The sequence below is a fragment of the Copadichromis virginalis genome, linkage group LG16, assembly GCF_057382275.1.
Source record: "Copadichromis virginalis isolate Kocher_CV1m ecotype Utaka linkage group LG16, C_Virginalis_male_GT1.1, whole genome shotgun sequence".
Classification (NCBI taxonomy): domain Eukaryota; kingdom Metazoa; phylum Chordata; class Actinopteri; order Cichliformes; family Cichlidae; genus Copadichromis; species Copadichromis virginalis.
Genome location: NC_140633.1, coordinates 35460001 through 35563734, shown reverse-complemented (window position 1 = coordinate 35563734; position 103734 = coordinate 35460001). Strand labels below are relative to the sequence as shown.

Sequence of the window (103734 nt, the reverse complement as noted above, 5' to 3'; positions counted from 1 at the left end):
CAGAGTTCACCTTTCGGAAGTCTGTACAGAATCTTGGGCTTCCATCTGACTTAGTGTCTAAGAGACATGGTGAACTCCAAGAGCTGGAGCTTGGCACTGCAAATCCATTCTGAAGAAGATACTCAACTTCCTGTTTTATGATTTCCCTCTTTGCAGGACTAACCCGATAAGCGCGCTGTTTGATTGGTGTAGGGTTAGTGAGCACCACATCATGTTTTATGACAGTGGTTTGAGACGGGATATCACTGAACAGAGATGGGAATCCCGATATGAGTGTTATAATATCATTGCTCTGTTCAGCAGGAAGGTGGGACAGGTATTGTGTTAGGGTTGACAATATCACAGAATTACCTAGTCGAGCACTTTGAGGCTCAGCACCTCGTAACACCAACCCATCTTCATCTGGAGTAATCTCCACCTTGGTCACCGAAGCCATCGGAGACGTAACCACTTGCTCTTGGACCACAGATGGCACAGCTGAAGGTTCACGAGAGTTGTACAGCTTCATCATGTTGACATGACACACCCGAGTGGGACGTCTGCGATCCGGGGTCTGAATAATGTAGTTAGTCTTGCTGAGTTTTCTCTCTACAACATAAGGACCAGAGAACCTAACGGAGAGAGAGGAGCCGGGCACCGGAAGGAGAAGGAGCACTCTGTCACCTGGCAGAAATGAACGGTCAACAGCCCGCTGATCAAAGTGTCTCTTCATTTTCGCTTGTGACGTGGCTAATACGTTCCTGGTTAAGGAATAAGCCCTCTTCAACCTGTCATTCAGTGTCTTGACGTACTCTGGAAGGCTTTTGGTGTTGTCAACCGGTGTAGCCAGCCTCTCTTTAAAAACCTTCAAAGGACCCCTCATCTCACGCCCAAACACAAGTTCACTGGGACTAAATCCCAGAGATTCTTGGGTTGCTTCCCGACAGGCAAATAAAACAAGTGGAACACTTTCATCCCAGTCCCATTGGGAACTATAACAGTGTTTCCTTAACATAGACTTCAAAGTCTGATGAAACCTCTCTAGTGCCCCCTGACTTTCAGGATGGTAAGAACTTGAGGTTATGTGTTCAATGCCTAATGTTTTCAGGGCTTGGGCAAACACTCTAGACTTAAAGTTAGAGCCTTGGTCTGTTTGCACAACCTTAGGCAGACCAAAGGTTGAAAAGAATCTCAACAGTGCTTTGACAACAATCTGAGCTGTTATTCTCCGTAGTGGGACTGCCTCGGGAAACCTGGTCGAAACGCACATGATCGTCAACAGAAACTGGTTTCCAGTTTTAGCTTTAGGTAGAGGCCCCACACAGTCAACAATCACTTTTTGAAATGGCTCCTCTACTACTGGGATAGGACAGAGAGGAGCGGGGGGGGATTACTTGGTTTGGCTTGCCGGTCATTTGGCATACATGGCAAGTACGGCAGTATTGAACAACATCAGATTTCAGTCCGGGCCAGAAGAAATGTTTCAGAATTCTGGTGTATGTTTTATTAACCCCCAAATGTCCTGACCATGGATGGTCATGTGCTAAGGACAGTACCTGGGTACGATAAGCAGTAGGTACCACCACCTGATATACTGCAGACCAGTCAGCGTCTTCCGAGACCTCACTTGTCCATCTGCGCATCAGAAGACCTTTGTCAGAGAAGTAAGCCAGCTTTTTCCCTTTGGCATCCTGTTGACTGAGAGTGGAGGAATGACACTTGGACAGGGTTACATCATTTTTCTGTGCAATAATGAACTCCTCTCGGGAGACTGGCAAATCCAGAACTGGTTGTGTTTTGTCAGCAGGTGGAACTGTGGCCTGAACCTTAGATCCAGAGGTAAAGTTAATCACATCACCAACGGGATCTGACCTCATGAAGGAATCGGCCAAGTCAGGACCATACTTTTTTGTCTGGGCCCTCGTTACTACACAAGCTCGAAAGATGGCAAGCTGGTCTTGGGCTGAGTCAGAATCCCGGCTCAGCTCGGGTCTGTCTAACACTTCAGGAATGGGTATGACCTTGCCTCCAGCAAGGTCATTACCTAGGATGAAGTCAATGCCTGGAATGGGCAACGCAGAACGAATAGCCACTTTAACAACTCCGCTGACTAATGAAGACTGAATGTGAATAGTGTGCAAAGGGGCAGATACAAATCCGAGTTCTACTCCCTGGACAATAACACTGGACTGGCAAAATGACTCCTCAGAAAACGGTAAGACGTTTTCTCTAATGATGGACTGAGAGGCCCCTGTATCTCTCAGTATTTTTACTGGTTGATGATCATTTGGATTCCCAGTCAGCAAAACCACTCCCTCTAGAATGAATGGTTTGAAACCGGGGTCAGGGTGGTTAGTGTTTGGTTGAAATGCCCTCCCAGTCTCTGTGGCTTTAATCAATCCCACCCCTTTTGGTTGTGAGGATAGTTGCTGTTTACGCTTTAATGCCTGACATTCTGCGATGAGATGACCCCTCTTGTGGCAATAAAAGCATTCACGCTCACCGTGGGAAGGCGAGGGCCCCCTCATTGGCCTCACTGGCCTCGCAGCAGAGCAACTAGACTCAAGCCGTGCTGAGCGCATGGCTGTGGGCCTATCTGGATGGGAAACAGGGGTAAAAACATTCTTATGAGTTAGCACAAACTCATCGGCCAACACAGCTGCTTTGGACATGGACGTCACCTTCTGTTCGTTTAAGAACATTATGAGCCTCTCAGGTAATGAATTTTTAAAATCCTCCAGTAGCATTAACTCACGCAGCGACTCATACTCATCCCCAACTCCGTTAGCAGCGCACCATTTATCAAAAAGAGCCCCTTTTTCATGTGCAAACTCCACATATGTTTGACTGCTGGACTTCTTATGGTTCCTAAATTTCTGCCTGTAGGCCTGAGGTACCAGTCCGTAGGCACGTACAATTGTTTCCTTCAACACGTCGTATTTCATGCTTTGCTCTAGCGAAAGTGAAGCTACTACCTCCTGAGCTTTGCCCACTAATTTACACTGAAGTAATATGGGCCACATGTCTCTTGGCCATTTCAGAGCAGTAGCCACCTTTTCAAAAGCGTTGAAGTACGAATCTACCTCAGTCTCACGAAAGGTAGGTACTAGGGCAATATGTTTGCTAACGTTAAAACTTTCCGGGGAGACTTTCGGGATTTCTTTAGTGGCATCTGTTTTCTGTCCTGATGACACCCTCAGTGCTTCTACTTCAAGCTGCTTTAACCTGACTTCCTTTTCAGCTTCTATCTCCAGCCTACGGACCTCCAGCCGGAGATCATAATCCGCTTTACGCACCTTATCCTTCTCTTGTGCCTCCAACTGTAAACGCAGTAAGCGAACCTTAAGCTTTGCATCACTGCTAGATGTTTGGGATTCTGGAGTGAAAGGCTTAAAGCGAGGCAGAGTTTGGGGAGCCACATCAGAGTTAACTTGGGCACCCGGAGGTGTAGCAGGCAGCGCTTGCTCATCAGTTCTCTCTGGAGAAGCTAGATCAGCAGAGGCACCAGGGGAAACTGAAGGGTCCTGAGAAGGCACCCCAGCTGGAACAGGGCTGATTAAAATCCCCAACTCGAATAATCCCTCCAACAAAGCCTGCTTAATATCCTTCTTCACTCCATACTTTGGTACGGAAAGGTTATACTGGGCAGCAATACTCAACAGGTCGTCTTTGCGACACAAGTCAACTTTGTCAACGCTAGGGTGACTAACAAAACCAGGCAGGTCGAAACTCATCTCCGGCTGATACTATGAAACGTAGACACCCTAAAATCACGGCACCGTCCTCATTAATACAGGTTGTCCACCACATACAACGATCCCGGACGAGCCCCCACTTGTGTTACGTCCCCCCCACCATGGCGGAGGCAAAGGTAGGAAGGAGACAGCAACACTGGACAACCACAATCAATGAAGGAGGAAGACCACAGAACAGTTAAGTATCAGGCAGGATTTATTGGGTGCTTGCCTGGATAGTCAAATTTAACAACAGTAAAGAGGTGGGGGAGGAGGACTGGGCGGTTGATCCAAATCAAAGAAAGTAATAAAACAAAAAGAGGTCAGTAGCTTCCAGGGCCTAGCCTAACTGAAAGAAAAATGCAAAACAAAAGGCCTACCTAGCTACTCGATAAAAGTCAGTGAAAACATACAAGGGTGGCATCAACCGCATAACCTAGTGTGACTAACAGAGTAAAATCTACAACCAGTGTATAGGGTACCCCGGCTTACCTGTCCAGCCTCCCACCACACACAACATAAAGATGCCTGTTCGCAAATGTTTGTCAAAGCAGAAGCCAGCAGCCACCAGCTGGCCAGGGAGCGGCTCATTTGTAGTGTTCCTTGGAGTGTGATTGGCCAACTGAGCCCAGTCCAGCCAATAGACACCTGCCAATCAACTTCGAACTGGCCAATCAGAGGAGGCCTGACGCCTGAAAGATGAATAGAACACAAAACAGAGTACAAAAGCAAAGCCACACCCCTTGGCACGTAACAGACCCGCATTAGCAAATTTCGCTTAAATCTGCTTATTAGAGTTAGGCGCTACTTGGTAACTTTACCTGCATGTTGGGGAACAAGGAGTTTGAAGTGGCACTTATTTAATTAACCGGGTGCATCAGGTAACAAATACCAAAAAACACCTTGTGCATAAATGATGCTAGAGTCTTATTAGACATAATATCACCAATTGGCACTCCTGGATCTGAACAGTCTCTAGTTTACCCACCGATTCTTGAGAAAATTCCCCTTTGGCTTAAAAAATTCAACTTGCTTTCTGTTTTTTTGCTGGGCAACTGATCCTCAGTCAGATTAAGAACGCTAGCATCCTTTGCAGATTACAAGGAACCACAAAATTGTTCAAGTATTGAAATCCCCCCAAAACACCTAATGGATCTTTACATTGTTTTACTGACACAGTTTTCTGCATGAGCTCTGCACAACAGTCCTTTTAAGTAGTAATTGGATGAAAAAATAATTAAATGCAGTATGTTTGCATCTGTAGATGACACTTAGGTCATGTGAATACTTTAATAGCAGGTCTGTCTTGCTATGGCTACAAAGAGGTTTTCAAAAAACTGTAAAGCATTATTTTTTTGTCTGAAATAAATATTTATTATGTGTTTCAAATACAAATGGTATTGTTTTTATTTCTGTCAACATAAAAATGATTACAGTATAAACCAGATTACTTCTGCCACACATGGAAGAATAATGGAAGTGAAGAACATTCATTAGGTAAGTGCTCAGTGTATGTTCATTTTACAGACTGTATAATGTGATAAATATGTACTGTATATTTACCAAACAAGTCACAGAGAAATACAGTGTTTGACCTTTGCAGGGAAAAATCACTACAACAATAAAATGGTTACATTTTCATAGATTTCCTCCAGTTGTGTTCATATTTGTTTATGGAGGGTAATATTCAAAACAATGTTATTTTTTAAATAGTAAAATATCTCCTATAATTTTACAGTTGGATGACAAAATCCTGTAAAATGTTGTTTTCTGTGCATTATGGTTTTGGAACTCAAACATAAAAAACATAGCTTTGTAGATTTAGCCAATGTCCCCCTCAAGACTGCCTTTGTGGGACCTCGGGACGGCTTCCAGCACTTGTAATTAGTCTGGCTCACTCTATACAGGTCATAATGATGATTTATAAAACGAAAAAACATTTTAGAAATACAATTTTTGGTGAAAAAAATAAAAACTGTTCAAGTGCAGAGGCAGCACATAAGGTCAAGAGTGTCTTTTGTAAAAATCTGAGGTGTCTCATGAGAGCATTTGTCAAAAAGGACCTGACCTGTAGTGGATGCTTTGTGTGCTGACACTATGAAAGCCACATACCAACACTATGATGGTGACTGGAGATAATGTCAGTCACTAGTCACTAGATGTTGTTCTCTGACATTCTTCTCGAAATATTAAATTTAAGGCTGGAAGTGTTGTTGTTTTAACAAAAGGGAGGACATACAAGTGATCAGAGGAGGAGTTCCAGAGAGAGATCGGAAAACAGCCAGAGCGCTGGAAATGGTGCAGAGGTGCACAGGGATCCTGAAGGGGACAGGGGAATATTTAAAACAGGTGAGATTTTTGCTTTGTTCCACCAAACGTGACCTTTGGGGGATTTGCAGTCATTGTTGCTCAATTTACGACACCCGTTTATAAGCTCCCCTGCAATTTGTCTGCTTGGATAAATACATTTAGGTCCAAAAGAGTCTCAGTTGTACAGTTGTCCTCTCCGTTGCAGTCTTTTGGATCATGAAACTCTTTGTGAACAGCCCAAGATACTTATCCAACCAAACTTAAGTAGTCAGGCGTTTTCACTACTTCATTGAATAGAAAATGTATTTTCTGATTTATGTAAAATGATTCTTTATTAGCTTGAAGTGTCTTCTTCCAGGATGAATTTCCTGAATCTCTGCAACAGAGGTAGCAAGCACAGTTAGCACTGTCAGAACACTGGCTAAAAAAATATTCCAATTTTCCTTCGCTGGGTATTTATGTGTCCCTGGGGGCGATGTGAACACACAGAAGAGGCAGAAAAAGTGTGACAATAATACACGGTGCTATTAACATGATGAGAGTGAAGAGTGGGGGGTCACGAACGTATCCACATAGCGAAAAGTACGTCTGGTGGACCTCCAAGTAAATCTCATCTACCAAAAATCCATAACCCCAACACCGAGTTTTCTTAGCCCAGTCTTCCACACATGTCATCAATTTGTTGTAGTTGCTGCAGAGAAAGAGAGTGAGACTAAAGTCAAGGTGACCCAAAATTACTCAGGCGGTAAAGAATTTCACTTGTAACATTTTTAGGGTGTGTGAAATATGTACAGCATGAATCTGTAGGCTGAGAATCAGATTCCACGTCAGCACATTCGACATTATTCATACATGTAGCTTTAAGAGTTGGGCCTTAGTCTGCTCGGTGAATCCTTGGAAACCACAAGTCACTAGGGAAAAAGTTATTTTCCACGATTGCAGATTGCTGCAGTCGCCTGTAGCTTTCATAAAACACGCCACCTTTTCATAAAAAGGTTCACTGCTGCTCAGTAGTTGGTAAGTATTTGCACACAAGTCTGTGTCTTCCATGCAAACGGCAGGCAATGGCAACAATCTGCTAGTGACCAAAGTAATCACATGGAAGTTTTTGGTGCAGTAGCATTTTTGCAACCATTTTCACCTAGCGACTAGCAGAGGGATACACATTGTGGTTGTCAGAGGGTCACCGATCAGTCTCTCCACCTGGGTGACTGAGGCCTTAACATTTCAGCTTCCTGTTTCCCGTTTAGCTAACAGTATTGCCAGGCAACAGAGCTGTTATGTGTGTTCTACTGACCACAACACACCCAACTGTCTGCAAACAGACCTTCATTTCATGGGATAACTGAGTAAAGACTTATTAATAAATTAAAAGATCAGGTATGCATGAATTATTTATTTGGCATCATCAGGACAGACCAACCCTCTTTCAGAACCCACCATTAATGCATTTTAAATGGGTCATCAGCACATTTTCATTTATCATTAGGGGAAAATCAGCCATAAGATACCAAATAATATAAACATTGTTTATTTCTTGCAAATGCACTATTAAAATATCCTGATGCCAGTGAAATGTACAGGTGCACTGGTTCAAAAAATGGGAACACATGACTGTGCTGAGTAGGATGTAGCATGAACAAACAACAGCAGATGAATAGAAGCCATGCTTTTTGCCTCAGTTCACCTGGCATGATCATAGATCCATGTCACACAGTTGCATTGCACTTATAGGCGCCTTGTTTATAGGCGCACAAAGCCAAAAACATCAACAGCCTGAGTGTCTTCAAGATTTTTATAAATGGAGAAATCACCCGCTGATGTTTAGGCAGCAGCTTACATTTCAAGTTTAAGCATTAATTTGTCACGTCCTCGGGGCAGTGAAGCAACCGTAGCCTCTCTAAACAAACATAAATCTCGCAACCAGATGTCGCTGCAAAATTTTAGTGTGGAAAAATTCCACCGAGGCTCAATTGAACCTGACAGCCAGAAGCCTGCTCAACAAGCAAGGCTCCTTGTGACGATGGACACTCCACCCTTACACACCATTTAAACTCTACGGTACCTCATCTCCCAAATTATGCTGACAGTAAAATATGGATTATTACAGTCATAATTAAAGTCCACTGCCATCCACTCCAGGTAGCACGGCAAAGACTAAAGTCTCCAGAAACAACTGCTGTCTGGAAATATGAGCCCAAGAGCAATGGTCTCACATGTTTTCATTAGAATATGAGTAATTAAAACTTCGACCGGCATCAAATGTAATGAGACTGGAAAGCATCTGATTTTCCCATGACTAAAGGTTATTATACGTCTTTACTGAAAAGGCAGTAAAAAGAAGTGTCTGTATTTCATTGCAGAGTTCAATGAGTGAAAACACAGGAAGGCTGGATCTTTATCCAGCCTTCCTGTGTTTTCACTCATGTTGAGCTCAGCACAGACTCATGCATTAATGCTTGGTTAATCACACACCACTCATTCAAGTCTTGGAAACTCATGGGAGCCTCTTGTCCAGTTAAATATAACTCATTTGTCTCTCTTATATAAACACACAGAAAAAAAACCCGACAACTTTATATTAGCTAAATTTAAAAAATAAACAAATGAAGAAGAAAAGAAGAGCCTAACATTTACCTTTGAACCATAGGCCACGGGCACATGTTCTGATAGTCACTTGTCTCCATGCTTTTGTTGAAATCCAACAGGCAGTTGTCAACATTGATGTCAAACAGGTCCTCGTTGCATGGTGGACGGACAGCTTCTGCTGTGATTCCTGAAGAAAATGACATTGCACAACATAGGCGAGAGTCAGCACTGCTGACTCAATTCAGGATAGCGCATATTAATGTTAGAAACACTACTGTTTGCCTGTTCATTTTTTTTGTAATAATTTGGATTCAAATTGGCTTTCAGTTAAATGTAATGAAGGGTTCTTGTGAATTAGAAGATGTATCAGGCCTGGATATATCTTGTAATTCCCCAATTTGAAAACATAAACGTAAAAATCTTCCATCTTCAGCTTTTCAGGGTCTCTATATTTATATTTATTTATTTAAATTATATTTATAGTTCATGTGATGTCCATAAAGGAAACTTCATTCACACCCCTTTTTTATATGACAAATAATTCTGTCTTCACTGAATCTTGCAAATATATGCATGCAGATGAAATGAATGAAATATTCTAGCTGAAAATCTTTTCTGATGTTGTGTAATTTGTTGAAAATCACACAAAACGAAAGGTACAACTGCCATATGAGTATAATGATAAATAATATTGCATGCAGTGAATGCTGCTGGTTTAATTGTGCCCCCTTTATTCTTTCACTTTGCAAACTGTAGCCAAATATGTGTTGATAGACCATGCAGTAAAACTGAAATATATTATTAGCTCCATTAGCTCCCTTTGCCCTTCAGTGTGACTCCAACATTGCTACAAGCAGCTACATCTAATGCATGTTTGTGGAGCATATTAACATTATTAGAACTCATTGAACTTCCAGATGCTTTTATTTGTCCCTGTGAGACATCTCCACCCCCAACCCAGCCACCCGAGGTTCTCCTTTGCCGGCCCATTTAAAAAAAAAACCTGGAAACGCTCCCATTTTCCTGTTGTGAATAACTGCTGTTTTGTCTGTCTTGATACATTTAGCTATAAAAACTTAAAAAAAAAAGATTCCTCTAACCCAAATATACCTTTTAAGTTCTCATTTTTGGTCTGCAATGATTGTGTGATTGACTACACTTACCTGCGCAGATGAAGAAGATTGCCAGCAGGTAAGCAGTCAGCATGATCTATTAAAAGATTGTTATGAGAATTCATTAATACACCGAACAACCACTGGTTTACATCCTCAGCATGCACAGAGTGCAGGTGTTTTCAAACTTCCTTGATGGAGCCATCTGCACCAGCGTGACACTTCTCACTTTTTTTGCAGCAAAGTCTCCGACCACCTTGGCTCCTTCACGTTATCAGGCACCTTTACACAGACCAACAGTCTTGTTGTCTCTGGCTCGTATCGAGTCCCCTGAGGAAGTCCAAGTTGTGAAAGAAGGGGTATTTGGTTACACGGTTCCTGTGTAGCTTACTTGCAGCTTCTGAAGATCACACAGTGGCTTAAGGGCTGTTGACAGCACTCATAAGACAGGTAGTGTTCCTGACACTGCAGTGGTTTTGACATTTTTTAGGTGGTGGGTCATCTACACTTGTTAGTTGTGGTTTGCTTCTGATAAGTGATCCATTTCCTTTCTCCCACATTTTGTTTTCCTCCCCGCTGTCTGTCAGGGCCTTGGGGTCACGGTCCCATAAATCCCACCATTCAGCAACTGTGCAAACAGACTGGGTTTTCCTTTTCAACGTTTTTTACGAGATTATTTTTTAGGACCAATTTGCTTCATGCAGTTGAAATGACTGCTGACAAAGTAGTGATAAGCTAAAATAACATTAATAATGCAAGATGGTTTTCAAATGGGGATTTTGTAACAATGTGCCTACTGTGCATGTGTGTTTTTGCTAGTAGGGATAGTCAGATCACTCCTCAGCTCCCTACAAACCTAAATTCTCCATTCTGTTTTTATTCTGTTAATTTGTCTTGTTGAGCTTTACAAAATGACACTTTCTCCAGTTTTGTTTTCTCTGCTTCCTCCCCTCACTGGAGTGTTAATTCCTTGAAATGCACATAATGGTTTCCACATTTGACATTTCTTGTATTTTCTAGTTATGATGCACAATAACAAAGACAAAGAAAAGAGACCCTTTCCTATTTTGTCAGTCTGCATTTAAAAGGTAGATATACATTTAACATTTAAGGTTCCAACTTTCACCTCAATCCCAAGCATACACCTTGAAAGAAAAAAGGATGTGTATGAAGACATGATGTCCATCTGCTTCCTGGACATTCCCACAAACTAATGAATTTATCTCGTGGGAGGAAAAAGTGAAAACAGATGTTGCCATGGAATGTTGAAAAGCATTTTCTTCTCTTTGTATTTTCCTCTCTTATGTGCACATGTGATGTTTGTCCCTCTATAAAAGCACATATACTGTCAGTGATGTAAATGCACGAATTGTTATATTGCAGTTGGTTTTACAACCTATGCGGCGATCCATCCAGCCAACACTTGTAAATCATTTTACGAAACCCAAAACCTATAAAGATAAAAAGTTCTACAGTCACGTACCTCTGTTGTTAACCAGCTGTCGTAGATCCCTGGTGAAAGCGGAACCTGTTGAAGATGCTGCCGATTGTTTACCAGCCAGCTATTAGACGCACGACTTCTCACACAAAGCTTCTGTAGTGATCTGGTGCTGTTTCTTATCGGTGGAACTCGGAGCTAATTGGATTGTGCAACAGAAATGAACAGCCTGCTCCCTTTCCCAGACCAAGCCTGCCTGTTCCCATGCTACCCAAAGGCGTGTTCCAGTCAGAGCCCCCCTAGAGAGACTTTAGCAAAACTCTAAGAGTCAAGAAGCCAGCGCACAGGCACCACAGACACATATTTAACGTAAATGTTTATGCTTTGTGTTAAATCATATTCTTATCCAGCTTCCCAGCAGTGGAAGATGGGGTGGGGTAGGAATTAAGGGGTGGGTTTGTGTGTGCAAAGTCAGCACACACAAACTGAAAGAGACTCACAATCAGAGGAAATTTGTTATTTCCAACTCCAACACACCCCAAGCTTTATGCTTGGGATCTGTTAGTTTTAACTCTGCTTAGAGCTGCCTTTAGATCCCCAATCTAGAGCCAAATTTATAGTTTACCTCTGCTATTTCAAAATGGTTCCTACATTATGTTTTTATGAAGACCCTGATGAAGGCCACAATGCTCAACGCTTCAGTAAAACAGTAACGCTGCTTTATATACCACTAAGTGTTCTACACTCTTCAGACTTTCCTCTCCTTGGCATCTTGGAAGCAGGTGAAGTTCATCCCTGCACTGTCTCTGTTTTTTTTTATTTTTCTTCCCATAAAATTACCCCAACTTTTCCAGCATAATGCTACGTAACGTGTTCAGTGCTCAAACCTGTTGAAATATAAGCTGGTTCTCAAAAGGCAGCAAGACAGAACTGGCTGCACACCACGTGATGATTAAATGGAAAAGAAGTATGAGAACCCTGCACTGGCAAGACATACATCTTCACAGATGCAACCAGAAACTTGGCTTTGCTTATATAGAGCATTTACTGGAGGCCTGTCTTAAAATCAAAGTTTCTTGGATGAGAGGTGAAACATCTTTAAGTAACTTAAAGAAGTCCAGACGCTTTTCTTTCCAAGCTCCTTAGACTGTCTTAAACGTAGCTACTTTTCTCCCAAATTCAAGGATGGCTGTTAGCTTTGATCCCTGGATCCTCCAGCCTGTGTGTCAAAGGGTCTTGAGGCTACTGTCGTTTTGGTTGTTTGTATACAAATAAAAGTTAATTGAGTAAGATTGTGAAATTCAATATGCATTCACTGCTTCCATTAGCGAGCAATCAATAAAAACGGTATTAACAGCATGAAGTACCTTGCTTTGGGCTTTGAGTAATGATGAAAAAGGCTTCATAAATTCCAGTCCATTTACAAAGATATTGGTTGTATCATATAACCGACAATATCAAAACGACAGTGGCAGGTAATTTTGTGTTGCTTTTGCACACAGAACTGTCTTCTGTACTGCGTGGTGCTGTAGACTCTAGAAACCCCCATACATCAAAAAATTGTTAAATGCATGATTAGTGGGATTCAATAAATGTGGTACAAAAGTTAAACAGAATTTCATTGCATATATAACAATCATATTTAAAGTGAAATATAACTATTGTGTCAATAATGAGAATAAATTGTAGTAATTTTGTCAATAATACTTTTGGAATGAAGGGGTGGAATGGTGGCCATCATCTGATATTTTGAGAACACCTTTTCACGACCTAATTTTTGGCAGAATTGATTTTGATACTATCTTAGTAGACTGTTGTTATCAGGCTACTAGATGCTATGGAGAATTCAGCTGTATGGCAAATCCTTTACCTGCATCTGGAGGATGATTTTTGCAAGAGAATCCTCTAAATCTGATCAAGGGTAAGGCATAGATGGCGCCAGTGACCATCTTTCTCTTGGAAGGAGGCAGCTAGCAGGCATGGCTAATCTTGCCCCTTGGAGCAACTTACCCCAGTCTCTCCCTTCTTCTCCCAGGACTGCCTGGGGAATGTAACAATGCCCCAAAACAGAGTCCACTAAATCCAAAGGATCAACTGCCAGCATCCCAGTGCTCGACACCATGCGACACCCCCAGAGATCTTGGGTCCTGTCCATGACCTGAAGAACTCAGAGATGTTTTGGCAGCACAAAACGGCCCAACACATTAGGGTTTTAATGTTTTGGCTGATGAAAATTTGCAGCATATAAAAAGATCATTAAAAGTGATGTTAACATGTTTAGCTTTGCTAGAATAATTGAAAAAGGAGGATTGTAGGATTTTATTGTCAGTACTGGAGCAAAAGTGTATGAATGCCTATTACACAGTCACACATGATGTAATGGTGGCTTAACACACTGTCATGTGTGGAGCGTATGTTGCACCTCTTGGAGACAGGGCATGGGAAATTTCTCGCCTATGACATGAGAAAGATATTTCCTCTTCTTTGACTGACCCAAGGATGCTAGTTAGGGCTTCCAGGCCTGCGTTGCAGCTCCAGCGTGACGTCAGTGTCGCTCCTTGTGTAACATGCTTCAACTTAGCTGGTCTGGGTGTATGAAGTAATGTCTGTCAGGGCCTTCTATCCTGGAACAAAGCATTCACTGTCGGACCAGTAGTTGAAAGAAATGCTACTGGCCTGTCAAATAGATCATGTAAGTTGAGAGATAAGATATGAAATATCAAACTGAAATATTTTGGTGTCTAGGTTACAGAAAGTCTAATGTCACTACGTCATCACCGGCTTGTATGTAAAACACATTTGAGCTTCATATTAACACTATTGGTAATAAAATAGTTTGGCTTTTGATTAAAGCCACAAAGTGTGGAATAGCTTTGACTTTGAAGCCCCTCTGAGGTAATGTAACAGAACCTTCGTGGCAAACAATGCAGGGAATTACTCTGAAACCCTGATGAGAACATTTCCAATTTTATGGCCTGAATTACAATATGAAGAGGGACAACCACACCCCGCTTGCATTACAAGGGTCTTGCGATTTCTTTTTCAACCATCGTGCATGCTGCATGGTGGCAAAAGTACTAGGTTTCACTTAACAGCTGGTATATCAAATATTCTTTGTTTGAAATTGCCAGCCACTCTGTCCAAGTACATTTTAGTACTGATATTTTCTAATTCACTTTAAAGTAGAGATGGCACGATACCACTTTTTTATGTCCGATACCGATACCGATATCATAAATTTGGATATCTGCCGATACCGATATGAATCCGATATAGTGTTTTTTAATCAACAAAACAGTTTTTTAAAATATCTTGCTGCATTTTGTATAAATTCATACTCAAGTTTAAAACAACAACTACACTAAAGCTATTCTGTTATACCTATATGCAAAAAAAAAAAAATTTCATAGTTCAGCAATACTGATCAATCTAATAAACTTAAACCTACACCATCCTCCCTATTCTGGTATTTTAAAGAGTACTTAGCGTAAATATTAAGCAACCTAACTAATACACTGTAAAAACTGTGATTGGGGTTAATTAGAATCTAATAGGAGAGTAATAGTAATTATTACTCAGTAAAAACGTGTATGAGTAGTTTTAATCAAATCTAAGCAAAATTCAACAATTTTGAGATGTTCAGTTATTTAAATTTACACAGTTTTGTTTGGGGTAAATTCAGCAATGGTTTGTTGAGTAGATTTAAAAAAAATGTTTGAGTACTAAAAAAATTTAAGAAATCTAATAGATTTAACTGATGAAAGCATTTTCATTTTAATCATTGTACACTTCCGCCCATAATCCTTTGTGCCACGTGCAGGACACACGCGCTTCATGAGTGGACGTCTCCATTTTGTCAGAGGTAAGACTTCTTAATTTGTTCAAATATAAGACACGGTTTAAACAATAACGTATATCGGTTTTGAGTAAAGGTTTTAAACAGTATGATACGTCGAAATTTTATTAATAATCATCACTGTAATGATAGTATCGTATTTTTACACAAATGGCAGTTAGTGGACTGCTAGCACAAGGTCACTTTCCAAGCCTTCACGACTGTGTTACTGAACAGCTTTAACTAACCACATGTTTTACCGTATTAAAAAATATCAACGGTATATTCCGATGAGTTTTAACGTCTTTCATCCACGTTTAAAAGTTCATGAAAAGGTTTTGCGGTCAGTTGTGAGTGATTTTGTCAGCCACAGTCAGTTTTTCGAACTCCAGTTTCCAATAATGGCGGCCGCTACTAAGTTTTAAAATTACTCTTAGTAATCTTTCTGGGTCACAAAATAAACTTTTAACATATTTTCAGGCGCGAAAGTAGCTGTGTAAACATCAAATATCTGCTCGGTTTATCAAGATATCGCATGTTTGCAAAAGTGCTTCGACGTTTTCGGAGCATCTGCTACCCACCAGCTCGATAGCAAGCCGGGAGCTCGAGGGTCACTGAAGCCGCTGAGAACGGCACAACTCCCGGCACATCATTTTCAGATCACCGCGGGGTTTCGCTACTCAGTTTAAACGTAATGTATAAGTCACTTAGACAACCTAAAAATGTTATTGTTTGGTTTTTTTCAGTGTTTTATTTGTTCGTGAGTAAATTGGTTTGGCTGAGATTAAAGTTATTAGATTAGATTAGATAAAATAAAACTTTATTAATCCCCCGGGTGGGTTCCTCCTTGGTTTTTACACAGCTGACTAAACGTCAAAAATGATAATGTTGCTTTCCTTTCAGGTAATGGAAGATCCCTCAACTTAAATTCACCTGATCAGCATGGGATTGAAGTTGCAGGCTATCATAGCCAAGGTATTTTCCACAGACATTTCAGCTTGGAATTTTATTTAAAGAATTTTTTTGTCAAATTTCATTTGCATGGTGCACAGCTCCACTAATTTGTTTGCATGTTTTTGTCAGTGCAAGAGGACGCCAGGACGTCACTGATATAATTAACAACACAATTATGGGTTTCATGTTTTAATTGTATTTTAAATACATGTCTATTCTTAGTAAAAAAAACAAACAAAAAACAAACAAAAAAACACAAGTACAGGTATTGCTGGGTTTTTGTTTTGTCCCAAGAAGGAAAAACCCTTTCTGACGAACATAAACTAAATTAGATAAAAAAAACTAAATGACTAAATTAATGTAATTTACTAAAACGACACATTTAAAGATTGAACCTGTCAAGCATGTTGACAATACCTTTGTGTTGACTGTCAGCACCCAGGCATGTGCATTAACATCAGCTAATTATCGCACATAATGCTCCATGTGATGATAATTTGATATTTAACAGTTTTTTTTAATACTGCCAATTCTCACAGTTTTGTCTTAATAAATGGTCACTTATCTGATGGTAATTTTTGGAATTCTTGCTCATTTTCAGTCACCAAGCAATCCTAGCAATAACATAACCAGAAATCTGGTTATTCAGTGCTTGATGGTGTACCTTGGGGAGTCCATTGATCAACTGATCAAAGAGTACAGTGTAAGTGTTGAAGTAGAAACATTATTCTGTTTTTGTTATTCATATGTGTTTGTCAAGTTTCAAATAATTTGAGGCATTATCATGTTTTATTTGTCATTCAGCTACAGGATGTGTCCAGGAAATATTTCATGTGTGCAACTACAGTCAGAAAACCCATGTGTTTGTTGTTTCAGGATGCTGATGAGGATGGTGTGTCACAAGATCTTTCTGAACAGAGGATGAAAATCTACAAAATCAAGGCTGTTGGATCTGAGGAGGATGACATTGGCATTGTGCTGGAGGGTGTGAGAGTTATGCCTGCTCTGGGCAATTTTCCAAGAGCACGCGCAATGCTGGTTGGATTGACATATGCAGTCGATCTTGCCTATCCCAAAGAGCTAAAATACACCTTGGAAGTATTCCAGAAACTTTTCCTTGAACTGGATTGTGCTAAGCTCTCACCAAAAGTGAACAGCCTCAAGAACAAGTTATTGGCTTAAACGAGGACTCTGAAAGAATGAAAGGGAAGTAAGCTCACTGAAAACCTTTGGTTTGTCTTTGTTAGATGCAGCTATCTTTTCAGTTTTTAAGTTAATTTCATCTTATTCATATCTTACCCAAATGACCTGCAATGTGTCAGGCTGTATTTGTGCTTTTCATTTTAATTTTGTTTTTTATTACCTAAAAGTTTCTTAGGAATATTCTGTTTGAAAGGCAGCAAATTGGAGGAATCACTAGTGAAGCTTTTCTTTGTTTATAGTGTATGTTACTATAAAACATTGGTTTAAAACAACTTTAAAATTTAACAGAAGTGCAGTCCTGTAGCTGTAGAAATGTTACTTCCTCTTACATGTGTCTTAGATTTTCTCAGGTTAAACATCCAAATTGGGATAAAAGGTTGATTTACATTATTGATATTCCATGTACATGAGTGAAAAACCTTTGTTCTACAGTTATATTGAGTGATTCAATTTAACAAAAGATTGACAAACTAAAGTTTTTGTTTGTCAATCATAAATAAGTAACAGAGATAAAGGGAACGGTAAAAGATATTCAAATTTCAGGTTCATGTTGATATTACAGTCTAAAGATTAATTTCTTTTTTACAAAACTGGTTTACATTCATGCAGTTTATGTTGCTGTTGCTCTGTACACAAAGCTGTGTGATAAACTGTTTATGACACTAAAACAAATTTACAGCAGAGGAATGTATTTAGGAGATCAGGAGATTGTTGATGAGAATTCAGTGTATACGAGCAGAAAAATGTTATATTATAAATTACTGTGTTTTATTTTCCACAATAAAACAAATTACTGTTTTGATGTTTTCTTTGTGAAATTGATTCATTTTACTCAGAAAATAAGTAAAATTCATTTCATTTTCTCTTATTATTCAGTCATTATTTTTAAGGTTTATTTGGAAAATTATTGAATCCAATTTGAGTTTTACTGAAAAAACAAGAAGATTTCATTTCTTTGTAATGGATATTTTAGGAAGTTTTTACTAAACCTTTGCCAGATAGTTAGTAAATTCAAAGTAATTTTTCTCAGAGACTTATTTCATATCAATTATTTTTTTTGGTAAAGTTGGGCAATTTCAACCTTCAGTTTGAGATTTTGACCCTAAATCCAACACATATTTACAGTTTAATTCTATTAATATCTACTTTTGTTTTCTATTTGAATTTAATTAACATTTTCTCTACATTTTACATAAATCTTTTGAAATTAAAATCTACTTAATTATTTCAAGTGTCACTTTGTTGCCATAACTTTTTTAAGTAACCTCTAGTCACAGTTTTTACAGTGTAGGGTTCCAACTCCCAGCAACAACAAAAATAAATAAATAAAAAATAGGGAACCACCCCTCACACTCCACCTCATGATGCTTAATCAACGTAATCAACCTTAATTTGATGCAGTGTGAAAAACAATGCACAGAAATCAATTATTTTTCAAGAATAATTAAATAGATTCAACATATTTCTTCAACAAAATTGCAGACTGCACAGATGGTACCTTCCCAAAGGAAAAAGTACTATAGCTTACTAGGGTATATATATTAGACTTAATAGTCACTATATACAGTAATTGACTTCTATTCATTTTACATCAGATTAAAACTTTGGGTGTAAGATTCGGATAATTATTTATTAAAAGCTAGACATTTTAAATGAGAATAAGAAAGAAAAGTATGTCTTTGTGCCCCCTTTTCCCTGTTCATGCCCTATTGGCCCCCCTGGCTAAACTTTGCTAGATGCGCCCCTGCACAGTTACCAGCGTCAGCTACGTAGAAAAAGATCCTGGAGTAGAAAGTAATAATAAATAAATTCTAACAACAGCTGATCAAGCTTAAACGTGCTGCTGTTGTCTATCCGCTGGTTTCCTCTTTCTGGTGCAAAGTGGGCCAAAAACAAACAAGAGAGATGGAATCGCGACAGAAAAGCCGATCAGCTGATCATTAATCAGTTTCATGATTGAAGTAGCAGCAAGAAGAGGCAGTCGCTTGTTAAGCTTAACGCAGGAATGCTTTACAAACATTCAGAGATGGACTTACACACTTGCTTTACTTCTCTCGGGGATAACTTTGTCGGAGATGAAATGCGGGTTGCTAGCGAAGCTCCAAATGCTATCCAGACCACTGACAGGTCCCGCATGCCACAGCCGCTCTATCACGTGATGCATACTGCTCCGACGTGCTAAAGTTCTGAGGTGAGTTACGGCGTGTTGCAAGTTTTGTGAGGTGCTTTCGTGATATTTAATGGATCAGATTACATTTTTTATTTTTCTCCGATATCCGATCCAGTAATTTAGGTCAGTATCGGACCGATACCGATATGTAATATCGGATCGGTCCATCTCTACTTTAAAGCACATCTGAGCAAATATCTTAGAGCTGCACATCCATGATGTGAATCTACACGTTCTACGACATCCCAAAGTTTCTCTGTTGGACTCATTACAGTGAAGATGACTTGAGTTCAGTGAACTCATTGTCATGTTCAAGCAACCAGTTTGAGCTCTGGTGCATTATCCCGGAAGCAGCCATCAGAAGATGGTAGTGTCTGGGATTTAACTGATGCTAGTACTTCATTACACATCACTCTGAACTCTTGATAAAAGGCAAAGTCGATCCATGTTTTGATCTGTTTACATGAATTCTGCCCTGCCATCCAAATGTTGCAGAAGAAACTGAGACTACTCAGACCAGGCAACATTTTTTCCAATCTCATGTTGTCCAATTTTAGTTAGGCAGTGTGAATTGTAACCTCAGTTTCCTGTTCTTAGCTGACCAAAGTGCCGCCCGGTGTGGTTTCCTGCTGTTTTTCTGCGAGATAGGAAGGCAGCTGGGTGAAATTACTTTTCTGGCATCAACAAGTCATTTCACCCAGAGAAATACCTCTCACTGGTATTTTCTCTTTTTCAGAGAGTTTCTGAAATACTCTGACCGTCCCGTCTGGCCACATTTAAAGTCACTTAAATCACCTTTCTTTGCCATTGCTCAATTTTAACTTCAGCAGGTGGTCTTAAACACATCTACATGCCTAAATACTAGGGGTGCAACGATACTCGTATTGATATTGAACCGTTCGATACAGTGCTTTCGGTACATATATGTATCGAACAATACAAAATTTTTAATTTATTTTATCAACTTTTCTTCTGGCAATGCTGTCTGTGTTGAGTGCTCAGTGGATCTGCGTTCAACTACTCCGCCTAGGCTGCACTGTCGAGCGCAGATCCACTGAGCGCAGCGCAAGCTAGCAAGACAGAAGCTAAGCTCCTTGCAACATGGCAAATTGAACCTCCCCCACCCTCATTCAGATCTGGCCTTTGGAACTATTTTGGTCTTCATGTGAAGTATGACCCTGAAGGTAAGCACGTCATGGACAAAAGTAAAACAGTATGTCGGATGTGCCACGCAATGCTCAGTTACATGGGTGGGAACTACTGCGTTAGCGCAGTTAGCTCGGTAACGTGTTGGCCGTCCAGCCCCAGGCACGGGGCGATCCGCGGTAGCTCGTTAACAGAGATTTGCCCTGTTGTGGCGTTAACGTCATTTCAAATTTAACGCTGACAGCACTAGTGGGAACGCAACGAATATGACTGCACATTTACGCCGACATCATCCTAATGCAAAGACAAGTGGAAGCAGACAAAAACAACAAGCACGCATGCTACAAACTTTACCCGAGTCATTTAGACAGCCGTTAGCACATGATTCTCCTCATGGGGACCTGATATGTTTAATATGCTGCTGAGAGTATACCCCAGAAGAGGTGTATAGTATAGCTTTTATTTTGGAAAGAGCCATTTCTCTGTAATAAACTCTCTTTTCCAAAGATGAGTGATTTCTCGATCAGATAGATTAATTTTTTTATTACTTTGTTGTTTCAGCAACATTAACCTTTTGAGTTAAAATATTATATATTTATAATTTTAATAAATGATAAATTAAAAAAGCATGAACATTTTTTTGTATCGAAAAAATATCGAACCGTATCGTTGCACCCCTACTAAATACATTCAGCTGTTTCCATCTGACTGGCTCATTTGATATTTGTATATAACAACACTTACTATGCGGCTGTGGCTTAGGAGCAGGTCATCTACTGAGTGACCTAACTGGAGGGTCAGCAGTTTGATCCGTGTGTGTTGGCTTGCCTGTAGGGAAGATATTCCCGGCAGTGAAGCCATCAGATGTACATGTGACAGGCAAAAAACAACACAGAATAAATCGTCAATGAATATGTGTGTCAGTAAGTGTAAATGGGGACTCTACAGTGTGCCTTGTAGGATTCAATTACTATTAGAAATCTTTGAATTTATCTGATAAAATAAGAGTCACATTTATTTAAAAGTAAATGTTAAGTGATAACAGTATAGCAAACTGCTAAACTGGTCTTTAATGTACACAATTTTTCCTACACCATTACCATTTGGGTGATGACATCCTTTTCATTGTCTGTGTCTGTAAATCATCACATTTCCTCCCATACAGCTTTCAAAGCAACTTAACACAAATACCAGTTTGTCACAGAACCTTAAAAAAAATATAAGAGTGTTGGTTATGTACATAACAAATGTGTGGAAAAAGTGTTTTGTCAACTTCTGTCTCCCGAACCTCCCACCTCTCTCATCATCATTCTTCTGCTGGGTTTATCTGTGAAAACATTTTCCACTCCGTTTCATGAGAGACGCTATCCAAACAGCACGTGCGCCGTCTTTAAAAGACGCACAACGTTAACTAAACCGTGTCTACCTGCTGTGTACTCTGTTTGCTCGGTAAACTGTTCCTGAAATGGAAATGTTTTCTTAAGACCACTCCTCAATACGATGATATTCTGTGTGTACGTGCTGCTTAGCAACTCTGAATGAATGGGCGACGGCTGAACAATGTCGGGATGTCTAATTTTTTAAGCGGAACAACCTGATATTACGGCGCTGAGAGATATTTTAACTGGGCTCCTGAAAGATCCATCTCCCAAAGAGTCATTTAGCTGAGACAAATGGAATATTACAGAAGGTGGTCACATTTTCCAGAGTCGGTTATTTCCCTCAGTCATGGATAAATTCAAAGGACAGAACTGAAAAGGAGGCTGATATTTAGGAGGATACTGATAGAAAACTATACACACGAGGCTGATGACAATGCAGAATTTAGAATTAGTTTCAGAAAAAGAAAGCATAAAAATCCAACAAAATGTACTGTATTAATATTCTGCACATGAATCTCTAGAAGGAACACACACACACACACACACACACACCTACATCATCGCAAGTGAAGGTTTATGAAATAAATGGCTATCTGCAATGTTCTCTGTGGGTTTGGAGAAGCAGGCTCTGCAGCAGATCCGTGGAGCAGATTATTATTTGATTACTCCAGAGAGCACCAAATAGGCCCGAAGCAAAACCCAGGACTCTGTTCAACCTTAATTTTATCAAACAGTGGCTGCGCATGAAGCTCTGGGACTGATTATGAATCCGGTGTCCAGCGGTCACATTAATCAGTGTGTAATTAAAGGCATGGCGTCCCAGTCATGTCTGTGAATACCTGCCACTGACCGGTGTGGTGCTACAATTACACTCATAGTTTTACTTTTAATAGCAGAGGACTTGTCCTGTTTAAACTGCAAATGCTCAAGTTTACATTAATTATTGCATTTTTAGATTCAATCAGCAGCTTAAATCACTCTTCTTTGTGAAAAGGAATCACATCATTTTCACCTGAATCTGCAATTCTTTGTATTCCTACAGGGTATTTCGCTGGCTTTCAGCCAACTGCATTAGTTTTTACAGCCCTGTTATTTGCTACTCACACCAGCCTCATTTCCAAGCACGGGGTGGATATTTTCTGTGGAAAAAAGCTCTAAAAACCACCTGTACACCCTCAGCACCATCTGCTGGGGGTGGAAAAAGGAAGGTGACTAGGAAGGTGCTTATCAGTATCCTAACATTTGCTTCACTTCCCATCTCTTCCCAACGAAAGTAATAATGGGAGGGAGTGGACACCTTTATACATTCAGATAAATTGATTAACATATTATATATCCTAATTTGTTCAACTGATCACTCAGTGTGATGGTACATTATAGTGAATCAGCTCTACCGCTTGCTTGTTAAATCTTACTTTAAAAATCAAAAATTGCAATGGTCAAAATGTTCAACTAGACGTCAGCCTTTGGGTGGAGTTCTGGAGTGTAAGACAGCAAGATGACTTTACCTCCTTCCTAGCCTGCGTAGTTTCTGTTTGAAGGGTCTGACTTCTGGCTAGATCCTGTGCATGCGGTTTGCCCCTTTTCATATGAATTTATGGGAGGAGACAAATAAAAGGGTGGTCCCTACTCATCCTGTCCAATACTTAGACAGTCCTTTCCTCACCAACATGGTGGTAATTGTTTAAATTATGGTTCCCATTAAAATGCAAAGAAAAAAAGCAGGATACACTTTAAAGCAAGATTATCATGTCAGTTGGAGTTCATGAGCATGGGATGTTCGGCTTCAGTGTCAAAAACATTCAACATATTCAACTCAAAGCTGATGTTGTGGACCAATGGTGTCACATTGACTGTGTCCACTTTAGCTACATACCTGTTAAAACATCCTTTGAGTAATTCTGCAGTAGATGTCAGAAGGGCTGCTTTCTGCCCTGATGACACACACACAATGAAAATAATGCAAGCTGTGCTGTGTGCAGGTAAAATGGTTGAGCTACTGAGGGGGAAAAAAGAGCACTTTTGGCTCCTTAGTCTTACCTTTAACTGAGTGCTAACTGACACGCAGCAAGTGAGGGAGCCAAATCACAGAAAGAGCACTGACTTTAACATTTCCCAGGAAACATCTGGTTGGACTTTGCTAGTAAGGACATGTAGATGGTGCAATTGGAGTGAAATGGAAAAACACAAATGTTGAAAAATTTCCTCTCTGGTAATCTTGTACTGAGTGACATTATAGCACCTGAAAGCAACAGTTTCAGTTTCTGAACCTTCTTATCAACAGGGATTTATATTTTGATACTTTCAGGGGGAAAAACAGACTTCTTTCTCCTCAGTCAGTTGGTAATATGAGAGCAGATAGGACCCTGTCAGCGGCACCACAGTGTTTACCCAAACACAGAGGACTGTCAGAGAATCCAGAGGTTCATGCTGTAGGGTCATTTTACCTTTAGTGGTCACTAACAAACCTAGCAAGCGTTATAATGGGCATGTACTTCTTATACGGTTTGCTTTTTGCATATGTTGGGCTGCCTGGACTCTTACTCTGTGATTTAGCTTTCCGATGCCCAAGCTGCACCGCAGAGGATATGATGGCATGCACCAAAGTCGATCCGCTATGTGCAGAGATTGTGAGGGAGCCAGGCTGCGGCTGCTGTCCAGTGTGTGCCCGGCAGATGGGAGAGCTCTGTGGGGTTTATCTGCCAAGGTGCTCCACCGGTCTGAGGTGCTACCCAAGTATGGATGCTGACTTCCCTTTACAGCAGCTCATTCAGGGTTTGGGACAATGTGGACAAAGAATAGATGTGGATGTCTGGGAACATTTGAACCTGTCGGGGTATGGTAAGTTCTATGAAAAAACTGCTGCAAAGTAGTAGAATAAAGAAAGACCATTAAAGCTGCATTAATCTGTAGTTGCTGTTTTCAATCACTAAATCGCTTTTTATATTTAAATTGAATAAACTGAACAGAGAATAATCCCCCAAGGCTACATTGGCCTTACTTTTTAGACCTGGAGGAGACATGGATCTCTTCCAAACCATTCTACAGGGTAGGGGTTTTACTTTTTAGAACTCCTAGTGTTAAGACTTAAAGTTAGCTCCATGGCTACTTTGACAGGTACCTGGCAGCTACAGCCCATCACTGTCTGGGCTTTACCTCCACTAGTGGGAGCCTCTAATCCGGACTTCTTTTTTCTGCTGTTGGTGCCTTTTTGAACATTTTAACTAAATTATCTAACAGATAATCTGTGGAACTAACCATCTCGGCAATTTGTGCTTTGGCGAGGTATATTCAGTGTTTTGTCTGTTAAATGTTTCTGTGTTTGTGTAATTTAACTGTAAAGTTAATGAACACAGCTCATTAACCAAATTTGCTAGCTTTGCTTTATAGTGCTGCCATCCAAATACGTTCACTTCTTTCTCCAATAAGCCAACACAGTGGTAGCCAAAATGGTGGTGAAACTTCAAAATTCCGAAATCAAAACTAAAGGCTAAGATCAAGTCAAGGGTGATGTCACATCCATCTTTTAAATACAGTACATGATATATTGTTATATATTGAGGGGTCAAAACTAGGGATGGGTACCGGTATCATTATGGCACCTGTTCTGACATAAACGGTAGTAACCAGACCGAAAAGCAGCGCTTTTTTTTCCCCTGAGATGTCATACACTTTGGATTCCAGCCAATCATTTTATCTTTGCGAGCGTAGTAGGCGGGCCCAGGTACGTACATTCTTTTAGAGCAGAGCTACAGATTAAAAATGCCCAAGGCGAAGCTGTCAAAGTCTGGCTGTACTTCTGAGCAAATGATGCAAACTCAGCAGCCTGCAACAAGTGCTTTAAGGTGATACTGTGAAAAGGAGGTAACTCCTCGAATCTGATGAAACACCTAGCGATGTATAGCATTTTGTTAAAAGCCGAGAAATGCGCTGTATTTTCTAGCTTGCTGCGAGACCTCACACCGTGCACATCTACTGCGCGTGGTTTGCCTGTTATCTGCAGTGTTGCCAACTCCTCAGTAAGGAAAATCGCTATCGGTTGTCCTAAAAGTCGCTAGAAGTCGCCAAATGACGTCATCGCCTAATTTGCATAATTGGTCATGCTAATGTAATTGTAACCTACGCTGTTGGAGAGAGAAATAACATCGTAGAAGAGACATAAAGTGAGTAAAAAACGTCCTAAATGCAGTTAGAATTTATTTAGAACTACAAATTAAATTTATTTTAGCAATTGTTGTTTTTTAATGTCACAATTCCAACCCTGCTCCTTTATCCAGTCCTGGACCAGCAAAAGTGACCTGAAATAGGCACTCTGGTGGAGTTACTTTGTGTGTGAGAGTGTGTGTTTATAAGTAGTTTTAAACCTTGTGATCCACAAAACAGCATAACATTAAAAGAAGAACTGACTGCGTTACAGTCAGTGCGGGAGCAGCGGCTTCGCTCATGCGCTATTCATTTGCTGTTCGGACGCACAGGTGTGAACGTCTCCTGCTCTGATAGCAGCTGGGGAGGACTATCCTCCGCCTGTGTGCGCTTTGGCACGGGTGAGGTGCCCAAGGCAGCACCGCTGCTTGTTGAGAGTAAGAGCAATACGCGTTTGCACGTCAAAAAGTCGTCATAAATAAGTCTCCAATAATATCAGAAAAGTCGCCAGATTTGTCGCTAGTCGCTTTTTAGAAAAAAAGTCGCTAAGGGGGTCTGAAAACTCGCTAAATATAGAGCGACAAAATTGCTAAGTTGGCAACACTGGTTATCTGACCCGGAGTTAGCAACATTCCCCAAGAACCCGAAGAGGAGAGTTCTGGCCCCTAGCCCTGCCAGTGTAGCAGAAATGATGACGGATGATGATGGCAGCAGCAGCCGTTCTTCTCTGCGTGAGTAGCTTAATGTTGTTCGTGTGTAATTTATGTTGCTAACCACGTTATTAACTTAATGCATGTAAGGTGAACTAGCAAACATCATCATAGCTACATGCGGCTGTCCTCTTGTTTGATGGCAGATACTCCCTTCACCCTGGCCAAAAAGGCTAAAATGACCAAAGAAAAAGTGGAAAACAGCTAAACATGAGAGGTTTTTGGACAAAGTTTGTGTTTTCCATTGTTTAAGCACTGCTTCCAGCCAAGAGTGATGTCACAAATCCCCTATAGCTGCAGAAAAGGCTAACATTGTTATCTTTTTACAAAAAAACAGCTGAACACGAGAGGTTTTTGGACCAATTTTGTGTTCTCCATTCTTTAAGCACCATTTAAAAAGTACCGGTTTGGTACTGGTATCGGATAAAACCTAAACCATACCCATCCCTATTCAAAACCTGGCATTAAGGGTACAGGGGAGGTCATTGCATATAGTCTTTACAGAGTTAGTACTCATGAGAAGTACTCATGAATCCAGACTAGATTTCTTCTGTCTGTCATGTTGGAGAGAGGACCTAAAAGCAGACGCGTACAATCAGGACTAGACAGTTTATTTAGGCCGGGAGAAAAACAAAAGAAGAATACAAAACAAAAGGAGACTCAGACTTTACTAATCAAACTGGGCAAAGCTAAACATTAAGATCATAGACTGTGAAACCCGGAAAGACACATGGAGGGAGGTGAACTGACATTCCAGTGAGGATGAAGGGGAACTCACACAATTTATACACATGAGGATGATTAGGGAAAGTGGAGGCCCACAGGAGGGACTAATCGGGCATAATAAGTCAGGAGAAATGAAGCTGAACACAATCCACATGAGACAAGGGACTGTCAAAATAAAACAGGAAGTGTCATGCATACCAAGACTCAGAGTAGGACTTGCAGGCAGGGATAAACAGACAGACTGGGGGTGACAAAGGATGAAACACAAAAAGAAGAACATGGAGACAGAGCACAGATACAAGGACAAGTGAGAGAGAGAGAGGGAGGGCGAGAGACATGACAGACAGGAGGGGACACCAAGTAGAAAACAAAGAGACCAGACCAAGGGAGCAGGAACTGAAACTGATAACACTTAAATAACTTGAAAATAAACTAGACACCTCTAACAATATAGCAGGGAAATTACCAGGGATTACCAAGCTCTACTATTTCTAGTCACAGGAACTAAACAAGAAAACAAAACAATATAAAATCCAGGTAATATGATCATTTCTCAAAATCAAAAATGAATTTAACAATATTCAAAAGGTCCAAAACACAGAGAAGTATATTAATTTCCTAGGAGTGGAAATCTAATTCATTATGATGTTAAATCACCTACGTCTGCATCACCACAGCTTAAACTGACACAGTGCTATATGTGATGGTCTGTGTACATCTGTTTTGTACATCCAAAGATTTGTCCTCTGTCAAGTATCTTCTGTACTGTGCTTTAACTGAGACTTCTCCTATATTCTCTTATACCTCAGCATGAAGTTATAACACAGAAGGAAAAACTTCACTGAGAATTAGCAGAGTCGAGACTACAGTTTCACTGCAGAACTCTTTTAATGTCAGAAAAACCACCATCTACATCAAACATATTTGTAACTATCCCAAAAGAAACAACCCAGAAATCCTGCTGGGACAGAGAAATGTTAAGCTTTGCTATCCCACATTACAGTTATTAGGGACAAAGGGTCACTATTGATTCCTGAAAATGAATGTTGACATATGCAATGTGTTTGGCAGGCAGTGGCAGACCCACATCTGTGAGCGCAAACCAGCAGTATCCCTCCAATGAACTCTAACATGTCTATAACCCACGTAGCCTCAAAGCTCTCGTATTGGGAATGCCTTATTTTGATGTAGGCTATTGTATTAAGGAGGAAATTTAATACACATTGAAACTTTTAAGGCTAGCATTCAATCATAAATGTCTCAGTGTCTGTTGTGAGCATCAGTGTCAGTTTGTTATTGGAAAAGAGTTTCTCTGAAGAAGAAGAAGAAGAAGAAGAAGGTGGTGTGACCTATTTATATAAACTGCTTAGAGCTAAATATTTATTTGTTTATCTTGCGTCTCATGGCTACTGACTTAAATGGGAGAGGATAATGAAAACAAACCCATTTCCAATCCTGCAATTTTATCTGAGCACAGTGCACTCGGGATAGAATAGAATAGAATAGAATTCAACTTTATTGTCATTGCACATGCACAGGTACAGGGCAACGAAATGCAGTTTGCATCCATCCAGAAGTGCTTTAGTGATATAGATATATTACAATATATATTAGCAATAATATAGATATGTGAGTATGTGAGTATATTACAGAATGGGATGGGCTGGGCTCTATGCTGTGATTTATCACCTTTGGCGTTCAGATCAGTTAAAATACAAACGAGCATTGTTTTATAGGGCAGGTTGCACTCTGTTAAGCATGACTTTTCAAGCATGGCAGCTATTTAATATCAACATCTGTCTTTCTTTGTACCCTTCAACATCCACATTTCGTTAACTGCAGGAAAGATCCTGAAGTTTACACTCTCACTTTTCAGTTCAACAAAAAAACAGTGTTGCTTTTTAGGATATTGTGCTTATTTGATGTGATCCTGGGTTCACGTGGGTCCTTTGGGTCACTGAAATGAGCAGCACATCAGCCTGAGTAAACAGTCTAGAGTTCATAACCTCCTTGAGCTTTGCTGAGACTTGGTGCTTTCAGCAGACAAACATCTGTGTATAAATATGTAAAATGTGTTGACTAGGGACAAGATTTTTCAGTTTAGTAGTACTGATTAATCAACTGAGCACTTTGGTTGCATACAGGTAGGCGCTCCCTGTGAGACGGGAGTATGCTTGCCAAAGTGTTGTCTTTTTATTAACTTATCTAAATGGATAGACAGTAACCAGTGCATGGAATGGGAAGTCTCTGCCAAGATATCCTGTACTACACTGTGGAAACCCTGGAAGTCCACTCCAGGGCGTCAACTTGTGCTGTTTTGTCAAAGCCACTGGGATGGCTCATTTAGGTAGAGTTTGTTCCTCGTCCTTATAATCTATATGACAAGGTGGGTTATAGCATTGGTGAGAGGTACTTTTCACTCCAAAATCATCATTTTTTGAAGTGCACTATAGTTGCACTGGGGTGTTTTTTTTTTTTTGTTTGTTTTTTAACCAGAACCACAATCCCTTTTTAAATCAAATTAAAGTAGCTTTCACTTCCTAAACCCAACCAGTGAGTGAATGCAGGGTTTAAAAATGACTAAGAAACACGAAGTTAAAAAATTGTGGAAAACAAAGGTCACAACTGGATGGAAACCATAACCTTCTGACTCATAAACCGGTGAGACCCCATGCCATAGACGCCTCAAAATATGGATATAGCTTTGGATTTTGAAAACTAAAGCCAGTGCAGAAGTGCCTTTACCATGCCTTTAAAGTGTCTCTTTAATTGCCACCAGGAGGGTATCTCCTGTGGTTGCAAAAAGACTCATAGACTTCATATCCGTAGAAGTCTGTGAGAAAACCAGTCTTCCCTCACCTCTGCACAAACTGTCCTGATGAGTTTACGGGCTCGGTCATTTAAGCTATAAATCCAAGAAAGGAGGTCTAATCAGACTATGTTCATTAATGACTGAATGAGGAATTAGCCAATCAGTGAGGAGTTTTAAGCCCATTTCCATCACCCAAAAGGAAAATAAGAGAGATGGCAGAGGCTTCAGAAGAGAACTTCATAGACCATCTTTCAAACCGTCTAAATTCCCGTCCAGGATACAGCAGAGGTTAAAGATATCAGGCATGATGATGATGTCAGAAAGGAGAAGTAAAGGTCGGTTGTAAGCATTTTACAGACATGCAGCAGCCAGTATTTGGTGCACTAAGGTTTTAGTCTGGTGATGATTGTGAGCTCCAGTCTTGACATCAAACCAAATATTCCCTTCCTTTAAATTCTGGACAAAGGAAATGAATTCACTGACTCCGATGAGGTGCTGAAGTCTATGGCAGGTGTGGAAGATCTGTCAGAAACATGGATACATCATTATGCAGCAATATTTGGATTAGCCATTAACATTTCAGCATCCATTTATGCAGGGACGATCTGTTGAGCAGCACAGAATGTTTGCTCAAAACAAATTCGCTTGACTTACTTGAAAGGCTGAAAGTCTGCGCTTACACTCCACAACATTATTTTAAGTCTGCTGCTGCCAACGGTTTGGGGAATTGTACAAGGGAGGGTTTCTCTAGTGGCCAGTCAATCAGTGATTGGGCTTGGCCTGAATGCGTTGCATCGAATCCAGCTTAAAAAACAGGCCAGAAAATGATGCATGATTTGCATTTAAACAAATTGAATTTCCATTGACATACTAGAGTTACTAGCAGTGTGTATGGTGGATACTGGATTTTAATTTTGATTTCTGCTAGCCTTCCCACAAATATACCAGCATACTTGCTCTTTCTTTTGCCTGTCTCTTTGATAGACTAGCAAATTTACAGATGAGGAAATAACTGAATCGATCACATATTCTGCTTGGCAGTGGTAAATAAAGTACCGGTTAAGTGCTCCAGTAAACTCAGAGAATGATTACATTTAAAACTCTTTAGATATGATTTTATGACCTAACAATACTGTGTAGAGAAACCCAGCAATCCCTTCAAGCACAATGGGAGGACCACAGAGATGAGCAGCTAAATGAAATTCACCCATTAATTAGAGCTAATTTGTCAGCCTGCAGTGCAGGGCCAAACATGTCTTCTGAGAATAAGGCCTGCTGCTACACGGTACACAGTTCTCTGAAGACAGTACAAAATCTAAATCTGTACATAGAGCTTGGACTTGGGGTGAAACCCTCCATGCATGGACAGGAGCTTCCTTGTCTTGATGTCAGTGGCTTCTATTTCCTCCTTTGGCCATCTTATTATCCTAGCAGGGTACCTGATCACCGGCAGGGAGTAGGTGTTGATAGAGAGAGATAATATATATTGTATAATATACTGAGATGGATGATTGTTTGTATGCATAAGCTAAAAATAAATGATTAAAGTACAGATGATTAAGATGGATAAAATTATATTATTTACAAATACGGGAAGTCATTGCATTAAGCTCATAGATGTGATGTGTGTTCTACTTGCTAGTCTGTCTATAAGGTGCAGTACTATACTGTAGCAGGCGGGGGAGCATACAGTCAGAACAATCCGGTTGTTCAGTCTGACGTCACTAGCCGTGTCTGGGTCTAAACTCCGCTGCAGGTTCATATATCAAACGATCACTATGGCATTACTGAGAGTTGAAAAACTGTCTAAAGTCTTTCATCTTTAATAAAATGATCAGCGTTCTGCTCTACCAGGTGTAACAATTGAGTTTAACATCCAGGCATCCATGAAAACGTAATTTATGACATTTAACGGAGTTAGAAGTTAGCAGGAAGTTAGCTCGCTAGCTTCTATCTAAATACAATATAGCATGTCCTGACTGCAGGGTTTTGGAAACAAATTAAAACGTACAGCTCTGCTATCACCTTTCCTTCTGGTCCTGATCAATGCCTGCCTCAGTTCTGGTTGTTTTCCAACACCCTTCAAGCACGCTGTTGTTCAACCTCTCCTTAAAAAGCCTAATCTAGATCCATCCCTACTCTCTAACTATAGGCCCATTTCCAACCTCCCTTTTCTGTCTAAAGTACTGGAACGAGCCGCCCTCACGCAGCTCCAGCTATTTCTTGACAATAACAATCTCTATGAGAAGTTCCAGTCTGGTTTTAGAGCTCGGCATAGCACAGAAACCGCCCTTCTGAGAGTTTTTAATGATTTGCTTTTAACTGTTGACTCTGGTTGTGCTGCTGTCTTAGTAACCCTGGACCTGACAGCAGCCTTCGACACTGTTGATCACAACATACTGCTATCCCGCCTTCAACACTGTGTCGGTTTAAAGGGCACTGTCTTAAAGTTTTTCCAGTCCTATTTGAATAATAGGAGTTTTTCTGTTCACCTTGGTGAACTGTCATCTCCCAGAGCTCCTTTAACCTGTGGCGTACCTCAGGGGTCCATACTAGGCCCCCTGTTGTTTATTCTGTACTTGCTCCCTCTGGGCGATGTGCTCCGTAAACATAATGTGTCCTTCCACATCTTTGCCGATGATATTCAGATCTACCTCCCTCTGAGGTTGAACTGCAATGTTTCTTTGCAGCCGCTACTCTCCTGCTTGTCTGACATTAAGACTTGGATGACTCTTAACTTCTTACACCTTAATGAAAGCAAAACTGAAGTCATTGTGTTTGGGCTTCCTAAAGATCCCAACTTCTCTCTTGACTTTTTGGGACCCCTAACCTCCGATTGCACTTCTTCCATTAAGAGTCTTGGTGTTATTTTTGACAATGCTTTTAAACTTGATAAACAAATCAGCTCTGTAGTTAAGGGATCTTTTTATCATTTGCGGATTTTAGCCAAAGTCAAGTCTTACCTTTGCAGGAACGATCTAGAAAGAGTGGTCCATGCTTTTATTACTTCACAGCTAGACTACTGCAATTCCCTCTATGCTGGCCTAGATCGTTCCTGTCTACATCGCCTTCAACTGGTGCAGAACGCTGCCGCTCGCCTGTTGACCGGTTCAAAAAAAAGAGACCACATCACTCCGGTTCTCTGCTCTCTCCACTGGCTCCCAGTTGCCTTTAGGATTGATTTTAAAATCTTATTGCTGGCTTTTAAGGTTTTAAATGGCACTGCACCTTCTTACCTGTCAGAACTCCTTAGTACTTATCGCCCCAGGAGATCTTTGAGGTCAGCCGACCTGATGCTTTTAGATGTTCCCAGGTATAAATTAAAGACAAAGGGAGAGAGGGCGTTTGCTGTGGCTGCACCCAGACTGTGGAACAGTTTACCTCCTCACGTCAGACTCTCCAAAAGCCTAGAAACTTTTAAAACCGCTCTTAAAACTCACCTCTTTTCATTGGCTTTTAGAAAGGTTTAATTTATTTGTTTTATATATTTTTATTTTATTTTTATCAGCGAGGTGTTATTACGAAATTGTGTTCTATTGTATTTTTATCTGTATTTACTGTACAGCACTTTGGTCAGCCTTGGTTGTTTTTAAATGTGCTCTATAAATAAACTTGACTTGACTTGACTTGACTATCACTTCCAGCATAAATGAAGACAGAAAACTAAACAGCAGTGACGTTTGTAGGGTTACTGAAGTTTGGCTAGCTGGTATATAATGATGTGCTACGTGACCGCTAGTGACACAGCTATGTTAGCATAATATAAACAAGCTAACTTTTTTTCCACTCGATAAAACTTAACGTGAGTTTTCTTGGTGGTCAGAAACAAATGTAATCGCATGGCAGGATGCTGTAAAAGGACCAAACTTCAGCCAGGAGAACAACTGAGATAATCCATCCACAATACGAGGTTAGTCATTCATATACTGTTGCATGGGCTGGGCTGTAGTTACATCCTAAGGTTTTAAAAACTGAGCTTAAATAAATGATTAGCGGTAATAAAAGCCGAGGGAGGTCAACGGTGATCACTGACTGTTTTAGGAGCTTTTTGAGATCAAATAGAAGAAAATACATAACATTAAACATGTTAACAGCACAAAAGCCATATTAAACGCAGGCTACTTTAGACCCGGAAGTAGGATTCGTCGCGTCATCACTGAACAACCGGATAGCAGACACCTGGCTCCATTGTTTCCTCACTTTAACACCTCTACTCTTCCTAATTTCATTTTTGATTTTTGTCCCATGTCCAACAGCATACTGTCAACAATATCTTTTTGTTAAAATAAATATTTAATGACCACCAATTTGCAATGATTAAGCTGCACTCAACCAGGAAGAGAAACTCGTGAGATTGGAATCTTTTTACTAGAGTGCTACACAGCAAATCCAGCATGTCCAAATTAACACTGTCGGATTTGATTTCAACACTATTAAAGTGTCTATATGGGTCCACACCAGAGAGTGTTAATTTAACTCTTTTTGGAGAGTTGGTACGTTAACTCTGATTTAGTGTTAAACACCAAATCTGTCTGGAGTTGATAATTTAACACTTGGTGTTAAGAGTTTATATATTAACTCTCAAAGAGTATTTTAGTTTAACTACGTAAGAGTTATCTTCTAATTCATTCTTAAAAGCGGGAATTTTACTGTTCTGAACTTCTAGAAATTTCTTTTGGAACTAAACATTTACTAAAAAGATGCAATGGTTTTTGAAAAACATTTATTCTGAACTGTGCACCACAATTTCAAAACATTTTCTGAAAGATGTAACAGTATACTGTCATGGTCCTGGGTCGTTGACCCAGCGTCTTGCGTTTTTTCTGATCTGTATTAGTTAGGGTTAACCTGAAGTTTGGTGTATTGTCAGCCCTACCTGTGTCTGTCCTTGGTGCTCTGTTCATGTCCCCGTGTTGTGTTGTACATCAGTCTGTTTCCTGTTTTATTTTGAAGGCTCGTGTTCTGGATTTCCTGTTCTGTTCTGAAGGTCTGTGTCTGTTATTGTGTTCAGCTTGTCTCCTCCGGTCCCCAGGTGTATTAGGTTCAGCTGTTCTTCCCTCCTGTGTGTGATTACCTGATTACCTTGTGTGTGTATATTTAGTGGGTGTCGGTCTGTGTTCGTTGTCGGCTCGTCTGCACTCATCCGTGTATTTCTGCGTATCTCTGCATTCATCTGCGTTCCATGGTGTCCCGTCTCTGCGTCCCTCTGCCCCGCACCCCCTTTGTACGGTCTCAGGTTTGCTATTTAGTTTCTCCCAGTTTAGGTTTCCGTTTGTAAAGTACTCATACCTCGTTGCCTGTTTTTGTCACCACCACCTTTGTAAATAAAACATCACTCGTATCATCAGTTTGCTGCATCTTGGGTCCTCCTTTTCCTCCACACCACACGGCTCCCTCCGCCAGCCGTGACATATACATGTTCTCACTTTCATTAGAATTGTGTTTATCAAAAGGTCTGACATGGTAAATGCAAATAACAGCATTCTCATCACTTATTTCTTCAATACAATTTGCATGTCCTTCATTCATCCCTTTGTGGAACTTCAACGCACTTCTGCTCTCCCCCATATTCCATCTTCACAAGCATATCCTGTGCGGAGATTGAATAAAAATTAGTTGACACTAATTAATGGCACAAATAATCCAGTAAACAATTGCAGCACAGTAAAAAAGAAAAAGGAATCCTCTTTGAGCCATTACTTGTGTAAAGTATTTTCCCAAAAGACAAGGACACAGGTAATACTGAACTAAATGTAAAACCTCAACCTTTTTCATTTTTACCTAAACCGTGTGCACAAAACTCTGGAGGGATCTATGCTAACGTAGAATCCAGTCAGGACGTCTGCTACTGCTGTTTGCTCGTTTTTTTTATTTTTATGGGCGATCGGTTTCAGGCTTCAAGCAGCACCGTTATACCAACATTTCACATTCTACACATTGTTTTAGGTGTATTTGACCAAAAGTTTGACTGAAAATTCACATGCAAGCTTTTTTCAAGGCTGTGGTATTTGCCCGCAAACAATACCTTTCAGCTAGCTAAAACAGAATATTATGCTATCACCGAGCAACATGGCTAATGCCTTCCACACAGCTTTGTCTCAACTCCAACATCCTGCATCGTCCCGGTCCCCAAAAAGAACCGGCCCAATGAGCTGAATGACTTCCGACCGGTGGCACTGACGTCACATCTTATGAAGACTCTAGAGCGGCTCTTCCTCAACCTCCTCCGACCACAGGTACAACATGCCCAGGACCCACTACAGTTTGCATACAAGGCGGGTGTCGGAGTGGAGGATGCCATCCTGTACCTCCTACACAGAGCCCACTCACACCTGGATGGGGGAAAAGGCACGGTCAGGATCCTGTTTCTTGACTTTTCCAGTGCCTTTAATACCATCCGGCCCTGTATGCTTCAGGAAAAACTGAACAGGATGGAGGTGGACCCCTGCCTGGTGGCTTGGATCTCCGACTACCTCACCGACAGACCACAGTACGTCAGGCTGAAGGACATCACGTCTGACACAGTGGTCAGCAGCACAGGAGCACCACAGGGAACTGTGCTGTCCCCTCTTCTCTTCACCCTGTACACCTCTGACTTCTGCTACAACTCTGAATTATGCCATATTCAGAAGTTTGCAGATGACACGGCCATCATGGGGTGTATCTGGGATGATCAGGAAGAGGAGTACAGAAGTCTGGTGAGGAACTTTGTCGCATGGAGTCACACAAACCACCTGCAACTCAACACCTCAAAGACTAAGGAACTGGTTGTGGACTTCGGGAGGTCCAGAGAAGGTCCACTGCCGGTTCAGATAGAGGGGGAGGAGGTGGAGGTGGTCAACAAGTACAAGTACCTCGGGCTGTGGGTGGACAATAAACTGGACTGGTCATGCAACACAGAGCACCTGTATAAAAAAGCCCAAAGCCGACTGTACTTCCTCAGGAGGCTGAGGTCTTTTAACATCTGCAGGAAGCTCCTGAGGATGTTTTACCAGTCAGTGGTTGCTGGAGTACTTTTCTATGCTGTGGTGTGCTGGGGGAGCAGCACAGCAAAGAGGGACTCATCCAGGCTGGAGAAACTGATCAGGAAGGCTAGCTCTGTGGTCGGCATGAAGCTGGACACTCTGGTGACAGTGGCAGAGAAAAGGACATTAAAGAAACTGCTGGACATTATGAACAATGCTGGGCATCCTCTGCACACGGCCATAAACAATCAGAAGAGTCTGTTCAGTGACAGGTTGCTTCTCCCCAAGACAAGAACTAACAGACTTAAAAACTCCTTTGTCCCACACGCCATCAGACTGTTTAACTCCTCTCTAGAGGGGAGAGGGAGGGGAAACAGGAGGACAAAGGAGGGGGGAACAACTAAGCTGTAGTGCCTCTTCACCTCACTGTACAATACCTTGTGCAATACTTTTTGTAAATAGTCAACAGTGCAATAGACTCAATACTTGAAATGTGCAATTCACTTGTATTTTTATTTTTTATTCCTATTTATTCTATTTATCCCCTTTGTATATTTTATTTATATTTGTCTCTGTATTTATATATATGTGTGTGTGTGTGTGTGTGTGTGTGTGTGTGTGTGTGTGTGTGTGTGTGTGTGTGTGTGTATATATATATATATATATATAACAATTCTGTAACTGTAACTTCGGTCGTTGCTGTGCTTTTTTTGGAAGTCGAATTTCCCAGAGGAACCCACCCGAGGGATTAATAAAGTTCTATCTTATCTTATCTTATCTTATCTTATCTTATCTTATCTTATCTTATCTCTTAAAGAGCCACAGAAGTAAAAGCTCATAATAATAATTGAAACAATCTTTGAAAGAATGACTTACCAAGCATGGCAAACAACTCAAATATGTAGAGCAAAATGTTCTGAAACGGCTTCACTTCAGCTTCGATTGGAGCCGTGCTGGAGGCGGAGTCTGTGAATTTACTCTATTGGTGTCATAGCCCCTCTAGGAGTTCAGAGTTAAGAGGTCAAGAGTTAATGTTTCCATTGTAACACCTCCAGATTTGACAGAGAAACACTCATTTTTAACACTCGATTTTAACTACTATCATTTTACACCTCAGAGTTACATTAAAAGAATGTGACTCTGCTTAGAGTAAAATTAACTCTACTTTTGCAAGAAGACTATTAACACCAAAACATTTAACACTTTTGAATTTGCTGTGTATGCACAGAAATGTGCTTGTATTATTTTGGTGATGCAAATAATATAAAAATGTTGTTATACTTTATTGTAATCTGAGTGTTTTACACTGCTGTAACTGCAGCTGATAGGACACGTAGAGAACACAGTGGAGGGTAGAACACACAGCAGGAATACCTGTTCAATCAACACTGATTTGACTTTGATCTTTGATTTCCATGTCTCCCTCATCAGGTTGTGGCATCCAGTTTAAAGTTTCAGAGTTCTGATGTGTAGCCAGAGTTCTCATGTTGGCAGCCAAAACCTTCCCCTAACCACAACCATGAATTAACCATTGTTTTATTATCATAACCATCTACCCCTACCCATTCATTCAACACATCGGTGGGTTGGACAGAATCATCCAATAGTGACGTTCATAAAACCACTCAGACCGCCAGTCGTCAACTGAAAAATCCCCACTGCGCAAAGCACAAACCTGTTTTGCACTTTCCTTGTGCTTCTGTTTATTTCTCTCTCCTTGTCTCTTCTTTGTGGCGTCGGTGGTCTTAGACTGCCCTTTATGGCCTGAAGGGGTTCCTCTGCTGAGACTTGCTGCTTCTCCTTCACTCACACTCTATGGTCTTTAATTATTCTGTGTCGATTTGTGCTGCACACAGTAGAATGTGTGAAAAGTTAAAGCTATAACACATCACTTTGGGTGGGAGTTGCATGTGGGTGCCTGCAAACCTGAGAAAACTCCCTCTGAGGTGTAAATAGCCCTCTCTCCTTCTCTTTCATATCTTAAAGCACATTGAGAAGTTGCAGCTTGCATACTGCATTAATTATCAGATTAAGATTCAGAAAACATATAAAGTTTGTCAAACATAATATTCTGATGTCTTCAGATTAAACTATGCAATAGATGCATCTTCACCAGCAACATTCTGCCTCCAAATGAATGCTCACAGCACTGCCTGTATAGCAATATATTATACTGCACTTTGAACTAAAGTGTTTGCAAAAGGTTGCCTCTGTGTTTGCATGGAGGCACACAGAGTGATGTTAACATTTGCTTCTGACTACCAGGCAAAAAGAAGTCCGAAGTTCATTCTTTTAATCTGTTTTTTGTTAAACCTGAGAACCTTCTCCACCTTGCCCTACCACAGCAGTAATGTGCAGCTTCCACAATGACTGACTGAAGTGCTTGTTTAAACACTGCCTAAGCTCACAGGCTATGGAACAACAAGGCGAGGGATACTTTTCCCCCCTAAGTCTGTACAGAGTTAGTGTAATTTTTAAAAAATCAGCCACAAAATTAAAATCTCATCCCTGATATTTTGTTGGTCACGCTGCCAAAACCACTCTGAGCAATTGCATTGAGAACCGCACCTCTGGAGTTTGTGGTGGTGTTCTGCACTAAAACATTGTCAACAAATAGTTTATTTGTTGGGGTTGGGGTGGGGACTCCATGAATCTGCATACTCTAGCTGTTCCATCAGATTAGAAGCAGGGAGGCCAGGTTAATGTCTTGGGGTATTTTTCATGTGCTTTTTCATGATTTTCTGCATTGCTCTGCTGTGGGAAAGTGCTGCTGCTGCAGAATATGGCACAATCAAGAAGTGTGTGTTTGGACTGCAAGACCGACAAAGGAGCATTCGCACATCTTCAGATCGCTCTCAGTGTAAAATGTAATTGTTCCCAGAACTTAAAAAGTACAGCATACTTAAGATGACTAAGTTTAGGCAACCTAGTCATTGTGAGCTTGGTAAGTTTCATGTATAGTGGGGTCTTTTATTTTGAAACATGATTATTCCTGTGTCTGACTTCCTGCCTTGCTCATCTGCTCTGTGCATCTTGGTGTGGCTTCTCTCAAAACTAGAACTGGTCCAGTTTGATTGATAAAATGGTGCATTTGATAGAGTGAAGAGCTGCTTCTGGAATACATTGCATTCGGTGAAATTGTAAGCGTTTTGTTGTGTTGGTATTGTCAGCTCAGAGTTCAGGGATGGAATATAAGCCTGCAGTTATTCAACAAACGTATCTTAAGCTTTAATGTCTTGGATATTAGTTGTATTTAGTAAAGTTACTTAAAACAAAACAAAACAAAAACAAACATGTCACACTGGCATAAAGACTATAACATGTCTCTGGCCTTTCTCTGCAAGATACATTTTGGTAAGAACTGACCTAAAACCTCTTTAACGGAAGTGACCAGTAGATATATTGGATCACACCACCTGCACATGAGCGTATGCATGCAACACAACTGCATAAAAAATCTGCCAAACCCTCCGTGTTACTGGAGTCTTGAGCAGTGAAATGCTCTCACGCCTCCTCACTCTGCTGTCTGGTGGGTTTTCTCAGAGTTTTTTCCACCGTTAAACAGAGTTAATGAGAAGCTGTGAAAAAGTGAAGCCGCAGGTTCTACTTCTTAATTAATGGCATCAAGTATATTTAGTAAAGCTCCTGGAGAAACTGAAGAGTTGGGCATCAACTGAAATGAGTTTTAAGGTTATTTCTTAAATGCAATTTTTAAATAAATGATAAATATTCTTGAAGCAATCACATATAAACAACATTCTGGGGGTAAGTTTACAATGAATATATCAGCACCCGAGAGCCTGTTTTGAAAAATAATTGACTTTGACCTTTTTGCCTCTTAAGCCTGACAATCAGTGTAGAAGCACCAAAAGTTTCCTGTTAACAACTACAAAGGCAGCTTCATTGCTTAAAATGACACACAGCCACATAGAAGAGTTGAAAGAGAGAGCTTACTGTAAAAGGTCTGAAGGGGATCTTCATTATTCTGTTTCTTTTTGTACATTTGCCAGCTGTAAAGTGTTTGAAGTGGTTGGGGCTTAAGAGGAACCATTTACACAGACAGTGGGTTTAAAGTAGTCCACTTTCTTGGACGTCAAAGCCCAGTCAATTTGAGACCAGCTCTGCTGTATATGATAACAGGACAAATACATTAAGCAACTCTGGAAAGACATTACTCATTCTGTGCTATGAGAGGACTGTGAAAGCTTCACATCGAGGCAATACCCAAAGCCAACACTGCAAACAGCTCGAGACAGGTAGTTTCTATGGCGCTGAAGACAGAATCAACAACACAGTATTGTGATGACAGCTGTTGGCTAAAGACAAGTTTGGGGTTTTTTCTGCTTGAAAATGCAGTCATGAGTTCCTATAAGTGTCTGTAGAGGCAGTTCAAACACAACCGCAGAAAAGTGTTTACAAGCTGTGTATCTACCTTATTTAACTCAACCACAACACAGCATTCCTGCTTCATTCACTTTTGCATTGCTAAGGGGAAATAATGCTTTACATTACCCATCCATCCATTTTCTTCCACTAACATTTATGTTGTGAAGCTATAAAATGCTTTTATGTGTTTCTGACGGCAGATATCATTTCTTCTTAAAAGCAAGCCCTTGCTTGATGTGCCCTGCAAAACCTTCCCAAGTCAAAGATTCCTTCACAGTTCATGAATATCTTAACAAAACTTGGAACAAAAGTCTGAATTTGTATGCTGAAGTGGAGGTTGGAAGCTTTTACATGTAGTCAACACTGACAGATTGTAGGGAATTTAATTTGACCGCTTGAAACTTAAGGACTCATTTATGGTCACAGTCTGTCCATGTGGAGCTCACATGTGAATCTTTCCAATCTCGATAAGAAGACGATTTTGGCTTGAGGGATAGTAACGCTGGTCAACCAGTCTGTCCAGTACTGTTGCAAATAAAAATATACCACTAAAGATTGGATGGATTACAGTGAAATTTGGTCCATCCATCCACCCTTCCACTTATTCCGTTTTGTTTACAAGCCAGTGGATGTTTTGTCGTTTCCTCTTGGTTGGACATCTCACTTTGGAAGCACGCTAGAGAGATTCCCAAACAGCCTCAGCTGGCTCCCTTTGACATAGAGTATCACAGGCTTTACCTCCAGCCCCTCTTGAACAACTGAGCTCTGCCTCACTGCACTATCCCAAACCACAAAATTGAACACTTTGGCTTCTCTCAGAAATTCTGTCCGTAGAACTTATGAACATAATTGTTGACAAAGGGCAGCCTTGGCAGGGTCTATGGCCATCGTCCACCATTTGCCTCTGTTAACTGACATGATATGCAAAGCTAAATGAAAAACTAGCCATAATTATTGGTATCCTTTTCCTTTAGAAAATAACAGGTCCCTGACACTGGATAGTGCTTCTCTGAAGAATGTCTTGGAGATCATCTAATTTCATTGTTCTCATTTCATTGTGTCCCAGATGCATCAAACTGAGCCTCTTCCATGTTTTACAGTGGGGGTGGGGTTCATTCTACATTCCTCTGTGACCAAAGAGCAGATGTGTCTTACAAAAACACTTCCAGAAGCATTGTGACTTGTCATCTTAGATTTTTGCTAATTTCTATCAACTTTAAAATGCTTTCTTTCCAAATCAGGATTTTCTTTCATTCAGGACGCAACATGTGATTTGACAAGACCCTGTAAAACTATGAACCCGGGGGGTTAGCTTCCACGTACCTATTGAACCTTTCCTTGGTCCTTTTTCCACCGCTCAGACTATCTTCCTGATTAACCTGGAGTCAGTGTTTTACTAGGAACACATCTAGAGAGAATGGGTACTGACCTTCAAATTTCTAGTAATTCTCCAAACCTGATGAGTACTTCTCATTGTATGATATACACAGGAGTACTATAGGTTCAGTGATTGTAGGAGTGAAGACAGTGGTGGTAGAACGCTGTCATTTGGGAAACTATGAACACATTTTTATGTTTCTTACATGTTAAATGTTGGTCCTTTTAAAATGCTTCTTTCATCCAAAGTCTTGTATAATCAGGCTCTATCCTATCACAAAGACTGCATGGTATGATACTAACCCAACCTAAAAATTTGCTCCCAGGCTTCAGGCTCACTTGTGGTTCCTTGAGTTTCTAAAAGTAGACTGGGCTCTAAAAGTAGAGCCTTCAGGTATCAAACCCCTTTCCCATGGAAACAGCTCTCAGTCTGGGTTTGAGAGACAGACACCATCTCTACTTTTAAGGCTAGGGTTCATACTTTAAGCTTTGCTTTCTGGTAAAGCTTAAGTCTGGATCAGGTGACCCTGAACCATCCCTTAGTTATGCTGCTGCTGCTGGGGGACTTCCCATGATGCACTGAGCATCTCTTCTTCCCCTTTGTAACCAACTGCTTCTCCATAGGGAATTAACTGATTTGGGGTTATCACTCTAATATAGTAGGATCTTTACTTTGTAATACAGGTGGAGTACAAAGCGCCTTAAGGCAAGTGTTTATGTAAACTGATGCTACATAAAATAAAAATTAGCGTAACTGTGTTGAAAACATTTGTTGGTCAAATAATTCACTTTTGTTTTTTTAGTTATGATTTATTTTTGTTTTTCTTTAATTGCTTTAATTTTCTTTCAAGAGGAAATTTCCAAATTTGCCAGAAAGGGATTTGTAAGACACAAGTTTCTAGCAACATAGAAGCCGGACTTGCTCATTTTGCACACCTGGCAGAGCGTGCACCAGCACACATGAGCACAGACACATTCAGACAGTGCCATGGCATGTGTAAGGAGCTCCCAAGATTTGGGGGAAGGCTTCCTTCTCAGGCTTGATTTACAACCTCTTCTGCTTCAGTGCTAATTACAGACACACACGGTCTTACACAAATACACACACTCTCACACACCCACAAAGCCTCTGGCAGGAAAGTTAGATGCCATAAAAAATCCTTACTCAGCATGAAAAGCCTTCATCAGATGTGCATCCTCACGAGTCTGGACTCACCTTCACTGACTGCCAGTCTACCTTAGGACTATAATTCATGACTGTTTTGACTGCTACGCTGATGAAAGTCCATACAGTTTTAACCCCCTGATGTAGTTCTGTTTTAAAGTTACAGTCATCAGCATCGTTAAATTCACTGTCTGGATCTGCCCTGAATGACCTCAGTGGATTGTTTTGTTGTTTGTGCTTTGTTTCTCCTGTCGCCACCAAATGATGAACATACTTTGCTATAACAGTCAACAGTAACTGCTCTCACAGAGACCCCCACTGCTCAGTGTAGCTCAGTATTTTAAACCTAAATGGGCTGGATGTAGCACTTGGCCATTTCACAAAAAACATCTTAGCACGGTTTGGTCCACACAACGGCTGGCTGCACAGAATTAGTCACATGAAGCAGGAGGGTCACAGGATGCCTTGAGGACACAGAATGACTTTGTCCTTTAATTCTAGGATTAAGACAACTTTTCAAAGGGCCTGTTATTAGATAAATAATTACTTTTAATAGTAGCTTTGATTACTGAATAGATAAATATAGATGAGTCTTGAGCATTTTAGTAAGCACAGATGTTGTACACACTAAAAACTGTGAGGCAATTTTTAGTGTGTACAACATCTGTTTGTTAACTAAAGAAACCACAAGAAAACTTTCATACTCAAACAAATGACTCAAAATAAGGTTTTCTAGGAACCTAACAAGTATTGAATGTTACACAAGGATTGAAACCAAAAAGCCATGAAGTCTGAATGTTTATCTGGACATATGCTACACATTAACTGCATTTGCTTTGTGTGTTTATTTGCTGCAGAGGTGCATGGGACTGAAAATCCACTCACCGGGAGACCGCCTCTAAACCCATGGATTTGGCAGAAGACCGCCCTCGAACAATACCTTCAGGACCGCAGAACAAGGATGAAGATAAATCAGAGAGTATCTCAGGTCAGGGTTAAATCTTTTTCCTATAATTTAGCTACAGGTAAACAATTCAGGGTTCATTTCACTGGGATTTGTTTTTGTAGACTAACTGGTAACCTGAAGTATATTGGCTCCATGTCTGACATAATTGGATCCACAAGTTATTATAAATCGTACGAGCAAAACTGTTGTAATTATATATTGTAACCTCCCCTGCAGCTCATCTGCCTGACATGGAAACAAAGAAGCATGTCGTTAAAAAGAAACAGCTGAAAAGAAAAAAAAAAATCTCAGCAGTGTGTAATGTAGGGGCCTATTCGTTACCTGCCTATGTTACATCTTCTTTCTAGGCCTACAAAAGATAATCATTACAGGATACAGCGAAATGTTTGCCCATCAAAAGAAGCAGTGACACAAGGTCAAAAATGTGCTGTGTGAGCAATAATGTCTGGTACAGTGGTGCCCTCCTCTGGGCACTGTTTTACTCAGACAAACAGATTAATATGTGCACACAATAAACACACACTCACTTTTTAATCCTTGACATTCTCTATATTTTTATGCGTTTTACAGGCCCAGCTCAATCTCAGTTCATAGCTTACTTGGTAGGCTCCACATTTTCCACCCTGTACCATGCTTTAATATAAGCGCTCATTTATGTGCTTTAATAGAAACTGTGAGTGTTGAAAAATACACCAGTTGATATGAGCTGAGGTGACAGTTACAGTGACATCAGATTCTTAATGCAACGACTATTTGTTTGTAGAGAAATTCTTTGTATAGCTTTGGCAGCTGAAGGCCTTGTGTTTGAAATGCTTTCAAACATAATGACACATTTCCACTCTGATGATTTACTGATGCGTTTGTTAATTAAATAGAAAGTTGCAGAAGCAACAGTGCCCCTATTCAGCCACAGGCGTCTTCAGTAACTGCTCATAATGAGCACCTTTACTATGAAAAGTGATCTTGTTTTTCTCACCACAGTGGAGTGGCAGTTGGCAGTTTGATGCAGTCTTTACATTAAAACCCCGCCCCCTTCCATTCTTTAGCACTCACTCATCATTTCACAGTGCAACACCGCAAAAAATTAAAAACAGTTCCTAGAAAGTCGTCAATGGGCTGGCGTGCAAGCACACATATCCTGTTTCATGCAAATGAGCTTGGGCCTGAAGGGGGCTACGCATATGGACGCCCATATATGTCTCAATAAGACAAACAATGATATGCTTTTGCTCATTTTCTCCCTCATTTAACAACCTCGCTTGCAGCCAAATAAAACAAAGTACACCAAGAAATAATAAGCGGGGCGGTACAATACAATCATTAGATCATTAGAAGCAACAAAGGAGACAGTGCAGTAAAAGGAGTCGTGCAGCTGGGCAAGGGGAGGGACTTCAAATGACTAGTGTTGAGTATATGCACTTTGTTGTGAATAGTCATTGGAGATCATAGAGCTATATGCTGAACACAGGCTTCACTGTCAGAGCTCTGGTTGTGACAGATTTCTCTCTCTTTTTGTCTCTCTCAATTTTCTTTTTGACAAAAAAAAAAAAAAAAACTGTGACAGCCATATTCATTCAGTACATGCAGACATGTAAGAGGGAACCAGCCCATTTTTATAGAAAAAGATACCAATGGGCGAGTCTGTGGCTCCACAGTACAGAGAGGGACACAGGGAAGAGTGGTGTCCATAACTTCCAAAGCCAATAACAAAATGTAAGATATAATGTATCCAACTTAATTCATAAAGATTAAATTACTGCAATCCAATAATCCAATAACAAGTATAATAGTCAGGTTCTCATCAGTGTACCCTAGTTCCCTAACACATGATGCAGACCTCATTAAGCCAGCTCACTCATATTCCAACATAGGCTCAAGTAGCATTGGGTGCCTAGGCTGACCTGGAATCAAACCACTGATCCAATGTTGCTACCAGACTATCCAGCTGTTATTTTGTTGACTGTTGACCTAATGAGAGAGGTTATATGCAACAAGTGGGAATTATAGAAGAGCCCAAGACCAAAGATCCACTCTGGTACCTCAGTGCTCTAACATCTGTAAAAGAAAGCTACTGCTGAAGATAGTGATTCAGCGGCTACAGCGCACTGGGAACCGTCGTTGACTGCCGCCATGATTCTAGCCTACGTCACAGCGTCATGTGCGCTTTTTACATCCAACACAAAAACTGCAGTCGTGGTGCTTTGACTGTACTCAGAACTCGGAAATTCTGCCTTCTGAATAGGAAGATGTAGGTAACACCAGACTGCACATGAGCTGCATACAGGGCTGGACTGTGACAAAAAATCGGCCTGGGCATTTTGACTCTGGGCCCACCATTATAGGAAAAATCATAAAGCCTTTGAATGAAAACAAACACTGTTGTGACAGTGATGTACACTGTCTTGATGGTATATATGCGTTAATCTATCAATCGTTTGTTGTAAGGCTCAAATAATTATTTTTTAAAAGCTAGACATTTTAAATGAGAATAAGAAAGAAAAGTATTTCTTTGTGCGCCCCTCTCCCTGTTAAGGCCCTACCTTGCCCCCCCCCTGCACAGTAACCAGCTGATCAGTTTCATGATTGAAGTAGAAACGGGAGAGGGAGAGAATGAGAGAAGAAGAGGCAGCTGACAGCAAAAGACAGAATAACTCCAGCTTTGTGTCTTTTTCATTGTAGCTGAAGTCTGGGACAAACTGTGTTCCTTTTCACCTCAATACTAAACGCGTAATATTTTGTCTGAATACGGAACGATTCCGTTTTTTACGGGACGGTTGGCAACTCTACTAATTAACCTTATGAACAAAATAAAGTTCAACATCAGTAACATCATAGCACCCACCCCGCTGTATAGAAACCCCGTCATGCTAGCTAGTACGCAGTACGAAAAACTCAGCATAACGAAAATAAACTCCACCTAAACTTGGTTTATATCTGACCCAGATAGACTGCAGGTCATAACTTCTTACCTGAAGTTCAGTTCACCTGACAGTCAGACCGGCGGCCGCTACGAGGCTAACAGTGCACTGATAACATTCATCAGGAAGTACATGGGGCTGTGGAAGAGAACACTATAGACCCATTCCAGGGAATTTCACAAGTTACCATCAAGTGCAGGATATACCAAGGTGACGCGGTTCTGCATAGGCCTCCCCCTAAACCAGCTCATAACAAAGAGTGAACACAGATATACTGTAGATTCAGGAGTGGTGAAACCATCAGCTGTCAGTCATAAGTGAGTGAGACATGAATTTACTGATCCACCTACTTGGGGTTAACAGGCGGGATTGAAGAGGATTAGAACACTATTATGGAAGACCAAGGCCCTGCATGGGATGTATCATAGACAGACAGAAGATGTGGCTAAGATAGTGTACTGGCACATCTGTACCATATACAGATTAGAAGTCCGTAACTCCCAATCAGAGATACCACCACAGGATGTTGAGAACAACAGTGCAGTGGGACTTCGAGTTCCAGACAGACAAGTTGCTGGCCAACCAATCAGACATAGTGGTGGTTGACAATGAAGACCACAATTTTAATAGATGTGGCAATCTCAGTGGACAGCAACATCAGGAAGAAGGAGCACAAGAAAATAAAGAAGTGCCAGGAACAACTGGAGCAGATGTGGAGGTTAAAGTCCTAAGTGGTAATAGAAGTATTAGGAGCTGAACTCCCAAACTGGAAGAGAAACTCCAGGCACATCATCAGGTCAGTCGTGGTGACAGGCTGCAGTAAATAAAAATAAAAAGATAAAGACTATTACACCAAACCACTTCTGTAAAAGGGGTGTCTAAATTACAACTTAAGGACTGCTTGTCCAATCTTGAGACATCAATCTCAACACGAGTCTTTCAAGAACACACATGGGCAAAATACAGCCCAGAATCAGTCCAGGGACCATCTTAATCTGGCCACTAACATCCCAATATGTAGGAGCAGGGACTCTGCTCTGAAACTAAAAGTTGTCTTTGACATGTTGGTTTATGTATGTCTTTATTAGGAAAAAGAAAAGGAGTCTAACACAGAGAGAGGGGGAGAGGGCTTTTCATCTATATGTTCAGATGTCTGATAAAGTTCGTGGCAGACTGTGCCTCCTCCCGCTCCCTTCTCTCATCCTCAGCCAACTAATCATAAGAACAGACCCCTTTGATCCCACGGGTAGACTGGCACTCGGTGTGTGTGTCTGCATTACAGTGCACACTTGAATACACTGTAAATGTGCAGAACAAGAAGAGTAAGTACAGGAAAAGTGTGCTAAGAATTTTGTGCGTGCATGAAAGCACAGGTTTGTGTGTGTCTGTGTGGTCATGGTCGTGGCCACCAGTTGAGTTAAGCAGCCCAGTCAGTTACGTTCCGCTCCAGCAGACTCACATCAATAATATTGGCTGAACTGCTGCTTGTCTAACTGTGGCTCATAAAAATGTTAACTATAAATGTGTATATTTGTGACATTTTTACAAGATGCACAGATGTATTTTATTTCACTGTTCTTTTTTTTTTGTTGGAGAACATTTTGCTCGGCCTCCAGCACAAGTCAAATTTAACCTACCTCTCTTTTTTGCCTCGCCTAAAAGTGACTACAGGTGTATTTGTACATGTTAATTACTCACTGTTGTTTTTCTCCCTCATCATGTAGAGTGCCTGTCAGCAGGAGTTGGACAGGGTCTTAGAGGAGATTGCTAAAATGACTTCAGAGGATAACAGAGGCCCACTGGAGAACCTGTATCAGCTCAAGTTTCCAAACTGTGACAAACATGGACTGTATAACCTCAAGCAGGTGAGCTGCTGGCATATCACCTGTCCTACGTCACATTATTTTACAAAGAGAACATTTGGGTCAGATAAATTCACAAGAGACCCATCCATGATATATGTATGGTAAGACTTTTCACGTTTTTGTTATTTTATGTTTTAGATTCTTACAGGATATAATTTGAAGCATAATAAAGAAAGAATTGAGACTTCCCATTGACGAGAGGGTAGACATAAAAGGAAGAAAGAAATAGCCCTTGTTGCAAAAAGCCTGCCAAACAATGCTGGAAAACCTGAGAAGCAAACAAAAAATATCTCCAAATTTGGTCAAGTAAATTAAAAAAAATGGCTTTAGATGATCTTCTCTTCAAGTTAAATTCCGGTAGAACTTTCTGTGTCTGTGGACCTCAGCCACCCGTGCGTCAAACTGATGTTACTTTCTTTTAAAGGATAATTATTGGTCATGTCAGCTGTCTTCAGCTAAGACCGAGAATCCAAGCATGAACATGATGCATCAGGTCATGAGTGCAACCAGCAGGATGATGGGCTGCTATTATTTAGTCTCTCAGGGTCAGACTGTCAGTGTGGATTCCACTGATATCTTCACAACAGTATAATTGACTGCCTCTCCAGTGAGTTTCTTATTCCACATATTGTCCAGCCTTGATGTGGTCAGTGTAGCCAAACTGCTGTAAGCTGTGACTTGAGTAGCTTTCTACTTTAAGATCGATCTGCCCCAACAGCAACTAGCAAGAGAGCCAGGCAACAAAATCTCCAAAAGGATATTAGTTAAGTTACTAGAATTGAGAACCTTTTTGATCACAAGCAGAAGCAAAGATGTTTAATAATGCGAGTTTTATGATACACATCTTAAAGCCATGTCTTAGACTCCTGGTTGGGGGTTGTTGTGTGATGAGTCCATCAGTCATCTTACCTAAATGTGATCTATTGCATATTTATGTTCATCCTCTCACTGGAAATCAGACTCAAAAGAGATGATAGAAGGTTATACTGTTATGTATCTACTGCTGGGTAATGTGTCAATCAGCATTACCTTACACACTCATTGGTACTTGCTTCAATCACCGAACTGGAAGTTGAGAAAAGTTTAAAAAAGTTTATCTAGGGTACCAAGCAGTTATCTTGCCAAGTTGAAGGTGCCATATGTCATTAGTTTTTATGATCTCTGTTCACCTTGAATTAATTCCTGCATGGACACAGCCTAATGTGGTAGCATTTTCATTTAATTTTGAGTACAGGTATCCTGGAATAGGATTTTTGAACTGAATGCCTGAGCAGAAAGGCACAACAAAGAATATAGTTTTGAGGAAACTTTCATCCATCAAGGGGAAATCTAAATTGCTGCCCCCGTTGTTCAGAAAACCAGATCCAAACTATCTTTCATTCATCAAACCATCAAAACTCTGAACATGTGCAACACATACTGGTATGCCCAAAATGATCTCTAAAATTCAAGGAGAGTGCAAGTGACTGAGTATTGTGTGCTTATGGCTTATTTTGATGTGATTCTGTTTATGGGGTGTATACAAATGTCAGGTGAGTCACTAAATGTATCTATCTATTTTTAGAGTAACAATCTCATGTAAATCCGTAACCAGTTTGAAGGTGGAAACAGAAAGTAGCAAGCCCAAACAGGTCACCTTTGTTGTCCAAGTAATAATAATAATAATAATAATAATAATGGATTGGATTTTATATAGCGCGTTTCAAGGCACCCAAAGCGCTTTACAATGCCACGTGCCTCGTTTTCCATTCTTTGCCCAGGGTAGTCTAAAAGTTCAGTTTGAGAGACATCATTTCTTGACCAGTTACCCTTTTGTTTATCAAATCTTCCACTGCTGAGCACCATTTACAGTGCTCAGAGCCGCACTCTGCTTATACAAAAAGCCAAAGGACACAGAAGACACAGGTTATACAGTTGTGGCCACATTTCAGTTTCAGAATGGCAATAAAATCTTTTACAGTTATTGTTAAGTAAAACTGAAAATCATAGAAAATTACAAACCACCAAACCAAATGAAAACACTGGTGTCTAAGCAGTGTTTCACATTGTTCCACTGAATTTCACGCCTCATCCTTCATTTGAACTACTCAAAAAAAACAACAAAAAACGTTCTCGTCGTTGGACTAATTCCATTATTCAGATCTACTCACATGTACTGTAAACTCGTTTGTCATCTTTGCTGAATAATACGAACACTGAATCATGCATCAGGAAACTCATGAGTTTCACAATAACGGCCACACCCCAGTCAGTGCTGTCACAGCAGGTGTTTTCCATCTGCTGTCAAAAAGCAGCACACCTGCTGTGACATCACTCCTACGGTTCCTGCTATTGCTGTGGCATGTTTTGGTGATTCAGCCCATAGTGAGCAGATACATGGCGGTTTTATGCTCTGTGGGATTTGCTGGTGACTTACTGTTTCGTGGTGATCTGTAACACAAGACCATAACAAACTCAAGTGGTTGCAGATGTCAACAGGTTTTAAACTTTGCTGGTGGTTATGTAAGTAATGACCGCTGACTTTGATGATGGGAAAGAGCTTCTGTGGCTTTCGGTATCGGTGGAGATTCTTGTGCCTATACATGTGTAACGCATTAAAGTTTTGAGTGCATTTATGTTTCCTCCTTCGCTTTTCACATTTTCATTTCAGTTCCTCAGACTTTCTTTTTGGTTTTTCCTCTTTCACCCACGTATTACTTTGTGGGGTTTCCCCTCTCTTTTCTCTCATTGTCTGAGTCACACTCACACAATTCCTTTGTATCAGCCTGGCAAAATCACCCTGGCAAAAGTATAACTTCCTTCTCACTCCTGCCACCTGCCTCCTCCCCCTGTCTTTTTTCTTAATAAACTCTCACACCCGCCTCTTCCTTAGCGTTCTGCTCTTAAACACACACACAAACGCACAAATGCATGGGGAGATGTTGTCATCATGAATGAGGCAACAAGCTTCTGAGCTCAAGGTTACAAGGCAATAAAACTGTTTGGCGTACTTCATGGGAAGACTTTTGTTAAGCCGAGGAACGAACTGTGCTTCCGACTGGGGGCTTGAATTTGTATTATGCCCATCCATAGACATCAGACAGGGGAGGACAAACAAGGTCACATATCCAGTGTTTTCTTACGAGGATAGTAGAGCAGAAAAGAAGATTTGAATAGGCGCCACCGTTTCCTAAAGCAGGGCTCTCAACCACTCAGCCAATTTTCATCACCGGTCACAAACAACAGCATTGTTTTGGACTAGAGTCCACGGTTCCCAGGGAGGAACACTGTACCTCCTCAACACTCGGCTCCCTTTTGGAGTTGTCCCTCCTTGTCGCGCGGTAATTACTGTAACTGTCACTTTTTTTGTTCTTTCTCATCGAAGGAAGAAAATGGAAAGTCTTTTCTTTCCCCCCAGCTCTTCATTCTTTTCGCCGTCCCCTACCCGGCCGCCCCGCACGCGGGCCGTAAACTGTGTCCACTTCAATTACGACCTCATTTCAGGGGGTTGGGGGGGAAGGGTGGGCTCTGCAGGGGAGCTAGTCTGCTGGCATGCCTCCGTTTGTGCGTGTATGTGTGGGAGTGTTTGCGATCACATGTGTGGCTGTGGATGGGTTGTGTGTAGGGGGCATAACCTGAGGACAGGCTGTTATTGGGTGAGTGTTGTCCCACCCGAATCACAGTCCTCACTCTCATCCAATGACCCCCCGCCGCCAGAAGATCCTCGCACACACACACACATGAACACAAATCTCAAGCCACCCTACGCCATGCTTCATTAATGCATCCCCTGCTTTCACTGTGTTTCCTTACCCTCCCGCCTCTTTTTCCCAGTGTTTTCCATCTTGCCTAGTTTGTGTTTTTCTTCTCTCCTTCCAGTGCAACATGTCCACCCACGGCCAGCGGGGAGAATGCTGGTGTGTTGACCCCTTAACAGGAGTCCAGATATCAGAGACACCTAAAGTCAGAGGGGATCCCAACTGTAACCAGTTTCAGGAGGTGCACAGAGCAATGCCCACTGCAGAAGCATCTCACTAGCGCACCATCAAAATGGGGCTGGGTTTTCTTCACAATTCCAAATTTATGAGGATTATTCATTAACAGGTGATGACTAAGCTCATACTCGTATGATATAATACTTTTTTAGGAAAGTGGCTTCAGTAAAAGAGCATAAATGCAGAGTGAACTACAGTATTTTTGCTGGTAAATGGACATTTTTCAGCAGTATGATATGTATTATAATCCACTCAAACTACAGTGCTCATTCTAGTCAAAAAACATGCATAAGCAACAACAGTTCGAGGCAGGGGGACATAAATACATTCTGATGTGTGTTAGGCTTAGGGTCGTCACCAAGTTAGATCATGATAAGTGTCCATCTAATACACACAGAAAAAATCTGGATTTCTTTTAATATTCATCCTCAGTGTCATTATAACTTCTGAAAATAACATGCTGAGGTCTTTAAATGATAGCTTGTTATCAGCTCTGTCAGTCCATCATTCTGGTGATTTTCAGCTAATGTAAAGCTGTCCGAAAGTAAAGCTTTTTAAGGAATATAAGGCAAACGCATAACTTTTAGGGCTACAAGTAAAGAGGCCATTCAGAGACAAGAAAAGCAAAATAACCATCTAAAAGGGGCTAAAATGGTTTGCAATGCTAAGGGGAACTGCAGAGTCAGCTCATTTTCTGCTTTTTTTTTTTTCATTTTAAGAAAGCTCTTTGACATTACACCTAGTCTGATGAAATCAGCATTAATCTGTTAATTATATAGACTTTCAGCCTAAACCTACTAAGGATTTTATCTGCATTTAAATGTCTCATGTAGGATCTCAGTAAGTGCAGTTAGTCTTTTTTAAGAGACTAAATATTATATTGGTTGTGCCTCCATATCAGAAGTCTTACACTGCTCAGTGATCGAAGCCCAAAGCTGGCAATTTTAGAAATTGAAGATGAGAGTCTACCATTATAAATACTGTCTAAGAATCAACCAATAGGAATGGAGCATTAAAATTCTAAACTTACCAGCGATCAAGGAGAATAAATGAAAAACTAAACGTGCAAAACAAAATGTTTGTGCTTCTGATAGAGCAGAAAATGCAGCTGAATTGTGATAGCAAAAGCTTGTTTGTAAGATGCTTCTAGTAGCTGTTTCCACAACGGCGTCATGGTGGACACCCCACAACAGGGATATAAACGTCATTTTAAATATCGTGCCACATACAGCCCACTTTGATCTTAAGTGTTAAGAATTGGTGTCTTTGCTGGGCCATTTCTGGCCCTCAGGCCTTATCTTGACACCACTGGTCTACAAGCATCAGACTCGATGTCCCACTCAAATTTATTCCTTCCATATCGCACAGTTGTAGCTCGCAATGAGCAGCAATGACATCCTAATGTGCTGGTGCATTTAGACTCACAGTGTAGCATTTTGGATAACTTTACATTTATGTTTATTAATCTACACTGCTACTGTTGTATAAATCAATAAATTATTATTAATTTATATAAATATAATAAATGACACAGATTAAATGTTATTCTAATGGCAAAATGGGGACAAACCCCCACTTATTCTTTAGCTGAGTGGAGAATCTTTGAATCGCTGAAGATGATGTGTGCACTATCTATACTCATACATTTTTTAGCAGTAATACTTGGTGAACACTGTTTTAATTAAGATAATTAAGTTTTTATTTCAAGTAATGCTTTCTCTGATTACCTTTTGCAAAATTTCATGTTGATGTGCAAAATGAAATAAAATGCTCTGCCCATGACTGGAACAGACTTGTTTGCAGTTTTTGGTTGTCATTTTTTTTTTTTTTTTTTTTTTTAAGATTTTGCAGTGAAAATGTTGTGTTAATTTAACTTTGACTGTAAAATCTGACATCATCCATGTTTTTCTTGGAATCCACACCCATCCGTATAATAAACTGCAGAGAGCTGTTGTTGTTTTTCAGCAGTTTGCCTGTCAACACTTACGATAATAGCCCTGGAAACCACTGTGTGGCCATTCCTATCGATACTGTGGACTGACATGCTTGTGTGTGTGTGTGTGTGTGTGTGTGTGTGTGTGTGTGTGTGTGTGTGTGTGTGTGTGTGTGTGTGTGTGTGTTGCCAGGGTTACTAATTAAGTGTTGACATGAGGAGGGATTAGGCTGACATTGACAAATGTGATACTAAGTGGTAAAGGTGTCTATGAATAAACCAGCCCATTCATACACACACATACACACAAACACCTACACACACAAAACCCCATGCACACACACTTTTGTACTGCTGCACATCATGACTTTAAGAGCGGAAACCAGTGTAAATGTAAGGATAATACTTATTACATGATTTGTAACTTACTGTACAGTGCTGTCTCACTCATACACGCTGAGAGGAAGAATGTTTGCAGACAGTTTTTGGCCCTTAAGGCAAGTGCTCTCATTGATTTCATGTAATCACCGTATTTCAGTCTCTGTTGCACTGTCACTGTAAAAATAGCAGTGCGTGAATCAAAAAAGTTGCAGGATAGTGAAGTTGTTATCTACGTTTAATTTGACACTTTAACTACATGAATGAATAGCTTTTGTGTAAGTGGAAATCTTTTTGCCATGTCAGTAGATATCTTTTTAAGTCAGGATAGCTGTGCCAATTTGGTACTGGTTAGTGTATTAGGAATGAAAGGATGCCACAATGTTTGATGAAAAATTTAAATGGGCAACATAAAGAGGATTGAATTCAAAGACACCCTGAAAATCAAAGTGGAAGGCTAGCCCATTCTGATGAAATTTCACTCATGCCTAATGACAGTCAGGGCGTTGCTGCCACGCCTACAGAGGTCTGTGTGTCTCTCCATGGATATGCCTCCCATCGCCATGCCTTACGATGTTACAGGCAGCATAACCTTCTCCAGAGCTTCTCCAGACCCTTTCACGTCTGTCACATGTGCTCAGGGTGAACCTACTCTCATCTGTGAAAAGCACAGGGAGGCAAAATCCAAACTGGCTCCATGGTGCAGTGGACATGAGCACAGGGCACACTAGAGGATGTTTGGGCCCTAAAGCTACCCTCATGAAATCTTTCTCTGATTGTTTGGTCAGGGATATTTACACAAGTGACCTGAAGGATCTAATTTTGTGGCTCTTGCTGTTCCTGAGTAGATACTGGTCCTGCTGATGGGTTAAGGAGCTTCTGGAGTCCTGTCCAAGAGTATCTGCTTGTCTCAAGGCATCTCCTCTATGCTCTTGAGACTGTGCTGAGAGACATAGCAAACCTGACAAAGGTATGTATTGATGTGCCATCCTAGGGGAGTTGGACACTGACCCTGGTCAAATACAGAGCTAGTGAAAAAACAGTCAGAAAAGATGGGCTGGAAAATGTCAGTGCCCTCCACCTGCCAAACTGTTCTTGTTTTGAGGTTGTTTCATTGTTGCCCCTCTAGTGTACCTGCTGTTCATTTCATTAACACCAACGCAGTTAAAACCGAATACCAACCTCCTCTGCTACTAACTATTTAATTAATTTGACACTATACTCTGTGTTCCTTTAAGTTTTTGTTTGCTTTATACTCACCTTGTCTTGTTTTACCGAAAGTGTAAAAAAGTTGACCAACTGCACTGTCATAGAGTAGCAACTAGTCACTCATGAGGTAGGCCTGCCTAAAACATAATCTATCATACTTTTTGACTCTACTGGGGACAATAATTTACTAAAATTCAGTTTGTACTTAATAAGAAGTGAAACTCCCGAGCAATAAACTTATCAAGTGTTTACTGGGATTGAATCTCAATCTGTATTTTTTTTTTTTATTTGCTCCTGATTAGAATGAATATGAGTTGATCCCTTTGGAAGCCAAGGGACAAATTTTGAGCATCAAAGCTGTGCTGAAGCTAATTGTGGAGCGACAGAATTTAGACACTACTTTGATAATATCGAATAAGATTTATCAAGTATTCACAGCAGGTACTTTTAGTGGCTTGATCAAAAACAACTCTGTTGTGATATATTTTGATATTTTAGTTCCAAATGTAATATTTGTGTCTACATCAGCCACATTTACTTCTTTCTTCTAGTCAAATTGAAGGTTTCTAGCCAAAAAGTGGCATTGGCAAAAACCTCCAAGCAGCTGCCACTTAGAAGATGGTCCTTTGATTTGTGGCACTCAGGCTCTTAAACTTCATGTCAGCTCCAGCTAAATGTAATTTTACACTCAACAAGCAGGATGGGTGTTTTTTGCAGATTGCTCATCTGCAGGTATATACTTTATGTTCCTCAGCAGTCAATCACTCTTTTCTCCCTTTGACTTACATTTGACTTTGATTTACTTCTTTATTTACTTACCCTGGCCATCTGCAGCCATTCAGACATAACAGATTACTTAATTACTTATTTTACTTTTCATACAAGTGATATGTGTTCTCCATATTTTGTCTTTCCCTTTGAGCCTGGTTCGTGACACCATCTGGAGTAATTTATCCTTGGTGGCATGGCTCCATTCTGAGGCCTGGCAGTTCACACCTCCCTGCTTTTTCATGTGCATACATGGAAAGCCAGAGGCGGCGAGAGCACCAGCAAGAGCCTGGCACAAAACAGAGCGGCAGTGACAATGGATATCAGGCTGGTTAAGATAGACACAGCAGAAAAGGAAGAGCAGGTGGGTTGAAAAGTGGCTTGCAGATGTGCAACAAATGTATACAGGATTTAAAAGCCTAAATAATTTGCATATATATGATTTGCTCAATAAATGAAATATTCGTTTGCTAATAAAAGTTGCACTGAATGATTGGGCTTCCTTGAACATCTGTTAAGTTTTTATTTTTGAAGTACATGTGACATCAAATAGAAATTGCAAACACTGGGAAATGTCCCCAAGAACAGTCACCAGTGATTTGCCATCAAAATGATTCAAGACTTGGGTGTAAAAAGAGACTTCTTTGAAGTCCAGGCCAAAAGTGTATCATATGAGACCACTCCTGACTGGCTTTGGCCACGTAACCTTATACTTGTGCCCATGTGCCAGTTACTGTAGCTGAACACCAGTCCAATGCTGTATTTAATCACACTCCTGCTCCTTTAGCTACAGCCTCACAGCTTTGTTCAGTTTTTGTGACATATTTTATCTATTTTTTTTTATTTATGCCTTGTTTTGGAAGAGAGTTTGTCATAAATGTTTGACAGCTTGGCTCAGTGTCGTCCGTGGATCCTCGGATCCTTCGCCACATCTGATGGTAGTTCGAGGCTGGTCTTTTGCAAAAACACGAATCAAAACAAGTGTCTTTTGTTTGGGCTTTAATAGATCTGGCACAATGAGCTAAGGAGGGTAGTTTTGCAGAAGGATTGAGAGTGGGGGTGAGAATCTCTGCTTGCTTGGTGTTTTTGAGTGTGTGAGTGCATGTGTATGTGCAAAAGCACACGTACTGTATGTGTGTATTGGCACAGAGAGTCCAAGATCCGCCCTACTTTCAGGCTACTATTTCTTTTGTTAGCATTCAACAAACTTCCCTTGATATGTTGATGGTGGGTCTGTTACTAAGACTCCCAGAAGCTGTACTTGTTGAATGTTAACAAAATAATTGTTGTTTTATCTGTGCTGAAATGATAAGGTGCTCCCATGTTAGCAGGAAGTAGAAACATTAACTCTCAATATGGACAAAAAAGCCAATTATTATGTTTCAGCTCAGCAGGGCAGGGAAGCCAGTAACAGTGCTGAATCTGCACAGATGTGGTTATGCAGGGGCACGAATAGAGGAACAGATAATGAAGCTGTATCTTAAAGGGGAATTACACTTTATCCACTACCTTCACACAATACCAGAGTTCCTGAACACTCTGGTATTGCATGAAGTGGATTCAATAAGGCCAAAACAAGAGGAAGTTAGCTTTCTGCTAAATACAAGAAACAAGGCTTTTGGCAATTAGCTTCCACTTACCGCTTATTCAGGGTCATACGGGACTGGAGAAATCCAGTTATCATGGTGAGAGAGGTAAGGTACACTAAAGACTAGGGAACACGTTGGTACAGTGTTTATAACATCAAGGCATGATTATCTTGGATTTGGATTCACCACCAGGCCTTTCTGTGTGGAGTTCACGTATTCTCCCTGCACCTGCATGGGCTCTTGGTGAGTACTCTGGCTTCCTCTCACAGTCCAAAGACATGCATGCTGTGGCAATATGTGTGAGAAAAATGGTTGTCTTCTTCCTACTGTGTTAGCCTTGTAATAGACTGGTGACCTGACCAGGCTGTACCTCTCCTAGCAGCGCTGATCTGCCGCTCTGTTAGGTTGAATTTAAAATCCTTTCTCGTACAAAGAAAGTCCTAAATGATCAGGCCCATCATATCTTGAGCACCTCATGGTGCCATATCATCACAACTAAGCACTTCACCTTCAGTGTGAATGCTGTGGTTCCTCGAGTTTCAAACAGGCAGCATCTTTACTTTTTACTCTCTACAAACTTTCCTTTTTAACAAAGATGGTAGTTAAGCTTGATCACGTGACCCCGAACAATCCCTTAGTTCAAGTTGTTGGGGAATTTTCCATGATGCGTTGAGCATTTTGTATCCTCTCCCTCTTTTTTTCTTGCTTCCCATGCATTTGCACGCAACTGTTGCATGCAATAATAATAATGGGTCTTCAGGTTTTTTTTAAAAAAAAAACTTTACGTAAACATAACAATCTAATATCAGGCAGAAGAGTCATCCGGCTCTTATCATCTCTGTAATCTCAATGTCAAATAAAAAAGTGTTTGATTAAAAAATACACCTATTTTTTTACCTTACTGGTAGCAAGTTGCCACACACAAGTTAGGCGATTTAGTTAGTGCTGGTTTATTTACACATGTGCTCAGCTTATAGCAGTTTGTCTTTTCAGACGTCATCCAATGTTACCCTGGTAATCCGTGTTCCAGCTTCTCCACATACACACACTGCGGTCCCTGCATGTTACTGTGTAAAATAGGAGAATCATGATTAGATGATGGCTGACAGATGTACCAGCCAGCCTCTCCTGGTGCTGCCCCTGAACCCTCTGCTCCACCCCTCCCCTGCAGCTGAGCCAAAACCCCACCCCACTGCTATACTACCGTTACAGTGAACCGTGCAGTCTTCAAGAGACAAATAGGTAAGTTTTGCCTTTTGCATTCTGTGTTTTGTCCTGGTTATTGCCGATTGTTTCTCCATGCTCCTCTTTCTGTCTTCTGTTTCCACTCCCTCACTAACCAGTCGTAGAAGATTTCTGCCCATCCATGAGGTCTGGTTCTGATGGAAGTCTTTTCCTGTATAAAGGGAGTTTGTTCTCCCCACCAACACCAAGCACTTATTCTCTCTATAACATTGTAGGGTTTTTTGCTTTATGATATAAATAACCTCTAGACAACTCTTTTTGTGACTTGGTACTATAAACTGAACAATATAATAGAAACGACTTGAACTTCATAGTAACCCCATTCTACCACCCTCAGCTGTAAGTGACCTGGAGCAGTGCTTGTAACATTATGTACTGTAAGTTGGCATTAATGCTGCTAAACAGCCAAAATAATTCTATACACTTTCTTCCGGGCAAAAAAGTGTTTTAATGTAATCAGATAAATACCCAAACTCAAATAAAATGGCCTGCATTTGGCCTGCATTTGTATAGCGCTTTTCTAGTCCCTAAGGACCCCAAAGCGCTTCACACTACATTCAGTCATTCACCCATTCACACACACATTCACACACTGGTGATGGCAAGCTACGTTGTAGCCACAGCTGCCCTGGGGCGCACTGACAGAGGCGAGGCTGCCGGACACTGGCGCCACCGGGCCCTCTGGCCACCACCAGTAGGCAAACATGGGGTTAGTATCTTGCCCAAGGATATTTGACATGCAGCCAGGAGGCAGCCTGGGATCGAACCACCGACCTTCTGATTAGTGGCTGACCTGCTCTGCCACCTGAGCTACAGCCACCCCAAAAATAAAACAATGCTATGACTTTTGTTTTTTTACATGAAAGCTGAGTTTGCTCATAAATGGATTCTGGTAATGCGTGTTGATTGGTCAGTTAAGGATTTGTGATAAAGTGCCCTTTCTTGATGGTACCAAGTTCCAGGTAAAAATTAATTTGCTTCTTAAGTTAAACTAGAAACTGTATGCTTGTGTAAGAAACCGTTTATTGTTGTGATTGAAAGTAACTGCTGTCAGAGAAAATCAAAAATACCTAGACCATGGAGCCCCCAATCTCATTCGCTGTCTCATTTAAAACTTTTGTTGATGAAATTTCACAGATTCGCTCTGATTCCTTTTAAAAACAATTGTTTAAAATATAAAACTTCATTCAGTTGTTAGAATGATGCAGATTACGTTTTTATATTGCTGGAATCTCCCATAATATTGAGAACGTCTACTAGACTGCACCGTAAGGTTCTCTTTCTTGGCTTGAAGGACGTCAAATCTTAATCTCTAAATATGGTTTACTTAACACACATTTGTGGGTCTCACTGTCACATCCGATCCACGATGAACAACCCACCATTTGGGATTCTAGGTCTTAGTCCATTTGGGATGAAAGGGCTTGGATGAAAACTAGAAAACTAGCAGACACTTGTCTGCCGTCTTCTACCACCAGCACTGGCGGATTCTATCACTAAGTCATGTGATTTACTCCCAACTGCCGTACTTTCTTTCAAATCTCCTTTCATCTCCATCTCAGTGATGACAAGAACCACTATTACCTCTTAAAGAGATAGTATTATACAAGAGCACAAGCAGTGATTTGAAGAGATCCTAAATACGTAGTGTAAACATCTGCATGCCATTTGTAAGCTTATGTCTTTAAATGTCCCATCATCCTGTCTAAAAGTCACATTTAATGAAGTGAGCCACAGGCAACGCAATGCACAAGCAACTAAAAGCATCTCCAAAGCTTTTTGCTTGGGATTTTTCAGCACTGACCATTTGTTTAATTGTATAATTGAAATACAGTACAGAAAAGTATCCCACCTTAGGTCTCGCATGGGCAGAAAAGTGCACAGCACAGCAGTTTGACTGGATTTGGGATGCAGTGAGGTGCGTGAGTTGATGTTAGATGTAGACGTCCAACGTTGTTGGCCTAATTATCTAATAAAAGGGGCATAAATGCTTTGAAGTCCTAAGTGCAGTTGTCAGTTTCTTTGAAGGCAAATAGTAATTGTCATGTACACTACCTCACAAATCAAATCTTCTACACATGTTTCCTCCTCCCTGAAGTCAAAGCATGCGCTGCCCCTGGTCCACACACACACACACACACACACACACACACACACACACACACACACACACACACACACACACACACACACACACACACACACACTCATGGAAACATACCACAACAACCTTTACAGCACCCTTGATCTGCTAGCTACACAGGAACTCCTGGATCCTTCTACCCTTTCATGCCCTGCTTCAGTCACCCACATCTGGAGTCAGTCAAAGTCTTGAGGTCCCCAGGGAAAGATTTTGGTGGCCCCCTAAAAAAAGAAAAGTCCTATTCTGTCACTTCCTTAAAGCCACAAGAGAATAAAAATGACCAGACACCCATCTTCAGAGATGCATGCACATGTCCTTAGAGCCCTTTAATGTTTAACTGAAAGCCAACAGCTAATCAGAAACTGGCATCTGTGCTCTTTGAGTGCATTTATATCATGTTTTTCAAAAGATGGTTGTGACAAACACCTGGATGGTGAAACTGCTTCACATTTAGTATCCACAGAAAATACTTTCAAAGATTACCATATTGTTTCCATATCTTCCATATGCACGCAACTGGATATATACGTCTGTGTAAAGAGGTGTGTCACAGGGAGCGCATTCTTCCTTTAAGTGCTGATAAAGGCAGGTTTTCCATAACATGATTAAGTCTCCTTCAGGCTACAGATCTCTTCTTCCCAGTCATTTGAATAGTGAGCCGGCCCCTGTAGATGTTATCCCCCCCGAAGTTCAAACTCATGTTAAATGACTTCCTTCTTCCGGTGCAATCTTTTTGACTATGGTGTTGAAAACCAGGTGACTTGCCTTCAGGCGAGGCTTTATAAAGTCACATCCTGCATGCTGGATGAGATCCTGTAGTGTAGCCTGGGTGTCTCAGACTTATGTCTAAGAGGTTTAACAGTTCGTGCCTCAGAGATTAGTTAGTGCTTACAATCAGGAAGATTCCCGCTCAAACTGTATGTTTCAAGCCAGTTTAGCAGCTACTTACTCCCCTTAAAGATGCAGTACTAGAAATGAAAGCTTCACGCAGAATGCTTAAATGAATACATAACTTTATTTAAATAAATGCTTTGTCATAACAAAAACAGACAAAGGTTAAAAGAGTACATAAATTACAAGTTGAATAAATATTACACAGTGATATTCACTTTAATAATTTGAGCTTTTTTGTCTTTTTTTTTCTTATTTGTCTTATGTAGCTCCAAATACTGACCATTTTATTTCCTGCTATCCTCCTGCCACCGATGGGTCGATTTCACAAGCCAGTGAACACCAAATTACGAAACCCAATTGTATCGTCGCATTACATCCAAAAAGTGTTATGTATTCAGAAATAAAAGCTGTACTGTAGTTACTGTACTACTGAAGTATGTGAATTGAAATTCAAACCAAGTAGGAGATATGAAACCTGAGGAAGCTGCTACTCGCAAACAGGAATCCTGAATTCCAACCTGCAATTGAAATGAAAGAGATAACTGGAACGCTGATATTTGCCAAGTTCCAATTTCAGATATTTAAACTGATTGCAGTATTTCATTCCTCGGATTTCCACGACTCCCAGTTATTGTCCTGCTAACTGTATCTAATGTCATGCAATTGGTGACCCCACATCGGGGAAGTGGCTAGGCCCTGATCATGACCACTGCCCATGGCGCTCGCTCTCCCTCTTCTCTGTCTCCTCTGTCTCTATCTCAGCTGTCATCTCTGTGCAATAGGCCATGAAAACATCTCTAGCTGTGTTACTTTCAATCTACTTTTCCCTAAAAGATGCTGCTGTATTGGAGGTCCCAGGCATGGGCTTCACAGCCCCTGTCAACAAATATTACCTCAAAGCACCACCTCTGAAAGGTAAGCACAAGATAACACAACATTTAGCTTTTTTTACTTTTTGTTGTTCTTGCTGTTAAACTAACTTCATGATACCACATCTCAGGATGTTGCCGTGTGTCAATATCAATAGTGAGTAACTGAAATAAGTGCAAGCTGCTTATTTTCGAAAGTGGTAGCGGGGATTTGGTGTTGGAAGTGGGGCAAGGAGCCTTGACAATGTATTCCCAACTGGAAGCCATTTAGGATGCACACATCTGCAGAAGCATTAAAAAAAGCCCTAAAACACGATTTACCTCCGAACATCCTTTGGCTTCCCCTCTCTGGCAATCATATACATTGGCATTCACATGAAGAAGCATGAATCTTAGCTTATTGGTTGTCAAAGAGAAGAAGGAGGTTTAACGGACTGCAGTTCCTCACACATCATTTTTGTCCAGAACTACCCCCAGGCGGAGATTACAAATGGATTTGCAACATATTATCGACACCATTTCAAAGGACCTACCACATTCACTGTTCTTCTCTTAATCAGAACCTCTATTGTCATATCAAGTATCTGAAAATTGCCCCGCATGATATCCATGTCACTTTCACGTCAGTATTTAAATGTCTTTGCATATAGGAAGGCACTGTGACTTGCACACAGAGAGAGCGACTCTATTAAAGACCCTGTTATAACCTGTAACCTTTTTGTTTGGATCATGCCCCACTCAGATAAAGGTAGATAACCTCCGCATGGAGGCGTGTAAGCAGAAGGATTTCAGATTTTTAGCTTTTTTGACTTCCCTGTAGTTGACCTACAAGAATCCTTTGAAATTCTTTACAGGCTATTTTTCCCCCCAAGCACAATTACATTGTTCTCATACTTTGTTTCTACAGGAAAAACAAACATTCAGTAACTATATTTAAAAGTAATGTAATACACCATGGTTACACTGTAGTAGCAGTACTGAGGGGGAACCACTTGATAAAGAAACATGGCTCAAAAGTGGGTGGTCTTTACTTCACTGAAGGCAAAGAAAACAGCACAAACAAAACCATACAAAACTACACTTCACACAAATGGATCAGAGAAGCGGCCGGCCCGACTGGGAAGCTGGATTGCATGCACTCATGATCGGAGTCAGACTTGAGTCAGACTTAAGCTGAAAACGTTTAGTTCACCAGTAGAGCCAGCGGTGCTCTCTAAGCTCTGTGTCGCCCTGCATGGCAATGTCTGTTCAAATAGGCACAGTTGGCATATCAGGCTAGCTACATTGTCAAAGAGCCACATACATAGATTCATCTGTGATGGTCTACTTGCTTTTTTTTGTTTTTGTTTTTTTACGCTTTTACATTAAGAGAAGGCCAGTCCCGATACCACTTCAAGCTCTAGCAATACTTGTGACAAAATCAGAAAAAAAAACCAAAAAGAAAAAGGAAAAAAAAGGACATTCTTTTTTGTAATAGGCTCACTCCGTCATATACCAACATACATACCACACATTCAAACTGTACACATGCACGCGTCCATGCACGCATCATTTTGTGATTTTTTTTACACATATCCAAGCAGGTTCCCCTATTCATAAGTGCTCTGACAGAACCCAGATAGAGTCAACTGTTACAGCATATCCCTATCTCTTCTTTGTTTTTTTCTTTTGGAGAACAGATAAAAACAAATTACTCTGGCCAATCGTCAGCTCCACAGTGGCATCATGTTCCATGGCCTAAAACTGATCTGTTTTCAATCAATAAGCCTGATGCTGTTTCTCTCTTTTTCTTCTTTACAATTGTTTTAATTTCACCTCACACAAACCCACAGCTTCTATAAAAATATATCCATTAGTTGCATATATTTTCATGGATCTGCAGCCAAGGGACCAGGCTCATAGAAGGGCGGTCCCGTGATCATAATAGTCAAAGAATCTAGTAAATCTTCTGGGACTTTCACCCTCATTTAGAGAAGAGTGCTTGGTCAACTGAAAAGAAAGGAAAAAAAATACAGGTGTCTTTTTTCAGCCTGTTGTTTTGCGATTGGATTTTTTTTTCTTCTTTTTTTAAGTTGAAAAAACAAATCTTGAAGTGAACGTAGGGCGGAGCATACAGGTGTGATTCAGAGAGGAGGCGTGGGCCCTGGGTCACGTGGTGGTTAAGGGTTGGGGGATGGGGGAGGTCAAAATGGCCCTCCCAGTTTCACTCATTGTTATTGCTGCTGCTCTCCAGGTCTTTACACTGAATATCACCTCCGCTGTAGTCTGTGCCGGGGAGCTGAACACCGTACTTGTCAACACACCAGCAGATGCCTCGTTTGCGGCCACGAGATGGCTTGCACTGTGGAGAAGAAAACAGTGAGTTAATCCAGCAAGGTCCCATGTTAAAAGGCCTACATTTAAATGAGCTATTTTCCAACTATGTGATAACCACAAAGTGGGGATTTTTCTTAGTAACTCTGAATTATGGGGGAGAATTATATTTTAGCAAGGATAAACTGCATTTTTAGAGCTAGGGCTGCCTTGAGTTATTGGTGAATGATAGTTAGCTCTCTGCTAGCTTCCAGCACTGCTAATTGGAGTCACTGTATTTGACTTCTTTGGTTTAGGATGTTCATGTCCTTTGGAGCATTTTTGATGTTGTTCCATTTGAGAGGTCTGTGCACTGCTTTTTGTAAGTGAACTATTTGTTAGTTATTTAGCTCTAATTAACAGACATCTGTGTCTGTGTGGTAGAATGATGCAGTATTTGGAGGCAGCTTGCTAACCTGAACTTACCACTATCATCATAACAATGTTTATTTGCATTTCCTGGAGTGAATTCTCAAAGGGCTAAAGCTAACAGCTAGCAAGCAAGTCCACTGATTGCTGTCATTCCACTGAAATAACTATGTTTAATAACAATGAAATTATGCAGTTTATTGTTATGTTGGTCAAATGCTTGCTCAAAGGGTGGTGTGAGGCTATATAAGGTTTAAAGAATCAAGGCTCACCTGTTTGCGTTTGAAGAATCCTTTTCTGTCACAGTTGGGAAGGTACAAAGACAGCGCCATTACACGAGAAGTATCCTTCATTCCCTGAATGATCCCGTCCAGTTTTCTCCTGCATGGACCCTTTAGAGAAATGCAGCACGGGATTATTAACCAAACAACTACCAGTTGTATACTGAGATATACACCGCAAAAACCACATGAAACTTTGCACATGGAATACTTACAAATTCAGGCTCATGCTTGTCAATGGGCAGAGGAGAGTAATCAATGGTTGAGCCAATGATGCGCTGCTTGCCTTGCTTCCTCTTCTGCTCCTTGCGCACTGCAAGGACTTTTTTGCTGTTCACAATCTCTTTGGGATAGAGTGGTGGTGGTCTAACCCCGCCTGTACTCTGTGTGGTTCTGGTGTCCTCGTGTTCTCGGGACTCGCGATCTGCACCACAAAAAACAGCAACAACAGAAAGAGGTTACTTTTTTTTAAATTACATTTTTATGCGCATCCAGCAAGTGTAACTGGAATTCTCTTAAGTTAAAGTGCCTTGATGCATGCTCAATCATTCAGGTAAGGAAATCCCAAAAAGCTGATTCTGTTCATCTGGACGTAGCATAATGTGCTCGTCTCTTACGTTAAAGTTCAGAGAAGTAAGAAAATTTTGGGAGCCCAGTGGTAGCATTATTATTACTGGATTTTTTAGTTAAAGAATCAGAGAAATCTATTTTTAAATATAAAAATAAACTCTTTTAAATGCCTAATTTAGCTTTTATATGCTATACACAGTGAGCAAGAGAAAGAGAAGCAACTAAGTGTCAAACAAAGTTCCTTCTCACTTTTATCTCGTACTCATTTCTCATATCATTTCATGGTAGTTGTTTTGACTGGAACTTTAAACATTTCTGTGAAGGTAATGTCCTATCAAATGACATTAATAACATATTAATGTACAATATTAACAGTGACATGAGATTTGTTTTTGCAATGTTTAACAAACGGAAAAAAAATCTTAGTTTAGGATGTTATTTTGCATTATTGTATAGTCATCTGCATAAATGATAAATCATGCCTGTCAGTCCTTTCCACATACAAACAGTAACAGGTGGGTGCTTTTCCAAGGGTTTGTGCCAACTGTTGTTTAACATTTGTGTAGGGAGGAGAGAAGGCTGCAGCTCTGGCCAACAGCTGATGAACTCCTACTGGTAAGAGCTTAGTTTTAAATCATCTTTTCTCACCCAACCCCACTTATCAAAGGCCCTTTGCTCTATTTATAACTGGAAAAGTTTGAAATCCTGCATTCATGTTTGAGCTCAGGGCTATCTGTGAGGGAAAAAGACACAAAATATGTAGAAAAATATGCACAACATTTTTGCTCAACAGTCTACCAACAACACATCCTCTCATAAGTTTAAAAGTGAGACATGCCGGTCTTCACACATGAATCCAGACACACTGATATTTATGAGCATAAAGAGCTCTACTAATTGGGAAGCCTGGATCACGTGTTGCATGGAAAAAACTGCTAACATGTTATCTGGGCTAAACTGCAACCGGGCCTGAGGCCCCTGTGTGTAGTAACTTTATAGCGACGTGTCCCACATTAAACTGATTCAAATGTCAAGCTCAGGAAAATCCAGTTGCACCACGGAATCATATAAATGCTTGTACATTTGTGTCACACTGTATGCACTCCTTAGATGTAATTCCAGCTCCCCCAGGGGGCACTGTAGTCTCAGAGATCTGAAAGTCCCTTCTGACAGGATATTTACAGGTTGAGGTCCTTTATCCTTAACCCAAACCCTCCCCTCCCCCTATTCCTATCTTTGGGGCTCAGCCTCTTAAGCCTGGACCCCCAGCCAGAGGTTCTTTGAGGTCACAGAAACAAGCCCTCCACTTCCCCCCTCTTGGCTTAGCTGTACCATAAGTACTGAGTTATTGTGGGGACTTTGCCAGGCCCCAAATGGCTGAAGCCATGGTGCCAGTGGATGACCCTGGTTATATTTATCTGACAAGGAAACCCGCCGTGGTGCACGAGGCCAGGCGCACTGAACCAAAGAGGAATGTTGGCTGCAAACTATATGGCCAACTGCTGCTGGAAGACAAATCAACTTCCATACATGAATATGTTACTTATGAATATAACAATATGTTAGAAATGTGACAAGTTGCATGACTCTGACTGGCCTCTTGGTAGAGAGCCAGCCTGGAGAAAGGCGCTGAGACGTAACAAGGATACGAGCTCAGAGAAACTGATGTTCAAAGAGCCTGACACAGCATGAGTGTCTGGGAGTCTTTGGGAGGGGAGGGGGAGGTGGGGGCTGGAGGCAGGGTGATTACCAGAATTGGGTCTTTGGCTTCTGCGCTGCACTGCCGTCTCTTTGAAATTAATCTCGCAACCCATGACTTGGCAGGCCTCAGTTTGTGTTTAGATATGTCCTTGTGTCTCCCCGCTCAGACTAAGGGGCTATTGCGTGCTATAAATAAACACGTCAAACAAGCATTCTCATGTACACCGTGCATGTGACCACTTTGGAAAACCTTTTTATTTCTGCTGTACAGTCTAATACTTTCTCAGGGCGCTTGATTAAAATGCCACATATCTGGCAATAAAATATCCTGGTGAAAATAAACGTTCTCTGTCGGTCGCTTTGAGAACATGCCTGTCTGGAGAGAATACGGTTAACAATGCGGGACAGATGAAGGTTTTCAAAAAATTCATGCAGCTTTCGAAAAGACAATGGTGCCTGACTTCCATGCTTGCGCTGAAAAAAAAAAAAATCACAAAAATCACAAAAATTCATCTTTTCTGATGTGGCCTCTTAGGCTCTGCCACAAAAACTCAGTTTTTCCATGCTAAGGGTACCCAGCTTGTAAAGGAGTCTTAAAGGGTCTGTGTTTAACTCCTGAAACTCGGCCAAGATGCTGGACGGGGGCCAAGTGAGCCAAGTCATGTGCATCTCTTCCATTCAGCCGAGCCCAAAGCCGTGCTGCTATCGCTTCTCCCTCTGCTCGAGCTAAAGATTTCATTAGGGCAAGAGGAGTGGAGTAGCCAAAGGAGGTGCACCTGATACTCCTCTGTTTAAAAATTAACATCTGCACACAATTATGCTTCATGAATATCCCAAGTTTCTTATGGGCACAAGTCCAAGAATGAAAGATAAGCTGCCCCTTCTTTTGATTTTTCTCTCCACTGGGTCTTTAAGACTGTAACAACATCGTTTAGAGAAAAAAACAAAACAGGACAATGGATTCTCCCACCTTCCATTGGATTTCCCAACATTACACCACGTTTGTTACGTCTTGCCTTTGATAACGTCAGTCTGTGCCCTGCATCTGAAATTACATCTTTACAAGATGTAAGAGAGCGGTGAATAGAGGTGCTGTTTAATCTCATCTGGGGGTAGGACAAGATAATTGTGGGGATAAATGAGCCTAAGGGCATCTGTTATATAAAGCACAACGTTAGTAAGCCATCCCTCTGTGTCACACTGCCTCCGCTACTTAATATTTGAAAGCAAGGGCACGGCCCAATAACCCTGCAGTTTCTAGAGCAGGAAAGGAGGTGTGAACAAGCCAAGAGGGATTGTGGGAGTCGCTAAGGAGTGTGTGCAGCAGCATAAAAGTTATCTGATGAGAAAAGGAAATGGGTCCAAATTATGGCAACGTTGCCAGTTGCAGAGCTCTTTTATGGCAAAAGAGTTTTCAGATAAAATGAAGAGTTTGTTTCAGTGGCAAAAAGTAATGAAATGGCACGAACAGCCATTTGAGTTTTCATTAAGAGATTTTGATCCAAACAGGCCAACAAGATACATCCTCTGCACATTACATGACAGATGCGCAGTGGTTTCCTGAGAAGGATTAAGAGACCGATGACTGAAAAAGGCTCACTTCCAAACCAGCTGGAACAGTGAGAAAATCTGGACTTTATCAAATATTCTGTCCAGGTTTTTTTTTTTTGTTTGTTTTTTTTTACCACAAGTGCAAGTGAATTATGTTTTGACCTGCATGTCCTGTTGTTTCACTGGGATTTCTGTTGTTCGGCCTTGTGCACGCTCTCAATCAGCTTCTGAATATGCAGGAAATAACACTTCCCATGGTATTGTGCACGCAGAATATGTTCATTGCAATCAAAAAGTTTCCTGCTTTTCTGAATGCATGGTATAAATAGCAGCAAGAACAATTCAAGGATTATAAATTGCAAAACAGGGCCTATGAGAGGATGCAAAAGCTTTCAAAGAAGGAAATGCTGCTATAGGTAAGCAAACTTCCTGACCTGTTTACAGTTTCCGTGATGCTAAATGTTCAGTTTTATGTTGCAGAGCGTTCGAAAAGTAAATTATTAGAGTAAGGCGCATGGCTGCTCTACTCTACATTGCTAATTTTGGTCTGAGGTCTCATCCCATATCTGAATTTGGTTTTCAACAAGCCACATGGACAGACGCAACCTCTTTTTGGGTCACCATTACCACAACACAATTGCTGGGTGTGACGACGTTCTGACTCCCCAGTGGCAGAAGAAGCTATTTTGGCGAGCATCAAGCGCTGTAGAGTGGATGTACTGTATAGGGAGAACGAGGGGAGGAAAAGAAGTCCACAGTGGATGAGAAGCTAGCTGCTTCTTCAAATCAAAACTGAGAATCAGTCTTCATACAGTTTAAAGAAATCACTACATGGCCGTTTAGGAGAATGGAGCCAAACTTTTTAGAAGTTTGTTGTACTGCTCACTTTAAATAGTCCTCTATAAGGACAATAATATAATTATTGGTCTAGAATGTAACCAGGTTGGAGTGGAGTGAGATTACAATATCCAGATCAGGCCTAAACACATGTGACATCATCATAAAATCCTGCACTACAGTGAGAGTTGATTTCTTTCACAACTGTTGCCACCGGCAGATTAGGTGTCAGTGACCGGTAAGCTGTACAAATACCACTGTAAAATTTTATTGGAAGAATTCAAGCAAGCATGCCAAAGAGGGTATTTGCTTGCCAGCAACAACTCCAGTGGTGTTGACTCTCATTCTGTACCTGGAAAAAAAAAACTCAGTAGTATCAGTGTCTCATCCGAGAAATCACTTCGCTATCTTTTGCCACGAATTGCAAGCTTTTCAAGTGGTCATGTGATATCTTTGGAAAATGATCTTTCCAATAACTCTGCCTAGCACCTGCAGCACACGAGCTGCAGCATGGTAAGCTTTCACTGCACTGTCTCAGATGTTCAAGGTGAGATGGATGGAGAGCCGCATACAGTCTTTCCTTTGCCTGTCATGAAGCTGTGAGGCAGCTGGAGTCACTCGTGACCGGAGATATATCTAACGTGGCATGCCTTTATGCAACGTACATATTAGACAGAGTACGGTGGCTGGTTGTCTACAGTTGGAGAGAGTCAGCGTTTGCATCATTTTCTCAGCTACAGCCGAATAACCCGCCGTGCCAGGGACGATGTGAACGTGGAAAAAGCAGATGGTAATGCTCATGAATTGAATAGCATTCTAAAATTATGCGACAACAAGTGTCACCGAGGCTGAAACTGTCTGGCAGCGGCTGAAAACTGCATCTACACACACATTAAGGACCCGGGCAAATGTAAAAGTATTAAAGTTGTCAGTAAAGGCAGCAGGTTTTCTGTTGCTAGGCTAATAAGGAGCATAGTATTTCTGTCCATGTGTAAGAAGAGTATTCTGGTTTTGGAACCACTCCCTAATCATCTTTTGTTTCTTGGCAAAGAGCAATCTGTTAAAACATAAGGCCTTTTCAGAAGCTTGAAGGACGGGAGGCGTGCTGCCATGATGTCATATCTGTTGGCAAGCTTTCTGGGGTCTGATTCACTCACAGGGGGCTAACAAAGTCTAAGTGCCCCGGGAGCACATACCACCTCCTGTGCCTTACAATCCAAGCCACTCCTGGGATCACAGTGCAAGAGCAAAACATGAATTAATGCACTGCTGGGACATGAACCCAGATGCAGAGTGATGGCCAGGATTCTTGTTCTTTAAAAGGGAGGGGGGAGTGGGGGACTAGAGGATAGCAAAGATTCCTCCTCGCCATTGTTTGACTGTCCCAGTCAGTATTTAGTGGGCCGCAGCTCTCGTGGCCTCACGAGTGCGGTGGACACTTGAGCTCCTCCTCTCTGTGTCTCTGTGTTTGCCTTGCTCAGCTGGTACAGCGCGCAGACAGCTGCAACCCCACACGACAGGAAACCAGAAGCTCACCTCATGAGCTCCCGTCCGCAGAGCTGTTTGACAGAAGGCCCTTCAGAGGAAAGAGCGTGCCGGAGGCATTCTGCTGAATCATTGCGCTGTGACTGAGAGCCCTGCAATGAATGCACCGCCCGGGGCAGGAAAAGATGCTCCGGTTACCTCCGTGGACCAACACAGAAGCCAGGTTCTGCTTGTGTGTGTGTGTGCGTGCGTGTGTGTGTCGGCGCAAACCAAAGTGAGACAAAACTGCCTGAGGTGTCATCACATGCAATACACACCCAGAGACCCACACAGCCCCACCCAAGTATATGTGGCAGCAAATACACACAAACTTGGAAAACAAACACAAAAGACTACATCATTTCACATACTGACTGAAGCTTTACCAAACCTGTGATTGCCTGAGTGTTTTGTAACGGCAGTCATAGCTGGACCCATAGAAGAGAGATGAGGGGTTGCTCACAGGGTGGACATAACCTCATGACTCCATCAATAGTATAAATGAGCCCAGTCGAAGCGTATTTTACAGAGTGAGGCTTGTAGCCAAAACCTTTGTGGTTTCCACCTACTTATCTAGTTGTTGACAAGCTGCTAAAACTCTGAGTCAAGGTGGACCTGTCTGCTTCCCTCAGAAATATCTTAAATCATTCAAGACTGTTGGCCCAGCTCTCCTTCTCCCTCTCTCTCTCTCTCTTTCTGTCTATATCGGTCTTTCTCTCTTTTCTCTCACGCACACAGATTTAGTGGTAATCCGACTCGAAACACCACCCATAGGGATAGCCTGCAGCCCCAAATCTGCCTAAATTCTGCTTTAAAGAGATCCAAAGTTTATAGAGTGGCAGCTCATTTTGTCTCATACAGTAGAAGCCTTCGATCGATTTCACAGTTTAAGCAGTTGGACGGGAAAGGCGAAAAACAGAGAACAGCTCTGGCGTGTGGATGGAAAATCGAGGGCTTTGACAGACACTTGTTAGAGCTGGATGTTAAAGGAGGCTGAAGCATGAACCCTATTTTCATCTGAATATTACTTGCATAGAATAAACCAACATTCAGTCCACGGCCACCTTTCGTGCGTGCGTCAAGAGACGCGTAAAACTGTTTCAAAAAGACTGTAAACCTGTAAATATTTTAAAGCGGGGACTGTCTGGATCATTGTCAACCACTTTCGGGTTTCGCTAAACCGCAGTCTGACAGCCACTGCCCCGTACTGCAGGCGCAGCTCAGCCGGGACACGCCATGTGCGTTCACCACAGCTAAGAGTCGATCCCGCAGCAGATTAACCGGCACCGGGCGACACGAGCGGAGTGTTTGTTCACGCCGTGTTATTATTGTGGAGATTCAGCCCTTTAAAACTTCTGTGCTACAGCTAGATGCTCAGCCTGACACCAGAAGGAGCATGTGTGATCTGCGCAGAGAGCCGGAATGAGCTCCTACAGTCAGTTGATTCAAAGCGGTGGATAAAAGTTAATCAGATGCCACCTCAAACCATATGTCAAACAAACGCGCCGGTACCGGCTGCTCGCGCTCCAGGGCTCTGCGCTTCTTTTGCATGGCAGAGAACTATTTCGGGTGGTCTAAGTGAGGAGGGAAGAACTTGGGAAAAGGGGTTGAATTTCATTTAAGAGGGAGATTTTGCATTTAATAAAACAGAGCAGGCTACTGTGCTGCCTTTTGGTTGGTCCCTCAGGCTGCAGGAGCCTTTCTCAGAGTAACACACGCTGGATCCCGGCGTGGGACAAGATGTCAACAAACACTGATAAACAGAGGAGAGAGAACACCCAGGGGGTCCCGATGCAGACGAGAAGTTACATTTCTCACACATTTTAAACCCATGTTCGCTCTCAAGCATGCATTCAGTCACCCAGCAGTGAGCGTCTTACCTATGGGCGGGTGGGCAGGTTTGTATCCTTTCTCGTTGGTGCACAGTCCCCTGCCGTGGAGAAGGGCGTGCAGGGGTTTCTCCTCCCCGCTCCTCGGCAGGCAGCGGAGGCCCTGGGCGCACGTCCCGGTGTAAACGCCGCACGCCTGTCCCTCAGACAGTGCGCACGTTAGGCAGCAGCCGCAGCCCGGCTCCTTGACCAGCTGGCAGCCGACCGGCACCGGAGGACACATGGACAGCGCCTTCTGGTCACAGGGCTCGCACGGAACGTATGAGCCCAAGCACCCGGACAGCCCCAAGATAAATGTCACCAGGAGGCAAAAACTCAGAAACATTGTTGGCGTTCTCTTCAGCTATAGCTTAACCTCAATGCGAAGAGGAGGGGAAAAGTAGCTTGGTCTAATGAACACAATGCCTCAGTCAGATAATCCGATTTTTACAGTTAAAGCCAAGAGTCTTTATCCAAGAGTGTTGCTATCTATAAAAAACATTAATGGTAAGGTTTTTTCTGTGAACGCTGCAGAAGGACTTTAAAGGACCAATTAAAAGTACGTGCGCTATTTCCCCCCCCCCGAAATGTTGTCCTCTGCTGGAGCAAAGCAATTCTGCGCACAAAATCTCTTTCCCCGTCTGTTTGGACTCCGGTACTTTCTCCACCACAAGTTTCTTGAGCAGACTGATCAACTTGAGAGCAGCCTTGCCTTTTAAAAAACAGCCCAAACCCCTAACTATGAATACGCTAAACAGCAGGGAGGGGAGGCGCACTTGTTCCGCAGTTTGGCACGCGGCCAAACTTTTTTTTTTCAGGAGCAGGAGGATCGCTCTTTCACCCTGAAGGCTGAGCTGATGCCGAGGTGCAAGAGGCAAAAGGCAACAGCAGCCCTCATCAAAGCATTTCAGCTAGTCGAAACCTGTAGGCTTCTGTACTGCCTATAGATTTTTTTTTTTTAAGTAGTTCACATTTGTATTCTGTAATAAATTCTCACACTAAAAAACGAAACTGGGAGACGGATATTTCAGCTGTTGATTCTCAGAAATAAACTCTGGGGAAAACCTCACACAAGATTTTTGGCGCCAAACAAAATGGGGGAAAATACGTTTTTACGCGCAAAAATAATCCATTCTAACTTGTGAACGTTTTATCCCGAAAACTTTTGTTCAAGCCTCAAGGAAACGTCGTTACCTTACGTTACATAACGATTCCCCGCGGTCATGAAAACGGGATCATCGGTAACCCCCTACTTGAGTCATAATGCTGTGTGTTTGCCACGGGGTTGGATGGAATATCGTCAATGCTGCGTTCGGGGAAGGTGCGTGATATCATTACTTAGGGTTATAAAACGGTTGGAACGGTAACATTTAGAAGATTTGCCATTTTTCAATCCAGTTTTACCCCCCCGACACACACACACACACACACACACACACACACACACACACACACACACACACACACACACACACACACACACGTTTAGATATCACTCACAGGGATACCTGCTCCACTCTAAAGCCTGCACCTGTTGCTTCTACTGGGCACCATTTGTGTTAGAAATATAGCCAGAAGGGAAACCCACCAATGTGCTACCTCTCTCTCTCTCTCTCTCTCTCTCTCACACACACACACACACACACACACACACACACACACACACACACACACACACACACACACACACACACACACACACACGTGCGCGCACGCGCATAAGGAACCCAGAGTCATGTTTTCGAGAAAGAAGAGTCAGAGAGAGAAGGGGAAAATGTCACGAACTCTGGGTTTGAGGCTGACAACTGAAGTGTAGCCGCCTTCTATTATTTTATAGCCTGTATGCAGAACAGTGCCTGATTGCTTCAGCGTGTGTGTCTGTGTGTGCGTGTCTACCACATATGCACTCTCGATCACACACTCGGGGCTGTTATTCCCATCTCTGCAGCTTTTAGGACAGATTTTCTTTCTTTCTTCACTACCAGCAGAGAGTCAGGAAGCCGTGTCGATTTTCCTTCCCATATTCACTCACCGCTTGATAAACTGGCCCACAATCATTTCCTAAACGTGGCTATCGGTTTATCTCATCCTGCTCCTGCAGGCTGAGGATCCACGGAGGTGATTTGTTGTTTAGGTGTTGAACACTAGAAGGCGCTGTTAGCAGTCACAAACTCCACAGGAGCTCCCTGATAACGTTTGTGCTTTTGAAATCTCTATTTGCACATAACTGAAATCATGTCTTTGTTCCAAAGGCACAGAGTATGTGGTGCTATGGTATTAGTGCATATGAATCTAAAACAAAAAAGACTACATCAATATTTATTTGTAGCCAATTCTTAGAATTTTTGCCTGGATTACATAATCTCACTTGCATGAAGCTGGATCCACACGGGCACCTCGTTTTCTCTCTAATCGCTCTGGTACGTGTGATGTGTTTGCACCTCATAGTTAGTGTTGCACACGTTTAGTGTTTTCTTTGCTTCATTTCAGCCGTGATTGTTTCAAACTTGGTTTACAGAAGATGTTGAAAGCTTTCATAACCACTGTTTTCCCCCATGGCTTTTTCTCTGGTTTCCCTCACATGCCTCCATCAGTGTTATCGCCCTCACATCTCTTGCTTTCAACCATACACATCTGAAAACGGAGTGAGCTTTTTTTTCTGTCAGAGTTTGACACAAAGAAATAAAAGCGGGGCGGGGGGGAGGTGGTCACAAAGGACTCCAGAAGCCACAGAAAACTGCACAGGGTGAACTGTGATGGTTAAATGTCTCAGTAGTCAGCTCCAGGGCGAAGAGCTGCGGTGAGTCAGTGTTCCCTCCAAAACCAACAGGAGCGGCAAAACCCTGCAAGACATAAATCTGAGCTCCTTTAGTCAAACCAGAGCAGCGATAATGAGCCGGATTAAGATAGTAAAGCAGAGTGGATTAATGATGCATCCACTAAATCTCAGCTGGGCATGAGACGATGGATGAAGAGAGGATGACAAATTACAAAGAAAATATGCTCCCAAAACAAGCCCCAGTTAAGGCTGTACATTAACATATCATCACTGCCGAGGGGACACGATGTTCCTGTTCTTTTTTCCTTATTTTGCTCTCATTCTTTTCTCAATGCAAATCCGGGTTCCCCAAAGATCTGTTCATGCATCAATCCATCTGTTACTCCCTCTGTCCCACCCTCCTCCTCCCCATGCATCATTCTGACTTAAAGGAGCAATAACAAAGTTTGCACAAAGTGTGCAAACCCGTGACTAGATGTCTTCTTTGGGTGGTGGTGTGTTTTGAATGCCAGAGGACTCATCTGAGAGTTTCTCAGAGTGCATCTACACTGCTCAACTGCCAGCATTTTCTATTGCTCAGCACTGCAACTGCAGTCCAAGGGATCAAGCAGCATCTCAGAACATCTCAGCAAAAGATGCTTAAAGCTCTGCTCTCACAATTATTTTTTTGTTCAGAGGCATTTCTGTTGGATCTCAACTGAGCTTTAGGATTGATGAGTTAAAATTATACCCAACCCCCACCCCCATATTTTAAATAAGCATGTACTCATAAAGGTTGGTGTGTTTAATACATTTTCTTGGAGTCACTGAAATTGCTTTGAAAATCCTGCATGTGTTGCCATCTAGTGGTGGAATTATTCAAACCATAACTGTGATATGGTATTGTACAAAGCCACAGTTGAACTTTTTAGTTTCTTTCTAAGCACTTTAAGGATGCGGCATTCACACCTATGGCAGCTTCCTAATAACTAATTAACCTGACATGCATGTCTTTGGATTGCGGGAGGAAGCCGGACTACCTGGAAGAAAACCCACACAGGGAAATGGAAAAGGTGCAAACTGCACACAGAAAGAAACTAGAAGGTTGGAATCCAGATCTGTGCTTCTAACTAAGACATCACTGCGCAGATGATGGGCGTGACTGGACAACTTAAACCCACAGGGGTCAGTGCAACAACGATTCCAAACCTTTTAGTCTTTCTAGAACAATTTGCACCAAAACGAACTTTTAATTTCAGGCTGTGTGGATAATCAAAATGTGTTTTTTCAACGCAGCCTGTTACCCTCCTCCCCAACACAGCAACAAAACACTGAAACACTGTCTGAGCAGTTTTATACCTTAAGATTTTTCCTCATCTCCACATACGTTGTCCTCTGGGCCAGCTGATGCTGGCCCAAGCAAAAATCATTTCAAGACATGTTTCAGGCTTCACATGGCTCCCTCTGGGGCTCCAAAACGCTTTATGGAATATGTTAGACACATGTGGATGTGTCTGCCACAGACCGGTAAACACGTTTTGATGTGCGCAATTTTTGGATCAGCTGAGCTGTAACAAAGTTTACAACATATCAGTTACAGTTTTTCAAATTGTGTACTGTAACCACAGCACAGTTATGGCACTTTGTACAATGGTTTAATGGTTTTTGCACATGAAATCCTTTGACTAAGTTTCAAACAATGACAGTAAAAGAAAAGGAAACTTTTTGGGGACTTTCTACATTACACAAGGCATAAAGTTATTCAGCTTTTTATGCCAACTGGCTTAATTTGCATGGTGCTTATATAAATTAAAGTACTGTCATTGTCAGCACTATGTGCCACGTTCAGCTCTTGTAGCATACATGCACACAGTGTACATATCAAATGTTGCTTCTGCTTCTGTGAGTTTATGTATGTCTAATAGTGTGCGTATGCACATGTGCTCCAATTTTATGTTTATGTGCTCAAGTCGCTCTGGATATGTTGTAGACGGCGTGTGTGCGTGAGTCTTTGTGTGGGTAGGTGTATTTGTGTTTTATGTCTTTGCGTTCCCCTTAGATGGAAAATAACGAACAGCAGAGAACGCAGCTCGTAATTTTTCCTCTTCCACTTCATCAAGTCGGCACTTTACATATACACGCGAGGAGCGCGCGATACACAAACACTCTAGTGCACACAAACAGTTTCACTTCCAAGGACATACAGAAAGGTGTTGTTGTGTATATCTGTTGAGACCAGACAGCGTGGCTCCAGGAATTAACCTGTTAGCATTGTCAGCATTTCAAATGTCCCGTCTGCACTGTGTCATTTAAACTGCTGAATAAAACTGGAGGCCGTTGAGTCAAAAATCAGTAGAAAAAAAGGAAAAAGACACAAGGATGCAGGGACGAAGAGAGCTTTCCATTTTGCTGAGCTCATTAGGAACTTTGATTTAAGGAATAATGGAGAAGGTTGGGTTTATTTTTTAGGAAAGCAATGGATTCTTATGCTACAGGGAGCCACTAAACCTATTTATTCCATTTGTCTGGGCTTCAGTTGTCTGGAACACTTTAATATCTTATTACCCATGAATGCTGCTCCAGTCTTTTCTTCTCTGTCAGGAATAAAAAAAATATTGACATTTTGGTGCCTGACTTTGGTCAAATTTTAATAAACCATATTGAATGTCAGTGCAAAATATGAGCTATTGACAGATCCAATACCAAAAAACTGATATCAATATCGGCCTTGAAGCATTTAAAACCATTTGGAAGATGACTGGAAAGAAAAGCTGGTGGTTTTAGCTCTATATATCCATTGGCTCAATGAAAGCAACATGCAGATAAATCTTAGCAATGTGGTTTATTTTTCTAAAAGCATCCACTCACTGGAAGTGTGGACAAAGCTTTTAATTCACCAAATAGTGAGAAATATTCAGCTCGTGGCCCCTTGGATCGCATCTCCCGATAGTTGACTGTGTTGCTATAGTGGCATTGTCAACAGCACGGTGAACTTTGGGACGATGATCGCCCCGCAGGTTTCCATTAACATCGAAACGCCTGGATGTGACCATGAGAAGACCTGCATGATCCTGTAACGTGAGTCGGTGCGAAGGCTTATCTGAGCGCTGTGATGGAAACTCTGCAGATCGAGATAAGCTGGTGGCGTAAAACCCTACACAAGTGGTACTCTTTTTATAGTCTATTAATGTATGGTTGGCCTACAGCATTTCCAAAACAAAACCCATTTAGAGACAGTCCTGCTTTCAGGACTGGTCTCGTGCCAAACCATTTGCTGGAAATGGCTAATCTGGGCTTTGTTAAAAGGTAATGTATTTGTGGATGGTTGAGGATGATTTACTTAAGGCTGCATTTCTCATTGCCACCTGCATATTCCCTATCATATTCCTTGTGCTTTTAACTGACAGGGCATCTTATGCAACCGACCTCACAAAAGATGTTTGTCTTTGTTGATATGTGTACGTGAATATGCGTGTTTGCATAAAGGCGGCAGGCCGGGTCAAAAGTGACTAATCAAGCTTACAAATATTTAAATTTTTTTTACATCAAGTACTCCTCAAGTCTTCTTTAAACACTTTCAGACACTTTAGTTAGTCCGTACTTAGCCAATGCTCTCATGCAGAATGTCTCAGACTAAGATAAACATTAAAAATGCTTCGGCTATAAATTAAATGGAATTCCTTCACTGGCAACATTTCAAGCAAAAGCACAAACAGCTACATACAGAATAAAACAAAAAAGGCACATCCATCATCAGTGTTTGAGCAGTGCAAAGCTGAAGAGCTAAAGATAAAGATTTCAGACTCACAGACTGACATTCCAGTTCACTGCACTATGGAACAGAGGTGTGTTTTATTAGAATAGCTAACAGCAAATGTCAGGGTGGAAATGGTGTATAAGCAGTGAATTGGATTTATATAAAAATGTCAATCTAATGAATCTAAAACCAACAGTCTAGGAAAAAAGAAAACTTTCCCAAGCAAGCTAAATGTCTGTCATTCATTTCAGGGGCTAAATCTAATGCCTAATACTTTCATCCAGGCCTCGCCAACAGCTCTGAGTAAAAGACCTGATATTGAGCAGCTCAGGTATGTGCCAACCTTTGGGTATGAATGGCATTTTGGATGTTAGGAGACATGTTGGCAGAGGCTGATTCTCACTGCCAGGATCCAGCTGGAGACCACATCAAGCACATTAACATACTAGCATGTTGTGCCAGGCTCAGTGTGTGCGAGATGAGTTATGATTGTGATGAGTTTGAGCCGGATAGTGAGTTGGATAGAAAAATAAGCAAACCTGAGATCAGATATCATAAGCATAACATTTGAGAACATTTAGGCAAAAGAAGAGCCTACATTCATTCATACTAGTGGCTCTTTGGTGCAGATTAGTGTGCAATGCGCTAAATGGTGATGTGATGTAATATACTCGTGTAAACACTGACAGATGCATCACAACCAATCTGAGGTCTCGTGCTTTACCCACAGATACTTCACGCTGCAAAGAAGTAGCTGTGGATCAAACCACCAGCATTCAGATTAGTAACAATGCTACCAGTTTGGTTCTTGGGCAAGATAGTGAACCCCAAGTCACCCCTGAAGCATCCACCAGTGTGTGTGTGTATGACAAATAAAGTTCTATATGTAATGAATAAACATTTTAAATATGTATGTTGTAATGTAAAGCCAGTCAGTGCAAAGGCATGCTGTATACTTTATTAGGTATAGCTTGATGGTTCTGGGCTGGACCCCCTTTTACCTTCAGAACAGCATTCATTTTTCATCACACAGGTTCAACAAGATACTGGAAACATTACTCAGATATTTGTTTTTGACACGACAGCATCACACAGTTGTCGGCTGCACATCCGTGATGTGAATCTCCCATTACTTCACTGCACTCTGTTGAATTGAAACCTGGTGACTGTGGAGGTCATTTGAGGAAGTGACCTGACTGTGATGTTCAGAAAATTAGTACAAAATGATCTGAGCTGTGTGACATGCAACGTCATCCTCCTGGAAGCAGCCATCAGAAGTACACTGTGGTCATAAAGGCATGGACACGCTCAGCAACAAACTCAAGTAGGCTGTGTTCAGTTAGTACTAAGGAGCCCAAAGTTTTCCAAGAAGATATACTCCATATTATACCATCATCACCTGCGTGAACTATTACTGTATACAAGGTAGAATGGATCCATGCTTTCATCTTTTTACACCACATTCCATCGAAATTTTACAGAAGAAAACAAAACTCATCAAACCAGGAAACGTTTTTGCAATCTTTTCTTGTCCACTGTTGGTGAGCTCATGTGAATTGTACCCTGTTCTTAGCTGACAGGAGTGGCATCCAGTGTGGTCTTCTGCTTCAAGCTTCAACATACTCTGCATTCAGAGATGCTCTGCACACTTTGGCTGTAACAAGTGGTTATTTGAATTACCCGGGGCTTCCTCTAACCTTGAAGCAGTGTTGCCCATTCTCTTCTGACCTCTGACATCAACAAGGCATTTTCACCCTGAGACCTGCTGCTCACTGGTAGCTTCTCATTTTCAGACCATCCTCTGTAAACCCTAGAGATGGTTGTATGGGAAAATCCCTGCAGATCAGCAGTTTCTGAAATACACAGAGCAGCCTGTCTGGCACCAGCAATGTTTATAAGTTCCTTAGATCACTTTTCTTCTTTTCTTTCTTCTTGTTCTGATGTTCAGTTTGAACTTTGGTAGGTCATATTAACCTAAATGCACGGAACTGCTGCCATGTGATTGACTCATTAGATAGCTAATGAACAGTTGAACAGGTATACTGAATGAAGAACTTCAGATACAGATTGTTTGGGTCTTGACCGAAACATAAATTTAATATTTTCAGGTCTGAATAAAGCTGCTGAGTTTGTGACATCTGATCAATTAGTGGGTCAGTAGAGTTTAAGTAGTGTATATGCAATGGTAAGTTTCTGTATCCCTGTATGTTTGTGTTCTCACAACTGTGGCAAGTCATTTATACAGGGAGTTAAAATAAAATCAGTATGTAGCTGCTGAGTTAATCTTTGCTCTTGCACATGGGAGGAGGAGGTAAGCCCTAGGAGCTCCATGTCAGCCACGACTCCAGTGAAGCAAACAGGGTTCAGGATAAATTACAACTAAGTGCTAACCTTTCCAAATGTCTGACCTGCAAACAAAAGGTCACTTATGTTAATATAGTTATATAGTTGCTGACAAATTAACCACAAAACCAAGTTTTACAAGGTAAGTGGCTCAGTGAGAGAAACTCCCACAGTCTGCTTTTATTAAGGAAAAAAAAACATGCATCCAGATGTGTTAACCTGGAGCAGTAATACACAGGTATGGAAGTTTTTTAAAATACACATGCATTGGCTGTATTTCCATGAATTATTACACATCTGGGGACACAGGAGTGGCATTTCAAGGATTTTTCCCAATGTGGTCAAACAGGCTAGTCGACAAGAAATCAGAATATTACAAAATCTTGCTAGCATTTCAAGTGGTGGTGCACAAGTTTATTTTGTACTGAATTACTATTCTGCAACATATTTAGACAGATATTTGACCCTTTAAAGCCTGAACCATGAAATAATTGCCATAAAAATCCATCTTTTTTTGAAAATGGAGAGTTTATTGAACCACCTGACAGATTTGTTTAAAAAAAAAAAAATCAATTTCTATAAATGACTTGTAACTTGTATTGTATTTGCTAAATCTGGCATTTAAAAAAAAATGGCTTAAAAATGTGCTGTGCAGTTTATCTAGGTCACACTGATGATATAGAAGTTTCTGTAAACTGTATGTATCAAATATGATACAAATATGATATCAATGTCTAAATATTTAATTTTATGCTGATTTGGGCTGAAAATGAAAAAGTGTACCAATTTCAGTCATTTATATGACATAAACAAGACTTTGACTGGGACCATGGGAGCTCTGAAATTCATGTAAACTTATGAGCAGGACATAAAACACGTCACTCTGCAGTTACTTCACAGATTAACTGCAAAAACGAGCTAAAGATAAATGCTTCCTTAACAATTATCTGAGGTGATGTAATCTCCCACTGGTGAACTATCATTCTACTACATGATTATGACAAGCCATATCTGTTTAAAAGTGTAAACTGTGCAGATTGATTTCTAATATGAAAGACAGACCATAGATAAGACATTTTTTAGCAAATCTATTTTGTTTACTAACCCAGTTATTGGAACAGAATCAAATTAGTGCAGTTTTAGTTTGAACCTGCTGTTCAAAGCTCTGGTTTCCCCCCCCCACAGTCCAAAAATATGCATGTTAGTTTAACCTGGTGTATGCTTGTCAGATAAGCTCAATCCTTGGAAAAGTTGTTTGGGAAATGAATGGATGACTGAATGAATGCACACATACTGTAGCCAGGCTGTTATTAACAAGAATTGTGCTATCAAACAAGGAGCAATCCCCACAGCTTTAAAATGGAGCCACCGTGGAAGAGGCAAAAGCTCCCAGTTATTCTAATGGCCACTTAGGGCTGGCTTCAAAAGTGAGCCAGTCACAACTATTAATTAAGAAGCTTGTTGTGGTTTCTGTTTTTAAGAAGCCCTTTGAGTTAATCATAACTATACAATGCTGATAGGGAGCCCATTGAAGAGGTGTATGATGCCCATGCTACAGCTCTTTATGGCTAGCTTTTAGTTAGGCTAAAGCTGAGGGAAACTAGCTAGCTTGGCGTTAGCTACTTGCTTTTCACTGAGGAAAAGTCAAGACACTCAGAGATACAGGAGGTTACACGCGTATTGGATGTATAATGAGCCTGTCTAAGCTTGTGTGTTTGTCAGTAGGTAATGATGTAATGAAACAGATTTCTCTTTACGTACTTTTAAAAGTGTGTTTCTCAACACTGCTGACAGATCGTGGCCATTGCCTTAGCTTTAATCTGTTATTCTTTGTTTTCTTCAACCTAAATAATCATCTGTGTGACTGTTGTTTATCATGTTATCATATTTTTGAGTCTTCCCGGGGGCTTCCCATCACATGCTGCATGCGGTGTATTGTGATTTTACTCAGTAAGCCGTGGCCAACTGTAATGACGGGACATGTTTTGCACTGTGCTGTTTTGCACTGGCTCAAATGAAAAGGGGAAAAAAAGGGTTGGCTGAGCTGCAAATCAGAAATTACATCCCAATTGTTGGTGTAAGGGTATTTAGCAAACTGCAGACATAAAACTTAGCCTCTGGATGTGAGTTTTCCAGGTTTTTTGATTAGAGAGTGGGTTTGAATTTTGATTTGGTCAAGGCTCTGGTTGTGACTGCAACGCTACAGAGAATCCCAAACGGGCCCAAGTGGACTCGGAGGCTTTTGCAGAGTATGTAATTACATAGTAAATTATTCAGTGGGTCCAAACCAAAACATAAAGGCATTCATTTTCAAACCCAGCTTACAAGGAAGCCTCTGGCAGCACAGAGACAAATGCTTTTTTTTAAATAAAAGGAGAAGGAAATCTGCGATGTATGTTGGAACCTTGTACCTGGAAGTGGTTTATTGTTTTTGTACAGGATGAAGCTTTGCATGCCTTTTGCTTGTGGCCTCTGTGACGTGTCATGAATTAATATAACCTTAGTTGTATCTTGGCTTTAGGAATCAAAATGTGGGTGTGAAATTGACACAGCGAGATGCATACCATAAAAGTGACAGCACAAAGTCGGTGATGACAGAAAGAGAGAGACAGAAAAAGGAGATGTATTATGTGATTCTGAAGGGTTTGGCCTTGACTTTGATTCGATGTAAGCAGATCCAGCCAGAATGTTTGTTTAGGCAGAAACCGTCCAATGGATTACGTTTCTTAAAAACTTAATACGAAGCATAACTGACTTCTGTGAGGAGTTCAGCATTCCTCCTCTACTGGAACATCGTCTTCCTCACGCAATAATTAAGGCACGATGAACTTATTGGCTTTCGATCATACTGCTAAGATATCACACATCAGTTTGGATTTTGCTGTCAGCAAAATAAGCTCATCATGTCACGTGTGAGACTTCTGGTTTTGTTGTTATATTTCCTGACCTTTGAGATCTTCCCACTCATTTATCTACTGCTCACTTCAGTTCAGTGTATCATTATTATCTTTGCTCGTGGGGAATCATTTGCTGTTATGGAGGGGGAGGGCAAGTGATAGTAGATAAGGTTAATCATAGGTGTGGCTGGATTTCTTTGATTTTACATTCAGGCAGTTATTCTTTTCCATGATGGTGTTTCAGGCTGGTGTTTTTGATTCACCAGCAACTGAGCAGATGAATTTCAAAACCTTTGGTTTTCTTATCAACTAAATTTCAAACCAATTTAGAGTCTGCAGACAAAAACCTGAAGTTCTGGTGGTATTGGAAGGAACTGTGACGAACAGCCAACAAGTCCAGACCCAAGTCTCACTCTGTAACAAGTGGCATAGGCTCAGCACCTCGAAGACTCTAAAATGGATGGATAGAAAAGTAATGCAACAATTTTCTTGCTTTTCTTTTAGATGTGTCCTTGATCCAAAATAGCTGATTTAAATGGTTAAATTACCTCCTCAACATGTCTTGAAGTTCTCCAGAAACCTGGTAATGAACTAATCATTTGATTCAGGTGTGTTGACCCAGGGTGAGATCTAAAGCCTGCAGGACACCGGCCCTCAAGGCCTGGAGTTTGACACCCCTGCTTTAGCATTAGGGAAAATAGAATTTCATGTATGCGCAGTACATACTCATGGCACACTTATATTTAAGGTGTACACCTGGAGGAACCAATTTATTGTCTAACAATTGTCTGCTGTTACTTTATTCTCTTTTCACTCATCCCTTTTGTATCTGGTCCAGTGGTAGGCTCCATGCAGATGGGGCTGGGAAGGAATAACGTAGGGACTGGAGTCGGACAGCAACAACGTCTTGCTGCAACTTTGGCGTAAGGTTGACTTTAAAAAAAAAAGACAAACTAACAACTCTTTTCATGAGCCATTATTCCCTTTCTTTAAAAACCGTCTGTCTATGTGGTAAATGTGATGTGTGTGAATGTTTGTGTGATCACTCTTGTGATTTAAAAATAGACTTTTGCAATATGGGCAACATTTAGGCAATAGCAACCCCTGAGCTATTCAGACTAGATAAATAGTGTTAGTCAAAGCTACCACTCTATTTCACCAATGAATGTTTGTGTCCCAGCTTTATCACAAGTACAGATGTAGGTGTTAGGACAACAACTGCTCAAAGGATAATATCTTGGAAATTATGCGATGATGTGAAAGGAACTGTTTACTGCAATGCTACTTTAAAATTCTGGCACTCTTTTGCTGCTCTGTTATTTTTGATTGCTGCTGGAATTTGTTTTTTAGAAGCGCCAAACAGTAAATCAAAACAACTTGAACTTCCTGATGAATATACTGGAGCAGTTTGCCAATAAGGATCCTGATATTTCCCTCAGCAGAAGGGCTGGATTAATATCCATTTTCCGATTGCAAACCCAGAAAGAGACAATTTCCTTATTTTAATTCACAATAAATAAAATATATATATACATACACACACAACTTTCTGTTGGCGCGATATGGCAGCCTCGCTTCTGTCAGTCTGCCCCAGGGCAGCTGTGGCTACAACCGTAGCTGCCTCCACCAGTGTGTGAATGCGAGAGTGAATGAATAGTGGTATTGTAAAGTGCTTTGGGTGCCTTGAAAAGCGCTATATAAATCCAATCCATTATTATTATTATTATTAGATCACACTGTTTCACCTGAACAATAGATAGTGTTATTTAGAAATGGATGACAGCCTTTTAGTTGTCATATAAGAGGAGTTTTGGTGATGGACCTCGCCGTAGTGCTGTTCCAAATGTGCTGTCCCCTTGCACTCTAAATACATTATCTTTAAGGCAGACAGTGGTTACTGGCTCTAGTCTATCCCAGACTTTAATCATGCAAAGATGGATGTCAGTCAGCGGAGGTTTGTTTCTACAACAAACACTGTTTTCTGAACTGGAGAGATTATTGACATCATATAGACGTGTGAAATCATCTCTGGAGTCACAAAATCATTAACAGGCTCTGCCCAGTGACTGCCAAGCAGCTGGGAGAAGACCCCAAAAATGAGACCACCCCATCCAAACTATCTCGAGAGTGCACTTAAGTGCCTACCAATATACTCACCAGGTTTGAACTAGGTTTTTGAGGTAGATGAAAAACAGATGGTAAGACACACATAGAGAGATTCCTGGATTTATTAGTGAGGAAAAACTAAACAAATAAAAATAAGAAATTCAATAAAGAAAAGAAGGGGAAAAAATGCTAAGTAGGTTTAAATGGTTCCAGTTGTCATCCTGGTTGAAACAAACTTCGTCACCTTACTATTTATTCTTTCACATGTTTCCACTCAGAGAATGAGAGGAGGGGAGACAAATCTGGACTCATATGTTAAAATTTATGCAGTGTTCTCTGATGTTGTTATCATGCATTTATGTACTTTGTTACACAGAACCTTGTGGCAATCCTGGCCTTTAAAAGCACTTCATAAATTACAGCATTGACTGGACCAGACATCTCTCCCTTCATATACTGTATCCGCCTTGTGAACGGCTGGAGATAAACTCGAGTAGGTGCAATCAGTCCAACAAATAAAGTGGCTCCATCTGGTTTTTTGAGAGCTCTGGTGTTGACATTATTAAGTCAGAAAAACCTCCAATGTGGTGGGGCTATTTTGGACTCTCCACAGAGCATCTGCTCTGCTTCAGCTTTAAACCAGCGCAATCGTTATGTCACAAAGCATTTGTCACACGTCATGCTGGAGTCCCTAATTTGTGCTAAATATCGTTTCACCTTAATGAACACATGTTAGAAAGGTTTTCTGTGCTCTCAGACATAGGAATTGCAACTGAGGTAAATATATACAGTAATTTCAACAATGAAGCATTTTCAGTAGGATGAAAGGCAAAGCGGTGGCTCCAATGGAAAGATATTAGGTGCAGGTAAAAAGCAGACCAGCTCCTTTATGAAATTTTCTTTAATTGCAGGACAGTTGTTGTTGTAGAGCTCGGTAACTCAGTTGCTTGTCAAATTACAAAAATGATTTATGAATTGATGTGTATGGATGGTAAAATACTCACCTTCCATTGCCAACTTAACAAGAGCAGTGCTGCAAAACCGCATCCTTCCCCCAAGGCTCAATATGCCCTCCACAACAGGCAGGAATTGAGACCCTGGATCTAGAAGGATTTCTGGATTACGTGTCCCAGTTTTTCTTATTTCAGACTTGTCTAAGGAGCTTGGAATTACAGTGACTGGACTTCTGTAAGTTTCTTGGAGATGTTTCATCTCTCATGAGAGAGATTTTCATTTAATTTAACAACTGACATGAAAATGACCTGTCAAGGGTGCACTGTGCCTCTTGCCCAGTGACAGCTGGGATAGTGTCTTGTCTGGGTTTTGAATTGCTTTGAGTTATTGCTTTTTTCAGCAGCTTTCAGTCCATTCTCACAGATGCTCTAGTGCTTTATTATTTAAATGGAGTTAAGCTGAGGTTTTGATACAGGTTTAGATTTTTTTTATTGTACTAGTAACCTTTAGTAATATTTCTTGTGGCATTGGAGTTCTAGTCATGGTTTAGTATGTGTAAATACTGGACCTCTGTTTTGATTTCTTAATTATTCTAAAAGTGAACTTGATTACTTTTAATATTTCTATAATATTTTAAGTCTTCCATTTCTGTTTCTGTTTTGCGATCCCATGTTTTTGTTCATGATTTCATTGCTTCCTTTGAGTTTTATCAATATTGAAGCTCTGGGTCCTGTGTAGTTTTCATATAGTTGTGAATGTCTGTTTATTTGATTTACTATTCTAGCTGTCACTGTGAATTCTCAGTCTTTCTATAGCTTCAGTTTCCATAGTGAACTGGGTTACACATTTGCTTAACAAATGTAAGCCTGCTGGTTCAATTTCAGCAGAAAACAGAAATCCCTTTGAGTTGTGTCAGGATGGGTGCCTGGTGTGTTTGCCAAATCAAACATGTATACTTACCTGCTGTTGTGACCCCTTGTGACAAGGGAACTGCTGAAAGTTATATATATATTAATCCAGTTTCTATTTTGTGTTTAATTCCCGCCGCATATTCCTAACTTTTCCTGGTTCCCCACATGAGTTAGTTTCAGTTTCTCCTTGTTTTATTTGGGGTTGTAGTTTTTTGCTTGTTTGAATGTCTTAATTGTCTGCACCTGTGTCTCATTCCCCAGGCTGTGCCTTATCCCTAATCAGCCATCTGTGTGCATAAAATATCCAGTCTACCCTATGTCCATTGTGAAGATGTCTATTATATTTCTTATGTCTGTGATCATCATCAGCTCCTTTTGGGCTTTGTTAAACTCTGAACTTTTGATCCTCCAACCTGCGTTTAGGGTCTAATCCCTATACGCTAAATAACATGATAGTATTTGTGGGGATGTGATGCAGATTGTCAGATTTCCCCCTCAGGTAATGAATCCTTCCAAAAAAATCCTGGCACCTAGCCTGTGCTGTAGCTTGATGCACACCTTACCACATGTCAAAGTAATACAGACAACAACTGATGGGTCTGACTGAACCTACAATTCTACCAGTTTAGGTGGATTTGTATTCGGTCCAGTTCTGAGGTCTTGTCTATCACTTGCATTTAGTAAAAGTAACTGTTCAGAATGTATTAGCTTTAAATTTAACAGGAACACCTATTGATGGTGGAACAATGCAGATACACTAGCTCTCAAGTATAAATGCAAACAACATTGTTGGGATTCAATGAGGTATTATAAATTAAAGTTAGGCCATGTGCAAATCCATTCTACACGTTTTTTGAGTTATCCTGCTAATAAACAATCAGAAAAAGATCTCCTTGCAGAGGTAATGACAGAAGTAAATCTTTGTTTTTTCTTTATAAATCAAATGACAGTAATAACCAACAACGCCAAGGTCCAGGTTTGCTTGATTAGGTCCCGTAATTATCCAGGAGCCTCAGGGGGTTGTTATCCCAGCAGTCTCAGTCACCACACGGCATGCAGTAACAGAAAGCGCTGGTTTGTGGTGTCGGGGTCATGGGGTGTTAAACATGTGGGCCTGCTTTCAGCATTTGACTGCAGACCCACACATTGTGTCACATTGCACTCATTTAAAAGGTCAAGACTTGTGAAACCCGGTGCCTCCTGCCCATCCTGACCCTTGGCCTGCTGTGGACACTTGTTCTGTTTTAGTCCCCAACAATAGAAGTCTTTCAGAGCAGGGTAACCTGTAGAACATCTGTTTCTCTGAGCAGAGTGAGGCTCTACTGTGACTGTAGATGCTACTTTACTAGAACCGTTTAGCTCCTGGAGCGCTGACAAGTTTTGTAAAAATGACTACCATTTCTTTAAATGTGATCCATATATGACATGTACATACAAGACTTTTGAATTCTTAACTTGATAGATGATATGATGGTCAACATAGAAAGGAAGGAAAACTTTAAGCAATGCTTTATCCTACTCTTCCAAATTATTACTACGTACATTATTCAGCCCTTACAAAGAACATGTTGGAGGGATAGGCTCCAGCGCCTGCGAACTAGATGAGCAGAAGAAAATGGATGGGTGTGTGGCTGGAAGAACACTCTAGAAACATTGACAGTTAGCCCAAAGCTCCACAACAAATACTCTAACACGGGGCCTCCAACTCCAGTCCTCGAGAGCTACTGTCCCTACTCCAACACAGCTGAATCAAATGGCTGAATTATCTCTTCAGCATGCCATGAAGTTTGGCAAAGGCCTGGTAACAAGCAATTCATTTGATTCAGGTGTGTTGGAACAAGGTCACATCTAAAAGCTGCAGGACAGTAGCTCTCGAGGACTAGAGCTGGAGACCCCTGCTCTAATATCTATGGACACTAGTGGATCTACAGTTTCACAGTATGGAAGAAGGAAGACGCTATTAGCTCACCAATTTAGTCATATTAACCTTTAAGACCTCAATATGCAGTGATTATGGGCTTTGAATAATATTGGGTTTGTTGCCCTATTGCCAGTCTTGGCAGCCAGGGGTCAGTCCGCCAGGGCCTCCGCTCCTGGCCGCCACCCGACACACAATGCACCCGACCCCTATGGCGCCTCCTGCGGGTGGTGGGCCTGCGGGAGGATGGGCCCATGTCTCCTCTTCGGGCTGTGCCCGGCCGGCCCCATGGACTAAGGCCCGGCCACCAGACGCTCGCCCTCGGGCACCCTCCCCGGGCCTGGCTCCAGGGCGGGGCCCCGGTAACCCTATCCCGGGCAGGGTAAACTGTTCCCTCGGTGTCCTTTTCATAAGGGTCTTATGAATCGCTCTTTGTCTGGTCCCTCACCCAGGGCCAATTTGCCATGGGAGACCCTACCAGGGGGCAAAAGCCCCCAGACAACATAGCCCCTGGGATCCCTGTGACACACAAACCCCTCCACCACGATAAGGTAGCGATTCAAGGAGGGGTCCACATCGAAAGGAGCCAGCTGAGGTGGTTCGGGCATCTGACAAGGATGCCCCCTGGGCGCCTCCTGGGTGAGGAACGCCTTGGTATTCCCCCGGATAAGCTGGAGGAGGTGGCTGGGGAGAGGGAGGTCTGGGCCTCTTTGCTTAGGCTGCTGCCCCCGCGACCCGGCCCCGGACAAAGCGGATGAAGATGGATGGATGGATGGATGGGTTTGTTGCCATCCTGAGCGTAGGTCCCATTTCAAGGGCAGCCTAATGAGAGGCTTTACATTAGCATGAGTCTGGAGTTTTAACCATCGGTGGAAAATGATTAGCAGCTGACAGTTTTTTAGTTCTGTGTCTGTTACTTCTATTCTAGTTAGCGTTTAACTGCGTATCCAGGCTGCTGCTACAGGCCTGTCGTGCATTATTTATGTCTTGCAGTGGCATTTTCATTGGTCCATTTAACGTTATGTGTTTACCTGTGACCCGTGACCCCCTCTTAAATGCACACCTGCTGAACATTGTCAAACAGCGTTTTTGCAGCTTTATGAGCCGATGAGGACTGAGCTGCAGAAACCGACTGTCTAAAGAATTGTCTGCTTTCTGAGATACTGAGGCTCATGTGATACACAGCTGCTGTGCAAAGTTGCAAAATGTGTCGGTCTCTCTCAGCCAGCCCGAGCAAAGACTTTTGTGAGCATGCATTTACTCAAGAAATGACATTTATGATTATGCACTCAATGCAATCTTTAAATACATTTTCATTTGATCCAGATGTTTCTAAGTACTATGCTTAAGTAAGTACAGACCTGTAGCCTACAAATCTTTGGTTCTGTCATAATATTTTAGCAAATATTGGCATATATTTGATAGGGGATGCAGGTTGGTACACATGGAGAAAAATCCTCTGTAATACATAAAATCATGATAAATGAAATGATACATTTTTCGTAATAGGTAAAGTGTAGCTGATGAGTAGTTGTATTAGTCCATGATTTGGGTTGCCCCTGGAGAATCCGTGAACTCTGTATTTAAAAGTTATGCCCATCAGGTTGGACAAATGTTATTTTCTCACACGTGCTTTTCCAGACTCGAGATTTCACCCAGCAACAGCGCTCTGCAAATTATGTGCCATGCATATCCAGTTACACACACATGCGAGCCACTGTGCACTGCTCTTGTGACACCCTCGCAGCACCTCAGGCGCTGAGATGTTGGCAAGTAGTGATGAGCAACTCTGACAAAAAGTGCTGACATGTTTGCCTCTTTCCGCCTTTGTCTGACAAAAAAAAAAGTTGTTGTTGTTTTTTCCCCCCCTTAAACAGTTGTGTTACTGTGGATTATTTATTCTTTTGGAGGGGATTTCTAATCCACTAACACGAGGGGCATGAAAAAAGTCAGTAGTGTTTTCTCTTCAGCAATTATGGCAGGAAGAACATGAAAAACCTGCAACTGGTTTTGCTTTGTCTCTTTCGTGCGTGGCAATTCAAGCCCATGGAGCAAGAACTGTCACAAATGATTTGAAACTTCTTAACTATTCTATATTTGCATGTTGCCATCAGTTTCATTGTCTTTTTTTTTTTATTAGACCAATAAAAAAGGACTGTAATATATTATAACTCAGCAGTTTGAGTAACACTGTTTCAATGAAAATCTCTCAGATAATATGTTCTCTGTGGGACACACACGGGTGTGTGTATTTGTAACGTGTTTTGTTTGCATGTGTGAAAGCAAGCATGATGTAATACCAGTGTTGCATGCCTGCTAAGTATAAGCATATTTTGGTATGGCAGTCCATATGGTAAGATGTTCCATGTGTTGGGAGTTGCAAACAGTATTTCATCAACTGAAACAATGCCTAGGTACTCTGATGTAATGGCACAATGATGCTAATCTAATTAGCTGCAATGATAGCACCAAGAGGGGAGATGGCTTACAATGACGTGCTAATGATACTTGCACAGATTGCCTCATGAGTAATCTTACTGGTTTTCCCCCTGACTAAGATCACGTTTTGATAAAGTGTGTGTGTGTGTGTGTGTGTGTGTGTGTGTGTGTGTGTGTGTGTGTGTGTGGTTTTGTTTCTCTTTCAGTCTTTTGACTGTAACCTTCATGGTTTTCTGGATATACTCTGCATTCCTGCTGGGTCAATTTTGGATGATGTTATATATGCAGTAAAAGTTTTACAAGGCTGATCCAAAATTTAATATGTAGGGGAAAAAAAAACTCAGATATATTCAGAGGCTTTTCTAAACGTGCAAGCTGCTTTCTAACATCTTGCTTTATTCGTCTTGGTGTAATTAATGTACATTCACACCTGGGAGTTAAGCAGTAAAACTGAGCAGATCCAGAGTTTCATCTGGAGATTAAAGACCTCTCAACAAAACTGGAGGGTGTTATGCATCAGCAGACTTTTTATTTAAACTCGTATATTTTTTTTCATCCCATATGGCTAGATTCCCCCAGTGACCGTCTAACCCAACGCCTCCAAGTAGAACTACTCCAAACAAAGTGAAGCTCTCACTTCGCCGCTTTGCCCTTCAACAAAGAGCCTCAAATGAGAACAATGATGCGAGAAATTGCGTTACAAAATTGGCTTCATAGTTTTGCACCAGTAGTTCCATGTTTTTGCTTGCTAAACTCACAAATTTCATGTTTATCACAAGTCACAAAACTGAACACACGGCTCAGCCTTGAAGAAACAACTAATACACAGGAAGGTTATCAAACATAACATTACACATTGTTTTTCTTCTTAATAGAACTGGTGGACTGTTTGAATCTGTAGGCATTGTAGGGTAAGCGAAAATGGGAAAATTACAACTAATTTTCCCCATTTCTATGAATGGATGGATAGTTGATGTGCATTCTCTGAGGTCGAGTAAAATGTAAAGAACGTGCTAAAACACGCTGTGGATAGAATCTTTTCACCATGTTGGTGAGTCAGTGATTGAGCCATGATGATAAGGCAACACATTGCTGACAACAGTGGCCCTTTCAGCTTCTTTGCTTTTCTGTTAAAGGAAAGAACAGAAAGGAATGGGATGGTTGGTGGCAGTAAAATTGATAGTAGGTTGAATACGGGGCCCAGTGTGAAAGGGAACAGCTGGGGATGGATGGTAATCTCAATCTGATAATGCTCATGTGCCGCTCAACCAAGCATGGAAATGTAAAACACAGTCCGCCACTCCCTGTTTCCATATGTGGCTTTCATTGCCTTCCCTGCCTCTGTATGTTTGGCAGAGGTGTGCAGCAAAGTATGTAAAATATGCACAAACACACCCAGAATAAGAAGTTATGTTTTCGAACATGCAGATTCCACAATGCAACTCAAGCCGGCGAGGATCTTATGCAGCAGGTTTTCAGAAAAGGTTATTATCGGGAGCAGATTTATGGTCCGTTCTGTCTCTTGTTCTTTTCACCAGGTCAGACATTCCTGGATTGTGTTTCTGTGTCTGAGGGCAAATTTGTCTCTGAAAACCAATCTTTCATTGTGTGGAGTGACATGTCACATTCTTGTCACATTTATGCCACAAAAATAGACAGAACATGATACATCGTGTATACAGATGGATGTAACATCCCACCACTCAATTACAACTTTGTTTTTAACAAATTTCAGACACATTGGCAGATTTATAGAAATGGATTTTTGCAGTGCAGCTAATTTCAAAATTATTTCTGTCACAATTTGTCATTTAAAAACTTTTAGACATTAGATGCTGAACATGATTATACACGGAGCAACCAAAAAAGTACCTTGTAAATTGTTGAATTATTAATGTAATGGATGCATGTTGACACGTTTTCCATGTAGAAAAGAAATCTGTGCAATAATCTGATCTCTTAGATTGTCATAGATGGTTTGGTCAATCTTTTTCTTGCTAGAAAGCTTAACACGAGGCAACAATGAAGGTACAGTGGTCCCTCGTTTATAGCGGGAGTTGCGTTCTAAAAATAACCTGCGATAGGTGAAATCCGCGAAGTAGCCAGTTTTATTTTTTACAATTATTATAGATGTTTTAAGGCTGTAAAACCCCTCACTACACACTTTATACACTTTTCTCAGACAGGCATGAACATTTTCACTTTTCTGTCTTAAACACTCTCAAAGTTCACACCTTCGTAGAAAAATAAGTCCAGTATTATAGAATGAAACCAAAGATCAAACCCTGTTTTCAGGTCCAGAACATGGGATTAGAGCAGCTGCGAGAGAATCAATGGTACGGAAGTAGAGAAAGCAAGAAGAATGAGTTGGGTAAAGTTTGACTTACCTGACTGTTTTGTTTCGCTTAATGCACCTTATAGTCTGAAAAATATGTCAACTTTTACCTTTCTTTAGCATGTCCAGAAGTCCAAATTTTGTGCAATGGTTACAATCTTCCTCTGCCTTTTCAGTGCTACCGCAGGTGCCTTTGACGGTGCAAAATATTTCATCATATTTTCATACTTCAGAGTCACACTGCTAGCGATCGAAGATTTATGTAAATGTGACAAGCTGAACACATTCTGTACTGTACTGGAGACACGGCACAGAGGAGACTGGTCTACAGCTGATCAGGATGTAGAACACAATGCACTGTTTTTATAAAAAAAAACAAAAAAACATGCAAAATTGCACAAAAAAAAAAATTAAATTCTGCGAAACAGTGAGGCCGCAAAAGGTGAACCGCGGTGTAGCGAGGGACCACTGTATACCTACAATTAATCCTGGTGAAACATCCATGACATCAGTTCAGCTTTAATTTTGGAACAATTGTTAAAACAGGACTAGAAGTTGACAGAAAAAATATTCAGTGTCAAAATATTTGCTAGGTTAGTGCCTCTGCAGTAACAGAAGTAACTAAGCATCTGACTCTCTTTGGAATAAAAATAGTCATTCATTAGCATGTGCAGCTAGCCATAAAAGCTTTATTTAACTCAAAAACTAATGGAAACGCTGTTGTGCATGTTGAGAAAATGTTTTTGGCACATGTGCCTAATTTGTTGTCCAGAGAGCAAAAGTAAAGCCAGAACTGGTGAACTAACAGTCAACAAGATGTGCTAACCACTAACTTTGTTCAAGAAACCTTTCTGACTCACCTCCTGCGTCTCTGGACACTCGTTCCTCTTGACTCAGTATAGCAGGAGCTTCTTCAGGCTGCAGGGTCTAGTATCTGCTATGTAACCTGGCTTCCTTTGTGTGCTTTTACATAAGTCACATGCTGCCAGATCAGGCACAGGAAACAGTGGAAAAAGTTAGTCTCTCATACAAATTATGTTGTTTTAAAGTAAACTGGTTGCATACTAAACTGAGAGCAGACATCGCTCTAAATAATGATTCAAAAAATGTGTAATCTGTAAAAGTATCAAGGTCCAGAATTTCTTTTTTAAATATAGTGTATAGCTTCTGGTGTTCAGGGATACATTTTGCTGTGTGAGACCACACACCAGTGACACAGCACAGAAAAGGGCATCACAGCACATGGCCTTTCTCTCCACTAACCTTAAACAATACGACTGGTGTTATTCTAGACTTTTGTTATTATAAATGAATCCCACAGAAAAGCCAAAACTATGCTTAAACAATTCAGAACAAAATGCATTAGTCTGGCTCTAAATTCCCTACCCTGTCTATGGCACTCCACCCTAAACCCACTTGTTTCTACTCTTTTCAATATGATTACAAATGTACATAATTGCTCTGCAATTTTCTAAAACACCTGGGCAAGTAGCTAACATTACTCAAGACTGCTGCAATTGTTGGGGAGTCTTTTCAGCAGAAGATGAATGCACTTTTGGTGGTCTAGTGAGCTTTTTCAGTGGCAGAATGGTGTATGTGGGGCGAAAAGAAGAAATCACTATGTTCATTCTGATGAACTAACAGGTCAGCCCATGCAGAGCTGGAGGGAAATGAAGTGTTTTTGCAGTTGGTATCCTAACTCTGAAGGCACTCATTTGTTTGCCTTTTTTTATTTTATTTGCTGTCTCATCATTTTTCATTGGGGTAATTAAGCATCAAAACTCACGCAAAATTATCAGACTTTGGTGTAACTGGCTGTTTTAAAAAATAAAAAAAAAGATAAATGGATAATCTGTAGAGAGAGCTGACTGTGAAAGCAAAGCAGCCGATTACATTACAGCCCTCACCTATGACCACGAGCTGTGTGACTGAAAGAATAAGACTGCTGATGCAAGCAGTGGAAATAAACATTCTCTGAAGGGTGTGTAGGCTCTCCCTTAGAGAAAGAGTGAGCAGCTTGGTCATTCAGGAGAGGCTTAGAATAGAGCTGCTACTCCGCCACAATGAAAGGAGCTAATTAAAGTGGTTCGGATATCTGTCTTGGATGCCTCCTAGGTGAAGTGAGGCAAATGGAAGGAGCCCCCAGGGCAGACCCAGGACACGCTAGACACTTTATGTCTCTCAGCTAGCTTCAGAACACCTTGGAAACATTGGAGTGGGTGGCTGGGGAGAGAGGAAGATCCAGGCATCTTTCACTGCTGCTCTGGTGACCAAATAAGCGACACAAAATTGATGGCTGAAGTAACCTTGTATGCTTGTATACCTTTAAAAAAAAAAAAGTCTTCTAATGAAAAGCTTCTGGACAGGATTATATTCATGATGTCCATTTTTGAATTAAAGAGCTAATAAATGCTTGCATGCATGAATGATTAAACTGTAAGACACAAATGAGTGGCTTCTAAATAAAAAAAAAACAACATTTCAGCACCCCAAAGATGGTTATAGTTTTTTGGCTTTGGATCAAATGAGTGCAGGAAAAACCCTGGAGTTAACCAATTCTAGTGTGATTTAAAGACATGCACAATTTAAAAGAACAGTTCTCCTAATGACTCTTGTTATGACTCTAACACTTGTGCTTCTTAACAGAAGCTGAGGCTGACCATGGCTCAGAAATCAGTTTTAACTCATACCCACAGGGAATAACAAGCGTTTATCTTGAATGATGGGTGAGCACAAGGACTGTATAGATGAAGAGATGGGGAGGCTACTGAAGAGAAAAGCAGAAGAACATGTAGGCAATAGAAAAGGTTACTTGAACAATTGGGAGACGAAGAAACACAACAATACAGCCCAGTCAAAGTCAAGCTAATGTCAACATTGACACCCTTAAACCACTGTTAGTCATTAGGACTGGTAATGGAAATATCTGCTACAACATTCTCTGAAGAGTGTTCACCCACCAGGGCTACAGGGGAAAAAAGCTGTTTTTCTTTATCACGGTAAATGAAGCTGGCTGCTCCTCAGTATTGTTTTAGGAGACCATGCATCTGCATCCTGCCGATGCGGTGCGAGAAACCATGTTGTCTTTCCTTGAAGTCAAGTTGGGCGTTCTCCCATCTCCTCCCTTAGGGAAACTGCCACAAAGAAATACGGCCAAGACCCTTCGTTCCCCTTTTGGCATTTATCAGATGTGTTTTAGTTCACTCTGGAGCAATCAAAGTTCATAAAACAACAAGGGTACATACATGTAAGATGAATAAATCTTGGCATAAAGAAGTGAAGACCTGTCACACAACGCCATTTTAGCTATTACTCCTAAAACACTGGCAAGCAGTTGAAATTGTTTTGTCTGCGTAGGTCCATGTTTGACTCATGCAGAGCAGGCTGTGCACAAGCATAAGTATGAACATTTGTGAGTGGATTTGATGAGGGACACAGCATGATCGCTTGAAGATGTTAAGGGATGTTGCACATAACAGAAGGCCCCTATATTTCGCGTGGCTCAGCCAGGACATGGACCACAAGGGGCAACATTTCACCCATGGGCTCCCTGTTTTCATGAGGGTTGTAGTGCCTTGTGTTAGTTAACAATGAATGTAGTTTTGAGTGTTTTGTATTGCAAAATGTAGTCGCAAAATTTCGTTCAAATTTAGCCTCATTAAGGAGGTCTGCTAATTTGGTCCTAGGTGTCTTCAGCCCTCTGAAATAGCTAGGTACAGCCTGAGTTTGTTTTACCTTATATTACCAGTTTGTTATCAGTTCCTGATCCCTTGGTTTTCAGAAAATTCCTTGCAAGTTAACAATTTACTGGTAACTTCAGCGTCACACCTCTTGTCACGCTTTGGACATTATCAGAATTTCAGGAGCAGGACCACGCCTTCAAACACGCCTCTTCTGGGTCTTATCTACATATAACCCCCAGTTCTACAAGCTGTTCTCGTTTTTGTGCTCCACTCTCCTGCCCCTTTTTTTCAATTCTTTCACTTCTTCACTTCTCATTAGTACATGGGGATCTGGCAGGCCTGGGAGCCACCGCCAGTCCCCATCAAGGCCTTCCCCAAACCGCAGCTTATCTATGATTAAGCCATTCGCCTTTATCTACTAAAAACACTACCAAACCTAAAAGGGGGACATGGGCCAAGCTGGTAAACCTTTAGCTGGAAATAAGAAATATTACAAAGCAACAAGATCTTCAAGTTCAACGAAAATTGTTTACTGAGTGACGTGCGAAAAACAAAAATGAAATCATTAAATCAAACAGTCGCTTGCGGTATCAAAATAATTTTTCTGGGCAGAAAAACAAAGCTAGTCCAAGCTGCACTAACCCACATTCTCTTTTGCTCCATTCCTTGGCCATAGATGGCAGATGGGTTATCCTCGCCATCCCTCACAAGTGTCCTAGTTGATGCTAGCCACATCCAACCGTACGCAATTCCATCTCACTCGGGTCCCTCGTGCCTTCACTCTTTCCTCTCTCTCATCTCCTTGCGGCCTGCTCTCTGCTTCCTCTTCCACGTGACCTCTTCCTCCAAAATAAAAGCACCTTAACAACAAACTTAATTCCTCTGTATGGATATACAAAAATGAACAAATGGAACTAGTCATATATACATTTACATTAGAAATAAAACTGAGGTCCTCTAAACATCTCTGGGCTACACAGGTAATTTCATTGTTGTCTTTCTCTCAGTCTCAGCCCTGGGATTGTTTAGTGATTTCTAGTGAAATTAATACTGCATGCTGCCTGCAGCCCAATGCTCAGCAACCCTTCCCAGACAAAATAAAAACTATACCTGGTTTAAAGCTGGCTGAGCTCCCTTTCTAGCTCATCTCCTTGTGGAGTTTTGCACTATCTATAAAGCAGGTGGTGTTGCTGATGGTGATGACGTAGTTAAATGCTTCGTTCAAAGTCCCATTCTGACCACTCATACATACGGTGAGAAAAATGTATCTTTGTGTGGCCAAAAATGCCTGCCTTTTCAATGCACTGTGAGCTACATGATGTAGTCACAACCTTTATGGATAGTCTAAACCAGAGGTTCGCGAATGGTGTGGCAAGGCTCACATGGCTTGAGCCAACTCCTAGGTGTGCCTGGATTTTACTAACAAAAGATGAAATGAACATGTGAATTTCCTGTATTTGTACACATCAAGTGCCCTGACTCATAGTGAGGAGATAAACAGATCAGTTTCCTGTGTAGGGAAGACAACAAAACAACCACTGAAATGAAAAATGAGAAGAAATGAATGAATTCTGCCTCATGACTTCAGCTGGACTGGGATGTCAGTGGCCTTCAGGAGGGTGGGCAAAAACATTTTGAAGAATACTGTCCGAAATCTTGGAACTAATGGCAACAATACTGTGAATGCAAAAA

The 103734-nt window shown here is 41.2% G+C and overlaps 3 protein-coding genes and 1 long non-coding RNA gene across 6 annotated transcripts; 2 read left to right on the top strand and 2 right to left on the bottom strand.

Moving 5' to 3' along the window:
- Positions 1 to 6332: 6332 nt before the first annotated feature.
- Positions 6333 to 11436, bottom strand: LOC146691263 (receptor activity-modifying protein 1). Of its 2 annotated transcripts, XM_085434586.1 has the most exons (5): positions 11208 to 11436; positions 9954 to 10054; positions 9776 to 9821; positions 8661 to 8799; positions 6333 to 6714 (listed from the first exon to the last, which is right to left on the bottom strand). In XM_085434586.1, the coding sequence occupies exons 3-5, from the start codon at positions 9816 to 9818 to the stop codon at positions 6480 to 6482; spliced, it is 417 nt and encodes a 138-aa protein (XP_085290712.1). In that variant the 5' UTR covers positions 9819 to 9821; positions 9954 to 10054; positions 11208 to 11436; the 3' UTR covers positions 6333 to 6479. The 2 variants fall into 2 exon arrangements, with proteins under 2 accessions (XP_085290712.1, XP_085290711.1); XM_085434585.1 differs by lacking the exon at positions 9954 to 10054.
- A 3240-nt stretch (positions 11437 to 14676) lies between these two features.
- LOC146691262 (uncharacterized) lies at positions 14677 to 17165 on the top strand. 2 transcript variants are annotated; one of them, XR_014915562.1, is made up of 4 exons: positions 14677 to 15024; positions 15901 to 15972; positions 16553 to 16654; positions 16828 to 17165. It is a non-coding gene; the product is annotated as an uncharacterized LOC146691262 (long non-coding RNA). The 2 variants fall into 2 exon arrangements; XR_014915561.1 differs by having other exon boundaries at positions 14677 to 15972.
- A 6925-nt stretch (positions 17166 to 24090) lies between these two features.
- Positions 24091 to 55648, top strand: LOC146691261 (insulin-like growth factor-binding protein 2-B). Its single transcript, XM_085434584.1, has 4 exons — positions 24091 to 24693; positions 44994 to 45124; positions 49746 to 49886; positions 53745 to 55648. Exons 1-4 carry the CDS (start codon positions 24336 to 24338, stop codon positions 53901 to 53903), a joined length of 789 nt encoding a protein of 262 aa, XP_085290710.1. The 5' UTR covers positions 24091 to 24335; the 3' UTR covers positions 53904 to 55648.
- Positions 55649 to 64121: 8473 nt separating this feature from the next.
- igfbp5b (insulin-like growth factor binding protein 5b) lies at positions 64122 to 76653 on the bottom strand. The gene is made up of 4 exons (XM_085434583.1): positions 75954 to 76653; positions 68106 to 68314; positions 67882 to 68001; positions 64122 to 67229 (listed from the first exon to the last, which is right to left on the bottom strand). Exons 1-4 carry the CDS (start codon positions 76285 to 76287, stop codon positions 67092 to 67094), a joined length of 801 nt encoding a protein of 266 aa, XP_085290709.1. The 5' UTR covers positions 76288 to 76653; the 3' UTR covers positions 64122 to 67091.
- Between the last annotated feature and the right edge of the window lie 27081 nt (positions 76654 to 103734).

What these genes read in the sequence shown, in the direction of transcription:
- LOC146691263 (XM_085434586.1), bottom strand. Translation starts at nt 9,818, where the DNA reads ATGCTGACTGCTTACCTGCTGGCAATCTTCTTCATCTGCGCAG. An exon ending in AATCTTCTTCATCTGCGCAG is followed by an intron (nt 8,800 to 9,775) that starts GTAAGTGTAGTC and finishes CATTTTCTTCAG; the next exon opens with GAATCACAGCAGAAGCTGTC. An exon ending in CCGTGGCCTATGGTTCAAAG is followed by an intron (nt 6,715 to 8,660) that starts GTAAATGTTAGG and finishes CTTTCTCTGCAG; the next exon opens with CAACTACAACAAATTGATGA.
- LOC146691261 (XM_085434584.1), top strand. Translation starts at nt 24,336, where the DNA reads ATGGGCATGTACTTCTTATACGGTTTGCTTTTTGCATATGTTGGGCTG. An exon ending in TTTGAACCTGTCGGGGTATG is followed by an intron (nt 24,694 to 44,993) that starts GTAAGTTCTATG and finishes TATTTGCTGCAG; the next exon opens with AGGTGCATGGGACTGAAAAT. An exon ending in TAAATCAGAGAGTATCTCAG is followed by an intron (nt 45,125 to 49,745) that starts GTCAGGGTTAAA and finishes CTCATCATGTAG; the next exon opens with AGTGCCTGTCAGCAGGAGTT.
- igfbp5b (XM_085434583.1), bottom strand. Translation starts at nt 76,287, where the DNA reads ATGTTTCTGAGTTTTTGCCTCCTGGTGACATTTATCTTGGGGCTGTCC. An exon ending in ACAAGCATGAGCCTGAATTT is followed by an intron (nt 68,002 to 68,105) that starts GTAAGTATTCCA and finishes ATTTCTCTAAAG; the next exon opens with GGTCCATGCAGGAGAAAACT. An exon ending in GATTCTTCAAACGCAAACAG is followed by an intron (nt 67,230 to 67,881) that starts GTGAGCCTTGAT and finishes TCTTCTCCACAG; the next exon opens with TGCAAGCCATCTCGTGGCCG.